The 144,179-nt window shown below is 34.0% G+C and overlaps 2 protein-coding genes and 1 long non-coding RNA gene across 13 annotated transcripts; 1 reads left to right on the forward strand and 2 right to left on the reverse strand.

Moving 5' to 3' along the window:
- Positions 1-5,580: 5,580 nt before the first annotated feature.
- LOC149182515 (uncharacterized) lies at positions 5,581-6,486 on the reverse strand. Its single transcript, XR_016257624.1, has 4 exons — positions 6,225-6,486; positions 6,081-6,125; positions 5,937-5,981; positions 5,581-5,828 (listed from the first exon to the last, which is right to left on the reverse strand). It is a non-coding gene; the product is annotated as an uncharacterized LOC149182515 (long non-coding RNA).
- Positions 6,487-21,469: 14,983 nt separating this feature from the next.
- On the forward strand, positions 21,470-118,269 carry LOC149182516 (protein VERNALIZATION 1-like). 11 transcript variants are annotated; one of them, XM_089418567.1, is made up of 8 exons: positions 21,540-21,935; positions 100,105-100,189; positions 114,711-114,758; positions 114,878-114,976; positions 115,055-115,096; positions 117,566-117,607; positions 117,706-117,759; positions 117,844-118,269. In XM_089418567.1, exons 1-8 carry the CDS (start codon positions 21,562-21,564, stop codon positions 117,850-117,852), a joined length of 753 nt encoding a protein of 250 aa, XP_089274693.1. In that variant the 5' UTR covers positions 21,540-21,561; the 3' UTR covers positions 117,853-118,269. The 11 variants fall into 11 exon arrangements, with proteins under 11 accessions (XP_089274699.1, XP_089274697.1, XP_089274700.1 ...); XM_089418568.1 differs by having other exon boundaries at positions 21,664-21,935; positions 100,108-100,189; XM_089418577.1 differs by lacking the exon at positions 21,540-21,935 and adding an exon at positions 66,188-66,460.
- LOC149182517 (glycolate oxidase 1-like) lies at positions 37,535-40,305 on the reverse strand. Its single transcript, XM_089417978.1, has 7 exons — positions 40,208-40,305; positions 39,470-39,594; positions 39,349-39,386; positions 39,119-39,196; positions 38,813-38,937; positions 37,914-37,980; positions 37,535-37,809 (listed from the first exon to the last, which is right to left on the reverse strand). Exons 1-7 carry the CDS (start codon positions 40,303-40,305, stop codon positions 37,690-37,692), a joined length of 651 nt encoding a protein of 216 aa, XP_089274104.1. The 3' UTR covers positions 37,535-37,689.
- Positions 118,270-144,179: the final 25,910 nt, after the last annotated feature.

Here is a 144,179-nt window from a genome sequence, read left to right on the forward strand (position 1 = left end):
GTCTCAAGTAAACCTGACTTCAATCAATAGGAGAAACCCCCATTACAGTTTTTGGGTTGTGGGGAGCCTCATTATTATTAAAACTACCCTCACCAAACCAAGACATAACAAATTGCTGGCATTCAAGAGGCCTCCACAGTTGGTAAGTGGTACACAACATACCAAAGTTAAATACAGCCTTGGATGATCATCAAGCTAATTACCAACACTCTATGATCGAGCTTGAAGATAAGATATATAAACATGTTGTGTCCATTTTGATAGACCCACGAGAAAGATTAAGTTATGTTTGCCCTAAGATCATTGAAAAGTGTCATTTACAAACCTATAAATTTAAGAACCCCTAGTTAGTGCAACTGGCCACCAGGGAAAACAGAAGGGTGACAACCAAAATAGATGATTGCCCTATTGAAATAGCAGATCAACAAATTAATGTAAAAATATGAATTTGTTACCTTTGGGGTGTTATGATGTTTTAATCGAAATGGATTGTTTGGAAAAACATTTGTCATTAGTGAATTGTAAGGACAAAACCGTTAGTTACCATAATAAAGAGGGTGTAAGACAGGAAATTCAAGGGGTAAAAAGACCAATAAAACTATGACCAATTACCGCCTCCTAGTTAGGTAAATACATTAGGAAGGAATGTCCAATTTATGCAGTGCAAGTGGGTTTTATTAATTCTAAAAATAAGACAACCTCTTTAGAAAGCTTACCAATCATTCCAGATTTTGCTGATATGTTTCTGGAAGAAATTCAAGGGCTACCTCCCATGGTGGCTTCACTGGGGGAGCAATACCATACCACGTGGGTTCATATTGGGGGATATATATTGAGGAAAAAATGACATAATATATTGGGGGATATATAGGGAGTAAAGGGTTTTTAAATTGCCATGTATAAAAAATGGAGCTCAAAGTTAATGAAAAAATATAAAGGGGTAAGAAAACGTTGATGAAAAAATGGATATCTACAATATCTACTGGAAGTAGGGGTTTTTCAAATTGGGAAGGTGTATTGGGTTCGCATTGGTAGGGGGTTACATAATGTGATTTTTAGGGATATTTTTCAATATGTAGTCAAATTAGTGGTAATGTTTAATATGCCACAAATGCATGTGATAGGTCAGATGTTCATTGAGTGAAGGCCTCGTGCTACCTCCTAAGCGATATATCAATTCCACCATAGAATTAATTATGGGGGATACACATGTGTCAAAAACTCCTTACTGAATGAGTATTATTGAATTAAATGAGCTTAAAATGCAATGGAAATAATTACTCGACAAGGGCTATATCCGCCCAAGTTCATCCCCATGGGGAGCATGTGTCTTGTTTGTCAGTAAAAAGGACGGTACTACTAGACTATGTATTGATTACTAACAACTTAACAAGTTGAAAATAGAGAATAAGTATCCCTTGCCTAGAATCGACGATTTATTTGATACGGTCAAAGGAGCTATGGTGTTTTCTAAGATATATTTGCAATTGGGGTACCATCAAATAAGGGTGAGGGAGGAGGACATTCCTAAAACCTCTTTTCAGATCCGTTATGGTGATTATGAATTTTTGTTTATTCCCTTTGGCCTTACCAACACTCTAGAACCATTTATGAGTTTTATGAACATTTTATTTCATCCCTATATTGATAAGTTTGTCCTAATATTTATTGATGACGTTCTCATATACTCAAAGAATTTAGAGGAACACAAAAAGCATTTGAAAATAGTTTAGCAATCATTACGGGAACATCAATTGTATGTTGAATATAGTAAGCGTCATTTCTATAAAGATTAGATTCAATATTTAGGACATATCATCTCTGCAGAAGTGATAGATGTTGATCTAGAGAAAATAAAAACTATTATGGAAAGGCTTGTTCCTGCCAATTTTGCTAACATCTGATCTTCCATGGGTTTAGTAGGATAATACTACCATTTTATTGAAGGATTATCTGGAATAGCTAACCCTATTACCTCCTTGCAAACAAAACAAAAAGATTTCAAGTGGATTGTTAATTTTCAGCATAGTTTTAAGTTACTAAAATATTTATTAACCACAACTCCAGTGTTAAAAATAATAGACCCTGATAAGGAGTTTGTTGTTTGCATTGACGCATGTCAAGAAGGAGTGGAAGGGGTACTAATGCAAGAAGTTAAAGTTATTGCATATGAATCTCAGAAAATAAAGGATCATAAGAAGAGATATTTTTCTTATGACTTAGGATTAATTGCAGTTGTACAGGCTGTAAAGGTGTGGAGACATCATCTTCTGGGAAAAATATTTGTGTTAATGACTGACCATAGCATCCTAACCAGTTTCTTTAAACAACCTAATCTTAATGCATGACAAGCCAGGTGGAACACCTTTCTGAGTTAATTTGATTTTGACATTAAGCACCTAAGAGGGAAAGAAAATTGAGTAGTATACCCATTGAGTAGGAATTTTCATCATGTATATGAAATCTCATACATTCAAGTTGAGTTTAATTTTTCGTACTTGATTAAAGAAGTTGTAGATAAAGATCCAAAGTATTTATTTTTATGGCAAAAAACCAAATAAGCAAATATTTCATGACAACAAACCAATTATGGCATAAATAAGGACAATCTATTGATTTTTAAAGCGAGAATATATGTTCCAAATCAGGTGGTTGTTAGATAATTAATAGTTGATGAATTTCATAAGAGACCCTATGCTGCCCATTGCGGATATAAAAAAATGGTTCTCTCCTCTTAAGAATTTTTTTTCTCGACTTGGAATGAGGAGAGATATCACAGAATACTTGGCCAAATGTTTGTAGTGTTAGCAAGTTAAGGTTAAAAACCAACATCCAACTAGATTTCTTCACCCACTACTCATTCCAGAATAGAAATGGGAGGTGATTACTCCAGATTTTATCATTGGTTTGCCTAAAACTAAGAGGAAGAATGATTCAATCATGGTTGTAGTAGATAAGTTGAGTAAAGTAGCCCATTTTATCCATGTTCAGTCAATGTACAAGACTATGGAAATTGCAGACATATTTATGTGGAATTTTTTTAGATTGCATAGAATGCCCAATGTTACGATTTCTGGCATAGATGTGAAATTCACATCCTCCTTTTGGAAAATGATATTTATTGGTGTGGGAACTCAAGTTCAATTGAACATTGCATATCATCCGTAGACCGACAGAAAAACAGAGAGAGTGAACCAAGTGTTGTAAGATATTTTATGAATATACGTAATGCAACAACCAAACAAATGGGAAGAGTACCTCCACTTAGTGGAATTTGCATATAATAACAGTTACCATGAATCACTGAAAATGAGCCCCTTTGAAGTTTTATACAGAAGGAGGCACAAAACACCCATTAACTAGAGTACCCCGAAGATAAACTAATGTTAGGGCCTGACATGTTGGTAGAGATGGATATCACTATAAAAAAGGTCTGAGAAAAATTGAAATCTGCTCAAGATAGATAGAAGGTATACGTGGCCAAGAAAATGACTTTTAAGGAATTTTAGATAGGGGACCATGTGTATGTTTGAGTGAGACCCAAAAAGAGCTCTTTACAGTGGAAAGGATGTGCGAAACTGGCCCCATGATACTATGAACCCTTCCAAATTTTAGCAAGGGTTGGACCTGTTGCATACCAGGTCGCATTACCTAGCCATATGTGATTCCATAACGTGTTTCACATAGCTTTATTAAAAAAATATGTATATGACTCTAGGCATATAATTAACTAGAAAGAGGTGTGCGTAAGAGTGTTGATAAATAATGTTTTATCTTTCTCTTAATAGTTGAATATGGTTATGAAATATCTGAAAATTTTAATATTTTGTGATACTGGAATAGGTAGAACCAGATGAAGGATTCTTGGTAGAGTCTCTACTCATTCTCGGTTCGAGAGAAACAACACTATGGAAGCGAGCTATCACCAAGGTTAAAGTGCAGTGGAGGCACTTTAGCCCAAAAGAGACCACATGGGAGTATGAAATCCTAATGCGGGAATCATATCCTCATCTGTTCCAAGGGCATGAATAAACACTGGGGATGGTGTTTCACTCAAGGTGGGGGAGATGTAACACCCCCAGTCCTTTAAATAATTGTATTTTACATTTATTTTGTTACTATGTAAAACTTGGTAATTCGGTCTAGTGAAGGTGATGAAAGAATTTAAAGATTAAATATGTAGTATTTATTAATTACTTTAAAAGGTTAGATTGGTCAAAGAAAAGACGGGAAAAGAATTCCAAAAAAACAAGAACTTGATTTTCGAGACACTTAGACAATTATTTCCTTCCTAGGGAGATTAAAAGGAAAAATATCATATGAGAAAGACCACGAGTGGCTAAGATACAAAGTAAGAAGAAAAGAAAGAGAAATTGACTTGATGCTATCAAGAAGTAGTTATACTGCACTAAGGTATTCTTCAGCTGGTGGTAACCAGTGGACACCCTTGTAAAGGAAGAAATTCTGGACTAAACTGATGGTCTTGAGGTCCTGAAATAATTGATGTCTAATGATTCTCTGGAAAGAAAGAGGTTCACAGGTTCACAGGGAGGCTTGGACGCTTTTTCCAGTCTCACAGTTTGGGTGGATAAAAGAATTCTCTTCTGGTCTTATCTTCTAACAGAGCTAACTAGACAAATAAGTATAGTGTTAATAGAACTACACTTAATTTGATTTACTAGATGTTTACTTAGAAAGAATTTGGGACTCTAAATAAATCATAGAAGTTTCTTCTTGATTTTCTTATCCAGAATGGAAATTTTATTATTGTGGACAATCACATGAACTGAGGATTAACAAAGTAAATAGAGATTATGGAAATAAAATATTTGAAAGATCTCTCCTTATATTTTATATAAATTCTTACCATTGTTATGCATGACATAAATCTCTTTAAGTAGTGGTCTATCAGATTAATATTTTTTGTGTAGACTATCTGAACAAGATGTGTAGGCAAAAGAAAAATAGCAGTTGACCCTAACCGGGTACTAACACGAGATTGTGACATCCTCTACTAGTAAGTAAAAGCAATTTCCATAGATAGTTTGTGTGTGAGCACTTGGGGTCAAATGTGTTATTATCTAGTAAGCAAATTAAAGGATGTACTAGGTAAATTTAAATAGTGTGAACATATAAAAAGGTGCGTGAATAGGTTAGTTATCCCTCTGAGCTCAAGGACCTCTAGGGAAAACAATCCTTCTTCTTAGGTATGAAATAAGTAGCACCCCTGTTGATGCTGGGGTAAACCATTAACAACAAATTCCACTTACCAACGTCAACTACGTTCAAATGTTGTAGCATAAACCTACAACAAACAAATTCATAGAGCCGAATAATAATGACATTCATGGTAAGCAATGGATGCTAAAGGAGGCTTATTTTAGCTCAAACAATGATAGCAAGATGACCTATAAATTAAGTTGAATTTTAATATACAAAATAGCCACGACACACGATTAAAATTTAATGTAATAACCTTGTCTAAGGAGTAAAAAAACAAACTATACACAACCATTATTGATAACTGTTAGGCTTTTAAATAATAATATTACCAGAGAAATAAGTTACAAATAAAAGTTAAGCCAAGTGGAAGAAGGCTTGTATTAATTTAAATGATCAAAAGATGTTTACAAAAGAGAACCTAGTCTGTATGTAGAACTGTTTGCCAGAGGTTGTCCAAAAGAACTCTTAAAAGTTGCTGAAACTCAGGAATTCAATACAAAATTATAGAGACAACTTCAACCCTATGTTCAAGACAAAACGAGATTAGCAAGACAACCCTAGCTCGTGACTTCAGATAACTGGAGTTGTCGAGAATCAATAAAAACCTGATACAATAGCAACCATTTTAAAAGAAGCCCCAAAACCCCTGAAGATTGAGTCTAAAAGCCACGAGGATAAACTCAAAGAATAATAAAAAACCCCAATTCTTGTACCTCTAAGAAAACAAAGGAATCTTGAGATATATAGGCAAGATAAACCTGCACAAGTCAGCCATGTGAAACATGTGAAGATCCCTGACAGTCTCTCGCGAAAGCAAGGACTTGACTTGAACTATAGCATTTTGAAGACACCATTACCTTGATTAATTGCAGAAAGACCGGTGGCAAATGACAACCCTGGCACTGTAGTAAAGAGTAAATTTATTAGAACCTCGGGTGAGAGGGTTTTCGAAAAACCTCGCCAGGAAATTGGATAACAACAATTTAGAGTAATTCCCTTACCTGGAAATGTGAGGATGGTCCCGTGCTCTCGAACCAAATATTCCTGAGCCAAATTGCAACCCTCCATGGCACTTGGGTGTGTCGGTAGAAAGAATAGGGTTGTAACAGAGGATCTAACAATGAAAATAGCACCACGAAGACTCTGGGTAATTGAAACTGTGAATCTTAACTAACCTCAACGACAGTGACCACAGCTAAAGCCGAGAACACTGTGGCATAGTAGTTGCAGAGGAAAAACGTCAAGAGGCCGAATGGCGGTGCCGGTGAGGTGTCGGGGAAAGAGGCAGTTACCATTAACTGCCCCTCTAAAACCTAATCCGTTCGATAAAAACACTAACACGCGATTGGTGTACAATAACACACATCTAAAGGTCAAATCGCCTCGTTTTCGACGAAAGACTATTTCTAGAGAGGCCCTACTTTATTTCGTGGGTCGAGTTAATGCTCTCTCCCTTGGGCTCGACCAAAGCCCCGTAAAACTCTTTCAAGGTGAACTATTAACCCGAGATAAGAAACTTGGGGTACCATCTCATAGGTTATACCACGTAGGGTTATATTTAATCATAGTACAAACCATAATATAGGCACATGTATTAAGAGTGGGACCATATAAATAATCAACGTATCAATCAATGTGAATTGCACGATTGTATAACTCCATTTGATATCCATTATGAATCATTGACTCCCGTGTATAAGTAAACAATTTTTATTCTTTCCATGATATGGTTAAATTATATATTTTTGTTATGAGGACTGTTACATTGTCAAATAAAAAAATGCCAATCTTATATATCAACCAAGTAATACATTAGAAAAAATAAAAAAAATAATCAATTAACACAAATTATCTAAACAAAAGTTCTCAAATAACAAAATGAGGCCAATCAACGTGTATATCGACGACATTTGCCAATGTCGCTGTGTGATTATTTTCATTATTTCGATCATCATTGATTATTAAAGTTAACAAGATATTTGATTAAAGAATCTTAAATTTAATAAAAAGTGTAATTTAATTATTACGCATTTTTTAATGGGTATATTTTTGGGTAAACTTTGTTAAAAATTTCGCAAAATTTATAAAGGTTCAGTTGTGTAATTTCGAAATTCGAAACGTAATTCAAATCAATAAAATAAAAACAATTAATAATTAAATAACGTCAAAAAATATATATAAAAAAAATAACATCCATATATATATATATATATATATATATATATATATATATTTTAATTTATATTAAATATGTATAAAGATATTTTGAAAATTGTATTAAAAAAAAAAACAATAAATTTATTTATACATATTCTATCAATTTTTATTATTTTAAAAAACAATAAATTTATTTATACATAGTTTACCAACTTTTATTATATTTTAGCTGGCTTTATTTTTTAGTAGTTGAGTAAAATGGTGGTGACAAATACAATGACATTTAGATTTAACAAATACTGTGAAATTTAGATTTAATAGTGTTTTTCCTCTTCAAACTTCTTAGTGACACAATTTCACTATGGAGCTAGTTTTCTTGAGTTAAAATGTCAAGAAGATGATAGCATTAAAAATATTGTGAAATTTAGATTTAAGAATGTTTTACATCTTCAACCCTCTTTGTTTAAAATTTCATTGTCGCACTCATCCAAATTAGTGCTTCTTTTAATAATCTTTATATGTTTCTTAACCCCATTAAAGATAAAACGATACTTATGATTTTTGAAATAGAGATTAGTTATTTTTGTTTGACGCTTAATCTACTAATAATTTTGAGTGTGAAATATGAAGAGTCATTGGACTACAAAAAAACAACCTACTCTATAAAACCAAAATTCATAATATATTGTATAATAAACACACGTATATTTCATATCGTGTCTATCATTTTATATGGTTTAACATGGTATCACAGCTAGCGAACTGACCAATTAATTTTGTGGCCTTTTATGAATGTGAGTTCTGCCTTGTTGGCTCTATCGTACTCGCCAGAACTTAAGGTTTCTCATTGTGCACTTGTCCATAGGGATTCTAATGCTCCATTAAATTCGATGTCTGTCAAAACCCGATGTCTTCAATGTGTGACTAGCTAATTTGGCATCTGACATAAATCTGTTTTCTCATTTCTGTGTGCTTTCTACATCTGTCGGACCTTGGCGGGCTGGAAAATCATAAGAAATAGGTTCTTGAATTGATCATTGCTCATGGGCTCATTATTTGAACTGATTACGTGGTGAAACACTTATATGGTTTTGGAGTTGCCCTTTTCTCCTAAAAAATTGTTGGATATATATATATATACTATATATATATATATATATAACCAGTCCACAACACATACTTATATTTCATATTTTGTCTATTATTTTATATTGTTTAACATTGTATCACAGCTAGCAAACTACTACCCTAGTCAAGTGTGAGAAACTACTTTTGTGGCCTTTTAAGAATCTGAGTTCTGTCTTATTGGCTCTATCGTACTCACCAGAACTTGAGGTTTCTCATTGTGCACTTGTCCATAGGGATTCTAATGCTCCATTAAATTCGATGTTTGTCAAAACCTAATGTCTTCAATGTGTGCCTAACTAATTTGGCCTCTGACATAAATCTGTTTTCTCATTTCTAGGCCCTCTCTGCATCTGTGAGACCTTCGTGCACTGGCAAATCATAAGAAATAGGTTCTTGAATTGATCATTGCTCATGGGCTCATTATTTGAACAAATTACGTGGTGAAACACATATATGGTTTTGGAGTTGCCCTTTTCTCGTACAAAATTGTTGGAAAATACTTATATATATATATATATATATATAGAGAGAGAGAGAGAGAGAGAGAGAGAGAGAGTCTAGTCTTTACATTGGAGCCACACTAGAGAGTGGAATTTGTTTACATATGACCGGTGTAGCATGTCTAACATTTGTGACTCTTTTCAACGTAAGGCTAAAATTGCATACGACTTAAGTCGTTTGCGGTGCTCTATCTGAAATAGTAGCACCTATGTGAGGTGAACCTATTCGTCGGCATCTTCTGGAGTAGAAGATTTGTATCCCTCTGTTTGCAAGCCATCAATTTCATCAATTCTGAGAGTCACTAGGGCACCAAGGTGGAATTGCATCAGAGAATGTTTAATTTCTATGCTCTCTGCATTGAAACAACGTGAGTTTTGTGCATTGAAGGTTGGTCATTATGTTGAATATGCACGGATTTCGTCCCTCTATCCAGAACAATTTGACTGTATCACCATTAAACCCTCATTAAACCATTGTTCGATGTTTTTGAAGGTCGTGCATGTTGAACACCAGTTCATTTCCTCCTTTTTGTATTGTATGCATGAACTATATGATCCATGGGATGGCTTATCCCTTGGTTGAATTCAGTTTGTGTTGAACATTCTCCTGTGTATGCCTTGATTGGTTCATTCTTTATGTAATGCTTTGAAAGGATCATTTTATTTAAATGTTGCTTGCGATTGGAATGGTTGTGGTAGGTGCTGGTGTATTCATTTATGTGATGTATTGAACATTCTTTGAAATGATTAAAAAAATTCTCACCTAAACAATGGTCATTGGTCCATTGGCATATGTGAGAACACAGGCCCTGAACTACTATTCGTTGTTAGATAAAACATGTTGATTTATGATATGTTAAACACGTACCTCCTATCATATTCGCTAGTATTGTATTGTTATATTTGTTTGTTAAACACACATGGGCAGCAACATAATATGAAAGATAAAACATGAGAATACATTTTTATTAACAAGAGATATACATTTATAGTACATGGTTTGACCGTTGGGTTCCACATCCCAAGGTCTCTTGGACTTTCTTTTGTCTATTCCGCTTCCACACTAACGCATTGAGGATTGGGTGTCCAGCATTCCCCCCCTTAATCCGAAGGGTTATGTATGAGTCCAAGAAGAGAGCTGTAATAGAAAATGTGCAAAAATGCATGGAAGCACTAGGCTGAATGTGCTCTCTGAAATGTTGGTATAAAGGGCGGTGGTTTAAGGATGACCACCAACACCCGAAAGCTTAGTGCATGAAAGGGAGGTCTCACCCCACATAAAAGGGATAACTTCAACTTGAAAAGGGAAGTCTCAACCTGTGATGGTCTAAGGATGACCAACAACTCTGGAATGCTTAATGCAATTCCTGGAACTCTTCCAAAATTGGCAAGAAAATGAAGTCTTCTACTAGAGGAAGTGTCCCCAATTTTGTTCTTGGAATTCTTCTGAAGCTAGCAAGAAGCTGAAGTCTTCTGCTAGAGGAAGTGTCTCAGATTACCAACTGAAGGCATGCTTAGGGGCATCTTTGTCTCTGGCTACAACTCTGAATCTGGTGTGACAGGTTGTGGTTCAGGCTCACTTGTTGTGGCTTGGAAGCTTGTAGATTACCATCATTTCCCCCCCATCAGGTACAAGGTGAGATGATGGAGAAAACTCAACTGCAAGACTGTTCAATACTCTCGAACAAGTTCTAACATGTGACTGAAATATCTTCATGGTTGTTGATGCCCATTGCCAGGAAGCGGTTCATCCTAGATGAATCTTTGTTCTCGCAGGAGACTTGTTTCTGAAGCATCTGTTTGAAGAATTACTGGTTTTATGACAATGCTTACATGGATGAAGACCAAAACAATAATCTTTCAGATTTTCAACTCGGTCACAGTGTTGGAATTTCACAATCAGTTATTGTTGCTGTGGAAGAGGAGCAGAATCTGGAACAGCTAGATGTGAATTGTCATGAAGGAATCAAGCACTCTGAAACTGAATGGGCTTTGAGTAGTATGGATTATGAAAGGACAAGTCCTTGTCATATCCCAGACCAGTTTTGTATTTGTTGTGGACAATTTGTTCCCAAGGTCTGATGATGGGCTTGGGAAGTGCAGACTGAGTTTCTGCATCTGCATGTACAACTGTTGCTTTAATGGGTACGAAATCTGAACCAACTGTAACATTATTGACTTGCTTTTGATGGGTTGTTGTCTCAATGCTCTCAACAGAAACATGTTCAAAATGACTCCTCTATTTCAATTCTTCTTGCTATAGCTGAGATTCGAGCTGCAAAACATCAATTTTCTCTTGTCCATTTTGTAGACAGACCTGAATGTTTGTGAGAGAAACTTTGCTGACTTTTAATGTATCATGAGTAGTAAACAATATCAATGTTTTGAGGAACTCTAATACTTCATTTATTTTGGCCATTTTTTTCTTCAAAGTCATAACTACACCTTGGAAACTGATCACAACTACTAGTCAATGCAGAAAAGTAATACCCACTCATAGTACACATCAATATCCTTTATAAATGTGTAGCAAATGATCACTGTGCAACTAGCAAGCACCAATTCCAATCCATATAAAAATAATAGTTTACTCATGACCAACACTATGTTCTGACAATACAACTGACTAAACTTTTCTCCACAAAAGATTATTTTTATATGTCAAAACAATTGTTGCCTTTATACAGCCCACCAAACTGTTATGCAACAGTTGAATCAAGGAATCAATGCATATATATGTAGAAAAAAACTATAATGAGTTTTAAATACAATGCCACAATGGGGCAGCAGCAACTGTAAACTTGCTTGGATACTTCAAATACTCCTTCACTTTCAAAGCATAAATGATGGCTATCAAAACTTCAACAACTATAGCATCATGTCATGGAAAAGACTTGAATGCTCATATATAAATACCTTGACTAGGGTACGAATCAATATTCTCTGATCTTGCCACTTTCTTCAAAGAAAAAAATAGTCCACTATAAGAAACCCAACTGGAATAACTAAGAGAAAACCACAAAGAGTCCTGAGTTTGTATGGTTTGGTCCACTGTAGTATTTTAACAAACAGTCTGTGTATCAAATGCTGCAGGTGCATTCCTTGTTGTTGGCTTGTGTAAATACATAATATGCTGGGACAAATACTTGTGGAAGCATTAATTTAATATCAACTTTAGACCCAACAAGCATAAATAATACTAATAACAAGTGTAGCAACCATAAACTTCTTCACTCTTCACTGAAATACATGTTCAGAATTTACATAATGATGTTGTAGATGCTAGCAGCCATTTAACTATTTTAATAGATAAAGGGGAGAGCTAGTACAGAAACAAAATCTGATATATATATGCACTGTCTATGATGGCATTAACTCAGAGTCCACTTCAACATTTGAGATACCCAATTTGAGTAAGTTACTAGCATATTTTTGGCTACCTCTTCAACATATATCCACACATCAGTATAACTAACACATCATCTTCTGAAATAGTGACCGTGTTCAGAAAATCCATGCACTATTGTTGAAGTTCATTCATCGGTGACTTCATCATTCACTCATGCCCAAAACTCATATCATCATTGAATATGAAATGGTCTTCTACCAAACACAAATCATACACCTTCCAGTACCACAATCCAACGGAAATTGTTTATATGCATTCGATGGTAGCCAACACTGTATTTTTTTTCAAAACATTTGATTTTCATAATATATTGACCTGCAACGTATATTATTTTCTGTGCAGAGGCATACAAAACTCAACTTTAACATACCATACAGGCATATTCATAGTCCAATGCATAATTCAAACTTTTCAATGCTTCAAATGATCTGTATATAATGCAATTTTTTTTTTCACAGCTTCAATAGATTTTTCATATATCGGCCTTTTAGGAATATGTTTTCATGACAGCACACCCAATTTTCACACACAATTTCCAACGTACATCAGTCAACATATAATGATATTCCTAAATGAGTTTCCAGCATACCATTATTCAATGAAGAGATACCATAACCTCGCTCTTAAATCCGCATATCAACTCTGAATGTTCCATCATGTAGGAAATGGCTTTGCAATTCCAGGGGCAATACTTCTAGTTCACATATTGTTAGTCATCTGGTTGGAGCAAAACATAAAGAAGTCTGTCTACATAAAGAGAGTCCTTTGGGGAGACTACTCTCAAGTGTTACAACTGTGGATGTAGAAATGTGTTTTTATTAGGATTCATTTATGCCAAAATGAAAGCGTTGTTGTTCTTTTATGTAGAGAATCTTGCTTGAGTTTCAACGCGTTGAAAGATATGAACTGGGATCTAAGCCAATGGTGCTCGCTAATCGATGATAGATGCTTTTTGCAGTGGCTCGTCAAGATACCTTTAGAGTAGAAGTAATTGAGGGCACGCCATATCAGTGCTCAACAAATCAACAAACTAAAAGAACTTTGGAAAACAAGCCCTGATGCAACCCTTGAAGATCTCGAGAAGCTCGGTGTAGATGATGAGTTGCAACTTGTTGCTTCAAAATATGAAGATGCATATCAGCATCAAATTGTTTCTGCACCGTTGGTGAAATTGGAGGCGGATTATGACAAGATGATGAAATATTCGCAGAGCAAAGAAACATTACTGTCCGTTGGGATATTGGTCTCAATAAGAAGCACATAGCATACTTTCTCTTCCCAAAGGAGGATAATGAATTGCGTTTGGTACCTGGTGATGAGCTACGGTTGCGTTACTCTGGGGATGCATCGCAGTTAGAGAAGAATATGAACAACCCTTACAACATAATCAAATACATGACAGGCGTTTCCGAAGCAGAGAGGAGTAACTTACGATGAAGGGAATGTTGATGTGTTATGCATACAATGTTCTGTTCTGACAAATGCTTTGAAACCAGTATAAAACGTATTAAACATGGTCATATGGCAGAGGTGAGCAACACAGAGGACAATACATGAATAGTAATGAACAGTGGATTATATGAAATAGTGTCAGGGCAGTGCAGCGTTACATGCAAGTGATTATAAAAAACTGGTCAGAGAAGAGCAGATACCGACAGTGTTATGGGCAGCATACCAGTAGGGTATTATATGTCAGAGCAGAGTAGAGGAGCAGTGATTTTATATGCAGGTGAATAAAAATGGCGTTGCAGAAATAATAGGTTAGAGCTAAAATTTAGCTGAGGAAATATTCATGAGAAAATATTCATGAAATGCAAAATTCATGGCATAAATGATCTGCACATAAAGGCCATAAAACAAATGGCTCAAAGTAATTGTGCAGGGCAGGAATACGTCTGCTCTGATACCATGTTAAACAGACATGTGCAACAACATAATATGAATGATAAAACATGAGAACACATTTTTATTAACAAGAGATATACATTTATAGTACATGGTTTGACCATTGGGTTCCACATCCCAAGGTCTCTTGGACTTCCTTTTGTCTATTCCACTTCGACACTAATGCATTGAGGATTAGGTGTCCAACAGTGTTGGAAGTGCATTGCTATATCTGTTTGTTTTCATATGGTTGAATTTTGAACTGTCGTTGATGTTGAGTCTCTAAAGTTCTTGTTATGTGATTTAGTTGATTTCTCTCTATATGTTGAGGCGTGACATATTTATGTGAAGGGTCTATACTATATTATTTTTGTGTTTATTCATTTATGTGTCGCATTGGAGTTGTATTGTTGTTCAATTTGTTTACAACAGTTGGACACAAAAAATGTGTTGAAGTATGTGCACTTATTATATTCAGTGCGATTTTTTATCCCTAATTCAGTCAACTAATACAAGCGCATCCTAATTATAGTATGCTCCAATGCTTTGAGGTTATATTGATATATTATTATATTGGAGTATCGTACATGTTATTGTACAGATGGAGCATCGAATCCCTTCAAATTCGAACTTTTCCCTCTATTAAGAATCGACTAAAGTGGTGACTGCATTGTCTTTCCATCTTTAATTGACTGCAAATATTGATATTTTAATATTTGGTTGTACTGGAAGATTTCAAGTTGTTTAATGACTAATCTTCATTCTAGTTGTGTGAGATTGCATTATACGATAATTTTCTAGATAACTAATATTTTTTCTATTTGGAATCTTCAATAAGTTGAAATTAGTTTTATTATAATTTTTATTAGATTTTTGAGTTTTTATATTTTCTAAAAAAAATTGCCAAAGTTGATGATGTATTAGAACTCTTGAATACTCATACATTTCAATGTTGATGATATAGTAAAAATCAGTAATAATACTACTTTTGATATTAGAATTTATCTGCAAAATGCACATGACAAGATTGATTTTTTGCAACTAAAATCGCAGTTCCAACGAGATTAATTATAGCATAAGAGTTGTCATTTTGAATTGGTTTTTGTTCAAAACAAACTTTTATTTGAATTTGAAATAGACTCCCATCAACAGTTAGAAAGTAATCACATAAATAAGATTGAGGTTGATTCAGATTAAGTTCCCAATGCAAGAGAACATTCACATGCAGAAGTTGAAGTATCAGACCTTGGGAAGCGCCTCTCAACAACAAGCACAAAACCAATACTGGATATGATAAGGATGTGTCCCTTCATATTATATACTATTCCAAGCCAATCCAATTTTAGAGTACATGATTTCCTCACTACAACTCATCTTCTCATGTTCTCATGTTCCTACTCCTCCACAACCACAGATTGTAAAATGCCAACATTTTGATCGAGTTGGCCATGTGAAAAATTAATGTTTTGATCTTCACTTGTCTGAGCATTGGCATAAAAATACTCATCATTTAAATAGATTCTTCATAAACAAGCATCCTATGAGAACGAGAATTCACCTTGGATGAATCGCTTCTTGGTATAACCAAGAAGATATTTTGGTCATACGACAAAATTTGTTCATAGCTATTGAAAAGTCTTGCAACTGAGTTTTATTCATCTTTTGTCCTTGTACCTAAGCCTAGAGCTAGAGTTAGCCATACCAAGATTCAAAGTTACATCCATAGAAGGTCATGACATTAACTTTGGTTGGTGACCTTCCTTAAACCACCATAGTTTAAGACCTCAATGATCTCGCCTTTTCGAGAATTAGGGAGCACTTCCTCTAGTAATAGAATTCAACTTCTAGCCAAATTTAGAATTGTTTCACAAATTACAACAAGTGTTCCAAGTTGGGACATCAATGGTCTCAATTTTCACAACAATATGGAGAACTTCCTCCAATAGAAGACTTCAACTTCTCACGATAATTGGAACTGTTCTAGGAACTACAATAAACATTGTTGTGTTGGTGATCATCCTTAAACCACCACTGATTGAGGCCTCAAGTTCTCCCAGCTATAACGTCATTTCAGAGAGAACAATCAATGATTTATTGCCATACATTTTTTGCATATTTATATTAGAGCTCTCTTCTTGGACTCATATATATCCCTTCAAATTAAGGTGGGAAATGATGGACATCTAATTCACTAAGTGTTTTGGGTGTGGAACTTGAAGAGTTGTTGGAGTCCAAGAGACCACTTGGTATGTGAAAACCAAAGTTCATAATATGTTTTATGAATGTATATCATTAGGAATGAATGAAACACATGCTTATCTTTCATATCTTGTCTATTATTTTGTGTTGTTTATCAACCTCTTTGTAACATCTTAATTTATTTTTTCCTTCTAACTCCTTATCGCACCAAAATTTCTCCTTAAACTTAGAGGTAATAATATTTTAATATTATTAATATTCTACGAAAATGATCTCTTTCTTTATGCACAAATGGTTTGGTGAAGATCAAGCATCCTCATGCCATCCTCACTTAAGTTAGAAGGTGGTTTTAGCTATAATGTGAAGGAATTTAGGAATCCTATTGTCTTACATGTTGTATAATCTCTTTTTATATGTTAGATATTCAATCATACCAATGGTCGCATTGGGGGAAAGTTTTGATGATGAAGATGATATGATAGGATGTATTTCCTTTCATTTTGAGATTATAGATTATAATTTGATTTTGGATCATCTCTATTCTTATACAAGACTCCAGATGTAATGCATCACAAAACCTCACATCTACATAAAAATGGGAGTAATAAGAGTCCGAAAGAGGAGTTTTTTTCTTAATCCCATATCCAAAGCTTTGTCAATCATAATTATTTTCAACTCCACCATAAGCTTTCCATACTTCATCAATCATTCTCCCAATGCTATAATTGTTATTCATCTTGTGAATGATGTCTATTGTGATATATTTGTAGGAAGGAAATCTCGCCAAGTTCTTGTTGCAATATACAAAAGTATCATATGTGATCTTTCTAGATCTAATTATAGTGATGTTAATTTTATAAACATGAATAGCTATACCCATTTTGGAATGAAAATATTGGAGGATTCTTAGTTAGTTGCTAGTATTGTAAGGAATCCCTCCCAAAGGAACAATATCATTATGATAGGAAAAGAGAGTGATGAGTATAATAATGCGAGCTAGGCCGACACAATTTAATTCCTCTAAATACTCTTCTAACTTATCAATGTATATATACTAAAAAACAAGGGAAAAGAGGCTACCCTTACTTGATTCAAATATTGCAGTCAATCTCTTATGACAAACATTTAGCGGCCCTAAACTTGGAAACAATATTCTCATACAACCCCATTGCAATATCTTGTAACTAGAAGGAACCTCTATCTCATCTAACCTCTTCCGAAGTTTGTCGTGGAAATGATATCAATTTTTTTTCTAAATTCAACAAAACGACGAGGGAGAGAAATATTATTATTTTTGTAGTTTAAAACAATAAGTCTAAGCATAACACCGTTGTCAACAGTTGAATGATATCTCTTAAACCCGACTTATCCTCATGGCTTTCAATCCATAGCCTAATCTTCTTTCCAAAAATAATTCTATACATATTGCCTAAAGTGGGATTAATCATAATTATCGTATAAATTGAAAGTGTTTTGATCCCCTCTTTAAAAATACATACAATGATACTTTGCATCCACAATTTCAAGAAACCTTCTTTCACATCCAAAATGAAAAAGTTTTGTATATGAGATATTTGATTTTAAACTTTTGAACTTGGTAGCTTTGAATGACTTTAGATTTTCCAGTTATAAGCTACTTAACACCAAACTTTACGTCTTTTAAAGAAATGATGTCACATTGAATGAGAATGTTTAAAATGGTGTCCATGGCATCAAGGGGTTTGTAAATAGTTTTATTACAACAATTCTAGCCCTTTAAGGGTCTCATTTATGGGGCTAATCATAATCGTCTTATAATTAGAGAATCAACTTATCCCCTCTTTAAAAATAGGTCAAATGACACTTTCCATCAAAAGCTTCAGGAAGCCTAGGAATCCTTCTTTCACATCCAAAATGAAGAAGTTGTCTATACAAGAGATTTTACTTTAAAATTTACAACTTCGTAGACTTTAATGAATTTACCTCTCCTATTTGTAATCTACATAACACCAAACTTTATGTCTTCCAAAGAAAATATCTCACACTCTATAAGAATGTTGAAAGTGGCGTCCATGGCATTAGGTGATTCATAAAGAAGTTTATGGCAGTTCTTTAAGGGAATCATATTATTTGTCTTACATTTATGAATGAATTTTCCTTTAATAATTTTTAAGAGCCAACTTAGAAACGTGTAATATTTGTCCTTTCTTCTTTTTATATTATACATTTTATTCTATTTAATAAGGACTTTGTATGCATTTATAGATCCAGGATTTAAATATTTATGAGAAGATATAAAAAGTAGATGTAAGCAGAGTGAAGTAACAAATTTCTATATAAATATTATTAGCATTGATCTATGATATGTATACCCAAATGTAATGATTAAAAGGTTCTATCTCATGAAGTGGAAAGTGAGGAGAAACATTATATTGTGTATCATAACTATCCCTTGAATCCCAATGCGACAAGATCTTTTTGTTCCATGGTAATCTCAAAATAAATCCCTTCTCTTTACTCATCATGCTCCTAGATTTCTAATAAAAAATAATATCAATTTCACTCATAGTCAAAATTCGCATTAGACTTATACAATTTGGGAATCCATGGGAGTTCCAAAAAAAATCATGAAGTGTCTAAAATAATTCATATATATATAATCAACCCTTTATTTAAAGATAACAATAAATGGAGGTGACAATTAAATATTAAAAAAATAATAACTCGAAACCAATTGTGTCTAATCACAAACTCAAAATGATCGATAAAATAGTATTAAAATTCTCTAGTACCAATTAAAAATATAATTTTTCATTATAATTTTTTTTTGTAAGTTAGACAATGTTGAGCCTACATTATGTTCATACCTAAGAATAACAACCTAATAGAAGTGTCTTAAGACCGTTCTCAATCTAGTGTCAATTAAAAAAATAATTGTTCGTCATAATTTTTTTGGTAAGTTAGGCAATGTTGAGGCTACATCATGGTCATGACATAGGAGTGCCTTAAGAGCCCACTCGATGACTCTGTATCCATGGCCCCATGGACAAATTTTCATTATAATCATTTAAATGTAATATCAAAATTTTAACGTGAAATAATGATTAATAAATTTTAAATGTGTTATTAAATGTTAAATTGAACATCTAAATGGAACATTATATAATTTTTAAATTTTAGCATGATTCAAGTGATGTCTTTTATAATTTATGTCATTATCTATTAATAGACTAGCCTAAGAAATTTTATAGAAAAACAAAATTTAAAATTATGAAAAATAAAATTAGAAATTAGAAATTAAATATTTTAATTAAAAAATGTTTAGCTATATCATGTTTTTTTAATCATTTTAAATTAGTGCAGTTATATAAATTAAATGATTGGTAAATATTTAAAAACATTAATGAATAATAAACATTAGAAGGCAAATTTTATGAGACAATGTTAAAATTAAGTAAATCATAAAATTTAATTAAATTATAACTTTATTTTTAATTATTATTATTATTAATTATAAAAAGAATTAACATATAAGATAAAGATATATGAATTTAAAAAAAACACATACCACAACTCTTATTAATACTATGAAAATTCTTAATTTATAAATAAACTTTGTTATGATACTATGAATTATTAATAAAAAATATACATTATAATATCATAAATTATTAATAAAACATACCCAAAAAAATAACTCTTTAATAGTGATGTGATAATTGTTTATAATTAATTAAATATTCCGAAAACACTATTTCGGAATAACTAACCTATCAAAAAATATATGTAAACTTTATATACATATCTCAACAACCACCTTTTTGAAAAAATATTAACAGGGAAAAAATTTATATGCCATTAACCTTTTACTATATACCTATATTACAAAATTATATAAATTTTTATATACATAACCTAATTGCCTCTTTTTTGAAAATAGAAGAATGACATTTACATCGCAATCAAATATCTTCCATTAAAGCTTCTCGATCATTAACTTATAACTTATAATTCTTTATTATTAATCTCGAATTAAGATGAGTTTCTATCGGTAAACTATATGTTGAATATATATATAATTTTGCTTAAAAGGTGTTATTTTTAAATTATATATAATGAAAATAATTAAATATTTTAGAAACGTGGATTTTTTTTTTTAATTTGCTCTTATATTTTGGAAAAATTTAATCTTTTTACGACATTATATTTTTTTAATCTTGAAATTGTATTTTTGAATTTACAAATCTTTGTATATATATTGAAATATAATTTTAAAATTCTTTAATAATTTGAGAATTATAATAAATATATCTCGGAATATGAGAAAATTCTAAAACCGAGGAAAACGTCATCAAAGATGAATCCATCTTTAAGAAGAGTCCAGATTGTAGGTTCGAGACAGCGAGTGAAGTCGTCGTCAACGTAAAGTAGGATGCCAGAAATGTTCCATTCAACCCAATTAAAGATAATCCTCCAGTACCACGCACTTTTCGAGAAAATAGGTGAAATATATATTTATATTTTATAAAATGAGTAGTTTAATTGGCAGATAAATTTGGTTATTTTTAATGAAAATTTGATAAAGATTTTTAAAACTTTACATTTAAATTGTTTAATAAATATAATTTAGATATTCCAACCATTTTCAAAATACTAAATCTATTTATATTCAAAAATTATATTACCCTATTTCCTCTATAAAACTAATCCTATTAAAACTGGGCACCTATAAATAACTAAATCCAATTAAAAATGGGCACCTATAAATAACTAATAGCGTTCAGAGTTCTCTCCTTTCGAAAGGTCGCTGTGGGCGATGAAGGACATCTGTCATCGATCCGAAAAAACAGTGCACCTTTAGGTTCTCACATGAGCCTCTGACATGAAAGGAACTGACCTGAAAGGAACCGAGCAACTGAAGCATTTAGATTAGCAGTTGTCTATAACGCGACTTTTTGAAAGTCTTTTCGGCGGGTTTTTCCGGTCGAAATCCGGCCGGAATTTATTGGAATCGCAAGTTTGATAGCTAGTTTCTGCACAATGAAAGCATCGCAGGGGTTTTCGAGGGTGCTGAATCCAAATATGCAGTTAAAAAACCATTTTAACTGCAACAAATCAAGATTTAACCTCAATTTCTTCCGCCGGATTCCGTCACCAGAATCTCCAAAAAATCGCATTATAGACAACTCCTTTAGATTAAATTATAAATGCCATGACAAATACTCAAACTCGACAGAGCTTCCTCTGATATGGTGTGCAAAGTACCAAAAAATGGGAAAGAAGAAGCTGGAGATGAAGCGCATTCTAAACCCTACGAGTCGGCACTCATCATTCTACAAACGCAAGGGCGGTTTGCTTAAAAAAGCATTTGAACTTTCTGTTCTCTGTGATGCTGAAGTTGCTCTTATAATCGTCTCTGAAACGGGCAGGATTTATGAGTTTGCAAGCCACGACGAGTAAGTTGCATTCTTGGGTCTATTTCAATAGCATACTTTCTTCAATGGATTTACTTATCGGTAAACTGATGTTTCAAATTTATCATTACAATTCCACGGTCAAGAAGCTTATTAAAATGGGTATGTCAGGAAGTATGCCTTTCATCAAATTTCAGAACTACCACCAGGTCTAGAACTACCACCAGGGTAGGTAGTTTTGGGTTTTCTCAAGTTTAGTCTGGGGTGTTTTCAAATATATGATGGAGAAGAAAACTGTATTCAAATTTCTGGAAACTTCACTCATAAGCAGATAAGTAGGAAAATATCAAAAATATGAAAGTAAATCACAGAAGTGTTTGGAATTAATTTACAAGTAATCTCACCCATATTAAAGATGCTCGAAAAAACTGTTTATCCTCCTTTTATACGCATCCTTCCCCTGATGCGAGTCACTAGTTCGGAAACCAGATTCGCTGCTTCAGGTTTGTCTCCAGAGGTCATATATATCCCTCATTTTTATGGTGATACAGGGATCGATCTCTTTTTCATCTCAAGGCTATTCCCTTATAAATGAAAATGTTTGTTTAAGATTATTACACGAAGATAGTATTGCATACTGCCAATAATTATTGGTAGTGCATATTGCCAATCCCCAGTTTCTCGTCTCTGAAATTGCTGTACTTGGAGGTTGCAGCTGGCGATTTCAAAATTAGTATTTGTGGCGTAAGAAAGTAAGTAATGGCGTTGTCTAGCGGGCAGTTCGCTCTATGAAGTCGAATGTGTTCCACTTGTTTTGTTTGGTTCATGATGCCGAAATTATTCGTCAACAGTTTTTTCGTGCAAATGGATCAGGGAAGGCAGTGCAGCGAACACAGGGTTATGGTATATCTCTCCATTGAATAGACTGAAGGCGATGAGTTGCTCAAGATTTTTGCCGTGAAGTTTTTGAAGAACTAAATATCTGTTTATTTCTGTCAGGTTAAGGTCCTGGTAGGCCGAAATACTATGATAAATCCTTGTAAGAATTGTCGAAGGATATCCGTATGACTAAGATTCATTTTTTATCCTCAAATAAGGCCTGCCCTTTAACAACTCTTCTTCAGTGATCAGGGTAAGTGTAGGAAGTTGGTTGGTTTCTGTGAGGTTCATTCTGCTTGACGTTTTATGTTCAAATCTACACATAAAATTTTGTGTAAGGGTTTATGATGGAATTAATATTTAAGATTACACTGGTTCAAATAATGTTTAAATTATACAAAACTTCCAACAATCTTATGAGTATATAAAAAAATACGTCAAAAGGAAAAATAAATAAAAATTATCATACGACTATAAAAACAATATTATATTATAATAATATAAACGAAATATCATACTATCAAATAAATCATTTTCTATCCTATATTCGTCTGGACCTAATCATACAATAATGGAAAAAATAAAAACAAACATAGTCCTACCACAATGAAAAGAATAGAAACAGACATCGTAATACCATAATAAAAAAAACAATCATCATAGATTATAGTTTTATAAATATAACACAATGTTACAGTTTATGAGGATACCCACATAGGCTGAAGTAATTTTTACCAGGATATAACGCTCTAAAGTTAAGTTTGAAGAAACGAGTATGTATATATATATATATATATTAAATTGGTATTTTATTTTGGATTGTTCTGGAATAGAAGATTATATTTTATTGCATGAGGTATGATTGTAGCATGGAAGGCCGTAGACGATGCAGAATTTCAGTCTCTTCGAAGTAGCAATAGAAAAAAAGAAAAGGAAAATCACACCTAATTTTGAAACTCAAAAAAAGCTAAAAACAAGGGGTACAATTACATAAAAGTAAAATTAAGAAAAGTAAAACTAAGAAAATTGAAAAATAATTAGGGAGAGTTATTTGAATAGGCTGCTTTGGTTTGGATGGGCTCTATGTTGATATATTTTATTTGAATAAGTTGTTTTTTTTAAATGAGCTTCATGTTGCTACTTTTAAAGCAACTTGATATTGAGTTTGGTTGCTATTATCATTTCTGGTGCCAGGGTGGCAGGTACCAATAACAAGATTGAAATCATTGTTTTATGGGGTGTACTCTTCAATACAAAATGGGTTCAAAATCAATGATTTATAATATTAGGAGATTCTAAAGGCTCTATAGACTCGATCAAGGGGCTCTCTGGTTTCCATCCTCTTGTGTTGTCATATTGGATGAAGGGCATCGGTATTTTGGAACAATCTTTTCAACACATTTAGAGGGAACAGAACATCATTGCGTGATATGATTTCGAAAAGATAAGTTTTATCAGCACTTTTGGTCATTCATTATGCTATTTACAAACATGACTACAAGATTCTTTATGACAGTGTTTTTACTTCTTAGTTTCTGCAATTTACTTGTTATTTTGCATTGTATTGTTTTTGGTATTTTGGTCCTTCTTTCCTTATACTTTCTCTATCTATGGACCACTCATACTGTTGGAATATTTAATTCCTACTTGTCTCAGTTGTGTCTTTCTAACTAGAGGAGTATGTTCTTAACTATCTTCCTAGTTTGGTGTGTGGTCAAAATATTCTCTCAACCAACATATTGTATGTCCAAGATAGTTTTCCTATCTTGAGACAATACTCATGTATATATGTAATATAATATTTCATTAATATATTTGAAGATATTTTACACTATCGGTGTTTATCATGGTATCAGAGCCTTGTGGGCCTAGCCCCTCGTGGGCTTGGCCCATCCTGGGCTAAGAGAAATGTGCCGAGGAAAATGAGAGTGAGATTATATCTCTGTTATTTTTTTTCCATTAACACAAACTTGTGGAGCTGTGGCCATCGGCAGGAAATTGACTGTTTTGTGGAAGTCCACAAACTATAGATCTAGTGCAGAGAAGTAATCGTGGATAAGCCCATAGCGTGGATGAGGCCGAATCAACAAGGATCTGACATTTGAAGCATGGATGCTCTGTTTTGGTGCGAGGATGCCTGTGGTTGGTGTTGAGGAAGAGTGACGGTTGTGGCCGATGCGTGGTCTACAAGAGGGATTACATCAGGAGCGTGGTCTGTAAGTCAACTGCTTGTTCCAACGTGAGGAGTTCCTGGTGTCGATTTTGATGTCAATAAAATGTTATTTAAGTCCATTTTGATGTCAATCAATAAGAAGATGAAGACAGAGTAGAAAAAGACGACGACGACGACGAAGAAGGAGAAGATGAAGGTCGCAAAGTTTGGTCTGAGCGAACTAGCAGAAGCTAGCCGAGAGTTGTTCTCAAGGGACTGGTTTCATGTTTGGATTCTGATAGTGTTTTGTCTCCCACCAAAAATTCATTCTTGGAGAAGGAGAAATCAATTGTAATATCTCCCTAGCACTGTGGGGAAGGAACTGGTGAAAAGGGATTCCGATGGATGAGTTTTCGACAGAAGTGGAAGCATAGATCTATACGCTGATTGTCCACATTTCCTCCTACAATTCCTTCTGAGCTTTCTAGGAGCAATAAATATAGTGCTGGGAATTCCACTTATTCAAGAGCAGATGTCTTTAATTGAAGTAAAGGCAATTCATCTATCTACAGCCAAATTTGGAACTTGGAGGAACATGTCATAGACACGGCCTCAATGCTCTCTTGGAAATGCTTCACATTGAAGGAAATTGAATCATCTACCCTCAATTTTAGCGCAGATAACCTTATAGGAGCGTGGATCTACTGGCTCGGTATGGTGAAACCCATAGGCTCTTTCCGTAGGTTGGAATATTGGATGCTCGGTGTCTCCATGCACTGACTACAACATGACTAGGAATCTAGTTAAGAAGAGACTCCTCTAGTTAGAAAGACACAACTGAGACAAGTAGGAATTAAATATTCCAACACACCTCCTTAATGAGTACTTATCTCAATATCAATATGCAAAGTCTACATCTGGTCCAGTCTCGTAATTACACCTTCTACCTTGTTCATGCAATTGTTGATGTCCATATAAAGGAACAACCATCTACTGGAATGCATTGGTTCCCAACCGCTGCAACTGCCAGTCTACTAGGAAGTCCTTCACATAAATGGTTCATGATGAACACCCCCTACCTATAAAATTGCACCTCATGGAGTCTAAAACCAATATGGCCCACCCAAGTGTATCCATCCATTATGACAGACTCTTCCAGGGTGTTAAAACTCCCTTACAGAGGGAACACATAACAAAGGGTATGCATGCCTCTTTGGGTCCTACAGTAGGTACATAAAACATTTCAAGACCACAACTAACCATTACAAAAGATTATATGCCATGTAGATTTGTTCTAATTACAATATGTGACTCACACTAGACCATGAGTCTGTTCCACAAACTCACACCAATTCACACAAACTCTATTGTCCATCATTCTCCAATCTTTTATGCCACCATTTTTAGTATCATTGTCTTCATCATATCTGGTAATCAATGATTCCTACAAATTTGTGTATTGTTGGAATGGCCAGTTAACACACTCAAAATTGTGACAATAGTTGGTCAGACCAATGTCACTACAATGACAACCAAAAGTATCATGACACAATATACTAACGCACAAAAAATGCACCACAAACTACCTTAGAAGCTGGGGCAACTTGCAAAACAAATGACTACAAAACCAAAGAATTAAATTGATTGGGAAACTAGCAGAAGTTTCTACTGTCAAGTGATGACACAACTCAACGAAGCCTTGATTGCTTTTTAATAACTAAGAGAATGGACGTGTTCATATCAATATTCAGAACAAGCAGCAATGAAAGTATGCAAATAATAGTGGTTCACGCCTGGCCACATGCACAACAATGCCTTCTTGTCAGACCTAGGCACAAGCTTCAAATCGTTTTTTGTGCCTTCTCGTTAGACCTAGGCACAAGCTTCAAATCATAGCAAACAATGCCCAAAATTAAATCTTCTTCACTCTCTAGAAGTATGTTTTCACCAGTTCAAAAAATCTCAAACAATCCGTTCTCCGAGCCCTTGATAGGGTCTACGCCCACAATGACTGTAGCTGCCCCATCGAGAAAGAGGGCCCGGGGGATGAGGCTATCCAAGTGAATTTCATTCGGCCCTCTGAACATCACAACTCTTATTTTGCTGCAGACAAAGAACATTTGAGATCCTCTATTGTTCTCTGCAAGATCCTTCGCTATTCTCATCACTGTACAACCTGCAAAATAGATCCACTGATACAGCATCACTCTTTTTACAGTCTACCCAAGGCCTATAGCATCCACGCCTCCTGAACCTTACCGGATGCACCACGGACTCGCGAAGGTCTTCACGATTGTACACTTGATATCTGCGACGGTTCACAAAATAAAAACACACAGATGTGTTAGAGCAGGCTCAACGTGATTAGCCCTCCAATCCACGCAATGATTTTGGCTCAGCCACGCCTTTCAAATTCTCCACTCAGCGTACAGGTTCCTCAGCCCTGATGCTCTGATACCATATTAAAAATGCAATGTTTTGTATTAAATAAAATGAAACTCACTAGTTAGTTTACGAAAGAGAGTCTGAACCAGGAGAGTCTAGCTCCGCAAAATGCTTTACATTGTCCATGTACATCACACATTATATAGTAATCATTGATTTAGGGAAGTTAGAACCATAACCTATGAAATAGAAACTAATTCCTATCCTAAGGACTCGTGAACCAGCTCACTATTCTAAGATATTTTCCATTATCTCTAACACTCCTCCTTAATGGAGAAGGGGTTCACAAATATGCCTAACATCTCCCTAAACATTTCAAACTTGATTTTTCCAAGAGGATTAGTGAAAATGTCTGCAACATTATCACATGTATTACAATATACCAAATGGATTTCTTTTGATTGCACTTTCTCCCTCACAAAGTGGAATTGTGCATCAATGTGTTTAGTGTTTTGTGAAACACTGGATTATTAGCAAGTTTGATTGAACTCTAGTTGTCACATCTAATTGTTGTTGCATCTTTCTGTTCTGCGCCAACATCTTGGAGAAGTCTCCTCAACCAAACTGCCTCACACGTTGCTACACACATAACTTGATACTCTGCTTCCGCTAAAGACAAGGAAACTATGTTCTATTTCTTGCTGCTCCATGTAATCACCCTAGATCCAATGGTGAATGCATACCTTTTATGGATCTGTGATCGTCTACGTTTCCAGCCCAGTCTGAATTTGTAAATTCTGTCAAGCTAATATCAGAGGAATCAGTATAAATAATACCATAATCTACATGACCTTGTAGATACCTCAAAACACATTTTGTTGCATTCCAATGACTTTCAAGTGGCTTGGACATGTATTGACTTAACACACTAACTGCATAAGCCAAATTTGGTCTAGTAGCGGTCAGGTAGATTAGGCTCCCAACCAGTTGTCTGTAAAGTGTCGCATCTGCCTCTTTAGAGCCATCCTAACTTTGCAGTTTGATGTTCTGCTGTAATGGTACTGTTGCAGCCTTACACTGATCCATCCTAAACCTTTCTAATAGACCTTTGACATATTTTCCCTGGGACAAAAATGTTTGTCCTGAATCTCTCCAGATCTCAAGACCCAAACAGTATCTTAATTCACCAAGCTGTTTCATTTCGAACACTTGTGACATCTGTTGCTTGATTTCTTTGATTAGATAAGGAGAATCACCTGTAATAATCAAATCATCTACATACAAAGAAATCAACACTATGCACCCTTGTTCATCCTGCATGGTATATAGATTAGGGTCGTTTTTACTTTTGTTGTAGCCAAATTGCAGAAAAAATGAATCAATCTTTTTATACCAAGACCTGGGTGCTTGCTTTAGCCCATAAAGAGCTTTCTTTAATCTACAGACCAAATGTTCTTTCCCTTTCTGAACAAACCCTTCAGGTTGCTCTAAATAAACCTCCTCTTTCAAACTCCTCTAATTAGAAAGACACAACATGACTACAAGATTGTTTATGATGGTATTTTTACTTCCTAATTTCTGCAATTTACTTGTTATTTTGCATTGTATCGTTTTTGGTATTTTGGTCCTTTTTTCCTTGTACATTCTATATCCATGGACCACTCATACAATGAAGGATGAGTGAATGAGAGGATTAACAGTTACAATTTCAAGACTTATAATTGTAGAACTCTGGTTTTGAATCATATGGTTTTGTAAGAAACCAACGTTGTTTTCTTCTAAAAAGACCTGTTGCTACGCCGAGAGCAACTTGGTTCAGGAAAGATGCTATGTGTTTCCATTTTCCATTGCATGAGATCAAAACTCAAAAAAGTATCCAATGCTGTCACTCTATTAGCACTCTCCCTAAAAGAAAATTAACATACCAATAGATATACATACTGTACATGTATTCATTATATCTCATGCGAGTATGACCTTCTAACAACCTCTGGCAGCACGTCATCGGCTATAAGAGTATGACATGCCTCCGACACTTCAATAAAGAAAATTAAGATACCAATAGATAGACATGCCTCCGACACTTCATTAAAGAAAATTAAGATACCAATAGATATACATACTGTACATGTATTCATTATATCTCAGGCGAGTATGACCTTCTAACAACCTCTGGCAGCACGTCATCGGCTATAAGAGTATGACATGCCTCCGACACTTCATTTTATGCTTTTACGCCAATTCTCTTTCACGGTTAGATTACTCCTTTTGCACCAATTGCCTTTAAGCCTTAGATAACTCCTCTTGCACTTGCTGTGGAGTGAATTATCTGAACCGAGTTGCTGAACTTTCAACCCTTAGTTGAGCCCGAGTACTCCCACGTTCTTGAATCCATGCAGCTCCATGACGTACAAGAGCATGCTAACACGACATGATGCCCTGCTTTGGAGTCACTTGGGGCTCAAATTTGATTGAATATCTTGCAGGCTGAGTAGAAATTCACGAAGGAATTAGGTCTGTGATGAGAGTAGCGCTGAGAACTGATTGTTCCTTGTAGGGACGTCTGAGCAGCTTACACGGGCAGGAATGCCAATGACTTCTGAAGAGTCGGAAAGCCCTCTCCAAGAAGTGAGACATACATTAGGAAATAATGTTAGCACTTGAGAAAATGAGTATTTTATTTGGAAAATATAACGAAATAGTAATGGTGGTAAGGTGGTTATGTATTAGTATTTTAAATTATTTTTTTTATTACTTATTGATATTTTAATAACATATTATTTATTTATTAATTTTTTTAAAATTAAAATTTTATCTAAAGAATGAATAAAAAAATTATTAAAAAAATTAATTTAATTTCATAGAAATGGTTTTAATATTTATTTTATTTTAATGATTATAATATTCATGTAATGTAAACATTTTAAGTAGTAAAAAAAAAAAAAAAACCTCCATTAAAAAAGAAATTTATATTTAAAAAAATTGATATGTGGTATTGATCCATGGTATTTATGTGGAATATATTCTATTTAATGGGGGAAATTAAATCAAACTAGATTTATTTCAATTCCAAATCTACACAAGCTCAGAGAGATCAAATCTCTTGATATACAAGCTTCTTTTAGAGTGAACATCTCTTGAGATGCAAACCTTTTTTTATAATGAAAAGAGATATGATCCTTCTTTGGACTTGGATAAATTTGAAGATAGAACTAGAGTAGTATATTTTTAATTCTCCATTAATTTTACAATAAATATAATAGTATATATTATCTTTATCACGATTTTCAATTTATTTTAGTTATCATGGAACAATATTTTATTTAATTTGTCTATAAATTTATCTAAAACTATCTAATAATTCATGTTTATTTGAGTTTATATTTTTGATATATTTATATATTTTTTTATGAAAAATATAAAATGAAAATATAAAAAATAAAAATAAATTATATTTAAGATTTTTTATAATGTTTAATTGCCAAGAATATGTGTGTGTGTGTTTTTTTTTTTAAATTACAACTTATATGATTAAATGAAATAGCTTAGACCAAGTAATGCAATTGGTTTGGTTGAGAAAGGGTTTTGACAGCAAGGCAACATATGTTCGAAGCTCATAAGGCTACTAAGGGCGCGCTTTGGAATAGACATACAACTTACAAAGAAAAATGAAATAAGGCATAACTAGCATTTGCACCTAGTGTTGCAAAGGAAACGCCGTAAGGCATAGTGTGTGGAAGAATATTGAAATGTGAATGAGCTTTTTTGAAAGCAAGGGTCGATGATAATGAATTTGAATTGAGGAAGCCATGCCGAAAACCCTATTCGGGGGTTAAAGTGGCTATGAAATGGAATAAAAGTAGTCATAAATATCCATTGAACTTGTTTAGATACCCTAAAGATTTCCTAGTTGAAGGTGAAGTTAAACAAATGAATTCACGCAAACAACAATTGGGTATCCATATCAATATACAAAATTTTAAGGAGAGGTATGTTAATCTTTTCAAACAACATTCTAATGTATTTTCCTAGAAATATGAAGACCTTAAACCATATCACATTGTGATGAACTGAATCCCTCCCAGGATATATTCCTTATGATGCTACAGGTGGTTGATAAGGAGGTGAAAACAAATGCTTGGGCTCATGCAAGAGCTCTGTATTGTCCTCCAGCCCACACTGTTCCTATACCTATTATATTCCATGGCAACATCGTACACAGAGACATCTCTTGTTCATTACTCCTAGTATGGTAATATTGACTAACTCTGCCCGTGTCACAAATCATATAAAAATGGATTTCAGTTAGCTCAGTGGTCCTTGGAGAATAATAATATATCTAAATTACTCTACCTACTCATATATGACTTGGACTTTCCATCTACCTTCTCATACATACATGACCTATCATCACACTCTAGATTCCTAGATATAAACTCATAACACTCTCTATCTACTTTCCTACATTTTGAAAATTTATGTCAAAATAAAAATATAATTTACGACAACATAATAGTCTTCTTCACAAAGTACTCTATCACTTTTCCATCTACCTTACCTTCTCATGCATGGGCCTTTGTGTAATAACACTCTCCATTTCTAGATATAAAAACACATAACACTCTCCTTAGTTGCATAGTTACTTTCCAACATCTAGGCTTTTTCATTTCATAAGAAAAAAAAGTTTTTTAAACTTCTTTTAATACTAGTTTCAGTTTTAAATAGTAATCAAATTCTGAGATATTATTTCAAAATATAATTGTAAGTAAATCATTGTTATGCCTTGCATTTCTTTGTGTATTTAGTTTCATTTTTAAATTATAAAACAATTGTTGAAATATTGTGTATTTAGTTTCATTTTTAAATTATAAAACAATTGTTGAGATATTGTTTCAAAATCTAATTGCAATTAAATTATTGTTATGTCTTGTGTGTATTTATTATTAAAAACAAAAAACAAAAAAAGGTAAATCATTGTTATGCCTTGCATTTCTTTGTGTATTTAGTTTCATTTTTAAATTATAAAACAATTGTTTGAGATATTCTTGCAAAATCCAATTGTAAGTAAATCATTGTTATGTCTTGTGTGTATTTCTTATCAAAAACAAAAAACAAAAAAAAAGTAAATTATTGTTATATTATTCTTATAATTGAATTATTGCAGGACTCTTGTACCAAAGAATTTCAATAGTTTCAATGATGCTAATTTTCAGTGGGTGTGTGTTGATCACAAAGATTCTCTTGCTTGTGTTCCCCATTGAAAATAAACATCTATCGACAATTAACCATAATATTGCTAGTTACCCATTAAAAATTACCAATAACAATTAACCATACCGTATAGCCTTGGGCTTAGTGGGCTTAAATTCTGCAAGGGAAATAAAAAGTAGTGGTGGAGATTGCCCAGGTTTATCTATGAGGCAAGCCAAATAAAAAGTACTAGTGGAGATTGCCCAATACAGGACAAGTTTATCTATGCTGCAAGTGAAATAAAATGTATGTATTGGTAATAGAGGACAAGTTTATCTCTTCCCATAATCTAAACTCTGCAAGGGAAATAAAAAGTAGTGGTGGAGATTGCCCAGGTTTATCTATCAGGCAAGCCAAATAAAAAGTACTGGTGGACAGTGCTCAATAGAGGACAAGTTTATCTATGGTACAAGTGAAATAAAATGTATTGCCCAATAGAGGACAAGTTTATCCATGGTACAAGTGAAATAAAATGTATGTAATGGTAATAGAGGACAGGTTTATCTCTTCCCATAGTCTAAACTTGAGAAGTAAAAGTAAGTTAGAAGTGGTTTAGGGCTATGAAACAAGGTTGACAATGCTTCACCTTTTGTTCTCCCTTATGAGCATAATGTAAACCTAGGTCCGCACATAAGTTCAATTGAGCGAAATGACATTCTAGTATTCGCAAAAGGGTAACTAGAGGCAAACAGAGTAAAGCTATGGCTCTGGATGGTGGAATGATAAAGTTTGTAGATTTCGAAGGGCTAAGGAGGCGTGTCAAACCTCAATGACTTTCAAACCTCAATGAATTTCTTGTGCTTTAAGGAGCATATCAGACGTGCATTTGGCATAGGCACTCAGAGCATGGTTTATAGATATGTTGCATGGATTCAGAGGAATAGATAAAAGAACCCTTGCAGATGCAGTCGTTTCACTCCTTGACATTGAAGGATGTAAACATTCTATAATTTAACTCTTAGAAAATATAGATTCAACCATTCAATTCCAAAGAAAATAGAGTTGCAGAGATCGATTTACAAATATTTGATTAAACATGGAGAGACCTTTCCGGATATTAGGAAGAATGAGGATGGGCAGCTAGAAGGTGCCCGCACCCAATCATCAAGCTGGAGAACAGAAGTGCCATCAAAATCAACAATACCAATTTTAGTTGAATGAATCAATTCCTATTCATAAAGAATCAAAACACAAGAACTGTGAAAGGCAAATCATTCATATTGATCAATATTCAAGAAGACATCACTTTGTAGGGTGTGTTATTTGTATTTACACAGTTGATTTTTTTATTCAATCAACTATGCTATTCTCTGTGCTTTTGTTGGGTTCCTTCATTACCACCATCATTGGGAAATTCATTTCCCTCTTGAAGTATGAAACGAGTAGAAATTCCCAATTGATCTCACACTACCACCCCAAAGAAGCTAGCAATCCTGATATACAAATCAAACCAGCCATCATATCAAGCAATCCATGTAGTTCTCAATCTATAGCTTTGATAACCCAAAACTCAAATATTTTATATCTAATATGCACAGAAATTTTCACATTAATATGTCTGGATATCATTCTAAGATCTTTACAGATCTGATACAGAGGTAAACCAGATTTTTCATACTATGACAAGCAATATTAGCAAGTCTTGGAGTCTCTCTTATGTAATGTCTCCTCCTTATTTGATAGAGTTGAAGCTGTATGAGCATTGACTGCACTGAAGGGATCATCCAATAGATAAATGTCAGCATCGTTATATACTGCTCTAGCCAACTGAATCCTCTATTTTTGTCCTCCACTCATATTCAAACCTCTCTCCCCAATCTCCATCATATCTCCATGAGAAAAACTCTCTATATCCTTGTCTAATGCACAAGCTTTTATTGCCTTCTTGTATTGACTTTTGTCCATTGGTTTCCCATAGAGTATGTTATCTCTGACAGTACCACTCTGATCCAAGTTATTTGTGCTACGTAGGCAACATTGCCATATACTTCAACCTACACGTAGTCCAATCAAAAAGTTTATTGAAGAATTTATGTATATAGAAAGCAAAAAAGCTGCATCTACAATCTTGTTGAGCCATGAAATGGTTACTTTTGCTCGAGAAGAGTAGTTAATGTTCAACTTACATCTCCTGAATTTTTTGGGATTTCTCCAAGAATTGTATATAGCAGAGCAGATTTCCCTGATCCCACTGAGCCACAAATTGCTACCTTTTCTCCAGTTTTAATTTGCAGATTTATTCCCTTCAATATTGGCTTTGTCAATGAAGATTCTGGAAATAAAAAGTAGTGGTGGAGATTGCCTAGGTTTATCTATCAGGCAAGCCAAATAAAAGGTACTGATGGACATTGCTCAATAGAGGACAAGTTTATCTATGGTACAAGTGAAATAAAATGTATTGCCCAATAGAGGAGAAGTTTATCCATGGTACAAGTGAAATAAAATGTATGTACTGGTAATAGAGGACCAGATGCAGTCGTTTCACTCCTTGACATTGAAGGATGTAAACATTCTATAGTTTAAGTCTTAGAAAATATAGATTCAATCATTCAATTCCAAAGAAAATAGAGTTGCAGAGATTGATTTACAAATATTTGATTAAACATGGAGAGACCTTTCCCGATATTAGGAAGCATGAGGATGGGCAGCTTTTGCGCAAGGATATGGAAAAGGCCAAGAAGGTGAGGATGCTTCTCACTGCACCTGATATAGATGTGGGGAGAGCCTTAAAAGTGAAAAGCATAGTCTATGCTATAAAAGGCCTTTCTATACAGACGCTATGCATCTTTTGGGGAGATATCTATATGTTAGAATCTACAAGGAAAACCAACTAAATTCTACCCCATTGAATAAGATGTACAGTCATATGGCAGAATTCCAAAACTTACTGCTCTAGCCAACTGAATCCTCTGTTTTTGTCCTCCACTCATATTCAATCCTCTCTCCCCAATCTCCGTCATATCTCCATGAGCAAAACTCTCTATATCCTTGTCTAATGCACAAGCTTTTATTGTCTTCTTGTATTGAATTTTGTCCATTGGTTTCCCATAGAGTATATTATCTTTGACAGTACCACTCTGAATCCAAGTTGTTTGTGCCACGTAGGCAGCATTGCCATATACTTCAACCTACACGTAGTCCAATCAAAAAGTTCATGGAAGAATTTATGTATATAGAAAGCAAAAAAGCTACGTCTACAATCTTGTTGAGCTATGAAATGGTTACTTTTGCTCAAAAAGAGTAGTTAATGTTCAACTTACATCTCCTGAAATTTTTGGGATTTTTCCAAGAATTGTATATAGCAGAGCAGATTTCCCTGATCCCACTGAGTCACAAACTGCTACCTTTTCTCCAGTTTTAATGTGTAGATTTATTCCCTTCAATATTGGCTTTGTCAATGAAGATTCTAGAAATAAAAAGTAGTGGTGGAGATTGCCCAGGTTTATCTATCAGGCAAGCCAAATAAAAAGTATTGGTGGACATTGCTCAATAGAGGACAAGTTTATCTATGGTACAAGTGAAATAAAATGTATTGCCCAATAGAGGACAAGTTTATCCATGGTACAAGTGAAATAAAATGTATGTACTGGTAATAGAGGACCAGATGCAGTCGTTTCACTCCTTGACATTGAAGGATGTAAACATTCTATAGTTTAACTCTTAGAAAATATAGATTCAATCATTCAATTCCAAAGAAAATAGAGTTGCGGAGATTGATTTACAAATATTTCATTAAACATGGAGAGACCTTTCCCGATATTAGGAAGCATGAGGATGGGTAGCTAGAAGGTGCCCGCCTTTATTTACATAGATAATGTTTTGGGCCAGCGTGAGCTTGGGCAGCTTTTGCGCAAGGATATGGAAAAGGCCAAGAAGGTGAGGATGCTTCTCACTGCACCTGATATAGATGTGGGGAGAGCCTTAAAAGTGAAAAGCATAGTCTATGCTATAAAAGGCCTTTCTATACAGACGCTATGCATCTTTTGGGGAGATATCTATATGCTGGATTCCACAAGGAAAACCAACTAAATTCTACCCAATTGAATAAGATGTACAGTCATATGGCAGAATTCCAAAACTTACTGCTCTAGCCAACTGAATCCTCTGTCAAGAAAACTAAGATGGCCAATGTTGCCATGGTCACACTTAAGCTTTACAAACTAATAATAGAACCAGTTTCATTGTACATGGTTATTTCTATCTTGACATGAACACCTGTGTTGTTAATGCAAGTAGGGTCATACCACATGATATCTTGAACAAAACTAGTCAATTGCAATCCACCAGCCTATCAAACAATCCCATTATTTAATGAGCTTCTGAACTACTGATTTTCTTACCTCATGGGATAAAGAATAGTTGATCAGATGGCATGTCTCCACATTCACAGCTAATAATCGGCATAAATCAAGAATACGGTGTGTGGAAATTCCATGTTTCCATAAAACAAACATATATTAAAATCTACTGTCAAACCAAACATAACTATCCATAGGTCTGGATGCTGCAAGATTGGATTATATTCATCATAATTCTTAAAGCTGGATCGAACATCTATGACAAGACTTATGTTACCACCTACCATCATAAGCACTGGATAATATTTTTTATGAGATAGCGTACCTTTAAAATAACTTGAGAATCATCTGGAGTGTTTACTGTGACGTCTAGCACAATAGGAAGGACTGCAAGCAACAAACGATACCATATAGTCATTGGTTGCCACCATAACAATTTCTTATTTTTAAAAGCAAACGGAGACCTCATATTTGTATTGATATAAAAGTACTAAGATCAGATGAACTTGTGAATAGCCAAGAAGCTGCCCACAGCTAGTCTTTGCCTTTTCAACCAATTAATCACATCGAGATCAAAGAGAACAACCACTGAAACGCAATGACAGGGCATCGGAGAGTAACCACAACATGGCCCATGGGATGCCACAGCCAAAATAATTGGAAAAAGGATACAGAGTATTTCTTGAAAAAGGATACGAAGTATTTCTTGAAGATGTAAATCATAATATGACTCATCACAAATAATTTTTCTGAGATTCAGAAGGTTACAACCAAAGGCAGGAACTCAACCCCAAGATTTCTCCAGGTGCTTCTCTATCCATTTTCATTCTATTCAAACACAATACTGAAGAATTATTTGAAATATCCCTCTACCAGGACTATTACAAACCTTCCAACTCAATGATCTGTCAATTTGACCTGCAACATATGATGCCAGTCTAGAATCCGCTGTCTGCAAGAAAAAACCAACTTAAGGAAGAAGTCTGGACCTTGAATATAGGAAGAACTAAAAACAACATCCTTCTATTTAAAGAACTCATAAAATGGAACACATACCTTCTCCATTTTCCCAAGATCCAAACCTTCGAAATTCTTTAAGGTAAGATATGGAGGCAATGTGAATCTACATTTTTGACAAAGGAAAATCAATAGAAGTCAAAAACAATTATGGATCCAGAATTGAATCTCAACACAGAGGTGTGCCTTACTATCTAGCATGTATGAGTGGATATCACAATGAGACTTTTCAGAACATTAGATACCTCAGTGTCAGAGAAGGGATGAACAAAGAGGAATCCTAGATAAAATGGAGACTTCTGACTTATTTTAAGTTTGATACATTATAGGTGCTAAATGCTTTTTCTAACCCTAGCGTCGCTTCTGATCGTAAAAGAATTCCACAATGTTCCAATTTTTATTGAGAGCTAGATTGTTATCAACTAACCTTGGTGGCATTTCATATTATAGTGAATTTTCATTTGCTATTATTCCAAATAGTCTGCAGGCTTATTCAGAAGTATCCCACTGGCTTGGTAATTGCTCAAGTCCCTGAAATTGAAACCATCACCAGTGACGCTGATTTCTCCATGCCTTTTAGAATGACCGTGTATGAAACTGTAGACCTTGAAAGTCTTTTCTATATTTTCTGAAGGATACAAACACCAGGAATAAGAAAATGAAGGAAAGTGAAAGTTGCAGGTTTTTTTTGGCAGAAGCATCATAGATGTGAATGAAGGTTGTTACATCAAAGAACTAAAGAGCAATTATACAAGATCCCCATCTCTACATAAGCAAGGAGAGCTAGAATATAGAGTTTGGTTCCAACTTCAAGAAACATAACTTTGAAAGTGAAAACGAGAAGTTTAGGAATAGGAATCAACTTTCTGTGAGGTGTCAAATTATTTGGGATTCTTTGAGTTTGTCAGCAAATCTAAAATAGAATTAATTTTCACTACCTATTTCTAATGTCAGACTCCCTCTGCCCAAGTCGAGGTGTGTCCACAGTCAGTGCAATTGCCTTAAAACCAGCCCTCTCCGCTCTTCTAACAAGTTGTGAAACAACATTCCTATTCTTGTAAACCTGCCAGCAATGACATCTAAATTTTAACACCACTCATACATCCACATTTAGTAAACCCAACACAATATAACTGATCTTACCATTGCTTTAGGAGCCTATAATACAATTGGATGGCTATGAACTCAATTAGATCTCAGAAAACATGGGAAGACAATAATATGGGCAGAAATGATAAACTTACATAAAGTTGAAAAAAGTGAATGCTTGGTCCAGTTGAAGCAACCTCTTCAACACTTGATGTAGCCCATGAAGAAAGCGTCTACAACAAATATGTCCAAGCCTCAATTTTTATCAACACAACAAACTATTTAAAAATCCAAAATCATTAAAATTTCTTAAATCCTTAATAGCTAGAGGGAAATTAAAACATTCAGAAGATCGATCCCACAAAGAGAAGATCGATGCCCAAACCATTATAGTTCCAGCATCTCTTGCAGTAGCATACTCTCCTGTAAAAGATGATGGATTCACTTTCAGAAAATATATGCATCAAAATAGGATGTTAACTATAATACAATAATCTAATGTATACCTTCGGGATGAGCCATCTTTTGCATGGCAGTTGGAGCAATCATAATAGGCATTGATATCTTGAATCCCAACACAGTGGTACTCAGATCCACCTTTGTTACATCAACCAATATACGGGGATGGAACCTGATACATACAACATCAACCAAATCTTTGTAATAATGTCAATTCCCCTGATGCTCGTAATGAAAGAGGTACCATAATGTTCAAAAGTTTGGCCCAAGACAGGGTGACTAAAATTGAAAATTAGAGTTACTCAATGTTTATCTAATCTGATTGCAGCCATAAAGATGGTGAAAAAATAGATACGGGCGCTGAAGGTACAATAACTAAAATAGATACGAGAGCTGAAGGTACATCTTTTTCAAATGACTATGTATTAGCTGAAGGTACAGTAGCTAAATAGGGGAGATTGTGGAATCCATAAGAAACTCATAATATGCAAGCGATTGAAGGGCTATCTTTGTAAAAAAAACAAAAAACAACCATGTAGAAACGAATTGAATGAGATTTCCTGTAGATATACATGAAATGGAAAAAAGAGAACAAGGGAACCCACCATAATAGGCATTTGCCAAGCTTCCATGTGGAATGTAGTCATAAACCAGCAATTTTTCCTCTATACCCCAATAGAAAGATCAGAGGCGAACAATGTTGGGATGTTTAACCATACCGATTGCTTTAGCTTCTGCTTCAAAATCCTTGATACTCTGAAACAAACTAAAATGGAAATACATACCCTGATGTCGAGCAACCATTCTGTAACAGATCACAATTCCTGTAGCCATCCCGCGACAAATCGAAGTCCAGAAGTGGGCTTGTGACAGTCCAAGGCATCTAGTGGTGATAATCCAAGCCCTTTTAAGGCTGAGCGAGACCTCCTGGAATCATCTCATGTGTCCTGTAGCAGACTGGGTATGTTTTGAGGGTCAAAATATAATTTGCTACCTTATGATTGATATGAAGGGTTTCCTGAAGTCGATTTCCACAGATCCAGGGTCTTGGAATCTAGTATTGGCGAGCGAGGGCAAGTGCAAGGTCTCCACACGGAGAAGCACCTGGAAGTAGCGTAGCATCGAGCGAGGGAAAGCGTCGATCTGCTGGGTCGCATCATATACCGATCTAATCAATTGGATGGGTAAGATTATTGTCATCGTCTAACACTTAAATCAAAGGCTCATAAATGTACACGTAACCCAAGAGGAAATTTGATTTCAAAGGGAAACGCCTTACGGCGTAATTATAAAAAAAATCAGTCTTTTTTTTTTGGTTTTTTAAGTCACTCAGTGACTGCCATATTTATGGGAAATAATCTAGACAGATCCATTCAAAGGAATCTACTAGCAGGATTATCTGGTTAGGCTTAACACCAAGGGGGTCGAGGAGATTTGATCTGTAACCTCTCAAATGGCAAGGTATTTAGTAACACGAACTCAGCAGGCTTATCTAGTCAGATACCATAAAGAGGTCCAGAAGATTTGACCTATAACCTCCAAATAACAAGATACTTAACAAGAAGTACTTGACCAATTGAACTATGCTTATGCTTTCAGGCTTAAATTCCACAATATAATAATTTTAATAATACAATTTTTTATTATTTAAATTATTTTTAAATATATAAATAATTTTTAAATTTTTCTAAATATTTAAATAAAAATTTCTCAACACTTCAATAATTTTATAAACTATATAATTTAAATTTATAAACTATATAATTTAAATTTATAACTGTAGAAAAAAATTAAATAATTTTATAAATTACATAATTCAAATTTATAATAAATAAAAAAACTCTGACCAATTTTGAGAAAAACTAAACTGGAAAATGCCATCTGCAAAATCTTCGGGAGAACTCCACACAGGGAATGATAAATTTAAATTCATTTCAAAATTTAAAACCTTGCATACTCTGAAATTTTGTGCGATACTACACAGTTTATTAACACATTATTGAAACTTTACAGATACAAGAATAACAGTAAGCTTCTTCTTATCTTCATAATGGGAAGCCTAGTTCTCAATATATGATTTGCATTTAAGTCGTACTTTGCTATGACCACAAGCTGAATATACTACATACCAGAACAATGGCAGAGAAGATTTGGATTTTCATTACTCTCTTCTATCATCCATGAAAAGAATTGTTCAAAGGTGATGCGACAGGAGACATGTGTAGTGGGCACTGGGAGCTCACCGATAACACAAAAACCAAAATAGTCCAGCAAACTGTCATGGGTTCGAATCTCGAGCTCTGGAAGAACATGGAAGAAGAGGATCTCCGTAGAGTCCATTGTTATCGGTGTAGGAGGATATTGGAAACTTTTGAAGCAGGATCCCATGCGGAATTCTTCCCGACAGGAAATTATGAGACAAGTTCAGTTGCAACAGAGACGTGAGATTCAGAAACTCATTGGGGATTTCTCCACTCAAGCGATTCTCTTTCAGCTTTACAGTCTTTAACTGTGCCAAACTCCCCAACGTACTGGGTATGGGACCGTACAGTGTATTGCAGCCGAGATCCAGGGCCTTCAATTGTTTCATCATGCCAGTTGAAGAGGGGATTTGTTTGCTGAGAGAATTGTGCGACAGAAAAAGCTGTTCCATGCTGTTCTGATCGCCTGCATTAGGAGGTATTGAACCAGTGAGTCTGTTGCGGGACAAGTCCAAGGTTCTTAAATTTCCGTCAGGAAAGGGGCTGCTGATGGCAAAAAGGGATGCTATAGGCCCGGTGAGGTAGTTTGAATGGAGGTCCAGAGTGGTGAGGTCTTGCAGGTTGCGAATTTCCTCTAGAATGGTGGATGTCAATGCGTTTCTTGACAAGTTGAGAGTATCTAATTGCGTCATGTTGCCCAGCCATGGTGGTATGGTGCTGCTGAGGCTATTGCTGGAAAGGTCAAGCAGAGAAAGAGGCCCCAACATTTTGGACAATGACTCAAGAATTCTTCCCTCTATGCCACACCGAGCAAGGGAGAGTTGATACAATCCAGGGAGCTCAAATAGTACTCTGGGAATATTCACAAACTTGAAATTATTGAATGAAATATCCAAGACTTGCAGATCAGAAATCTCTGATAATTCCCACGGAAGGCTCCCAAAAAGATTGTTATGAGAGAGATATAGAAACATAAGATTAGAAATTTTTCTTATAGAGTTGGGAATCGAACCTGATAATCTATTATTATTGAGGTAGAGATCCTTTAGGTTCGATAGCTTACCCCACGAAGCAGGAATGGGGCTGCCTATCATATTATTGGCCACTGAAAGTCTTTGCGAATTGACCAAACCTAGAAAGAAGCTGGAAGAATCCCGCTCAATTTATTTTCCTGAAGATAAAGAAATCCTAGAGTCGTGACCTTTCCTATGGAATGGGGGGTGTTGCCGCTGAGATTGTTGTTATTGAGATGCAGGATTGACAGATTCGATAACATACCTATACAATACGGTATGGTTCCTGTAAGCCGATTATTAGACATATCCAATGACTACAGAGAACGCAATTCTCCCACTGACCGAGGAATGGGGCCTCTGAGAAGGTTGCCATGGAGATCAAGAATGGTGAGCTTGGAAAGACGGTCCATTGATTCAAGATTAGGGCCGGCGAACCTATTGGTATACAGATTCAAAATGCGCAGATTCCTTAGGCCTCCGAAACTCACCGGTAAAGTTCCTCTCAGACCATTCTCAGACAGATCCAATTCTTGAAGATTGTGAAGGTATGCCAAAAATCGAGGGACCGAACCGCCGAGCTTATTGGCGTTGAGGCGCAGCTTCTTTAGCCTCCTGAGCCTCCCAAATGACAAGGCAATAGGGCCAGTAATTTGTTTCAATGGCCCCATTTCCAAAATTTCAAGAAACTGGAGATCTCCCAAGGACTCCGACAGCGTGCCCTTCATCTAGGTATCCAATATGAAGTCGCTCCCGGACAGCAGCCCCGGCAGCAGAGGCTCCATTACACACCCTGTTTGTCTATTGCAGGATACCCCCTGCCACTGGCAGCAGTTGGAGTCGTTCCATGACCTCAGGCGATCTGAAGTGTCATCGACAATCCCTGCCTGCCTTGAAGTGCAGCAGCGCCTGCAGGAAGTAGCGTAGCATCGAGCGAGGGCAAGCGTCGATCTACTGGGCTGCATCGTATACCGGTCTAATCAATTGGATGGGTAGGATTATTTTCATCGTCTAACACTTAAATCAAAGGCTCAGAAATGTACACGTAACCCAAGAGGAAAGTTGATTTCAAAGGGAAACGCCTTACGGCGTAAATATTGAAATCAAAGTATGAGGTGGTTTATATCCCATAACGAAGAGATATTTGTAATACCTTAACTAAGAGTTAATAACTTCACACATATTTTTATTAGGTTACTTGAAAAAACAAAATCAATTAATTAACATTCATTTGATTTTTTTTTTGTGTGCATCCTAAATAATACATTAATGTTATTCTTAAAGTGGTTTACTCTCTTACCTATTCATCCATGTTTAATATTATTTTAAGAATCATAAGAAATCACTAAATTTCACAAGTACACTTCATGCAAGGATGTATCTATAATGTTTTCTTCTCGTTTGTATTTTCTATAAAAAACAAGTCTTAATTTTCAATTATGGCTTCTCTATGACTGATTCGAAGCCAATAATGAATTTTTATTACACATTAATTCCATTGCAAATAGGGGAAAGCACTTCAATGACTTTATGATTCAAGGGGATTTTTAATCTTTTTTTTTTTACAGAGAATTCAAAATATTTTTCTAAGAAGAGTTGGTTCCTCAAAGAGTGGATTGTTAGGCCAGAATTTGTTTTTAATTTGCCATGTAACTCTCTAAATTGAACAAATTGTTGTAGTAGTTGTAGTTTAGGTGAATTCCCCCAAATTGGTCTGTTGATCCTATTTTAGAGGAGAGGAGCCACATTAGTGTAATATTAATATATTTTGGTTAATGAAAAAATGGATAGTGTGTGGTGTACATTGAAGCAATCTTTTCCTTACGAGAGCTTTGTCTACACCTTTTTGCAATTCTCCTATTTCTTTTCCTTGGAATATTAAGAACATGTGTTTCTGTTCAATTTGTTCAACTCAAGACCTCCAGTCACTAAGGTCACGTTAGAGTGTTGCAAAAGGTGGAGAAAGGAGAGGAGATACGTAAAGAAGTTCCTTAGAGGCATCGCAGAGATGAGATGGAAAGCCCAAGGGCTACAAGAAACCAAAGGGATGAACCACCAAATCAATGACTAAGTCCAATGGACCAACAATTAGTCAATGTAGCTTTCTTTTGTAAAGTTTGTCAGCTATTTTGTTATGGACACTTAATCCAGGAGATAATACCACAAAAAATGGTTTGAACCCCAAATCTAAGCAACCAAGAAGAGGACTTTTGGGCAGACTAAGCGTAGAGTGGATGTGGCTAATGGGAGCCACCAGAAGTCATACACTGGCAGGACAGATTGACAAATAGACCAGGACATGTCATCCTGTCGATAAGAACCAAAGGAAGAGTGCCACAGGTCTTCGCATCATAGTCAAGCATTTACTGAGAGGTTGATTTAGCAAAGAGGATCTAATATGTTGCACCAAAGGTTATCATTGGGATGGAAAGGAGTCGGTGGAGCCTACTCAACTGATCCCTAATTGACAGTATTAGTGAGAGAACCCAAGCCTACGCGTCAGGATCTAACGACTGTGGTAGGTTAGCAATTGATTTTAAAAGGTTTTTCACTATTTTTTGTTGGGATTTTACTCCTAAGTCATACATTCATAGTGTATGAGATCTAGGTGTTACTGCTTCGCTCCAAGGGCTATGTTGTGAAGATTTTTTTACTCTAGAGACTATAGAAGATAGCATGTACTAGGTGGTTTCAAGTTAGGCACCTATTGTTTAAGAAAGCGAATTCATAAGGGGCCGAATTTAGCAAATCTAAGTGCACATTTGCATTAGGTGGTATCAGAGCACACCCTATCTTTGTTCAAGAGAAAAGAAGCAATCATGTCACCTAGAGTTGACAAAGGTGTTGATGGAGGTGCTAAAAGAGGTGTAAGTGGAGAAAAAGGGTAAAGACTTGTTTCCAACATAGAAGTGTTGAGAGTGATGCGACAGTTGGAATCAATAATGGCAGAAATGGAGACTGGTCAACACAGAAATATTGATGCTAGAGATGAGAGTGTTCAGGAGAAGAAGAAACCATAGAAGAAGAAGTAGAAGAAATAGTAGAGGCCAAGGGTTTGAAGGCAGTTTTGGGTTCTTTCATGAAACCAAAACCATATTTATTCTCCTACATAGGAAGTATGCATCCGTAGGAATTGATCGATTGGATCATAGAGATGGACAAATTCTTTAATTATGAGGAAATGGATGAAGAAAAGAAGGTTAAGTTTGCAGTGAGCCAATTGAAGGGACATGCAACTATTTGGTGGGATGGTGTACAAATAGAGAGTAGAATAAAGAACAAACAAAAGATTAAAAGCTGGGACAAGATGGTAGAAAAACTCAGAGGGTAGTTTTTTCCAAAAGATTACCAGCTGACCTTGTTTAGAAGTAAGAAGAACCTCAGACAAAAACTGTTGATATTCATAGAATACACAAAGGAGTTCTACAAAGTAAACATTAGGGTTGGATATGTGGAAGAATCTACATAGAAGAATGAAAGGTATATCAATGGGCTCAGATTAGATATTCAAGATGAAATAAGTGTACTATATCAAAGGATAATAGAAGAGGCTTACCAGATGGCACTGAAATCAGAGGAGAACCTTGCAAGAAAACAAGATGGCACGGGGAAAAGTGTTGCTAGAGATATAGGAGAACAACAGAATAAATGGAGAGCCATTGCATGATTGGTGATTAGTATTTCCAGCCCACAGTGAAATAAAGAAGGTGATTCTAGAGGCCGAATATCCTTTTCGAGAGGACGAGGAAGAGGTGGGAGAGAGGTTTGATGCTACAGGTGTGGAAAAATTTGGCATATGGCATATGAATGTCCATAGAATAGAGAACTTGGCCAAAGTAGTGATGTTGTAGCTCCAATAGAAGAAGTAGGGTAGAGTTTCTTGAAACAGAAAAAGTGCCAGAGACAGGAGGGGCTCTAATGATGAAGAAGGTGTTGATCAAACAAGAGAAGGAAGCTATGGGGCCAGCAAAAAGGAAATCTTTGCTCAAGACTATTTTCAAAATCCAATGTAAGTGCTGCAAGGTTGTGTTTGATAGTGGGAACAAATTAATATAGTGTCTGCAGAAGTTGTAGAGAAGTTGAAATTGAGGGAGCAGAAGCACCAAACACCCTACAAGGTGTCTTGGGAACATAAAGGACATCAAAATTTAGTTAATGAACAGTGTCAGGATGAACTGCATATTGAAATGTATAGAGACATGATCGTATGTGATGTGATTCCCATGGATGTGTGTCACCTTTTCCTTGGAAGACCATGGCAATTTGAAAGGAGTGTAGTGCATGATGGCAAGAAGATTACATATAAATTCTAGAAGGATGGCATCAATCATAGCTTGTTACGATTGCAGGAGGAAAGAACTTCTGGGAGCAATGATTCAACGACATTGTTGATGAGTGGCAAGGAATTTCTAGAGTAGATGGAAAGAGAAGAGGTAAACTTTGCTACTATTTGTAAGCCTAGAGTAATTCCTTTCTTCTAGTACTATTTCTTATTTTCCTGTAGAGATTCAATAAATGTTGGAAGAATATCATGATGTTATATTAAATGATCTACAAAATGAATTGCCACTAGTTAGAAGTATCAGTCACCACAATGACATGATACCAAGAGATAGTTTTCCTAATAACGTTGCTTACTGCATGACACACAAAGAAAATGAGGATATCAAAAAGTAGTTGTAAGAGTTATTAGATAAATAACTGATCATGGAGAGTATTAGTGCATGCACAATACCTACAATGTTGATCTCTAAAAAGGATGGTGGATGACATATGTGTAGAGGTTAGAGAGTCTTGAACAAGATTACTATCAGGTATCATTTTTCCCTGCCATGTATTGATGATTTATTGGACTCCTTGAGTGTTGCATGGTGGTTTTCAAAATTTATCTAAAGAGAGGATACCATGAGATAAGAATTCAAGAGGGATATGAGTGGAAGACTGCATTAAATGTCTTTGAAGGTTTGTATGAGTGGATGGTCATGCCATTTTGTCTATCCAATACACTGAATACATTCATGAGGTTGATGAATGAAGTACTTAAAGAGTTCATAGGAAAATTTGTAATTATATACCTAGATGATATTGTAATTTATAGTAATTCTAAGTGTTGGCATTATGATACAGATGTTGTCCTTGATGGAAACTCACACAGATGGCAGTGCACAGTGCAACAGGTTCACAATAAAGGATTACAGATCAGACTCCAGAGATTGAAGAAAGAGAGGTATACGCTGGGTCACTTTGTCAAAGTAGCATATACACGCGGGAAGACAGAAAAAAAGAGCGTATACGTATACACGCACTTTGACAGAAAGAAAAGTGTGTATGGGATGGAAAATCAAGGTTTTGGTCCAAGGTATTTGGTCCATGGTATTGACCCTAGGTATTTGGTCCAAGGTATTGGTCCTAAGTGTTTTTGATCCAAGGTATTGACAAAGGGCCTAAAGCTATATAAGGAGGAGAAGATCATAAGGCAAAGGGAGAAAGCAATAAGATTGTAAAGGAATAATTCTATCTGAAGTATATTTTATGTTGTAGGGTTAGGTTTGGGACTAGATCTGAAATATTTATGTGCACCTTGAGTTCAATATTGGATCAGGATCATGAGACCTGAAATGACTTATTCTTGAAAGATCTGATATTGGTTGAGACTAAATCTGATGTTTTGTGTTATTTTATTCGTTATCTATCATGATCTAGGTTTGCCTAAAGTTTGGAATTGCAGCAAAGTTCTGACTCAATATTTGCAGATCTGTACGCAGGCTTGTCTCATCCAAAGAGCATATACATGCATTTTTTTTTATTTCAAGTAGCGTATACAAAAGAAAAGCTTTGTTTTTAGATCTAACTGATCTATCTGATCAAATTCTGTTGTTATACTACTGTCTATCAATGAAGTCTTCTTAGATCTGAATGTAAAACTGAATGCATAAGGGGGCTGGCATTTGATTGATTGATTGTATAAGTGAGAAGAAGTGATCTCTGTCCCTACCTATGTAAAGCTCTATAAGTTGACAGTAAATATTCTGTATATTGCTGGTTGGTACAGACTTGATTCAAAAGTTTATGTTTGCAGTAGTTTTGAAGGTATACGCATGTTTGATTAACGGAAGTGGAGTATACATGCAGTTTGGGTTTATCCAAGTAGCATATACACTCTAATGCATGATTTTTTAGGTTACAACTGGTTCCGAATGATGATGTAGGGTTCTGGGTTCAACATAGTGTTTTGGTGTCAATGATCTGGTTGTTCAGATTAATTAAATGTTGGTTGAAGCAGTTTAAGTTTAAAAAGTTTTTTGATGGGTCTAGTATGAAAATTGGATGAAACATGGCCTTCAGATTGTGGTGTTGTGATCCAGGAGTATCTAGTCTGAAAATTCATGAAACGTGGTCCCCGGTGGAAGAGTGGATTTTTCTATAGGTTGGCACCTACGTACTAGTAAACATATTGGCTAGTACAAGAGCTAGGGGGTTGTAGCTCCCTTCCAATAGAAGTTTGAGAATGAGAGAAGGTTGTAACCTTCTGCAGGTAGAAGCCTGCATACTGGTGTGAGTCTACACCAGTACAATATCGTAAACATATTTTTCTTATTATTAAAAGAAGACAGAGACGACAACAACAGGTGGTTTTCATCCATATTGGGTTTCCACATTAAATCTTGGTGTTCATGTGTGTTTCTTATGTGTGATGCTTTATTCTATTTTTACTGCATTGTCTAATAAGTTTCTGATGTACTGGTTTAATATCAACACATGATAAATTGTCTAAATCACAAGTTCTCTGTATATACATTGGTTTCCTTAATCATAGTTGCATGTACATGATAGTTCACTTCACTGAAGTAGTGTATATAAATTTGTTTGGAAAATAAAAGTATTGATCTGATAATACTGATTCACCCCCCTCTTAGTGTTATTTCCAACAATTGGTATCAGAGCAGGTCCCTCAGAAGAAGCTTGATCACTTGAAGGGAGATCCATCAAAATGAATAATCACGAAAGCATGGGATCCATCAGACCGCCAATCCTCAATGGCAGCAACTTTGTTTATTGAAAAATAAGAACCATGGCATATCTACACTCTCTTGGAACAAATGTGTGGGAAATTGTGGAAGGAGGATATACATTTCCAACAATGATTCCTACAGATGTGACAGGTAAAAAGCAATATGAAAATAATGCAAAAGCTTTCAATACTTTATTGGGAGGTTTGTCACAATCAGAGTTTGTCAAAGTCATGTAGCACAATTCAGCTAAAGACATATGGGACAAAATCATTCAGATTTAGCAAGGAGACTCTTAGGTAAAACGTGTTAAACTTCAAACTTTCAGAATTCAGTATGAAGCTATTAAGATGCATAGTGATGAGAGTACATAGCTAGTTACTTCTTACATATATATGAGGTTGTTAATTGTTTGAAGAATCTGGGTGAAGAAATAAAGGAAGTTACCTTAGTTGGGAAATTTTTTAGATCATTGTCTGCTAAATTTGAATCAAAAGTGTCTACCATAGAAGAAAAACAGGATCTGCAGAATATCACTATGACACAGTTTCATGGAATCCTAATTTCTTTTGAGATGAGAAAAGGAGGTCCATCAGATATGAGATAAACCGCATTTAAAGCTTCAGCAAAAGGAAAAGAAAAGGAATAACTCAATGAATCAGGACACATTTTAGAAGAAGAAGATGAGGTAAATTTTGTCAAGAAGCTTCAATGGGGTTCTGGAGGGTTTAGAGGTAAGCTACCTTTCAAATGCTTTGCTTGTGGAAGAGTCAGTCATTATGCTACCAGATGTCCTCATAAAGATAAATATGAGAACGGAAAGGAATATGCAAAAGGGAATAGGAGACAAGTTGTGAATAAAAGGAGTTACTATACTCAGGAAGATAGCGATCGTTTATCTAATAGTGATGAAGATGAAACTGGACAACATTACAGACTTCTCATGGCTTATGATAGCAATGACTTTTGGGATAGTTTAGAAGAGGATAGTGATGGTTTATCTAATAGTGATGGTTATAGACTTCTTATGGCTTATGACGATGATAATTTTTGGGATGCTTTAGAAGAGGAAAACTTTCATGAATAAATCACTAAACTCAAAATCTGTTTAGAAGAAAAGAATAGGATCATAGATACCTTGACATACCAACTTGCTGAAAAAGAAAAACACAATGAAAAACTAGAATGTGAAATTGTGGGTCTAAGAAAAGATCTTGACAAAACAAAATCTCTCAATCTTAGATTTGCTAAAGGATCAGAAAATTTAAATGAAATTATCAAAGTCTAGTGTTCTCCTCTGATAAAGACAGGTCTTCAATATACTGAAGAAGCATCTCAATCACAGAAGTCGTCAACCTCCACCAAAATTTATCTTGATGCAGCAAAGACCAGTGAACAGTATGACAATCGTCAGCAAAGGCATAAAGCTGATCACTAGGTAAATGATACTCAATTTACTCCAAGGATGAATATCAATAGAAGCCACAACCAACCCCAAGGAGATCATACTCAATTTACTCCAAAGATGAATATCAATAGAAACTACAATCAACATGTAAATAGATTTGATAGTCACAAAACTTCTTTAATGGGTAATGTTTTTCATGTCATAATTTTCGGCACAAAGCTTCTCAATGCGTTGCTTACAAAACCATCATGACTAGAGAAGCACGAAATCAAAGGAATGTAACAGTGATCAAGAGAAGTTCCTATAATAACTTTTCTCCTCTCGAAAATGAAATAGAATGCTCAATCTGTAACAACTTTGGTCATCAATAATCTGAATGCAGGAGCAAATTTCGGCAAACACCTCAAAAGGAGCAAACGCCATTAAATCCCAATATATAGTTAAGGATATAATCTCAAACGGAGAGATGTGGTATAGCCTTGTATGCAAAAAGACAAGAAAATCAGTGGTACATTGACCGTGGATGCTCCAAACACATGACAGGTGACAAAGAGAAAATTCACTCATATAAAGCCTTAGAAAAGGAAAAGAATGTATCATTTGGAAATGACACTCCAACTTTCATAAAAGGTAAAGGTTATGTTTTCTTGAAAGAAAAGGTTAAATCTGAAAATGTTATGAATGTAGATGGTCTAAAGCATAACCTGTTGAGTGTCAGTCAAATGTGCGATCAAGGAAATGAAGTGGTGTTTCGATCAAATGGATGTGTTGTTCGTGAGCATGATATAGGAGGGACCATGATCAAAGGTACAAGAACTCCAAAATACTTATACATACTCAAAGGAGGACAACAACAGTACTGTCTAAGAAAAAATGATGAAAATTGGCTGTGGCATAGAAGATTGGGACATCTAATCTTTTCTCAAATAAGAAAAGCATGCAGACTCAAGGCTGTTCATGATCTTCCAGATATCAACATCCCAAAAAATACAATATGCAAGCCATGTCAAATCAGTAAGCAAACTAGAGTTCACTTCATGGAAAAAGAAGGGTCAGCTAGTAAGCCTCTTGAACTTGTCCATACTGATTTATGTGGACCAACAAGGAAAAATTCACCTCATGGAGAAGATTACTTTATCTTGCTCATTGATGATTCTTCCAGAATGTGTTGGATAGGTCTTCTAAAGCATAAAGATGAAGCATTTGAAAATTTCCAAGCCATTAAAGCTTTGGTTGAAAATGAATTAGATCAAAAAATCAAATGCCTTAAATGTGATCGAGGAGGGGAATTTATATCGGAAGAATTTTTTGACTTTTGTGAACAACATGGAATAAAAAGGCAATTCTCCACCACAAGAACTACTCAGCAAATGGTGTGGTAGAAATAATGAAAAAAACAATTCAACAAATGGCTTGAGCTATACTAGATGAATCTGGAACTCCTGCAACCTTCTGGGGTGAAGCTGCATTTTCTGCCATGACTATTCTCAACAAATCAAATGTTCGGCTAAATAGCACTCAAACTCCACATGAACTTTGGTATCGTAAGACTCCTACTATAAAATACTTTAAAATTTTTGGAAGCAAATGTTTTATCAAAAGGAATGATGAAAAACTTGGTAAGTTTGAACCCACAGTAGATGAAGGCATTCTTCTTGGTTATTCTTCTAGAAGTAAAGGATATAGATGTTATAATAAAAGAATTGGGAAAATTGTTGAAAGCATTGATGTTGTAGTTAATGAAGCATGCAAAAATCCAAAATAGATAAAATCAACAGAAGATTATGACAATGAGGAAGATGGGGATTACTTTCCCACATCAAATCAAAATTATATTGAAGAAGAAACCAATGAAGCACCAGAAGAAGATATAATGGTAGAAGAATAGACTCTATCTAGGTATGTTTAGAAAAATCATCCAGAAACTCAAATTTTACAGGAAAATGAGGTATGTGTACAAAGAAGAAGAAGTATTACAGGGACCTCAAGCTATCTAGCATTACTATCCTCCACTATACCTAAAAATGCAAATGAAGCATGTAAATATGAATGTTGGGTCAAGGCCATGGATGAAGAACTTGAGAAAATTGAAAAGAATGATACTTGGGAATTAGTTCCTAAACCTCATGATAAAAATATTATAGGAACTAAATGTATATTCAGGAACAAGCTAAATGAAAATGGAGAAGTCATTAGAAACAAGGCTAGACTTATTTATAAAGGGAATGCTCAACAAGAAGGTATAGATTTTGAAGAAACTTTTGCACCTGTTGCCAAACTTGAAGCCATAAGGATGTTTCTTGCTCTTTCCAGCTTTTAGAAATTCAAAGTATACCAAATCGATGTAAAACCAGCCTTCTTTAATGGAGATTTAGAAGAAGAAGTTTATATTGAACAACCAGAAGGATTCATTCCTAGAAATGATGCAAAACTTGTATGCAGACTCAAAAAGGCTCTCTATGGTCTGAAACAGGCTCCAAGGTGAAGTATGTGCCTGGACTGAAGAAGAATTTGTTATCGATCATGATGTTGGAGAACAAATGCTACGATGTTGTCTTCGGTAAGGGAAAGGTTTCCCTTAGACACATCACCATGGGATAGGTGAAACAGATCGGTTCATGAGGTAAGAACCTGTATTCTCTTGAGGTTCAAGATGCATGAAAAGCCTTGAGGAGCAAGGAAAATGTTAGAGATTTGGTGGTTGAGAGGGAGAGTAAATTACCTCTCAACATACAACCCTAGAAGAAGTATCAGACAATTGTGGAGCCACAATTGGAGATGTTGAGAGGAGACCAAGTCGAGGCATCCACTCATGCAGAGACCTCTAGTAGGGGGGAATTTCGAGCCAAGTCAGCAGAGGGATCACATGCAACCATACCTTCGAGTGTGAGGTGGGGCGATGTGAAGTGATAGTCTCAAGAAATCTAAAATTGGGCAAGGTCTGTTGATAGGTTTTATCTCATGGATCCTTGCTACGACAGCCCAAAGTACATAGTAGCAGGAGGAATTAGTGGGATTGATGCAGTCAGAGATCAAAGTGGAAAAGGCTAGAGTAGTCAGATACTGAAGAGCACAGAGAAGGATTAACAACAGTGCAGAAAGTCAGAATCAACAGAAGCGCAGAGTTTTCAGTCGACAGAGGCAATAGCAGTCAGAGACTTTGATGACAGAGGCATCATTCTGATTCAGGTTGGATGTTTTTTTGTTTCTGGAGATTGCTCGAGCAACAACACTAGAAAGAAGTGTTGCATGTAGAACATTCCAAAGGTTCAGGATTGGGATCGAGTTGAATTCCTTTCTTGTTGAGAGGGAGTGTTAAAAATAGCAACAAGAAATGATAAAAATAGAATCCAGTATATTCCAATTTTAATTTGTCCTTGAATTGAAATTGAGAATTAAAATTCGAATTTAGTCTCACTAGCTGCTTGAAAAATAATCAATTAATTCATCTTGAGTTAATTAGTTGGAGAAATTCAAGCTAGAAGTCTTTGTGAAGTCATGCAATAGTTATCCCTTAAATTAAGAAGATTATCCCTTAATTAAGGAGATAAGACTGAGTTGTATTTCAGTTGTAATTAGTTAGCTCCTTTTACTGAGTTAAGTCCAGTTAAATTAGTTCCAAACTGTTTGAGGAACTAATTGTGAGTTCAGTCAGTTAATCCATGCATGCATCCAACTAGTGTACTCCAGATAACTGAAGATTCTCTCATCAGTAACTCATGCATGTCTATTCAGAGAAATACCCAGTTGAGCTAAATGTCAAAGACAGGTTACTGTCAGTTGCGTGAGTTTTCCTGTAAAGGAAACTCATCCATGTAGAAGGAACAAGGTTCCTTAAGGATTGCGCAGTTTTATAGGTTGTGAGATTAGTGTGAGTGATTAGTGTTACACTTGGTAATAGTAGGATCACCTAGGAGAAACAACGCAAGGAAATAGGAGGCTTGGAGGGCTGAGGAGAAGGTTTCTGAGAAGCCTTATTTTCCTATGAGCATCCAGGAGGATTGTACTAAGAGCTGGCTAGTTGTGAGAGCTAAGGCTTTGTGTAATCTTGATGTATTTCCACCTTGTACGATAATAGAGATAGCAGGGTTTTTGGCTGAGGCTTTGCCCAGAGTATTCTTCTGTGTTTCATGTGCATTGATTCTTCTTTTGGTTATATGTGTTCCGCTTGATCTTGCTCAAATCTATTAAGCTTCCGCAATTTTGATAGTATAAGTAGATTAAAGTATTTTGCTTTAGTTATATTGAATTATCAGGTTAATCTACAGATATAATTTCTACACTCCTTTTTGTACCTATAAATCATATACATTGTTAAAGTCCATATAAAAGAGTATACATTCACTCGAGTACATCACTAACCAACTACTATATTTATTGATTCTCTAGGAACCTCCTTCTCATGCATGGTTAATGAACCATTCATCCATGGAAACTTTATATACATGTACCCATTACTCCACTTGCATCATCTCCATCAGGTCATCATCTTAATTCTCTCCTATTTTCAACTTACCCATAAAACGATTCTACTACATCACTAAACTAGATACCAACTTCGTGTATGCCAAAAGTGTGTATTAAGTTGATTAGTAGAAAACACTACACAAATTTTTTTGTTAATATTTCAATATATATATGATGGTCCAACAATGTTTTTGGCAGGCTTTATCATTTTTATGTGCCTTCCTAGCATAAATAATTGATGGAGAATTTTATAAATAAATGACCTTGAAGTTTATTCTTCAGCTCGGTATGAGAAAGATGTGTAATTCATTTAATTCTTAATATTAATAGTTAAAAAATTCAATATATGTGATAAATTAAATATCTCACAATGAAACACTAACTGATATTGACATGTATTTGAAAATATATTAATATTATAAAAGCATTTTAATATGGACAATATTCATGAATAAAATATTCCAATGCCTATATTAAGTAAAATCTTTTAATTTTAAACTATGCATATATGTATGTATTATATAAAGTAACTGAAAATAAATAAATAAATAAATAAATAAAATAAAAAATAAAAAATAAAATAAAATGAAATAAAAAATAAAATAAAATAAAAATAATAAAAAATAAAATAAAATAAAATTAAAAATAACAAAAAAATAACAAAAAACAAAAAAACAAAAATAAAAAATTGAAAATAAAAAAATTAAAATTAAAAAAATTAAAAAAATTAAAAATAAATTAAAAATAAATAAATAAATAAATAAAAACAAAAATTAATAAAAAATATAAATAAATAAAAAATAAAAAATATAAATAAATAAAAATAAATAAATAAATAAAATAAAAATTGGTGGTTAAATCATTTAAAAACATTTCAAGTACTCTTATTATTTTATAGTTTGCCCATTTTCCATCTATCCTTTTCTATCAATTTTGTTTAAAACCTAGCAAAGATTTGTTGGAATTACAAGTTTAACTTTTGCACTCTCGCATGTAAAGGTGACTTTCAAAGTAATATTTCCATTTACCTATTCAAAAGTAAAATTTAAATAATGAAACAATACACATGGTATATATATTAACAATATAAATCCATTTTAATCATTGATTTATTAAGTGCAAAGAGATTAAAATTGTTGAGGTGCAAACCTATTTCAAGTTTTGCACTCTAACATAGGATTGGACCTCAAGAGATTTGATCACTCTTAACCCTTTATAGATTAATATGTTTTTGTACAGATGTCATATTTAGAGATTCATTATTGATTATTACTTGTCGTAATCAGAATGGCTTTATACATTGTAATATAAATGAGATCTATATTTTTTTTTATGTACTAAATATAACATTCATAGTTAACATTGGAAAAATCATTAAAAAAAACATTTCAATATTAGGATAGTTCAATTGGAATGGCTGAGAGTACTTTAGTTTTAAAAGAATATATTGATTATAAATAATATAATTGAATTTTCATTTTGAAAAATTATTTTTATATCAATCTTATTAGAGTATCATTGGGAAATCCTTCACACATCCTTTTCAAAAAAGATATTTTCTAAATTACGAAAATAGTGTGGATAAAAGTATTATAACCTAGTATAAAGGAGATGTGGTAAAATTATTTTTCTCTCCCTCACTACCATAAACAAAATATTTCAATGTACATGCTAAGTGAATTAAATTTATATCAAGTTTAGAGAAAGGTTAAGTAATTAGAGTAATAAGATAAAAAGTTTATATTTTCACTTTTTGTTGTGAGGAAGTTGTTAACTGGTTTATTTCAATATCAAACTTAAATATATGTTGATATAGAAATGGTTTATCATATATATATATATATTAAAAAAGATTGCGGAAAACACCCAAGGGAATTAGATGATCAATCTGATCATAAGTTGTTGATATATCAAAACTGCTACTAACTACCCTACCGAAAATACATCACAGATCATGTCTACCAGGAGTACCCTTATTAACCTAGTAGTATATATCCGACAAAATTGGAACAAAATCCAAATACAATTAAATCCGTCCATATCCAAACTACTTAGAAGGGTCTATAGGTCGATAGAGCTTGAAGTCCCACACTGGCTCCATCGTTGGACGGTATGTGTTTGCTACCTAGAGCCTTAGATTTTCCATTATGTTGTATAGGGCATCCACCTCATCTTCTAAACAAGAAACTCTTTGCTGATGAGATTCAATGAGGTCCAGAGCAACACTCTTAGAAGCACGTTATTGATATACCATGACATGCAAGCGATAAATTTCTTTCTTAACCCTGTATGTTCCTTCCTGCATCAAGTACATATTGATGAGGCATAGGCGTCACAATTGGAGTAACTTGGCTCCATTTGAGGGACACTTAGAATTCAACAACAAGAATAATATAGAGGGTCAATTGAAAGATTTGATTTGAGTGGGAATTTTCCAAACTACAGAGGGTGGTTTCCAGAGACCCTAAACCCCCATATAGAAACTTTTAACCTTGTTAAGACAATCGGGTCCCAAACACACTATCCACTGGCCTTTTTTTTGCGAACCCCTATCATTTCCACTATAGAGAAATACACTTACAATTTGAATTGAACTGAGGAAAACACCCGAATTGAGAAAACTTGAAACATTTACCTTCGCACCAAAAAGAGAAAGGCACCAAGATATCCAACTGCATTGATGTTTTAGCCATGGACTCAACTCTGCACTAGAAGGGAAGCAGACTGCATGAAGCTCATCACTGAGCATCCAATAGTTTCTTCTACTCAACGCCACTCTATTAACCGAAAAAATCATCCAATAGTTCCTTGGCGAGATATTGAACCCAAGTTCTAGATGAACACAACCTGTGAAGGCTTGAGTGAGTTCAACACTCAATTTAACTACATAGACGACCAAATACCACACAAGGGCCTTTAATTTTCCATGATTTATTTTGGCATCCTACGATGCCATCATCATCACTACAATAACTAAACTGACTCCTACCGCATCATACATCATCTCAATATCGCTCTACAATTGAATTCAAGTGATGGAAAAATTCCACACAAGGTCCATGAGATGTTTTTGCAATATTTCACAATGTCAAGATACCATCATCATCACTGAGCCATCTGAATGGGCGTTTGTCACATATTTCATTTTCTCAAACTCGCATGCAGGTATGATCCCTACATGTGCCATTAATGGAAGCACGCTAGAAGAGAGAGGTTTGGGGCTTGAAATGTGAAATTGCATATGGGGAAGGATAACAAAATCAGAAGAATGCATGGGCGGGACAACTACATGTAGACTGAGCTAATATGCTACCATGATGGGATGGCAAGTGAATTTCCATGATGTCATTGACTTGAGAGAAGGGAGGTGGTGTGACATCATGGCGCATGAAAAAGCGAAGGGGAAATTGAAAAGGGGCGGATAAGGGAGTGAACAGAAGAAATAGGGAAGGGGAGGGATAGGAGTAGGACCATATAGATCATTAGGCACAAAAATATTAGGGGGCAAGGGAGGGCCAATATAGGGTTGCAAGAAAACCATGAACGTCCTAAGGAACATATGCAAAAAAACCAATGATATCTATTTTAGTTTTTCCTTCAGCCAATAGAAAAGCCTTATTGGCAAGGAGATCCTCTTCCGAGTTTAGAGATCGAAGAATGTGGAAGGGAAAGAAGGATGAGAAGGTCTGAAGAATGCTTTTTATTCTACAAAACAATCATTTTTGCACATTGTCTTTAAGAGGAGAGCACATTTTCAAACACCAGATAATGAGGAGGGAGTCTCCTATCTTTGACTCCTCTTGAGAGAGCTATTATCAAACCCATGAGAAACTCATACATTTAAACCTAGTTATTGGATTTGCCACCTAAAACCCACGAGAATTTATCCATAATTATTCGTTTGGGATTTCTAATGCATAATTTTTCCTTCAGGATTTATAAGAATCCCTCCCTCTCATGCCATCCCTAAAATAATATATAATTTAATGTTACTAATAATAAAACATTTTAATACCCAAAGGGAAGAAGTAATTGTAAGTAAAATAATTCAATTAACATGCAACAATAATAATATAATGCATTCAATTATTAATATAAAACTAATCTGGCATTTAAAAATATTAATAAAAATCAATTTGAATTGTAAGTAACATATTTTAATATGGAAAATTAAGTAATATTAAGGTGTTCTTTAAAATATATTAATAAAAAAACATTAACATGACCCAAGTTTATAAATAAATTATTTCAATGCCCATATGTTTGTGTCCATCTTAACCATGAATTTATCAAAGATCAAATCTCTTGAAGTACAAATGTATCTTTTGTAATGCAATGTTTTTTTTAATTTTCACACTTAAAAGAGGTTTACTCATTAAGAAATTTTATCCCTCTTTGTATTCTTCAAAATGGATAAAAAAATTTAATACTCTAAATACAAAAAAATATTGATTACTAGTGGATGGCATATTTATTTTTCTAATAGGGCTTCAAAAAATTTGATTTCAATTATCAATAATTATTAAGTGGATGATATGGATTTAACTTCCATGGAATATTGTAGAATATTATACACAAATGAAAGGTTGAGATTTATCTCCAAAGTAGTGAGGCTATTTTTTCTCTTTTAATTAAATTGATTAATTAAAAAAAATTGTCCTATGAGCAAGTATTATATGAAATACATTATTGTTTTTTTGGGTGTTATTGATAACCATGGTATTGTCCCATATTACTATAACAAAGTATATTTACACATTAAGACTCTTCATGGTAAAGGGGTAAATGTCCATGGATAAGAATCATATTCAATATTATGTTTAACTTATATATTAGTTGTTTTTATAGTTATTAATAAGAATAATTATAATGATAATTTTCTTAGTTCTAAGATGTTTTCAATATTAATAACGTGAGATTTATTATGAATTAAATGTTTTGATCTTTATAAAAGAAAAGTAAAGTAATCGAGCCCTTTGCAAAAAGCACTCAAACAAGTCTCCTCCACAAGCACGTGGCAACGAGAAGTCCAAAGGAAAAGTCATTGATGATTCTACCTTATATATTCCCACATCCACACCTCTCACCTGGTCATCTGATCTTTATGTGAAAGAATTGTTAAATGCAAAAAAAAGGTTGGAGGTTTTAGAAGCTAAAGGGCAGGAAAGAGATCATAAAATTCATATAATAATGGTTGAGAACAAGGCGTTATCAGAAAGAAATAAAGTTTTAAAAGAACAAGTGGCATTGCTACAGGAAGCTCTCCTAATAGGGAAGATAGAATGGCAATACATGAAGGCAGATGTGAAAAACATAAAGAAATCCGTAGTGGAAAGTAGAGAGGTGGTGAATGTGAAATCATCTTAGGATAAAGGGAAAATGATTGCCCAAATAAACAACCATGAAGAGAGCACAAGAGAAGTAACGAAAGGAGATTCCACCAAAGTTTCCAAAACTTGGGCTCAAGTTATTAGTAATTCTACTGATAAGGAGAAACAAATATTCAGGTTGACAACATGCATGATAGTGAAGGCAAGGAAAGACAAAATAGGGCAACAAACATAATTATTAAAGGGGTGAAAGACTATGGGAAAAATGAATGTACTCTTGACCTTGCAAGAGAATTCTTGAAAGACAAGTTGCTATGGCAAGGACAAATATGTCAAGCATGGAGGGTGGATAAGTTTAACGGGGGGAGAGCTAGGCCCATAAAAGTCATTATGCCTAGCAAGAAACATCTCTTTAGGGGTTCTCGTTTTTTCCTAGAAGAAGATTTAACTGCAAAACAACAAGAAGAAAGAAGGTAGGAAATCCTAAAGGTTAGGGCAGCAAGAGATGAAGGAAAGAGAGCATGGATTTGTAAAGGCAAAGTTGTGATAGCGCAATTTGGACCCCCTTCCAGAACAGAGCAGCAAGATGGTAATAAAGAAGAGGCAACAAAGTCTTCAACAAGAAATCGGAAAGCAAGGTCGGTATGGAAAAACGCGGACAAAGACTCAAACGTGAGTCTTGCATGTCAAAATAAATAACAATAGATTCATACCCAAGTTTCCTTAAGATTATTTTGTTGGAACTGCAGAGGTTACCCATGGAGATGAGGACCTGGGTTAGGGCCTATTGCGGAAAATAGAGACATAATTTGCCTCATAGAAACACATTAGCATGAAGGGTGCAAGACACCTTTGTTTGAAGGATACTAGAAGATGGCAGTGTGGAACAAGGTAGCAGGGAATGGTAAAGGGCACGGGGGTATCATGGTTTTAGTAAGGGAGAAATAAGGTTGTCTTATTTAGTTAGAAAAAGAAGACTCAAATAAGCAATTCATTTTGTTTAAAATATCAGAAAATGGAAACCACATCAGAATTGCAGCATGCTATTTTGCGCCACAAGTTTTAAAAATCTACAAAGGTAGAGGGCTTGGCAACAAAGATCTATTTGCACCTTTAAGAGCGGATATTGCAACATATTAACAGCTAGGTGAAGTCCTTATAGTGGGTGATTTCAATGCTAGGACTACAAGTGAGCAAGCTAGCATTCTTTGTTGTCAACATGATTGTGACCCTATTTGGCTTACAGAAGAAAGTAATCATCAGTGGGAAAGAATTTCAAAAGAAAAGGGTTGCAATCTCTTTGGTGAATAATTGTTTACTCTATGTGCAGCCTTTGATTTAGTCATTTGTAATGGCTTGACTAGATGGGCAAAGTCTAGTAATTTCACTTGCAATACTTACAATGGAGCAAGTGTGGTAGATTATGTAATTTGATTGCATCGTTTGTGTCAGAAAATGGAAGAATTTTTGGTTGGAGATCAGATGTGGGATTTGAAATCAGATCACAAGCCCATTTATTTATGTTTCTCTTGGATTGGAAAAAAAAAATTAGAGTCAAAAATTCAGTATGTCCAACAAAATCTCCCACAGGGCAGAATTCTTTCGACGTCAAAAAATTGTAATACCTTCAAAATGATGCTAGAGAGGCTCTTTGAGAAGTAGAAAATTACAATTCACAGCCTTTATAGTCATGAATTAACACATCTAATTCATGCGCACTTGCAAAGTGCAAAAGAACAAAAGTTAAGAAGTCTGAAAGAAATTTATTTCCAGTTAATGCTTTGTTTGATGAGGAATGCAAAAAGGCAAGGAGAATGTGGAAACAGTGAAACAAGGATAACATAAAGCTCAAATCATACAAGGAGTTATTAAGCAAGAAAAAGGATGATTTCATGGTTTCAAGGAGGGAAGAACTAATGTTCCTTGGGAAAAATAATCCCAAATTATTTTGGAAGGAGCTCCAACCGAAAAAGATACAAATTGGAAATAATATTACAACTCCTAAATGGTTTGACCATGCAAGACAACTCTATGAGTAGGTTCCCATGGTTGACCCTCCCCCTTGGTCAACATTGATACTGAACTCTTCACGGTACAAGAGGTAGAGATGGGTATCAAGAAGTTGGATGTTCGAAAAGCAAAAGACTGAGTTGAACTCCAAGAAGAATATCTAAAGTGGGGCTCAAACATTCTTGCACCTCACATTACAAAAATCTTCAACAACATCATACAACAAGAGCTCCCCACAGATTGGTCAACTAGTCTGGCAATACCTCTTTTCAAGAGCGGTGACATCAATAATCCCTCCAATTATGGGACCATCATGATAAACCCTTTGTTTGCAAAGCTATTTGGAAGCATGCTAGAAAACAAAATTAGCAAGTGGGCAGAAGAAAGTCATAAAAATTCCACAGTTGATCGTTGCATAACTTTAAGGCACATCATTGAAAAAGTTTGGGAGAAAAAGAAAGAAGTCTTTTGTTGCTTTGTTGATTTCAGAAAAGCGTTTGACTTGGTTCCTAGGGATAAAATTTTCCAGAGAATGGAGGAACTTGGGGTTCCTAAACATTTGAGAGCAGTTGTGCATGGGCTGTATGAAGATGTGAAAGTCAAAATTAGAACTTTAGCAGGCATTTTTGAAAGTTTTAGAAGCGATATTGGGGTCAAGCAAGGTTGCCCACTATCTCCTACCCTTCTTGTTTTATATATCGACAAGCTTGAGGAGTGGTTAAATTCGCAAGGCGGTGATGGTATCTATTTGTGCAAGTTTGTTATAAGGATTCTTTTGTATGCAGATGACCTTATTCTGATTACTAAATCGGCTCTTGGTTTGCAAGAGCACTTACTATCCCTTGAGCATTTTTGTAGAAGTGTGGGGATGCAAGTCAATATCAACAAAATGAAAGTAGTTGTCTTCTCTAAGAAAAGAAAACATAACCAACATAAGTTCTACTTTGAAGGCAACATTCTGGAAGAAATTGCGGATTACAAATACCTCGCGATTGACTTCAGCAAAAATCTAAGCTGGAATGGTTGTAGAAAGAAAAGAACTTTGGGAAGTTGGAAACCATTTTATGCTTTTCAAAATAGGTGTAGAGAGGTAGAGTTATGGGACTAGAAGACCACTCAAACTCTTTTTGGGCTTCTAGTGATTTCGATGATTCTCTATGGCTGTGAACTCTGGGCTAGCAGTACCTCCGACATGTAGCGGAGACAAATTGAGAAAATTCAGAAGCGTTTGATTACAAACAAATTTAAGATTAAAAGTGCAATTCCCTATGATATCTTGTTAAGTGAAACAGGGACTGCTCCTATTGAAGCAATTGCCATTGTGCGAATCATAAGGTATTTAAAAAAGATTGAGCAAATGGAAGAGGGTAGATGGCCCAAGGTTGTCTTTAATGATAGATTGTGCAAGAGCAAAAAAACGTGGATGCAACAAAATAACAAATGGTTTAGTAAATGGGGTATTTACTTGAATGCGTGTCCCATAAACAACAAAGAGATAAAAGCTTTTGTTATGGAAAAGTTCCACCAACGTACTTGGGATAAGGAGCTAGGAAGAAAGAAAAATTACTATATTTAAGTGTTTAATCCCACTCATAATCATCAACCAAAAGCATACATAGAGGCCAATATCTCTTGAAGAGCCAAAATTCTTATTGCTCATTTAAGGACTAATTCTCATCAACTCCATTGTGAAACAGGGCGCTGGAAAAGGCCAAAGGAAGTGTGGGAGGAAAGGGTATGCATTTTTGGTTCTTCCGGAAAAGTGGAAACAGAGAAACATTTCATTCTAGAATGTGAGGTCTTAAGGACTAATTCTCATCAACTTCGTTGTGAAACGGGGCACTGGAAAAGGCCAAAGGAAGTGTGGGAGGAAAGGATATGCATTTTTTGTTCTTTCGGAAAAGTGGAAACAGAGAAACATTTCATTTTAGAATGTGAGGCCTTCAAAGACAACACAGAAAGTTATGCAAAATATGCTGCCAGCTAGCTCTTGGGATAATCTATTTAGCGAGGGGTTTGTCGAGAAGTTGGGAGCATTTATTCTGAAGCTTCACAGGAAAAGGGCCGAATACATCAAGAAGATGAAGAAGCAATCTGTCCCATAGGCTACCTTTAGCCTCGTGGACATTAAAATAATTTCTTTCTTCTTTCTTTCTTTCTTTCTATAGAAATTGATACTTATGAGTGTTTACCAATCATTTAGTTTATATGACTACCCTAATAAATAACATATTTAATTTTTTTTTTTAATTTTTTTTTTTTTTATATTAACTTTATTTATATTAAAATAATGAGAAAAAAACAAAAAGAAAAAATACTCTTTATATATATTTTATTCTGATGAAAATGTTTTAATATTTACTATAAATAAAATATTTAAATCCATAATATTAAAATATAATTTAGTATATAAAATAATAAGGAAAAACAAAACATATAAAATATTTTAATAGTGCATGATTTTTATAATGTAATGTAGATGTGTACATGTTTTACTAATCAACATAAAATTACGGTAGGCTTTTATGTTATAATATATAAAATGACAAAACCCTATGCAGGATTTTAATTTAAAACATGAGAATAAAGGTAAATAAAAGATAAAATTAAATAAATTTATTAATATTGGATTCCAGAAATCTTTAAGAATAAATTTACACCACCATAAATCCGTTAACTGCCTCGATAGCTGCTAGAACTTACCTTCACACCAAGGGCATCATATTGAAGTCCACCATAAATGATAGCATTGAAGTCTACCATAAAAGATAGCTCCATCCATCATTGTAATCGTAAAGGAAACTTTCGTGACATGGGAAAGTACTCGAAAAACTAAAAATGAGCGTGGTTTGAGGTTCATCCTTTCCAGCCACTTAACGTTGCTATTAAACGTCTTGATACCATGAACGCGTGGTTTGAGGTTCATCCTTTCCAGCCGCTTAACGTTGCCATTAAACGTCTTCATACCATGAACGCGTGGTTTGAGGTTCATCCTTTCCAGCCGCTTAACGTTGCTATTAAACGTCTTCATACCATGAACGCGTGGTTTGAGGTTGATCATTTCCAGCCGCTTAACATTACTATTAAACGTCTTGATACCATGAACGCGTGGTTTGAGGTTAAGCTTTTCCAGCCGCTTAACATTACTATGGAACGTCTTGATACCATGAACGCTTAGGTTCACTTTTTCCACATAGAAAAGCGGACATACCTCAAGGGTCCTTAGATTCTCTCCGACCGAAAAATATTTGATACTTAGCTTTTCCAGGCAACGTCGCTTTCGGCGATGAAGGACAGCGATTAGATTTTGATTCTTCGTACGGACGGCCAGGTTCTAACTCGAGATTTGAACGGAGCGGGTTACTTGCAATGAACAAATCCACCGTGGAGTTACAATAAAAAGATTCAAACTGAGAAAGAAAGGAGTGGAAATGAGAAAGAAGGTTTTTGATGAAACGCATTCAAAACCCTAGAAGCCGCAAACGCAAGAACCAATCGCTGAGGAATGCATTTGAGCTTTTTGTTCTCTGTGATGCTGAAGTCGCGGTTATCGTCTTTTCTGAAACCGGCGCGTTTCACGAATTTGCAAGCCACAACGAGTAAGTCGTTCACCCCTTGCGATCACTTTCACTCATCGAGTAAGTCAGTATTTATCAGACAATTCCACCCCGCAAAGCATATTAAAATGGTTAGGTCTATAGATCCGTTTTATCACCACAGTTGAGCATATCGGGCCATGTCACAAAAGGTATCAGAAATGGGTAAATTCGTTACGGTTTGCTGATAAAGTTAAGGGTAGCTAGAGTTCAGATACTTCTAGCAATTTTTGTAAAAGAGTGACTTGTGATTTGTGTGACTTGTAAATTGAAGCGTCTGAAGTTGAAAATAAATAAATTGGGTGATTTGTGTGCTGTTCCTCTTCAGCGTTTTAGATAGAATGAGTTGTGAATAACAAAATGGGATTCACAAATAAAATGGGAATATCTGCGAATTGACTTCCATAGGACACTACTCGTTCTATGTATTTAGCCTCTGTGATAGAAACAGTTACAAATAGCAAAACATCGTGAAGAAATGATTATTATCTCCATTTTATCTTCCATTTCATTTGACATCATCGAATAGCTAATTAAACGTTAAGCGATCACATTGGAAAGCAAGGGCAATAAAATTTCTTCCTTTGAATGTTGGAAAACACCAGATATTGAATTATTACCAGAAATTCAGAGAAACCATCCATTAGGGCGCCATAGGTTGTGTGGAATGACAAAATTAGGTATTTCAACCCTTCCTCTCTAGGTTTTTTAACATTTGTTTAGAAAAGTTCACCTGTGCATTCCGCACAAAAGTTGTAATCTTATTATTAGAAGTTCTTGGCATTACTTTATAATATTTTTATCTGCCCTTCCTTTAAAATAGTTGTCATATGAATTGCATCATTCTTATTATAGATTCCTTTAATATAATTGTCATAAGAATGGTAGCATTGTTAATATATTTTGTTCACGGTAACTGAGAATATTTGTATCTTCCATTCCCTTAACATGGTCGTCATTTTTTCTTCTGCTATCTTTAGTTAGTTATTTTTCCTCTAAAAATTTGTGAGACTTAACTTCTTATTCCTCTGCATACTTGTTATTATGCTTTAGAAACTTCTTATTATCCCTTACAAAATATCAACAAATTTCTTTCAAAACAAATTGACAATCTCATCCTTCTATCATTGATATTGTAATGATATTATTTTATTTTAGATAAATCTTTTTTGAAATTAGTATACTAATTTTAATATATTTATATTTTAATTTATCAATTTAAATTAACTATTATTATTTTTTAAATAAGACCTTGTTTTTTATGAAAGGCAGGGACAAAAAGTGTAAATAATAATATTAGAGAAGAATGTAGAGGTTGGATTTGTTACTATGTTTTGGAAGCTTTTTATTGTCCCTCAAAATATCACCAAATTTCTTTTCAAGCAAATTGACAATTTCATCCTTTTATCATTGATATTATACTGATATTATTTTACTTTCGATAAATCTTTTTGAAATTCATATATTTATTCTAATATATTTATATTTTAATTTATAAATTTAAATGAATTATTAATATTTTTTAAATAAGAGCTGATCGAAATCTTTTTGAAATTCATACATTTATTTTAATATATTTATATTTTAATTTATAAATTTAAATTAATTATTAATATTTTTTAAATAAGACCGGATCGAGCTTTTTGAAATTCATATATTTATTTTAATATATTTATATTTTAATTTATAAATCTAAATTAAATATTAATATTTTTTAAATAAGACCTGATTGTCCTTGAAGAACAAGGACAAAAAGTGTAAATAATAATATTGGAGAAGAATGTAGGCGTTGGATTTGAATGTAAACTTAAAGTACTAATGGATTTTACGTTATAATAATAAGAAATATGTTATGAATAATCATATATATATAATATTACTAGATTAATTTATATAAGTTAATTATTTTATATCGATATTAGAATGAAAATAATGATAATAGTTATTTTAATTTCTCAATTATATAATGGTATTAATTTTGTTAACTATCTACCACATTTAATTATAATTAAAAAATATTATTATAATTTATAATGAATAAAAAAAATATTAAACTTTAAATGAATAAATATTTATAGGTTAATAAGTTGTTATATATGAAAATAAAATGTAAATAAAATTAATTTTAAAAAGAAAAATTCGTTTAGTTCCCCTAAAAAATAGGAACTTTAACGTGATCGAGAATCTCTTCATCGGAGCCGAATGTTCTCCTGAAGAGATTCAAAGTTACACCAACCTTTTTAAGGAATTTCGAGATGTATTCGCTTGGTCTTATGAAGAAATTCCTGGAATTGATCCATCCATAGTTCAACATGAGATTAAGACATATGAAAACGCTAAGCCAATTCGTCAGAAGCTTCGGCCGGTTAATCCTAGGAAAGCAGTAGCTATTAAAGCTGAAGTAGAGAAGCTGCTCGAAGTGGGTTTTATATACCCTGTTCCTCTTACAGATTGGGTTTCTAATCCAGTCCCTATAGATAAAAAGCAAAGAAAAATCCGAGTATGCATTGACTTTAGAGACCTAAACAAAGCAAAGCTTGTCCCAAAGCAAAGCTTGAACTTTAATTGTAACATTTTTCTTTAACCATACTCAATTATAAATTAAATTTATAGGTTATATTTTTAAAAATTTTGGGATTTTTGCGTGAGAATTAATCTTGTAAAATTAATTATAATAATTCAGTTGTTTGATAATTTAGTATAATTTATTTATGATAATTAAAATTGATAATCCAAATAGAAAACATCATTTTGAAAATTTGAACAACGTTTATTAAATAAATGTTTTTAATAAACGTTTGATTTTTTGTTGAATTTCTTTGATCAAAGTCACTAACAAAAAAATAATTTATAATAACTCATTGTAGTACCTTAATAAGTAAACAAACAAACAATGAATCATTGTAGTTCTATAATAAGCAGAGAAACACCTACTTACAATCAAACTTACCATTAGAAAATTCAAAAAATGAACCATGTCTATATTGCCTATTAGGAATTGTGAACTAAAATCCACGTGGGAAAGGAACAAATATATAAATGTTTGATTTAACCTAAAATTGAAAAATATAATTTTATATTGCTTTATGAATTAAAAAATTATGAGTTTATTTCATATTATTATATAAATCCTTTCTATTTATAAAAAAAAAAATTATATAATTTTTGGAGAGGATTTTTTTGGTTAATAGTCGATAGTTTAATATAATTTATTGATGATACATATTATAGATAATTTAAATGAAAAACATAATTTTTGTTTTTATATTTTTCAAATACTTTAGTGGAGAGGAGCTTCCATTTCAATATGGGATAGATGTTGCCATGTGAAGTTATATTAAAAGAAATAAAATAATAGTTACTTAAAAAAATAAAAAAATTGTGAACAACAGGAAATAAAATACATCAACATTCATTAAATAACATAATTTTATATAGAAAGATATAAACTAATTAATAACATAGGAGAGATTTGTAATTTCTTCACTACTCAACATGGAGTGTATATAGACATCCAAAATAATACTACAACCTAGTATGAACCAGATTTAAAAATCATTCCATGCACATTTGGTATTTAGAAAATAAATATTAATAAGAAAAAATTCATTGAAACCCATCAACAAAATATCTCTCGATGCTCACCTTATTAGTATTTGGAGAGCTTTCATCACTCATAACACTTCTATTTTCTTAGGATATTTGTTTTCTTCAATGTCCATCAACACTTTCAGATGCAATTTTATTTACTTTAATGAAATTATTATTTTTAGCCTTAAAATATTTAAAGAGATATTCTTTGTACTTCCCAATATAATTGATACATGTATTTAAATATATATTAATAACTAGAGAAAAATAATATAAAAATTTAATAACAAAACAATATAAATCAAGGAACCTCAAAATTATTGATTTTGGTCCTTAAAATATGTAGAGATCATTTCTAATAATATTATATTTAAATATATATTAATAAAAAAAATTAACAATAAAACAATATGCAGTGAGATATTTTTAAATAAGTGAATTGTTATTGAAGGGGTCAAAAGCACATTGTTGAAAAACAACGTATGCCAAAACAACAAATGGATTAAGCCTTGTATTATCTAAAAACAACATGCATTAAGGCCTCAAGGGATACACTCTGAACCCCTTAAGGTTCCCTTTATTTTTGGCCTATGTCATCAATTTGCTAATCTCTTCCCCCAACAAAAGAAACATGAATGGGGAGATTGGTTAGCCTAGTGTGAGTCCTTAAAAGGATTAGAAAAATGCATATGGGGATCCATTGATCAATATAGAAAGAAATGTATTTCAAATACAATCTATGATACAATTGACTATTGGGATTCATATACCCATTTATGTTAAAACCAAACAAAGGAAGGCCCACATAACCTTCTGAATTGCCTTCAAGAGGTCTAATTTTAATATAATGGAGGGTGACTTTTGAAGCGTTATTTTATGCATGGCTTCATTAGCCATAGAGATAACATCATTGATTTTTCTCTTTAAAAGAAAATCATTTTTATCCTCAAATATGAAATCATTGAACATTGGCTTGAGTCTGTTGGCAATGATATTGCAAATTATCTTGTAGATAATATTACAATAGGAGAAACAAAAAAATATTCAAAGGAAGAAGTATCTAGCTTCTCAGCAGTGAGAGCCAAATGTGTCTTGTTGAATTCTCTAAGGATCGTGTTGAATTTTTTGGATTTAATAGGTACTCTAAAATGATCATCCCTAATGAGTTCATAAAATCCTTAATAGAATTCCATTGTAATGCCATCTTCCCTAGAAATTTATCTTCCTACATCAAAAAGATAGTAGAGTGAATCTCTTCTTTTGAGACATCTTTTGATAGTTCCTCATTCATTTCTTTACAAAAAATCTGGAAAAGATATTTAGAACTCAAAATATTTCCTAGATAGGATACCTAGGAGGCTTTGAAGATAATTCACCGAAATAATCCTTACTAACCTCTACTTTATCAACAAAAAATGAAACCTAAGATCCCTCCCAAATCTTATCTACCAAATAATATTAAGCTTTTGTACCTCCCATGTAGTTTTGGAAAAGAATTTGTTGTTGTTATCTCCTTTTTTTATCCAAATGAACTTAGTTTATAAATTCCACGAACTTTTATTTTTCTAGGAGACCCATTCTTTAATCCAAAAGGGAATTTTGTGAAACCTCATAAACATTCAATGGGGTAACTAAACAATTTCCCACAAGGGTATTCATTAGCTTTTGCTTCATTTCTAGCAAGAGCATATATGACTTGATTTTAAATTAATGAGCACATAGAGAAGAGATTGCTTTCATCCACTTTAAATTTCCTGCAAATTTTTTTATTTTGAAAACATTAGAAGAATGATTAAAGGTGACATATTTTGAAGAAACAAAATTATGATAGACCTCCTCCATGTTCTATGTTTGAGAAAATTTTAAAAGTGACAAATGTCAAATTTCTAGAGAAACCAATTTCAAAATAATTACAAGATGACCTAAAATATCAGCTACTTCTACCCAAGATTTGGAAATTCAAAGCCTGTGAGAAATTCCTTTTGAGATAAGGAATCAATCTAATCATTTTCCACACATGCTTCACCGTTGCAACCATTCATTTAGGTGTGGTGGAAATTTCATGGGGAAATTTCCACAAGATGAAGCAATATGAACAAGTATTAAAAAAAGACATCAAGACAATATTTATTGGGATGAGATCCCAACATAAATTTAAGATAAAGTGTAACATTGAGATCTCTCCCAAACACCACATTTGTAGCTAAGAGGACATCAAAATGAAGAAAAGTCTCCCAAAAATGTCTTCACTCTTGATTCAAACAATAAATTTTAATAAAATGAATAGTTTTTCCCAATTCTTGACCTACCCAAGCCACCAAGATCTTGTGTAGGTGAAGAGAGACAAAAGTGTTTGTAAGAGGGAGATTCCAAGAAATCACCAATTCTTGTAACATGCCTTCTGAATCTAAAGCCACAAAGTGTTGATCTTTGAGTAAAAGCAAGATATTTTCCTTGAATTTTCTACTACGACACATAGTCTTTAAAGTAAAATTACATCAAACGAAATTGAATAGACCAATCCTTTAGATATGGGAGCTTTATCAAGCTCCCCAACCTTTTGAAATTTAGTGAAATAAAAATCATTTAGGAACTTATGAACATGTGCATTGCCTACTCTAACTTCCCAAGTTATTGTTAGTTGCTTACACTATGAATCTCATGCTCCACCTTCAAAGTTTCCAACGATAGGCGGTACTTACTACCCACTTGGGAACAATGGATATTGTCTAGTTCGAGACCCTGCTCTAAGGCACAACCATATAAACCATCTTTTCTTGAACATAACATGAATTTAGAAATCATTCTTCCTTATTTAATTAAGAATGTGAGGACACATTTTGAGAGAAACAAACCAAAACCTTAGGGAAAGAGACATTAAAAGAAAAGGATTAATGGTGACTATTAGGATCAATAACTTTTAAGTGATTCAAGATGTTTAGAGAAAAGGTTGATGAGAAGGGGGAGATAAATTTGACCCTGGGACCTAGGGGATATCACATGGAATAAACAATAATGGAGCCATAATATTGCAGTACACCTAAGGGGGATATTATGGGGTACAGAGGGAAGTACCCAAGGGAATAATGTAATAATGTGATGGGCATAGTTAATAAATGAAGTGGTTAACCCACATCATGTAAGGGGCCACGAGTAGTTACGAATAATGTTATAACCTGTTGTATCAGATATATGGTATTGAGACACCCATGGTATTGTATGTATGAAGCCTATATAGAGGCTAGAGACTTCGCATTGAGAGATGTCAAGTATTGGTTTTGTATTGGCAAGCGATGGCTTGTGGAGTGATCTCCTTCCTTAAGGAGTAATTATATGGTGTTATCCCACCTCAAGGGTTTTATCAATTAAAAAACATTTTCATTTCATATTATTGGATCAATATTGTTATTTCTGGGTATATTTTCTAGTTTAATATATTTTAAGGTCAGATCTACTACAAGTGGTATCAAAGCATTTTCTTGGGCAAAGGGGGGATATTTTTATTTTTATTTTGCAGGATTTATTTGGGGCAACACATTTGCAGATCAGATATGAAAATTTTGGTGCTAAATTTGCAACAAAAAAAAGCTAGTAGATCTGGATTCTTTGCATAAAATAACCCAAATTCAAAAAACAAAATCGGTTGAATCAGAGTCTGGATGAGGGAGATATCACTGATTTAAAATCAATTGTGTTGCAGAAAATTTTCTGAGGGAAATTCGTTGATGGTGGATCTCTAGTAAATTTTTACAGTTTTGTGGGGAATTTTTGGAAAATAATTGCAGATTTGAGATCCTCAAGAAAAATCACCCAATTTCAAAAAATAAATCAGTCGAATCAGAGAACGAATGAGGGAGATATCCTTGATTTAAAATCAACTATTTTTTCAGAAATTTTTGTGATGGAGAAACAATTGCAGTGCGAATCTTAAAGTATAGAGTGTCCAGATCGGGATTTTTATCACAAAAAAAGATGTAAAACGGTCGTTCCATTTTCAAAAACAGGATATAATAAGGATTACAAGCCATATTCACCGAGTTGTGGCCATTCTACTTCATGGCTTCTATTGATATGATTTTTACAAGACGTGAAAATGGTCCTACTATTGAAGAATTTCTAAAAAATCTTATGTCAACATGGCTAACACTTTGGAAAGATATAGCACAACCTTATCTTAAAGATATAGCACAACTTTATTTTAGGAGAAGATCATTATGTCTATAAATCCTAGTTGCAAGCATAATTTTATCAATTTTAATTTGACAAAAATTCCAAGTTCTGACAAAATGCATTGAAAACACATAGGTTGATAATGAAGATATTCCAGTTTATAAAGATTTGAAGATTTCTATGGACAAATATGTATTGCACTTTGATTTTTATGCTTCAGATATGGGTAATGTGGTGTTGTTTTGAGATACCTTTGGATGGAATTTATTGGTGCTATTAATATTAATATGTAGAGGAAATTCATTAATCTCCGGTATAAAAAGAAGAAAATTACATTACAAGATATTTCCATCAATAAACAGGTAGAGTCCAAGGAGGCTGAAGCAGAAAATGTTACAGGTACTTACACATCAGATGAGGAGTTTGTGGTTGAAGTAATACAGGAAGATAAGCAACAACCCCAGGAGCCACAACATGTACTAGATACTAATCAAGCTCCATTAGGTGCTGAATTAAAGAAAGATACACCATTCGTTAAACATCAGCATATCACCACCCACATCACCGAGCAAAAAAGTAACCAACAAGATGGCAACGAATTAGCATCAAGGACAACACCCCTACACAACAGAGAGAGAGGTGCAACGATCCACCCATACCACATCAACACAGAGGAAGCACTAGGATCAACTCCCATCTCAAGCGAGTGAGGAACCAACTAGATCGAGTAATCACCTATCTTTGGGATGGCTAGATGCACGTGCATGGTACCAGTGGACTACTCTTTTGAGTAGATCTTATTATTTGTGTTTTTCTTATGTTTCGGGGATGAATTATGTTTAAGGGGTGTGGATGTAGCATACCCAGGGGGATATTATGGGGTACAGAGGGAAGTACCCAAGGGTATAATGTAATAATGTGGGCCATAGTTAATAAATAAAGTGGTTAACCATCATGTAAGGGACTAGAAGTACTCCAGAATAATGTTATAAGGCCATTGCATTAGATATATGGTATTGATAGACCCATGGTAATGACCCATGGTATTATATGTATGAAGCCTATATAGAGGCTAGAGACTCCCCATTGAGAGATGTCAAGTATTGGTTTTCTATTGGCAAGCGATGGGTTCTGGAGTGATCTCCATCCTTAAGGAGTAATTGTATAATGTTACCCTACCTCAGGGGTTTTATCAATAAAGAAGCATTTTCATTTCATATTATTGGATAGATATTGTTATTTCTGGGTATATTTTCTATATTTTTTAGGTTAAATCTACTACAAACATCCTCCACATCACCAATTGATAACATAATTAGAGAGGATGCCATAGTAATCAAAATATATGAGTCTAAAGATGCATGCTTAAGCTAAGTTCTTCTACTTTTTGTGCATTGTGGACCACTCATAGGAGGTCGACCTATAATTTGACTTGGAATTAACATCTCCTAAGAATACCAGCCCCTTACTCTATCCATATTTAGCTTTAAATGGCAAGACTTATGACTAGTGAGGATGTTTTGAAATTTTTGAAATGGCCTGGGTGTGCCTTAGTATGTGACAAACAAATCACTTGAAAAGAAACCTTTAATAATTTACCCTTTGTACCTAAGAGGATTTTGCATAGGAAATTTTGGTCTAGTTGATGAGCCCCATAGATGTATCCAACTAAACCACTATCCACAACCACCTCTAGTCAAATTTGGCATTCCAAAACTTTTCTACATGAATGAATTTCTTAAAATTATTTCCAATTCCTTCCGTAAACCACTAGATATTGAACTAAAAGGGGAGGAATAGGAGAATAAACCAAACTTGTGAGATGTTAAGGGGTTATCTACATGAATCACAAGTAAACTCCCAATTATTAAGGAGGAAGGCTGAGGGGTCCTAAGACCAATTTTAAATAAGAATTCAAAATTTCTCCTCCTATCAAACAAACTAACATAACATCCATCCATCAGATAAAAAAAATAAATTGACCTATATCCCATGATTGTTATCCAATTCTTCTCAATCTAAGAATGAGTCAATGGTACTACTATGGATTTTCCACAAAACATTCCCACTACTAGTTTTTTTTAATACCTCTAGGATATTTACTATATGAATATCCTCACCTACCACCATTTTTTCTTGCTTGCCTTGCCTCCTAATGCGACTAGGATTATAAGAAGGTGACAAGAAAAGCTTAACTAGATGGGCTTTTATTGAATCATTAACCACCTTCTCGTATAAACCATCTATAGGAGCATTGGAACAACAAAAATAAGCATAATGAGAGGATTTATGATCCTCCTTATTGCCATCTACTAAATAGGAGAAAATCACATGAGTTTGAGCCTAGCATCATGAGGTATATTTCCCTTACTTTAACTAAGGAGGGACATCTAGTAACTTGGATGGGTACAAATCCCATTAGTATATGAATGGTGAGACTAACTATATAAATTCCTCATCCATTTAGAATATCACACTCAAGGGGAGATGATACTCTCCAATATCCAACATATTATGAATCATGTTTGCAACAACTAATAAAGTCCATTACCGCAAATAAATGGAGAAGACAACTAACAGATGTGGATGTTGATTAATCCATACATTGGTGCTCACATAGCATGAAGTACAATTGTAGAAACCCTATGCAAACCAAAACCCCTATAGAAACTCCTATGGAAACCCATCATGTTATATCCTTGTCTTTTCCTAAATGATTAATTCATTTACTATATATATATATATATATATATATATATATATATATATATATATATATATATATATATATATATATATATATATATATATATATATAGATATATCTTTTTAATACAATAAATATTTACTTTAAACACATATTAAGTTATGTTCGTTATATATAATTCTATAAATATTGATTATATACAAACAAGTCTATGATAGATAGTTTCCTTATTGATGTGAGTCATAAATAAAAATTCGAAGAGATATGAATCATAAATAAATATTATATTGTTATATTAATTAAACGAAGATATTCTAAGAATTGAATTTATAGTGCTAAGAAAAAATAGATATTTCAATAGGCAATTATGTGAGCTTATGGTAAATAATGGTTCGGCTAGAAAATATCAATATTAATACTCCTTTTAGACAAAATATAGGGAGTATACATGGTAAATTTGGCTCTAGGTAATCAAATTTTAATAAGTAGAGAAAAAGAGAAAAACTTATAAGGAAATACTTTTATTTTAAAGAGAGAAATATGTTAATTTCAAAAAACCAATCAAGTTCAAATTATAGATTTTAGAATGATCCACTAACTTGCAAGAACAATAGCCTTATGGGTGCTAAAATATCCAATCAAGAAAATGACCAAAATTTTGAAGTGGAGAACCAAGTAACCCCAATGAGATCACATGAATTATAAACTAAAATAGGTTTTGTTGTGAGGAATGAGAAAAGATTGGTAACCACAACGTTAATGCTTTAGAAAAATATATGTTGTTAACGAACAAAAACCAAGCCTTCAAATAGAAGAAACTACCATCAACCATCAAACAAAGATTGAGATCTACAGAAATTGAAAGATTCAACTAGGAAGTATGGAAAAGTTTACAAGGACAAATAGGTATCTTTGAATTTCCAATGCTATCAAAGATTGATATAACTTATCTGAGAGGATGAAGGATGGTAAAAAAACACTCTTGAAGAAGTATGACACTATCAACACCAATGTTAATAAAACACAAGTAATGAAATACTATCAAAGCAATCATCCAATTCGTCAAAAAATTTATAAAACCACTATTGAAAACACAATGGCAGTTATCTAATAGGTTAGGAAACAAGGTGATATGATCCATTTAGTTATTCAACTACATAGAGAAATAGAAATGCTAGGCATTCTCTATCAATAAGGAAAATCTCTATCATCATTAAACATCTCCCCCCTATTAAACAAAACTAAAGTAGTAGTAAGGAAACACTAGTAAAAGCCCACATGATAAAACAACCTAGTCAAAAACTCCAATTGATGAATTCTTATTGACCATTTGTTGACCACTTCTAAGAAAATAAAAAACAAATAAGAGGAATATCGTATGATTGTACACACAATGGTTCATACTGAAATGAATTCAATAAGCATCGATTAAGATTATTCAATGATCATTCACCAAGGAAAGCATAATCAATTTGATATTCAAGACTAATCCATGCTTATGCCTTTCAAATTGTTCATGTAACAAGTTGAATGCATAGCTACAAATATTCCAAGAATTCTGATTTATACGTAAATTTCTCCAATGCTTTTGAGCGTGATGACATGGTATAGTTTTATAGTTGACATGCTTAAATCTTATGCATAGACATGCTTAAATCTTGTGGAACAATAGGATCACAACCCTATACTTCAACAACAATTTCATTTACAATGACATTATAAACCATCTCATTAATCTAGAAACATAGTCGCTTAGGGGCTTCCCTTCAAGCAACTAAGTCTAGACTCCACCTAAAACAAAAAATCCCTTCTATAGTCAACAAGATTGGAAATAGGTAGTGAGGAAATGGTGGAAACATCATATCTAATACCTAGCCTATATGTATATACCATTAGTCTAATAGTAATAAGGAACCCCTATCCACTCATTTCTCCTCTAATATATCCCCATTTTGTTTAGAAGTCGAGGCCGAATAACAATAGTGTATTTTTCAAAGCTAGGAGAAATAATATCATTAGTTGCCACTAAAGAATGTGATGAACCACAGACATCAACATCAACCTCCTAAAAAACAATGAGGTAACAATCAAGATCCTCAAAGGTGGAAGAAGTAATAGGTGAGCTCAGTAACACACCAACAATAGTCTTCTTCCCAACATTTTGCAATTAACTGAATCTAGCTCAAGGCTCAGTTTGCAGTCTTAGAAGCGCTTAATCATGTCATTCTCCTTAGTCAACAATAAAAGCAAAGAAATAAAAATATTTTTCACGACATGATATCTATCAAATAATCTATTATTATCTTCTTGAAGAGAGGCAGTGTCATCGCAAAACTCATCAACATAGGCTTATAAGTGGAAAACCTCATTAGTCAGATGGGCATTGCTCTACTCCAACCTATGAATTTCCTCCTTCAAGGAATTTTTTTTTGAATAGAGAGATCCTTAACTTCATCTTTCAAATCATCAACAAGGTTGTCCTTATTCTCAAATACATCTATAAGGTTATGGAATAATGTTTTCATGGTTTTCCCAAGGACATCAACCTTCCTAGTTTTCTTTGTCATAATAGTCATAAATAAAACAGCCTTTGCCTTCAACTAATTATTCAGCTCTTCATTCTATCTACAACAAAGAAACAAAATATTGAAAGGTAACAACCTCATTATAAATTCGATCAACTACCTTTCTTTCATGAAACTTTTGCAATCTTTTACCTACTTAATAAATTGTTCATAGCACCAATTTCAATGTGCTAGTGAAAGCAAGAAGGAAAACGAAATGACCCTCCTATCATCAAGAATAGATGCGACTTTGCCATTACATCTATCACTATATTTGTGTCTATTAATCTTGCAATGATATATAGCCACAATGACCACCACTATCAATGTATAACAAAGAGGATGTATAACAAAGAGGAGACATATGTGTCTACAAATAAATCCTTAAGAGGATGGATTGCATTGATAATCGGTCAAAGTAATCATTATTTGTTATTTGTTGCTTCTATCAAAAAAAAGATATTAAAAAATATCATTGATTAGGCTCCCATACAATTAAATAGGAGAGAAACTTTCCATTCATACGCTATTAACTCTCAAACTTAATTAGAACTACGATAAATCTAATATTATTGTATTGAATACATATATAATATGTTCTTTGTTTATTAACAATGGAATAAATCAAATCTTAATAAACGATGTTTATATAAAGAAATAAGGGGCTTAGTTAGATTTTAGATAAATCTTATATTATTGTATTCAATATACAAAAATATCTTTCATATATAACAATAAATTAAACTAAATATTAACTTAATATAAGTATAATCACACAAATTACATACCTTACATTTGATAACAATAATGTGTCAAAAATACCAACTCTAATGTATTAATATGATTTATCGAATAATATCATATAATACTAAAAAATATTTATGTGATAATTACTTATTAATTAATAATAAATCATATAATTTTATATATATATATATATATATTCCATTGGAAAACATATAAATTAACTAGTTAGGGAAGTTAAGCATTAAAAGGGAATCTTAAGTTGAATTTTACATGGATTTAAATTAATTTTTTTTTTATAATTAAATAGTAAAAATAATGTTTTCATTTAATTTTTTAATAATTAAAATTAAAATAATATTTTTATTATTATTTTTCTAATTTTAAAGAAATCTACATTATCTAAAATTTAATTTAAAATATAGATTTGTTATTAGTAAAATAAAAATTTAACTCATATTATTAAATTTTCATAATAATGATAAAGAATATTTATTATAAAAAAGTTAGATCAATAATGGCTTCACATTTTGCAGAAGAAGCACTCATTGGAAGTTTTTAGGATATTAGTGTAATATGGAATGAAGGGAATAACCAAACTAAAATGTTCCATAAATATTACACGATTAATAGAACCAAATATCTAGAACATCTTGCACTACTCATCTGGCCTCAGAAAGATCCTAGTTTGGTTTTTCCATATACAATTTATGATTTCAATAGCTATAAAAATCTTTGGTGTGATCTTTTATACATAGACCAATGATCATAAATTCATTATACTTTATTAAAGTTTGGTCGAGTTTTTATTACTCAGATCTTGATGAAACCAAATTGGCTAAGAGTTTGGCAGAGTTGGTTTAAAGTTAACAAAACTGCTATGGATCCTAAGTATTTTGAAAGAGACTTCCGGTGAAATTCTCAAGAGTGTGCAGACTATTTTCATCAACCATGCAAAACCATAGCAAATATGAAAAACTTTTCTGATGACTGTATACTTGATTTCTTCATCAGAGGACATCGTTAATGGCTTGTTATCACAAAGATAAAACACCAAATCATTCTTGGTAAACCAATGATTGTGAGAAGAATATATACTAAATCTTGGGATACCAGTGGCATCTATCATCATGCAAATGACAGATTTCCTAGTACAAATCCATTAGGAACATAATAAATGGTTTCTTTGGGCTCCCAAACAAAAGCTTCCACAATGTATAAATGTTGTCTTGTCACTTACTTTGATAGTGACAATTTTCCATGGGATTCTCTATAAAATATCCACTGTGTAAAAGCTTTTCCTTTTACTATACACCACTTTCCAAGACTCTAAGCACTTCTCCGACTTCTAGTGTGATTTGATCCATATCTCAAAATCTTTGTACAAAAAAGTATGCATGTTCGATTGTCCAATGTTTGTCCCCTTCTCTTTCTATATAAAGAGAGAAGTAAAACTCATTTGGGCATTTAGAGTGGAGAGTCTGAGCGTCAGAGTCTTCTATTTTTTAGCCGGAGATAGTCTTGATGCTCTAAATCTGCAAACATCAGTGTTCGATTTGCTTGCATCATGAAGAAAGTCTCTTTTAGAGTCGAGTTTGAAAAGTCTGCGTATCAGTGCCTAACAACCCTGGTAAGAACCTAAAGCGGCTAAACTCATTAGGTTTGAATCTATATTGTTTCAAAGAATTCAAAAGCAGAGTCTACAGAGGGCCAGATAGCCTCTGGATTGCATCTTATTTTAAGGTGTAGCATCTGCTAAATGCCCAAGCAGTCTATCTCTGATTAAAGTTTCTCAAAGTCTTCCAGTGTTGTAATCCATCATTCGAAATCAATAAAAGAGAGAAGTTTTTCAAATTGTTCTATATGAGTTTGTTCTATTATGTTATTCTAAATATTAGAAGAAAGTTTCATTTGAGGTTCATTGGAGGTTCATCGAGGATCGAGAGATATTTTTCTCGTGTTGGAAAGAGGTCATTGTTGCATGAAGATCCAAAGATTCGTATAAAAGTTCATGTATTCATCATAGAAAATTTAGAATTTACACAACAAACTTCATTTTCTCCTTCAGAAAAAGTACATATCTATATTGCAAAAAATTATATAATTTCTCACCATCATTCATTCTACATAGAGGCATCCCAATAACAACTCTTTTGAAGGGCAACGGATTAACATTCATTCGTATTTGTATATTTATATTATTCCACTATTTTAGAATTAAGGTCCACCCATTTCTTCGTATTTGTATATTTACGTTATTGACGAGAGATGTTTTACAATCCCGATAATATATAGAACACGTAATTAAAGTAAATTTAAGACACACTAATTAATTGTTTTATGCTGATATAAATTTACCAAATATCAGGAAATATTATATTATTAAAATTATGTTTTTTTTTTTTTCCAAATTTATATATATAGATAATTTTATAAATATATAATAAATTAAAATTAAAATAAATATAAATTATTATATACATGAAATAAATTATAAAAATTACACCATATTACCAAGAGAGTAAAATCAATCATTATGAATTGACACCATGATAATTTCGAAACGGGAAGGGGTGTCGCCGTGGATGTGGAAGGCAAGATGTCATAAAATGTTTCATTCGAACTGGTCCATCATACACTTTCAGTAAAAGAGGGCGCACATAAATCGAAGGCAAGATGTCATAAATGTTCCTTTCCAACCGGTCAATCATACACCTTTAGAAAAAAGGGTCGCTGAAAATAAGTAATTTGCTAATGTGTATTAAATGACGAGGGATGTCGTATATATTTATTATTGGATTTTGTTAGGTTAGTTATTTAACGTATGTTTATTATTATATTTTAGTAGTTAGTTATTCAACGATGATGATATACAGTTTTTTAACCAAATAATTTTTCAATAAATAAATAATTTGTCAATAAACATTAATTGAGCCAGAACTCTATATTGAGCAAGAACTCTATATATACTTGCTGTTAAATTTTAGTAAATCATAATCTAATGTAAACATATACAACCTCAGTCATTTAAAACACATGTTTGTTGAGCAAATGAATATGTAATAGTGTTAGTTTTTAGGATTATCTGCTTCACTGTTTGTAAGGAAAATGTGTACTTCGGCGAGTTGGCTTTACACGGTGGGAGATGAACGACACCAATCCGGACAAAGAGTGTGTAGTGGAAGATCCGATGAACGAAGCATCCAGAGCTTTAAGACTAGGACTAGAATATAAATGTAGCCCTGGGGCTCTGACGAATGCTGAAATTGGAAGGCACCCAAAATGGGAAAGAAGAAGGTGGAGGTGAAGCTCATTCAAAACCCTACCAGTCGCCACGCAAGTTTCTACAAACGCAAGGGCAGTTTGCTTAAAAAAGCGTTTGAGCTTTCTGTTCTCTGTGATGCTGAAGTTGCCCTTATAATCTTCTCCGAAACCGGCAAGATTTACGAGTTTGCAAGCCATGACGAGTAAGTTGCTTTCTTCGCTTCATTTCGACTGCATTCTTTCTTCAATGCATTTGCTGATCGGTTGAAATTAATGTTCCCAATTTATCAATAGAATTCCTTGGTCAATAAGCTTATTAAAAATGGCATCTACAGAGGTCTGCGTATCAAATTTCATGATGGAATACGTATTGCCAGCTGGGTCCAAATGGAGCAAAAATGTTTAAAAATTATGTGTAATTTTTGAGCCCTTTAGCATCCGTAAAGGGCCTAAATTCAATGTGATGTACTGACAGAATTAGGGGCCTTTTCAGCTGTATGATAAAGGAAAAAATCGAATTTTTAGAATAAACAGATAAATAAATCTATCATAAAAGTTAAGTTAATATATGCCGGAAAAATAGTCCAGTGTATGACGGGTAGTTGAGAGGGTTTGAGAATAACCTCGCCAGTCAGATTCTGGCATCTCTGTTGCTGATGCTTGAAAGTTCGCTGATTATTCGATTTTTTGGTACAAATTGTTGGGCTCTTGTGAGTCTCCGGTTTTGGAAACGCCAAATGTTTGCTTGTCTGTCTTATTATTCTCCCCAAAGGCTATGCATCTTGCTCTGCTTTACCGTGATACAGGGATAACCGTCGTTTTCTTCTCAGGTAGGCTCTTTGACAGACGAAAATCCTATTTGAGAATGTTACAATAGAGCAGTTACTGCCTATTGCCACCAATGACTATTGGTATTACGTATTGGAAATGTTCAGTTTCAGGTCTCTCAAATTGCTATATCTGGAGGTTGCAGTTGATAATTGTTGGAAATAATACTGAGAGGGGTTGAATCAGTATTATCAAGTCAATAAAACTTTTTCATTTCCATACTCTGATTCATATATGCTGCTTACCCACGTATATTCAGTGAACTTATGATTTAGTTAATTGATCTTCAATGAGTGCATTAGAACATTATCAACCATATTAACAAGAAACAAGTGCAGTAAAATAAAACATATCATTACACATAATCCACACACATGAACACCATCATATAAGGTGGAAACCCAATGTGGAAGAAAACCACTTGCTATAAGTCATCTCAATCTTCTTCTTAATAAGAAAATCCTTTTACAATATTTCTGTACTGGTGCAGTCTTATACCAGTACGCAGGCTTCTACCTGTAGAGAGCTACAACCCTCTCTCATTCTCCAGTCTCTCTTGGAAGGTAGCTACAACCCCCATTGTTCTTGTACTAAACGATCCATTTACTAGTATGTAGGCTGCTACCTACTACAATGCTCCAAAGTTTTCAACTGCTACTGAAAGGGAGCTACTACCCCCTTTGCTCTTGTACTAGCTAAGATACTATTACGTAGGCACCGGCCTACAATATTCTCTCTTCCGGGTACCACGTTTCATACATTTTTAGACTGGATACTCCTGAAGAACAACACATAATCTGAAAGGCCACGTTTCATCAAAATATCATTGAAGCACATAATCAATCAATCTTCTGAATCACCCAATCATCAGATCAAGAATAATATGTGTGTTAGCAACTCGATCTAGTCCATTAGATCACATAAATATGAGTCATTATGATCCTGATCCATTATTAGATCTCATCCATCAACACAATCAATCAAACTGAATATGTAGAATACTGACACCATTAAACAGTCATCAGAACACATCAACAACCTGAACCACCTGTAACTTTAAACATTATAGCTCAAATGGTATACGCTACTACAATGAACCAAACCTGCGTACATACGCGCTTTAATCAAAGCCAACCCATGTACAGATCTATAAATATTCAATCATGACTTGCAGCGATTTCAAACTTAAGTTATACCCAGTTAAGATCATTACAAGCGTCAGTATACAGATCTAGAATAAGCATAATCAACTATATAGAGATAGTTCATTTCAAACCATTTGATCCTGATCTATCCTTAGATCTTGTTCTCCATCAGCTGGTGAGATCCCTCTTTAGCTCAGATCCAGTTCTGCACCATAACCCAATCACAGAATTCCAGATCTAGCACTTTATCAGATATTCAATAATTCAGATGATGCTTTGCCAAATGTTCTCCTTTCTCTTTTATAGTCTTAGGCCTTTCACAATACCACAGTCCAAAACCATAATAATACAATACCACAGACCCAATACTTGGGATCAACACTTTTGGATGCAATACCATGGACCAAAACCATATGATCAAAAACTGTTGGACTAATACCATGAACCAATCATGAAAGTGCGTGAACTTTTCTCTTGCATGAAGGGAACTTTTCTGTGAACTTTTCTCTACATGAAAGAAACTTTTCTTTGCATGAAAGTGCGTGAAATTTTCTCTACATGAAAAAAACTTTTCTCTGCATGAAAGTGTGTGAACTTTTCTCTACATGAAAGAAACTTTTATCTTCATGAAAGTGCGTGAAATTTTCTCTACATGAAAGAAAATTTTATCTTCATGAAAGTGCGTGAACTTTTCTCTACATGAAAGAAACTTTTATCTTCATGAAAGTCCGTGAACTTGAAAATAACTTTGCTGCACTATAATTTATCATCTGTGTGATTTGCCATCAAGGACAACACTTGTCTCATAATTCCAACAATCTCCCCATTTGGACTTGATGGCAAAGCTAACCTGAGAACTGTCATCTGATTCCTTTGAGTTGTCCGACATCCCATGCATTCTGTCACATCTGATATCTCTTCCGTAGATTCATCTAGATATATATAAGTGAGTTGATCTTCTACGAGTTGGTTGGCATCAAGTATAACACATGCATCATAATGCCAACAATCTCCCCCTTTGGACTTGATGGCAACAATACCAAATCACTCTCCCCCTTTGACATCAAGGGAAAAGGGCGGACAAGATATTCTCTTCCTTTGCTTTCCATACTCCCCCTGAGTACCTGCTGAAATCTCTGAATGAGCTCCCCCTTTGTATATGCCATGGTGCACCAATCTATCCATGCTCTTTCTGAGAATATGTTGAAATCTTTGCTCTGCTGAAATATATTGTTCATGCTCCCCCTGACTGTAAGCAAGGTCTGCAAAATGATGTTCTACAAGAAGAACATGATTCTATACATCATAAATGACCTTCCTATCACCAAACACTCATGCATACATCTATCTCCCATCACAATGCTGATATACCAAAAGTTTACATATGATAACATAAGAGAATAACATCATTCATTCCAGGCATAGTGGGGAAACCAGCATAGGCCATTACATGACCTGAAGATATCTCATAAAATGACTACAATAGTTAGAGACACACTATTACATCATGAAGAAGTACCAACTCCCATAATTGTCCTCAATTGAATTCCTCTTCTAGATGAAACTCTATTTGAAGAAGAGGGGGAATTTTCTTTCCCCTTGAATCCTTAGAAACTCCCAAGCCCCTTACTTTGTTAATTTTATAGATGAAAGGTATGAAAGAGGATGAGGTAAGGATGAATCCAATGAAAGTTGGTAGAAAAGTGAATAGGGAAATTTGTAGTACCAAGATAAAAATAGACATGGAGCTTTGAACAAAATCCACCCTGCAAATATCTTTTAAGGGTTAGCCAAGGATGATAGGACAGGGAAGTGATCCCAATCTAGTTGAAGGAGGAACCCAAAAAATTACCAATAAATTATGAAATAGTCCTTTGGAAATGGAGAGGGTTAGGGAGCATTGAAAACTTATTAGAAGTTTGAATTTTATTGATGAAAGAGAAGACCCTAATTATTCTCCTCCAAGAGAAAAGGCTGGCATAAATGAATCCCTCCAGAAGAGTAATACAATATGGAGAACAAGTCATGCTTCGATGATATGATTCTATGGGGCATTGAGAGGATTATGTGCTCTATGGTTAGGTGTAGTCTTCAAATTAATTTCATAGGAGTCGACACATATTCCCAATAATAAGTTATGTGTTATTAATATTATAAATGTTTAAGGTCCTATATCTCATAGGAAAACTCTTAATGTTGGAATTATTTAATCAATAATGAGACCTCACGGTTTAGAAGGGAATGCATTATCAATGGGGATTCCAATGTCACCATTCATCCCTAAGGGAGAAAAGTGTGGAGACTTTTTCAGGATTCCTTTATGTGAACTTTAAAGATCTTTTGACTTCTCGTGAACTAATTGATGATCATTCGAAGCATGGACAATACATCTGTAATAGTTAGAGAATTGGGCCTAGTTACATTGTTGCTAGGATAGACATATTTTTTATGACTAGAAACTACTTGAATATAGACTTTCCTTCTCTTTGGATATATTGCTATGGGAGGGTTTCAAATTATAGGGTGACCAAACTCTTTCTCAATCCTCATTAAGATTATGGTCCCTTCCCCCTGCATTTTATCCCTCAAGGGATGAGATCATAGGGAGTATGTGATGTAGTCTCCTAGGGATGGAGAATATGGGTCTTCGGATTCCTTGTCTTCATTTAAGAACAAAAGACCAAAGTTGTAAAGAACAACATTAAAGGCTTGGGTCAAGGAATATAAAAAAAATAGAATTGTGGGAGTATGTCTCGAGCAACAACATCTACAGATTCATCACAAAAGATTGGAGAATGAACATATTGTAGATGACATCTTATTAGAAGAAACTTAGGGGTTTAGCTTGCTCCAAAAGACTCTATAGGATGAAGAACTATGGTGATTAAAATTAGAGGCCTTTCACCAATTTTTATAAGAACCTTCTAATTAGATAGTAAAAAAGGGAGGATAGTTGGCTTATATCTCTACATTCCTTCAAAATAATATAATTAGTTGTTGCATTTTCCATTTATAGGGGAATATTTTTGGCAAGTAATTTTCTCAAAGGAATTGGATGAGCCCTTTACTCAAGCAATTTCTTAGCAGACTTTTATCATTTTTGTTGACATATAATAAAGTATATATTTATATATGGATTATGTTTTTATCTATCAAGAGATGTTAGGAGGATTAAGTCCTTCATTGCTCTCATTCCAAAAGAGTTCAACCCTTTCTCTTTTTCTAGATTTGTTCATCTGTAAAATAAAATTATTTCTAAAATCATTGTATGTTTCCTCAAGCCCTTTCTTTCTAATATCATCTTAGAACACCAAAATTGTAGATAATAGATAATATTAGTTTAGTTCAAGAGATCTAAACAAGGAAAGGGAATTATTATAAAGTTGTACATAGGAAATGCCTTTGATGGAGTAAACAATCAATTCCTTCTTCATGTTATCATGAGGCAGTTTGGATTTCATGATTTTTCATAAGTTGGATTGTAGCTTGCATATCACGCCCATAGATTCTTCTTCTCATTAACGAGAGGAGTAAACAATCAATTCCTTTTTCATGTTATGAGGCTGTTTGGATTTTATGATTTTTCATAAGTTGGACTGTAGCTTGCATATCACACCCATAGATTCTTCTTCTCGTTAATGGGAGGCCTGCTGGCATTTTCTAAAGAATCTTTTCCCTTATCTATTTATCTCAGTCCCGTCCTGGTTTTGGGAATAATTCTTAATTAGTTATCTAAATCGCTGACAAATTAGTCAACAAATTTTGTGTTTTGTGCAAAAATAAGGCAGCAAATTGTTAGGGTGGTCAGTGCTGGAAATTAGCTGTAGTTCCAGTAGATTTGTTTCAGAGTCGATTGATAATCATTTTAGTAATAATTTTACTATAAAAGAATGTAGTTAATGGTTCAATTAATATATGAGATTTACAGTAGTCTTTACCTCACACATTAACTGTGTTTTATTTGTTTTATATATTTATTTGTCTTCATAGTTATGTTGGCTTATCAGTTGGCATAAATAAGTCATTTCATATTCTAAAATTGGTATCAGAGCAGGTAAAATTGTTTTGGGTAAAATTATTATTGTTGGAATTTCGCCAAAGTTATTCATGCCAAATTCTAACGAGACGCTAGCTCCAGAATTTGATGGGAACGATTATGATAATTTGTGCATTAAGATGCCAACCTTTTTGATTGGAAAAGATTTGTGGGAGATTGTTGAATCAGGATATGAGGATCCAACTGATTGGAATGCCCTTATAGCCAATGAAAGAACAACAGGAAAGGAAGAAAGGAAGAAGAATGCTCAACCTTTGTTTCACATTCAGATAGCTCTTGATAAGAGCTTATTTCCAAGAATATCAGGAGCAAAAACTACAAAAGATCCCTAGGAGAGTCTACAAGAAGCTTACCAGGGTAGTGATCAAGTTAAGGTGGTCAAGCTTCAGACATTGAAGTGAGAGTTTGAGAATTTGAAGATGCAAGAAGTTGAAAGTGTGAGTGACTATTGTGTGAGAGTCAAAGATGTGGTCAATAAAATGGCTACACTTGGAGAAACTATAAGTAATGAAGTTTTAATTAAAAAAGTGTTGAGATCTTTAACACATAGATGGAATCATGTTTCCATAATCATGGAAGAAAGTAAGGATTTGAAAAAACTACAGTTTGATCAATTGGTTGGATATTTGATGTCTCATGAAGAAAGATTGAAGGAAACTTTTTAAGGTGTAGAAAAAGCTTATTCCTCTAGATTACAAATTACAAAGAATGAAGATGCAAGCAACAGCAGTGCCAAAATCAATCAAGGTCAAGGTAAATGTCAAAGCCAAAATTCTTCAAGAGGTAGAGGAAGAAGTAGTTTCAGAGGAAAAGGTAGAGGTAGATTTGATAAGAGAAATGTTCAATGTTATTATTGTAACAGGTATGGCCACTTTGAAAGAGAATGCAGATTGAAAGAAGATAAAAATGATAATTATGCTCAAGAAAGTGGTGAGTATCCTCGAGATCACTTATTTTTATCTTATGCCAAAAGTGAAAATACTAGTAAAGATGTTTGGTACCTAGACTCTGGATGCCCTAACCATATGACAGGGAATGAGAAGTTGTTTTCAGCAAAGGATGGAAGTTTCAAATCCATGATCCAGCTTGGTGATGATAAATCATTAGAGGTTGCTCCCAAAGGAGCTATGGAGATCCAAACAAAAGAAGGTATAAAGAGTATTCATGACATTTATTATACTACACAATTGAAGCATAATTTGTTGAGCATTGGGCAACTATGTGAGAAAAATTATAAAGTAGTCTTTGAAAATAAGACATATACTATCTATGATAACAATAAGGGAAATAGGGTGGTTATTGTTGTGCCTATGACAATAAATAGGATGTTTCCCTTGAGGTTTGATGAACATAACAACAATCTTGCAAATATGGCTCATGAAGATTCCAGTTGGTTATGGCATCTCAGGTATGGGCATTTAAATTTTCACGTTTGAAGTTTCTAACCTCAGATGCATTAGTTTCTGGTTTTCCCAAGGTAGAAGAGCATAAGGAGGTTTGTGAAGGATGTGCTAAAGGAAAGCATGCAAGGGAAAGGTTTCCAAAGGGAATTGCATGGAGGGCTCATCACCCACTTCAGCGTGTTCATTCAGACATATGTGGTTCTATGCAGACTAAGAGTTTGGGTAAGTCATCATATTTCATCACTTTTATTGATGATTACTCACGAAATTGTTGGGTATAATTTTTGAAGGCCAAAAGTGAAGCCCTGGATACATTCAAGAAGTTCAAAGCCCTTGTAGAAAATGACAGAAGGTGCAAGATCAAATGTTTGCAGACTGACCATGGAGGAGAATTCTTCTCAAAAGCTTTCCAGATTTATTGTGATACGAATGGCATCAGGAGGTAGCATACTACAACATACACACCCAAACAAAATGGCATAGCTGAAAGAAAAAATTGTACCATTATTGAAGTGACAAGATGCATGTTACAAACTAAGGGATTGAGCAACTCTTATTAGGGAGATGCAGTTGCTACAACAATGTACATCCCCAACCATAGCCCCACCAGTGCACTGGAAAAGATGACTCCTTATGAAGCTTGCTAAGGCCTAATGTGAATCATTTCAAAGTTTTTGGTTGTTTGGCTTATGTGCATGTACCTGATCAGAATAGAAGAAAGTTAGATGCAAAGAGTGAGTTATGTATTTTTATTGGGTATAGTGAGACAAGCAAGGCTTATAAATTGTATAATACTCTAAATAACAAGCTTATTATTTCAAGAGATGTAATTTTTGATGAAGGGGGAGTTTATGGTCATCAAAGAGGCCATGTTGAGAAGACAAAATCTGTTTTGAATGATGATATAGTTGGTGATAATGATAATGAGCAGCCAACTAATGTTTCTGTAACTAGTGGCTTAACTCCACCAGGTAACCCTTCATCAATTTCTTCAACATCAAGTTCAAGTCCAACTTCTTCTCCAAGTTCTACAAGGAAGGTGAGAATATTGAGTGATATTTATGAGAGGAGTGCAAATCAAGCATATGAAGAAAGCCCAATAGGTGAGATAGTCAATTTTGCTTTATTAGCCAAGGCTGATTTTGAACCATCATGTTTTGAAGATGCATGTACTAATAAGGTTTGGATGCAAGCCATGAAAGAAGAGATGGATTCCATTCAAGGGAATGACACTTGGAAGTTGACAAAGCTTCCACATGACAAGAAAAAGGTTGGCACCACATGGGTATATAAGACTAAATTTAACACTTTTGGGAGTGTTGAAAGACACAAAGCAAGATTAGTTGCTAAAGGATTCACACACAAGTATGGAATTGATTATGAAGAGACATTTGCACCAGTAGCAAGACAGGAGACCATTAGAATGTTGATTTCATTAGCAGCTCAGAAAAAATGGAGCATACATCATATGGACGTGAAAAGTGCCTTCTTGAATGGGTACTTAGAAGAGGAAGTATATGTGGAGTAGCCACAAGGTTTTGAAGTGCAAGGAAAAGAGAATAATGTCTACAAGTTGAAGAATGCTTTGTATGGCCTCAATAAAGTGCCAAGAGCATGGTATGCTAGGATTGATGGACACTTTCATGAAAATGGCTTCTAGAGAAGTAAGAGTGATCGTACCCTTTACTACAAACAAGAAGGTATTGATATTCTAATCATAAGTTTGTATGTTGATGATTTATTGTATATGGGTAGTAGTTCTAAAATGAATAATAAATTCAAAGTTGCTATGATGAATGAATTTGAGATGAAAGATCTAGGCATCATGAAATATTTTCTAGGAATGGAAGTTTATCAAAGTAAGGATGAGATTTTCATTTCTTAGACAAAGTATGTACACGATATGTCAAATAAATTTGATATGCTTGATTGCAATCCATCCCCTACTCCAAGTGCTCATGGAGAGGTGTTATGTAGAGATGATGGTGCTCATTTAGTTGATGATAAAACTTATAGAAGTATTGTGGGGAGATTGATATTTAGTTTCACTTGTTTCAAGGTATATGACAAATCCATCTGAAATACATATGAAGGCAGCCAAAAGGATTTTAAGGTATGTGAAAGTCATTCTAAATTGTGGTATTCATTACTACTCTTCTCAAAAGTTCAATCTTGTTGGATTTAGTGATTCAGATTGGAGATAATTTAAATATCTAGTTACGCCTATTTCTCTCAAACCCTTTCATCATTAGTGCTGGGAATCTTTTTTATTGAAGTTCCAGATGAAATATCCTCAATGTGGAGCTGCTCTCTGGCTATACCGAGTATGGAGAGTAATCATCATCAACGGCGTGCTCTCAAATTTCCCAGTTTTCAGCTTTTCTGGGACCTATAAGGCTGATATCCCAAATGGCTCAGGAGTTTCATAAATTCTTATGGCAAGGAGGGAAGTCGGGTACGAAAAAATTCCATCAAGCGAAGTTGGTAGTGGTAAAATATGTTCGACTGTTTGTAACGGAAAATGTGTACTTGGACGAGCTGGCTTTTCCATGGGAGGTCGCTTTGAGCGATTAAGGACGGCGATTTTATTTTTATTGTTGATCCGGACAAACAGTGTGTAACCCTAGGTTTTCAGTAGAGCCGCTGACATGCGATGAACGAAGCAACCGGACCGTTACGATTATAATATAAATCTAGTTCCGGGGCTACGACTAACACTGAAAATAGAGATACCTACCTCTTATCCTGTGTTGAAGGCAGCCAAAATGGGAAAGAAGATAGTGGAGCTGAAACGCGTTCAGAACCCTACCAGCCGTCATTCTACTTTCTACAAACGCAAGGGTCTAAATGTTTAAAGTTTATTTGTAATTTGTGAGCACTTTAACATCCGGAAAGGGGCTAAATTCAGTCTGATGTATTTACAGAGCTTTAGGTTTTTCTCAGCTTTGGTAGTCATAGGAAAAAAACGAATATTTAGAATCAAGAGATAAAATAAATGTATGTTAAAACTGAGAAGTATATGCTGAAAAAATAAAGTGTCGTGAAACCTTTTTGGCGACCTAAAAATTGAGGCTAACATTTATTGCTCCTCACTGAAATCAGATGCTGAAATTTCCGCCAACGGCATGCTTGAATCTCTGTGGGAGATGCTTGAAAGTTCGCTGATTATTCGTTTTTATAAGCAAATCGCTTTCCTCTTGAAAGTCATTAGTTTTGGAAACCGCCGAATGTTTGCTTCTTTGTCTTATCATTTCTTACTGCAACTTGTTACAATATAACATTTATTGCGTACTGCCAATAACTATTGGTATTACATATTGCAAACGTCCAGTTTCTCGTCTTTGATATCGCTATACCTGGAGGTTGCAGCTGATAATCTCTGGGCAATTTTAAAGTTAGAATTCGTATGCAGGAGTGGGTTAAGAGAATAAGTATTCCGTTGTATAGCTTGGATTAAGAGGCCGTTTCACTTTGTGATGTTGGTAGCGTTTTACTTCTTTTATTTCGTCCAGGATGAAGAATGTAATTCTCTAATGGAATCTGTAAAAGATGAGGTATTAGTCCACAATTCTTTTATGGCAATGGATCGGGGAAGACATCGGAGGGATGGAGATCATATACCATAATTAATCATTTCTGGCCAACCAGCACAAAGGGTGATCCTAGTTATCTGAACTGAAAAGAGTGAAGTCGATGAGTTACCCAAGATTTTTACCCTGAAATGTGTGATGAACTATGTCTTTAAATGTTTCATGATTTAGGTTATGGTTTGCAGAAATAATCTGAGAAATCGCGTTAAGCACGGTAGGAGAACATACGTATGCATACGATTTATGGTTCATGTTCGAATAGCTCTGTCGGTTTGGTAAATCTGCTGCAATAGGGTTAGATTATAATTGGTTGAATAAGAGGGTGTAAAGTTCAAGAAAATGAATATTCACTATAAGAAATTCAGCCACTGAAATGATATAAGAAAACAGAACGTAAAGTTGGTTGAGTAGTTGTTATATATTAGCATTTTAAATTAATTCTTAAGGGTTATTATTAACGCATATAATTAGCTTTAATCATCTGTACGAAAGATTATTTATTTGTCATGAACAATTCCTACTTATAAAACGAAATTTATATTTAAAATTATTATAATTAATATAAATTAATTAATTATATAATGTTTTGGTTAAAATATAATATTGATTAAATGTATTATAATCATTATATTAACTCATTATTCATTTTTCATACTGACTATCTAAAATGTTTTTTTTTTTTAAATGTGTTATCATTTTTATATGCCAGACATATGTTTCGTTTTCCATTAATTCCACATTAAGAGCAGTAGATAGAATATGCATATATATATATATATAAGTTGTTAGGTAAAAGCATGTTCAATTAATACTAGATTTTATGTGAATTTCATAAAATGTTATATATAAAAATGGAGTTCTATTTTAAATTTTAGTTTTGATGTTTTTTTCCAATGTTTACATTCAAATTTTTAATAAACAATGTATATCTAACTGTATCACCTTGTTCTTAATTTCTTATGTCCCATCTATTCATAATGATTTTTTTTCTTCCTAATTCAACTAGTAGTGCAAGCTGCTTTTGTCCTTGCTTGCACTTAATATGGTTTCCAGTGTGGGGTGGGAAATTTCTACATGGCTTCACTAGATATTTTGGCTCTTAAAGATTTATTGGTGAATAGTCATTGTTGTCCTTGGCCTTGCCCTAACAAATATGTGAAAAAAGTAAATGACGTTTTGTATTTTAATGTGAATGTCGAGCCATTGGGGAATATGGCATTGCGTTATGTGAAATTGAGTTTATTGGGTCATATTTTTATCCTTTAGCTCTCCCCTACTTCATGACTACCTAGGTTGAATATAACGAGTGAAAAGCTAAAGGGAACATTTCTCCTTCATTTTGTGGTAAGGGGTTATTTTCCTTCCTCTTTGAAGAGAAAGAAGATAGAGATCCAATTTTCGTAATGTTCCATATTTCATAGGAACTTAGGGGCTTTGTCTATATAGATGGAACCCTGATGTTTAACCCTGAGGATGACATTCCTTTTGTCCTGTCAATGTGGGTGAAGCTTCCATGTTTCCCTCTCCATCGGTAGAATGATGCAAGCTCTAGAATTATTACAAACAACTAGAAAAGTACACCGATTTGGCCAAGACACATGAGGGAATGCAAGCTTGTGCATGGATTTGTGTAGAGGTTGATTTCGAGAAAGGACTTTCAGAACTAGTGCAAATAAACCTTAACAATTGGTCCTTCTGACAAAAGTTTGATTATGATCATCTTCTATTGAAATGAAAAATGTGCCATGAATGAGGATATTTTGTAGGGTATATCCCTCATATAGATACCTAGAGAAATAAAGAATAAGAGGGAGAAAAATCATAGTAGCCAAAGAAACATAGAGGTAACTAATAAGAAAGTAGTTGGTGGAAACTAATAAGTCACAAGTTACGAAGAAGGCTCTAGTTTCACCAAAAAGCTTATCAATTAGGTTTCATTGTCAATTAGGTTTCATTACATTCGATTTGTTGTCAGTTAGGTGTCATAGACAATTCATTTTTACTTCAGTTCTACTCCATAGGTGTTGAGTTCTACTTTAGTAATTTATTATTGATGTTGACAATGTAATCTATTTAGCCATTTTGAATATTGATAAGAGCAATCTCTGGTCTATTTTTTTTTTCATTGTTTGTTAGTTTTATTCCTAAAAAGATTAAGATTTTTTTATGTCTCGTGTTTATCTTATTTATTTCCACCCAAGAATAAGACATAACAATCTGCTCTAGAGTTTTTATAGTTGTTATCATTTCTACATTCACATTTCCTGGTGGTTTACAATATAAAAATATGGTATGGAAGAGGATATTGTGTTACTGGCCTAGCCACAACTGAGTCATCAAATTTCAGTTTTGATGTCCCAAACATAACCATAGGGAGAGCATCATCGCCCTAGTTGCCGATTGATTGGACCTAGTTGTGAGATTGGATACTGTCTCAAGTGAAAAACTATCCTGGAAGTTGTACCTTCCTATACTTCTCATCCCCTTTAAAATTGGTATCTTTTTCAAAATGCCATAGCCCTGCCACAATTATCTTTTGGGGGCTGAACCATGTTTGGCCATTGGTCCTCTTCCACCATGAATCAACCCAAAAAATTGGAGACAATATTATTATCTATTATTTGGTTGTGTGCACCATTGAGATTAGCTGTCATGATTAGCCAACATCGTTATCTATTGCCATGAGACAGGAGAGTTACAAACATATCAAAGAGAAGATTGTTGAGGCATATTCTTTGCCACTCTAAATTGAGCTTGCATGTGTATCCTGTGTGAGGTTAATGTTGAAGTGCACGAGCTGTTAAACAGGAATGATTGTTGTACATTGTAAAACTTGAGGACATGTGCATTGTATAGTGAACTAGTGAACTATGTTGCATGGAGCTTGCTACATGAAGTGTGTCTAGAAGATTCAGTTTCTATCTAGTGTAATTATGGTATTGTTTTCATCAACTAGTATCGAGTATTGAAGAGTTATGAAAGAGTTGTAACTTGTTGCTTGGTAACCTTCTAAAGTATACGTGGATTAAGTAAATAGGAAAAGCCAAGAGGTTGAGAAAGTAAAAACAAAAAAAGGAGTTGTTTGAAGTCTATCTGAGAAAGTTGGAAGCCAGAAGGCAAAAGAATGTCTTAGCATTAAAATGCATAAAGGAATGTGTATATGACAATATTCTTCCTCTCATTTCAGATGCAAAGACAACAAAGGAGGCTTGGGATATCCTTGAGAGGACTTTTGGAGTAAGGGAGAGTAATCAAGTTGAGGATAGTAGTGTTGTACGAGCTACTGTAACAATGCTTGAAGATGAAAAATAAGGTGGTTCTATAGTAGCAAATTTATAGAAAGTTGAAGAGTTTGATAAATCCCACTTGAATGTGGATGACAATGATGCAGTGTTACCAAGAGGAGTTGATTTTGGCATAGATAAAGCTCCCAGTGGAGCAAGATGTTGTTTGGTGGATCCAATAATTGAAATTTCTGATGTTAACTTTGATGAAGAACAATTAACTAGTGATGAGTGGTTGCATAGATGTAACAAAAACATCTTATTGATATGTTGTTATTTGGCGAGATAAACCAACTTGTGTCTGGGAAGTAAGAGGAGAACAGCATGTTGGCAATAGTGGAGGTTAATAAAGAAGTGGAAAATAAAGATTATGATGCAACAACAGAAGCAGAGAAAGGTATGGGAGAGTCAGAGAAGAAATCGCAAGAGGACAAAACTCTCATTGTATAGTAGAATGAATAGACTCAATATGGTTATGAAGATTTTTTTCATATAAACTTAAAATTTATTTTGAGTGTGTAGAGGTTAGCAAAAACGATGAAGAAACAACAAAATTTGAAGAAGAAATAAAGTTCCTTAAAGCATTGCTTAAAACACCATGTTTTGATGAAGTCTGCATAGAAGTTGCAGCAACTAATGTTGAAGACAACATGGATGATGTAGAAAATGAAAATGTAAATTAAATTTTCATGTATTGGAGTCCTCAAAATATAAAAATTTTACTAGCGATTTATGTTGCATCAAATTGATAATCAAAATATTGAAGATAAATATCAAATTATACAAGATAACATGTGGCAACAATCCACATACAAGTAGATTTTTGAAGAAGTAGAAGACATCTATGGATAGGTTAAAAGGATTTTCTATTTTTTTGTGATAAACAGAGATTTAATGATGGAAGAGCTGTAACAACAAATGAAGAAACTCAAAATTTCAAAGAGCTGCAACAACAAATGAAGAAACTCAAAATTTGGAGGCTGCAGAAAAAAAGACAAAGATGAAGCAATTTAGAGGATACATAATTTGGAAAAAAAAGAAAAAGATCCAACATAAAAACTGAAGTGAAAAGCTGATGTGGAAGGTTTCAGTCTTTGTAAGCACTTAGACATAGGCATGTTTAAGTTATATTAATTCATGATTAAGTTGCCGGTCGTAATTAAGGGGAATGTTGGAGATGAGTGTTAGAGATAATTACACAATAATAAATCATTCACTAGCACATCATGTCACACCGCCTCAACTTGCTCAAATTCGAACGGGCAACACTGCCATAACACTTTCAACCTAAAGAAGCAATTAACCTACCGTTTTTTTGTATAAATATGGATATAGATGATCAAGGATAGAAGAGACGAACGATCAGTGTTGTAAGGCACTTGTAGCTGCATAGTGGTAACTCTCCTTGGGCTTTGGTATTTCAATCTTTTATAAAATCATGTCTGGTTTTTTGTTAGCATTGTACTTTCTTTGTCACTGTGTCACGTCTTTCAGAAATCCACAAACCAACAGAACTGTAACGAGACCAGCGGACCTTTTAAGAAACAAAAGTTTCTGATATTCACGGAATCTTCCAACAATATTGTCTTTGTTCTGTAATCCCTAAAGAGGTACTAATTTTTCCTGTCAAGTGTCAATAATAATGCCTTCTCTTACGGATGGTGTCTTCCAAAGGCATTTCCCTTTCAAGAAATAAAAGATTCTGATATTCATGGTATTTTCCAACAGTATTGTCTTTGGTATTTAATCCCTAAAGAAGTACTAATTTTTCCGGTCAAGTGTCAATAATAATGCCTTCTCTTACGGATAGTTTCTTCCAAACGCATTTCCTTTTTGTCTGTAACGTCTAAACAAGTGCTAATTCTTCTTGTGCTGTGTCCACAATAATTGGCCTTCTCCTGAAGTGTCCACGACACCTTGGACCATGTATTCGGTTTTCTTATTTTTATAACACAAAATTTATTACAGTATGAGAACGCTTCCTGTCCTTCTGGATTTTTATCATCTAGTATATCATCAAATTTGGATCTCATCAATTCTATTTTCATTATAACATTATGAGTATGTAAGTTCACTTAAAAGTCTGGCTTTGAATGGCAGTACAGTGAATATTTGTTTTTATATTAGTTCATAAAGGAGAGGCTAAGGTACCGTCCCTAATGTTTTGTTCCAAGTAAATGGATCTTCAAAGTATAAATTGGAATGTTTATTTTTTAGATATGGTTGAAGAGGAAGTTTATATTTCGATGTTTTTTCTTTTTACACTTACAAATTGCTCAAATGTAATTTGGTTTTGTGAGAAGCGTCGCCACAATTCTGGCAAAATACTCGTTACAAACGGAAACAACCACAAACGCGACGCCTTCCTCGCTTCAAAAGACCGAGGTAAGTTCTTCTGTTTACAATCATCGTAGAAAATTGAAATCTTTGTTGTGTAGTATCAAGAAAGAAGCAGTTATAAGAGTGATTACTTTTTGTAAAAAGATATTGCATTGTTAACAAATAAAGAGCGAATGGTATTGACGCTTATGCTACCCATGTGCTTCTTCATGAATTCTAATTCCAATCAGGATCTTACATATTTTACTTCGTTGCTTTTGTTGCTAAATTTATGTGTCGCTAATATGAATTAATAGATATTAAAGTTTAGGCAATAAGAAATAATGGTAAGAATTAAATCATCAACACAATAAGCACTGAGAAACAAATAAAAATAAAATAAATAATATGTTAGGAAAATATGTCGTTTTCTGTTCCGCTAAACCATCGAAGAAGCATTAGATTATATTTTTCGTTTTTCCAAATGTCTCTACCAGAAGCATAATCTTACGGCTCTCCCAATCCCAGCAATATCATGTTTATCCCTGATTTAAGTTTGCATGGAAATTAAATAAGCTAAATTATAATATATATATATATATATATATATATATATATATATATATATATAATTTAAAAAGTTTAGTAAAGGTGGGGAATTTAACCAGTAATTTAATATCTAATTACTCTTTAACAACATACCCGATGTCCAATAACAACACTTAAAAATATAAAAATATATGGAATTGAATAAAATATTATACTTCGAATTTTTATGTGATAAAATAAAACCACTACTAGTAAAAATTACTCAGTCCATATTTCAGCTTTACAAATATAAGAGCATGACAATGTCATGGATATATACATAAAAAATTCATGTATATGAAATTTCATATTTTAAAGAAAATACCACTAAAAACTCAAATTGTCACTAAGCAATGCATTTTTTTTTTCTTATAAAGTATCGAATTCTATTATGAGGATCATTTACCTAAGAAAACATCTCCAGTCCACTTCTTAGAGTTATATTAATTCGTTTTTAACCAATTTGATATATTCATCTAAAGTGGGGCCGAAGTAGGATTTTCTGCTTTGGAGATTTGAATTTGACGCAAAGAGTTCCATTATATTTAACTACTTGCACAAGCATATGTCCAAATGCACTATTTTGAAATATCTATGAGTTTGCTCAAAGTATGTCCATGTAGAAAACCAAACATACGACCAAATTTTGAATACAAGTTAGTTTAGAAAATAAATTAGCTTTTACATTGGAGTTTGCCCACTTATGAGGTAAATAAGAACCAGATATTTGCAGAAGGACGTAGACCGACTTATTAAACATTGAAGTGTGGAATGCACAACCATATTTGAAAATGATCTTTCTTTTTATACATTTATTTTTGTAATGACTGTAGTCTCATTGTTTTTTTAATGATTAATGATTATTAAACATTGAAGTATGGAATGTTATTATACAATTTCTTTTAATGACTGTACTTTCATTGTTTTTTAATAATTGTAATTTCATTGTTTGATCCAAAAAAAACTATAAGATTAAAAAAATATAATAATATTAAAAATTATTTTACAAAATTGCAAAGCTCATCTATTTAGCATAACATAAACATTAGGTTGGGAAGTTCATCTATTTTGCATGACATCACTATTATGTTATTTGAGAGTGTAAACAATGTATATAATATGATAAGTTTGTTAGAGACAGACATGGAATTTGATGATAAGAAAGATCAAGACATTAGGATTTGGAAAACATAATAAGCATAATTCTTTGATAGTGCAATCGCGAAAGTGTTGTCGGAAAAACAAGTTGTTGTTCCCTCTTGGTCATGGGATAGATCCCTCAATATCATTTTCATCCAAACTGCCTCACACAATGTTGTTGTTGTAGGGACAGATTAAGTTTTTGCTATTGACAATGACACTATTGGTTGCTTCTTGGAGGCCCATGAAATGGCTCCAGAACCCAAATGAAAAACATATCCTGATGTGCTCTTTTTATGATCGACACTTCGTGCCCAGTCACTGTCGGTGTAAACAATTAGCTTAAAATCATTTGTAGTAGTGTATAAAATACCATACTATTTTGTCCCAATGAGGTACCTTAGAATCCTTTTCGTTGCTTGCCGATGCGTCTCCTTGTGTGTCTCCATGAACCATGACACCATACTCACTGCATAGATTATGTCCAACCTATTGGTGGTCAAATACATCAAGATGCCCACCATACTTTTGTATAATATCAGATTGATATTGTTGCAACAATCTTCTTTTCTCAATTTCAACCCCATGACGGTTGGAGTTGTTGCGGGCTTGTTGTTCTACATTTTAAACCTCTCCAAAATGTCTGTCACATATTTTTCTTGGAAATAAAAATACCATTTTCCATTTGCTTCACTTCTATGCCTAAAAGATATCTTAACAACCCTAAGTCAATAATTTCAAATTCACTTTTCATGACTTCTTTGAAATCAACGATGAGGAAATCATCACTGTCTGTAAAAATTAAATCATTTACATTTAAGACAACAATAAGAAGTTTAACATCACTCTCGTTAATGATGTAGAGAGTAGACTCTCCATCACATTTTTCGAAACCATTATCCAAGAAGTAAGCATCTATCCTACTATACCATGCACACAGTGCTTGCTTTAGCCCATAAAGATATTTCATCAATATATATACCTTGTCTTCTTGGCCTTCTACCTCATAACTAGGTGGTTGCGCAATATACACTTCCTCTTTCAGCACTCCATTCAAGAATGCTGATTTTATCTCCATTTGATACAGTTTCCATCTATGTTGCACTGCAATCGACATGATTGTACACACTGTCTCCATCCTCGCGACTACCGTAAATGTCTCTGCATAATCTCTTCCATATTTCTGCTCTTATTCTTTGACAAATAGCCTCACTTTATGCCTTTCAATATTCCCCTCAATGTTGCTCTTGGTATTATAGATCCACTTCACTCCAATGAATTCTTTCTCTTCCAGAAGGTTCACTAATTCCTATGCATCATTCTTTTCTATTTCTTCTATTTCTTCTTCCATTTCTGCAACCCATTCTTCTTCTTTCACTGCATCCTCAAAATAGAGTGGGTCATCTACATGACAAAATAGTGAAAATAAGCAATTCAAACCAGCGCTACTATCAAATTTATCTTGCTAATAAATTTCATATAAGTTTCTGAATTTTGGTCTTCTTATGCTTGTGGAAGATGGGCTTCACATGTCACTTGGTGTTGCGATTTATGATGTGCTTAGAGGATCACTTGCTTGACTGCATGACGCTTTTCTATTATTTGTTGATGGTGTTACTTGTTGCCTACTTTGTTGCACTTGAATAGGAGTAGAGGGAGTCACTATTGAGGAATTGTTTGTTGTTCAAATCCTCTTTGTCCTCATGTGGTATACATGCTTTCAAATTGACTATCTTCTCTAAACTTCCATCGCATGCTTCCTCTTCTATGAATTGCACATCTTTGCTAATTATGACCTTCTTGGTTGATGGATTATAGAGCTTGTATGCCTTGGATTCATCACTATATCAAAAAAATATGCATTTCTCCCCTTTGTTGTCCAACTTCTTCCTAAAATTATCTAGGACATGTGCATACGCCCCACCTCCAAACACTCTCATGTGAGTGACACCATGGTTTCTTCCACTCCATGCCTCTTTAGGAACTACATTCCTGACACTTTTAGTTGGACACCTATTCATGATATATGTTTCACAAGCGACAAATTCAGCCCAATAATCATTTGGAAAATTTAAGTATGGGGGATTTACGCAGTGCATTATATTAGATATCATTTTTGGGATTCAACTGCGTTAAGTAAGTCATTCAAACGTATGACCATTTCCATGAGAGGTAGTCGTAACTGACTAATTTCTCATGATTTTTGAATAGTTCACTTAGCACTCATTGCATCGGGTGATGCTCACAGGGGTGAAGAAGTGGGATTGAAACTAGTGAAATGTGGAGAACGAATCACATAGCATCAATCATCACTTCCGGGGCTTGCACCCGTAACCAGGACTTCCCAGGAGGTCACCCATCCCAGAACTCCTCTGGCTCAAGCGCGCTTAACTGTGGAGTTTTTCCACAATCAAGCCCACTTAGCTTGCTACCCCATTTGCAAAACTTTAGCAAGTATTGTGCCTCATGAACCATTCAATTAGAGATCCCTTGACTCTTTTTGAATTTAAGTATGGGGGATTTACGCAGTGCATTATATTAGATATCATTTTTGGGATTCAACTGCGTTAAGTAAGTCATTCAAACGTATGACCATTTCCATGAGAGGTAGTCGTAACTGACTAATTTCTCATGATTTTTGAATAGTTCACTTAGCACTCATTGCATCGGGTGATGCTCACAGGGGTGAAGAAGTGGGATTGAAACTAGTGAAATGTGGAGAACGAATCACATAGCATCAATCATCACTTCCGGGCTTGCACCCGGTAACCAGGACTTCCCATACTCCTTGCCATTTCCATAATGGTCCCACTCTTCCTTTCTGCGAGACCATTTTGCTCAGGTGTATACCTTGTTGTAAATTTCTTGTGAATTCCATGCTCCCTGCAAAATCAAAGGAAGTCATTTGAGATGTATTCGCCACCTTTTTCAGTCCTCAAGGCTTTGATGTAGTGTCCACATTGCTTTTCAACAAGGGATTTGTATCAACGGAAGTGCTCAAACACTTCACTTTTCTGTTTTAGGAAGTAGACCCATGTTTTCCTTGTATAATCATCTATGAAAATAAAAAAATAATGGCTGCCACCAATTGATGGTATCTACATTGGTCCACATAAATTTGAATGGATAATCTCCAAAGGTGCCTTTTCCCTTATTGACTTTCCTGCTGGAAATGTCTCTCTATGTTGTTTGCCGAAGATGCATCTTTCACATAGGTTGTCTAGCTTTTCTATGAGTGGTAATCCCTTAACCATGTATTTCTCCAAAGTTGATATGAGCAAATCTCAAATTTCATAACCAATTTTCATCTTTGACTTCTCCTTGAAATTTTACTTGTGTGACAACTGCATTTTTTCTTTCATCCTCTTCTAAATTAATTGACATTTGTGCTTGTGCACCTTCTTCCTTCAAATATGATTTTATATTTAAGGAAAAAATTCTATTGTTTGTCATTTGGACTGTTGCAATCTACTCTCTACTTGGAGGCTTATCCTAAATTGTGCACTCATCATTTTTGAAAAAGACATTGTAGCCCTTTTGCACGAGTTATCCAATGCTTATGAGTTTATGCTTCAATCCAGGGATAAAGTAAACATCTAAAATGTATTTCTTCTCTCCCTTCTTTGTTAGAATATATACTCTTCCTTTTCCCATGATAGAGACTTTGCTATCAGTCCCTAATGTCACTTCAGATTTCACACTTTCATATAAATTGGAAAACATTTCTATGTTCCCTGACATGTCGTTGCTACACATTGAATCTAGAAACCATACATCAATTTGTTTTTCTTGTGATACATTACAAGCTAAAAGCGTGCTATAATGGTTCTGGTTTTCCTTCGTAAAATTTACACTTTGTTTGTTACATATGTCATATTGCTTCTTTCTTCATTCATTTGCATAATGACCATACTTCTTACAATAATGACATTGAACTCGAGTTTTATCATACCTTTGACCTTGTGCTCGATTTTGGCTTGGGCCTTGACTTAGATTATGATTGCTTCCCCTTCCGCTTGAGCTTGAAGCACCACCTCTTCCACCTCTGTGTCGTCTTCTTCCCATTCCTCTAGAATTTGATCTTCCTCTGCCTCTACCTTGACCAAATGAAACTAGTGTCTTGAAGGCACACTCCAATGAGGAACTTGTTGCTTTATTCAGTCTATGTTCATGAGAAATCAGTGATGCATGAAGCCCATCCACTAAAAACTGTGAGAGATATTTTTTCTCTTCTATGGCCACAACAATGGCATCAAGCCTTGTTGGAAGGCTTCTCAAAACTTTCTCAATTATTCTCCTTTCCTCAAGTGTCTCACCATGAGACTGGATTTGAGTAACCAACCCAATTACATGTGTAAAAAATGAGTCTACATTCTCATTCTCTTTCATACAAATTGGCTCCAAATCTCTCCTTAGAATTTGTAGTTTTGTTGTCTTCACTTTTCCCATGCCTTGGAAGGCTGTCTAGAGGGTGTCCCACACTTACTTACACTTTGTTGTTGCTGCAATCCTTGGGAAAATACATTGATGGAATTCTTGAAAGATGTAGAAGAAGGATTTTGCATTCTTCTTCCTATTATCCTTCAACAAATCCCTTTCTGGTTGTGTCAAGGCACTGTATGCTATTGCATCTGCTGGTTCTTGAAAACCATTCTCCACCAAATCTAAAATATCTTGAGAAGAAAAGACAACCTTCATTGTTGTAGCCTGATAGTCATAATTTTTTCCATTAAACTAAGGTATTGGATTATTAGTCAAGGTTGTGCTTGATGCCACCTTTTCTCGCTGTAAAAGAAAAAATTCTCACTATTTTCAAATACGCTATTTTTTTTTTTCCTTCAACACATTTTTTAACTCCCGTAAAAACACTTGTTTTTACAATAACAAAGTTTAACCTGCTCTGATACCATGTTAAAATTTTTACAGGGGTCAGAGGAGTGGAGTCTTCCACTACAAATCAGTTGTGGAGGTCAAATCTCCAGTTGTGGCAAGCAAATCGCAACTCGAAAGAGTCTTAAAAAAAACATAGAAAATTTGACTCATAGAAAACAGAGTAAAGGCTTGGAGCAACACAATAAAAACTATGGATTAAATTTCTAATGCATGAAAATACATTCATATGGGACTACGACTCATTCACCAGAAAAAGAAAAGTTTATGACGATGTAAGCTTCACCAGGGGTTGTAGACTAACACAGTGAAACCTAGTAATTGTCGTTTTCACGTGGCCACCAATATTTGCTCGACGATTTTCTCCTCTCTATTGCACACAGTTACACACTCTAATGAAACTGAAATAAATTTACACATGTATGTTCAAAATACATTTCAACACATAAATTTGTGAGAAAGTTAAAACATTAAGACACACGAGGGGTTGTAGACTAACACAGTAAAACCTAGTAACTTTCGTTTTCACGTGGCCACCAATATTTGCTCCATGATTTTCTCCTCTCTATTGTACATAGTTACACACTCTACTGAAAGACATTTACACATGTATGTTCAAAATACATTTCAACGCATAAATTCAAAACATTAAGACACATGATCGACGATTCTACAAGGTAAGTGATTTTCTGAACTTGCAGAGGTTGCAAACTCCAAGTAAGGGTTATGCAGTAAATGTTGGACGATATATATTTACCAACTCTTTATTAAATATAAATTCTTTCTTCAGTTTTTGGTGTGTGTTGTAGAATGGTCTGATGTACTTCTACTCGAAAGTTTAATCCTTCTTGCACACAAAATCTGCAAACTTCAAAAATTCATCTAACAAGTATGGCTGCTATCAATGTGTTTAACGAGGTGGTTGGGATTAATTTTCCAACATGTGAAATATTTTGAAACTGTACTTTAGAGTTACAAGGTTGTCCTTACATGTGCTAATTTAAATCAAAGGTTCTTCTGTGAACAAAAATAAACTATAGTTTCAAGTAGTACTTGTTTGATTGCGTGACATTGTCCTATTATTTGTTGATGGTGGTACTTGGCCACTACTTTTTTGAATAGGAGTAGTAGGAGTCACCATTGAGGAATTACTTGTTGCATTCAATTCCTCTTTGTCTTCCTATGGTATACATGTTTTGACATTGATTGTCTTCTCCAGACTTCCATCCTATACTTCCTCTTATATGAAATGCACATCTATGTTGATTACAGCCTTCTTGGTTAATGGATTGTAGAGATTATATTACTTGGATTCATCACTATATCTAATAAATATGCATTTCTCCCCCTTTCTATCCAACTTCTTCCTTAATTCATCTGCAACATGTACATAAGCAAAACATCTAAACACTCTCATGTGAGTGACACTATGCTTTCTTCCACTCCATGCCTCTTTAGGAACCATATTATTGACACTTTTGGTTGGACAGGTATTCATGATATGTGTTGCACAAGCGATAGCTTGAGCCTAATAATCATTTGGCAAATGCTTTACCGTCAACATACCCCTTTCCATTTCCATAATAGTCTTATTCTTCCTTTCTGCAACACCATTTTGCTGAGGTGTATACCTTGTTGTAAATTGCTTATGAATTCCATGCTCCCTACAAAAACGTAGGAAGTCATTTGAGATGTATTTACCACCTTTGTCAGTCCTAAAAAATTTGGTGTAGTGTCCACTTTGATTCTCAACAAGACCGAGGTGTATACCTTGTTGTAAATTGCTTATGAATTCCATGGTCCCTACAAAAACGTAGGAAGTCATTTGAGATGTATTTACCACCTTTGTCAATGCTAAAATATTTGATGTAGTGTCCACTTTGATTCTCAACAATAGATTTGTATTGGAGGAAACAATCAAAGACTTCACTTTTCTATTTTACGAGGTAGACCCATGTCTTCCTTGTGTAGTCATATGTGAAAATGAAAGCATAATAGCTACCCCAAGTGCACGATAGATACCCACATCATCATCTTATCAAAGCACAACATCAAGTGAAATGTCAATTCCATCTTCTATAAGCATGAGAAGACATAAATTTAGAAATTTAAGTAAAATTTATGAGCAAAATGAAGTTGACAGTAGTGCAAGTTTGAATTCTTTATTTGCATTATTTTGTCATGTAGATGACCTAATTTATTTTGAAGATGTTGTCAAATAAGAAGAATGGGTTGCATCAATGAATGAAGAAATGGAAGCAATAGAAATTAATGACACATGGGAGTTAGTGGTGCTTCCGAAAGGAAAAGAAGTCATATGTGTCAAATGGGTCTATAATACAAAAAACGTTGCTGCAAGAAAGATAAAAAGGCATAAAGCAAGGTTGGTTTTCAAAGGATACAAGTAGCAGCACAGAAGAGATTATGCAAAGACATTTGTGCTAGTCACAAGAATGGAGACAATATGCATGATATGTCAATAGCTACACAACATAGATGGAAGGTGTACCAAATGGACGCGAAGTCGACATTCTTGAATGGAGTGTTGAAAGATGAAGTAAATGTGGTTCATCCACTTCGTTATGAGGTGCAAGGCCAAAAAGACAAAGCGTCTAGGTTGAAGAAAGCTCTTTGCGGGTTGAAGCAACCACCGTGTACATGGTACAACATGGCAGATGGATACTTGTGGGACAATGGATTTGAAAAACGTAATGGTGAGCCTACTATCTACATAAAAGAGAGTGACAATAAGCTTCTTATTATATTCTTATTTGTAGATGATTTTATTTTCACTCGGAATGGAAACCTCCTCATTTTTTATTTCAAAAAATTCATGAAAAGTGAGTTTGAAATGACAGATTAGGGGTCGTTAAGGTACTTTCTGGGCATAGAAGTCAAGAAAACATAAAATGGGATCTTTATTTCTCAAGCAAAGTATGCCTTAGACGTTTCGAAGAGGTTTAATATGCAGGACAACAAGCCTATGCCAACTCCAACTATCATGGCATTGAAATTAGGAAAAGAATACTGTAACAACAATGTCAATATGAATTTATACAAAAGTATGGTTGATAGTTTGAGGTATTTAAGAACAACTAGGCCAGATATAATGTATGCAGTGAGCTTAGTATCAAGTTTCATGGAGAGAGAAAAGGAGACACATTGGCAAGCAACCAAAAGAATACTATGGTGTGTCAATAGGACAAAGGAATAAGATATTTGTAGAGCACAATAAGTGATTTCAAGTTGGTTGGCTACACTGATAGTGACTGGACAAGAAGTTTTGATTATTGAAAGAGCACATCAGCATATGTATTTGACATGCGTTCAGGAGCCATTTCACAGGCATGCGTTCAGGAGCCATTTCACGGGCTTCCAATAAGAAACTGATAGTAGACAACAAAAGTTGAATATGTTGCTACAACAACAACAAAAACATGGCAAGCAATTAGACAATAATTTACTGTGACAACAATTCAATAATTGCATTGTCCAAGATTTTTTTTTTCCACAAAAGGAGCAAACACATTGACACTAAGTATCATTTTATTAGAGAGTCAATTAACAGTGGAGAAATTTTATTGTATCACTGCTAGTCACATTAGCAGTTCACAGACATCTTCACAAAGCCATTGGTAAGAGATAATTTTGTCCATCTTAAAGATTGTTTAGGCATAGTCAATCAATGATTCTGAATAAGAGGGATTTTTGGAAAATTACTCCCAACTAGCTCATTAAAAAATTGACAAGAACCATTCTCTGAAGTACACAAACAGATCAAGCAAGCAAATTTTGTTGCAGGTTATAGATTTTATTTTGCAGGGAACAAGGACGGGTTCTCCACTCATGTGTACAAAATCCTCCAAGAACAGAGGAAAATCATGGTAGAGTTGGTAAACAAAAATTACCAAAAGCTAAGAGGATGTACTACACAACCAGAGTATTTACAAAGCAACCAAAGTATTTACAAAGCAACATATGGAAACTCAAAATAATTAAGTTCATGAACATGCCCACCCTATGTTGTTTTTCATCTCAGTGTTTTCATATTATTATTACATGAATGTATGTTTTAATATTATGAAAAATAGTTTGAAGTTTTATAGTGGTCGAAGGAGAAAATCATGGAGAAAATTGTGGTGGGCTTATGAAAATAAAAGTTTATTGGTTGTTAAATTATGTTACAACACAAAAACTAGAGAGTAGTTAACGTGTGTAAAATTTCTAATTTTCACTACAATGAATGAGCTGAAGTCTCATCTTTTAGTGTTGCCATTTCTTTTTCTTCCTATGAAATCTAAATACAAAGTATTATCTTTGCAAGCTCAATGAGAGAGACATATTAGTGAATGAGTAGAAGTCTCTGTTTTTAACTTTGTAATTGTTTTTCCTCCAATGAAATCTTAATACAAAGTATTTTGGTTGTTTTTAGTTTTGTAATAGTTTTTTACTGAAATCTCAATACAAAGTATTTTGGTTGTTTTTAGTTTTGTAATTGTTTTTTACTGAAATATTAATACAAAGTATTTTGGTTGCAGTCTCAATGGGAGACATATTTCCAATTTTATTACACATTATTATGCTTACTGTATTTTTATTCTATTATACGATAAATGTCTCAGTTTTTAGCTTTGTAATTGTTTTTTCTCTATAAAATCTTAATACAAAGTATTTTGGCTGCACGCTCAATAATGAGAGCGACATATTTCCAGTTTCACTACACATTATTATGCTTACTTTATTTTTATTCTATTATACTATGAGTTGTTACTGTGTGCTATTACTGTGCATAAATTTTTGGGTTTTACCTTCTGCCTCAAAATAAAACATAGCGCGTAGTTACTCTGCATAAATTTCTGGTTTTTACCTTCTGCCTCAAAATTAAACATAGATAAGACTCGTAAGAAAGACTGATATCATGGTTCGAAAGACACCTCCGATAGTGAAAACTAGTGAAAAAAAGATCGAACTATTGGTAACAATCTATATGCAGACTACCGGGAGAACAACTGAGGTGATTGTGAATGCTATTTCTATGTGACTAATGAAGAAGACTTACCATGTTTCTACAACATTTCAGAAGATCATAGAAGTGATGCTTGCTGCCCAAGGGTAGATATCAAGAGATTGCATTTAGCTTCATCTATTTTCGTAAAATTGTGACTACGGTAAAAGTTGTACTCTGAAGATACAGGTTTTTGTGACGTGTTAATTTAAATCAATGCGCAGTGAACAGAAATAAATTCTAGCTGTGACTGCCATAATTTTTTTAGGTCCACACAGCAGATCCCGCATCCAGATCCTTTGTTCAACAAGCTGCGCTACTGATCAAAATGAAAAAGAAGTGTGATGAATGAATTGTAAGCGCAGTTCACTATGCAAATGTTAATGAACCAGACTGCACAACGTAACTAAGAATCTTGAAACCTTGTAGATTTAACATATGACTTTTAGAATCTCATATTAATCATTACTTTGTTTTATTTCCAACGATGTAGAAATGTATCATCAAATTATTCCAATGTAGAAATGACATTCGTTTCATGCCTATAAAACATGAACATCTCCTTCTTGAACACTCGAACATCCTCTTACAAACATCATCATGCTCAACAATGAAATTACAGCTGCGATGTTCGAAGGCTGCCATTTGCTCAATGATTGTTCTTAGGCTATCACCACTAAATTTAGTTTTCCATTTATCCATCAAGAAATGGATTATTTTAGGCAAAACTAAAATGCTATTTTATTGTTATCCATGCGTTGGTTTAATTATTAGGATTTCCAACATTTCATCTTAAATGTATAATTATAATTTTTTTTACATAGTGAACTTGGGAATGAAAGAGAAAGAGGTTACTCTACATAGGATTAAAAGTCCTCAAATTTGTAGATAAAACAAAGGAATTTCTCTACATAGGATTAAAAGTCCTCAAATTGGTAGATAAAACAAACGATTTTCCAATTATGAGGGGAAGATTGTAATAATTACAAATATTGTGAAATTTCTTGTTTTTCTATATATTCTTTATTAATAATTATTTTTTTTGGTATATTTTAACAATGTTCAGCTTGTATCTAATATTTTGTCTAATTTTTTTTGTTACTTCTTTTTTAGGTCAAGAAAATCCAAATATTAATATAATTTTTAATATAATTTTGTTAACAATAATGTAATACAATTTTCATTAATGTGAACTAGTTTTTAGATACACTCTATATTCATCAATGAGTTGCTTTACAAAATGGTATTTAGTATTAATATGTTTAGTATTGCTATGATAAATTAGATTTGTAGTACGAATAGCACAGTGACTGTTACATAATATATTTATATTGTTTTGTGCTCTTCCAAGCTCACCAAGAAGACCCTTCAATCAAATTGATTTTTTTGCAAGCATGTTACACAACAAAATATTCTATGAAAGTACTGCATAGAGAAGTTGCTTCCTAAGGCTTCAACATCCAACTAATAGAACCTCTTGCAAGAGTAATGAAATATCATGAAATATAACTTCCCTTGGCCAAATCATCAAGAAATTCAAAATCAACATAGTTACATATAGAATCACTTCTACCATTAAAGGTGATGAAGTAACCACTTGTGAAACTTAGATATTGAAGTGCCCAATTCAATATATTGCAATGTTTTTTCTGCATTTTCCATATATTTGCTAAAAACATCCACTGCATGTGAAATATCTTGTTTGGTATATCATCATATACATCATAATTCCTAGTGCATTAGCATAAAATACATGAGATACATAATTTTTTTTCCTTGATACTAGGACATAAACATAAATAAAACTTTAAATGGAATGTGAAAGGAATATTTATAGGTTTCACATTAGTCATTGGGAATTTTACATATATATTCTCAAGATACTTTTGTTGTGAAAACATGAGTTTACTATTTTCTTCATGTATGTGCATTTCAATGCCCAAGATTTATTTTTATGCTCATAGATCATTCATATCAAAGGTCCTAATAATATGAGCCATCAAATTGTTTATTGTGTACATGATTTTGCTTGCAACAACCATATCGTAAACATATAATATGAATATAATGAATATATCATTCAAACGTTTGAAATAAACACAATGGTCATAGTTAATTCTCGTGTGATTATACCTCGTCATGAAAGAGTCGAACTTCATGTACCATTGCCTAGTGAAATTTTCTGGGCATACAATGACTTCTTAAACTTTAAAACTGATACTCTTTTGTAATGTTGCACAAAACCATATGGTTTTTCCATATATATATCATCATCAAAATATCGATGTGGAAATGTTTTTTTAACATATAATTTCTTTAAATTCAAATCAAGAAACTAATGCGAACAAAATACAAATAGATACCATTTTAATAACAAGAAAAATGATTTCATAGAAATATATACCTTCCATTTGGGAGTAAAAGTTTTCATGAGAATATATGTCTTCCATCTAAGAGTCACCTTTTTTCACTAGTTCTATTTTATACCTCTTAATATTATTGGAAATATCTTTTTTCAATTTTATATACCCATTTACATCAAACAACATTTATATATCTACGAAGTTCTACCAGCTCGCAAGTTTTATTTTTGCCAAAGGAATATTTTTTTCCATTCATAACCACCTTACATTTAGCATTATTAATATCATTTATTTCTTCTTAATAATAAAAAGATTCCCTATTGTGACTAATCAAAGAAGCCAATGAAGTAAAATCGATACTTTTAGGTGAATTTCTTCTTTATATACATCTTCTTAGTGTTGGTTATGTAATTTCCACATTTTTCTAAATATCATCATTTACTTTTATGTAAAATACTATTTTTTAATTAAAATATATTTTTTTATTTAATATAATATTTAAAAAAATCAATACCTTTTTTAACCTATCACTAAATAATGTTTTACCATCTATGAAAATTGTACTCACAAATATACAAAATGTGAATTTGATGTGTTACAGTTACAGAAGTTGCATGAAAAGATGAATATGTTGGAAAAAAGAAACAAGGTAAGACGATATAGAGGGTTATACTTGTTTACTGTTTCATCATTTATATGAAATGCTATACAAAATTTTTAATTTATTTTATTTTTTTTGTGTCTTCCCTTTTGATTTTTATGAGCAAGAACATGGTTGGTGAAAATTTGGAGTCATTAACGGTCAAAGAATTGCAACAACTTGAAAAGCAATTACTTAAAAGCATAAGAAGGATTTCTGATAGAAAGGTAAATAAATTTAAATGTAATTTGTATTTTTCATTAAATTATAATTGAAATTAATTTAATAATTTTTGTTTGCTGCAGATGAAAGTATTTTCCCAGAGTTCCAAATTATTACTACACAAGGTACATCCAATATTTCTTTTCTTTTTTTTATGGAGAATGATGAATTTGTGATAAAAAACATAAAAACATGGATTAAACCATCTAACATAATTCATCTAAAAATTATAGTATTTATCAACCATAGGTCTAGAAATTACAAGTTCTCATTTATATAGCATGTAAAGATGCACATAATCAAAATAACATCGAGTAGAATTCGTCTTTGACTGGAAAATACGTCAACAAATAGGCTTTGGATGACCTCTAACATCCAAAAAAATCATGCTACAACAAATACCTACATATCATCAAAATCATTGGCTATCTCAGGATCTTTTTCATGGATATCACCCTCCAAGCGTTAACATAAGATAGAAAAAACGTATAATGTGAAGTCAACATTCAATTTGAGTGACACGTAAATTTTTAGTAGGGTCATGATAAAGGTGTCTTAAAACCAATGTCACTAATACGAGTTCTATACCCTAGTACATGAAAAAATCAAATTGAAATATTGCAATCCCCAATCCTCAAATATTCCATTGGATTTTAAGTGAGAGCTAAAATTCTACATTCTCCATATGAAATGTAATAAGGCTGGAACACTTTCAAATATCATGAGTCATTTCATGGTAATGTTAAAAGTTGAAGCAAAATGATCAAAATAAAATACAAAGGAGAATGTCACTTTTAGTTAAACATAACCATGAATTGCATATCAATACTAGGGCCATAGGTTTGAATATTTAGCTATTATGGACCTAATATTACCATAGTGTTTTCTTTCTCCCTCCCACTCTCGATACTCCCACAATACTCCTAAACCTCCATTTCTCCATCCCACTTGTTTTTGTCTCCATGTGCCAATGTATTGTATAAACAATATCTTATAATACACATATTGCTATACAACATATAAAAACCCTTTAACCCCTTATTATATGCTCAATATATTATTTCATTTTTCCTCATTTTTTATCTATGAATATGAATGAACATGATATGATATTTCTTTGTGAGTGTATCTCCCATGATTAGAGTGGAAGGTCTTGAGTTTGAATCACACCTCACTAATGCTTAGGGGAGATTCTTGGACATTGGATAAACCAATGCTCGTAGTGTGTGTTGTGACATGTGGTTAACCACCTCTCATGGATTCTTCAACTGTGGCGATGCCTCCTTTACCAACACCTCCCATTTTGGTGTGAAGGCAATTATGATTCCAACATTTTATATTAACTTTATAGAAATAAAATAATTTAAAGTTAAAAAAATACTTCTATTTATATTATAGTCATTTCAATATAAAACTTGAATAAAATATTTAAATATTCATATATATAAATATATGGACACAAATATGAAGATAAATTATGTATGTGTTGGTGTATGTTAATGTTAACCCTAGGAACAAGAAATGAAAAGTAAAATAGTTTAGCTAGTTCTCATTAAGAATGAAATTTGTAAGTTATTGAATTTAAAAAAAATTCAAACAATTACACGATGAAATATAGAATATGGAAAATACTGAAAATATAATTGAAAATAAAAAAATACACGTGTGAGAGAGAGAACCACTACAGATCCATCTTAACAATAGATTAGATTTATTGAGCTTCGTAGATCCATGGTTAAGATTGGATAATTAATAAACAATTCAATGCATAACAAAATTATTAAAGAATAATTGACTTTCAACCTCTCATCATTTTAATTCTACTATTATTAGTTATAAATAATTTTAAATAATTAAAATATATTACAAAATTTTCTAATTTATTTAGTTATTTATTATATATTTAGGTTGAGTCTAAGCCATTGTCATCTTAACTAAAATTTATTTCAAATATTTTTTTATATATATGATTATTTTCAAAAGTATGGATAATTTCATTAACATGATATAAATTTATTTTGGTTATTAGTAATACAATATATATTAGGTATCATTTTCAGGATTCAACTGCATTAAGTAAGTAGTACCAGGACTTCTCGGGAGGTCACCCATCCCAGATTGGCTTTGGCTCAAGCGCCCTTAACTGTGGAGTTTTCCCCACAATCAAGCCCACTTAGCTTGATAAGTCTCATTACGACAACTAGTTTAGAATATGTCTCCTCAAGATCAAACCTCACGCGAGTGGTTGTGCCTTGTGCTAGGGGCAGAAGAGGGTTGGTGTGACCCAGGGCTTTAACAACTTAAATACCTCTCCGTGGCGGCTCCTCAAGCCACATGTCAAACATAGAAGATATAGACAACTTAACAAACAAAAGAATTAATACAATATATATTATTTATTTATTTAATAAATTATATATATAATAAATTAAATGTATGAAAGCTTTCATGGTATAGGTCTATTATTTATTTGTTTAATAAATTATATATATAAAATAAAAAATAGAAATATAAACAACATGTTATTGATGATAATAATATAATCCATCCTTATACACACTAATCATTTTTGTGGTTTGTCATTGCGGTTATAGGTACGCTGTTTGGAAAATGAGAAAACTGAACTTCTTACAAAGGTGCTCTTTTATTAAACTCGAAATTAAGTGAAGATGCATATCTTTTTTGGTTATGATCTCGATATGCTGATCTACATAACGTGATGGCTGTGTCGCAGTTGGGTACTAGAGGACATTCCTCCACTTCAGGAGCAGAGTTGTCCAGCGATGAGGTATGCTAATCACCGCCTCTCTATCTTTCCGTCTATCTTTATGCTATTTTAGTACTAATTAGGGAAAAGATTTCCTCATGATAGCTTGTTTAGCGGTCGCTGTGACGAGAGCAGAGATGGCCACTCCTCCAGCGAGTTGTCATAATCCGACAGTACTGCTATATATTAGTAGATAAATCTCTCTTTCCCGATCTATCCACTATATATCTCTGCTGCTCCAGGGATATAGCATTAAAATAAATCAATAACGAACAAAACTTGAATGCACTATGAGGATCATATATTTATTTTTACTTTTGAAACACATCATCGGCAGTTTAGCCTCTTATTGACTTATTGCTGCGATACCACTTCCAAACCTTTCGGAATGCATATTAATTTGTGAAGAAATGGCATGCCACGATTGCAACACCGAATCGCCTTTTATATGTGAATATAATTAAAAATCACATGGGATGATTGCAACAACGAGTTGCCTTTTATGGGTGAATATAATTACTTTATTTCTGATGCTCAGTTTTGTTTGTTGCCCTATTTCAAATTTATATTCCGATAGAGTTTATAAATACTTCCAAATAAATATTAAAATTTTAAAAGAAAATATTTTGGTTAGTTAAAATGTAAGTTGATTATATTTTAAAAAATCATAATTTCTAAAATATAAACCTATGTAATATTACAATTTAAATTATATAATTTAAATTTTTACTCGAATATTTAAATTTTTGATTGTAACAGATTTTTGAATAAAGTAAATATGTATGAAAAATAAAATTTAACATTATAGAATTTAAAGATATTAAATTTTAGTTATATTAATTAGTATTTTAGAATAGCGATATAGGTATAATCTTGATTTTTTTATATTTTAATATTTTTCATATAAAAAAATTATTATAAATTTTTAATTGTACCCATAAGTGTCTCTACTTTGGAACATGGTTTTTAAATTAAGATTAAAAAAATAGAATTAAAATGTAAAATTATAAAAAATATGATTAGAAACTATGATTAAAGAAGAAGATTAAAATGCAAAAGAATCATTGTTATAAAAAAATGTATTAAAATACACTTTAATGTAAGTGATGCTAAATCTATCAATGTTAATCAACTACATAACTCATATGATTGTACTAGTAAAATTATATCCAAATCAAAAATATTGGCTAGTATATAAATAATAACATCTACTACCTATGATGCTCAAGTTAAGTTTCATGTCCTTCATGATGGGTGAAATGCTTACTCCATGTGTCGAACATTTCACAAAATACACATAGGAATATTCAAAATGTATTTGTCTAATCTATATCCAAATTAAAAATACTCCTTAACCTATTAAGAATAACATCAATTAGTTAGTTAACATTGAAATGTCTTTGGAGTTTATTGTTGATGTTTTAATCACCATTTGCTAATTCATAGTTATTAAATCATTTTATATAATTTAAAAATTATTTAATAGATTTAAGATTAAAATTAAAAGTTAAAAATAAAAAAATATTTAATAAAAAATTAATTTAAAGTAAAATTTGTTGAATGTTAAATGTTATAAATTAATTTTTTTTTACGTAGATAAACATGTTTATTTATATATATTTTTAATAAAACTGAATATAGCTTGGGTAGCGTTTATAAAAAGAATATATTTCTACTCATTGTCACATATAAATGAAGCATATTAAACTATAAACCTAATACATGTACATATACATGTTTATAATCGTAAGAAAGCCTCAAATAACCTAGTAACCAACGCATTCAAAGAAAATATGACGCATCATCATATTTTAAGAAATAGGATTTCATTTTAGCTTGTAAGTGAAGAAAAAATATGTTAATGGTTTGGAAAGTCATATGTCCTATTGTATTGAGCACATATACATATTTATAATGGTAAGAAAGCCTCGAATAAGCTAGTAACCAATGCATTCATGAGAACCATGAAAAATTAGAATAATGGCTAAATAAGAGAATATGTTTTATAGGAGATTTTTGCATTTAGGAGATTCATTATTCATTGAAAGTACGTGCAAGATTAAGGTCCCAACTAAGTAACTAGAAATAATGACATTAAATAAAACGAGTTTTCCTTGACCATTATTATTAACATGATCAGCTATGCTATTAAATGAATAGACATTGATGTCCTTGGTATATTGTTTTTTCTTAGCTATAAAGTAAAATGACATATTTTTAATCTCTTAATTAATATGTATATAGAAAGATGCTTAAATAAATATTATATTATCAAAGTGTGAGAGATGTAACAAAATAGATAATCAATAGTATTTGTAAAAATTATTATAGTAATCTTTTCATGAGTGTTTTTATTACAAAGTGTGGAAGAATTTCATTAAAAATAGATGTCACTATAGTTTATGGAGATGGATTTTTGAAATGTAAATCTACCATCTTATGATATTTCCAGTTCAATTTTCATTTGAAATAAAATTTCTTTATAGAACAAAGGATCTAATGATCTACAAAGTACATAGTTGGATTTTATTACTAATTAGTAAATATTTTTCTTTCATTATAAGTTCAATGTAGATGTAATGTACCTCTATGGCCTACCTGGAAAAATATCCCCTAACCCCATAATCTTTTTGAATTTTTTTTAATATAGATAAGTTTCCATGTTTCTCTCTCTTAGACGGACTGCTACATCATATCGAAGGAGAAACCTTATACCATAGACACATTATTTCACCTTCTTTGAAGAATCCTATAAACATAACCACAACTTGGAAGGAAGGAGGAGCCATAACATGCAAGCATCAAGCCTCCTATGACATGCATGGTATTGATATCCTCAACCCTTAGATATAAAGATAGAAATTACTTCCTAACTTCTCTACCTGCCTCTATATCTCATGCCAATAACTTGCCTGAACACTAATAAATATTGATTACCATATGCATGCATAAACTTTATAAAATCCATTAACACATACAATCACATGCAACACCTTCATCACATTCAGTCTTTAATCACATTGTTCATATGTGTTTTCATCCACTTAATATGCCCTACCGCTACATAGGGATGCAATATGAACACATGCATAATAAGAACCCATCATTTTCATCATAAAGATTACTCGTAAGCAATAAACATAATGAAAATCGAATGTTATTGAGTATACAGGTAGTAGATAATTTGACCATCATAGACTATTTAGTTAAATGCATTATACCATCTGATCCACATGTAGCCACCACTAGAGAGTTTATATAGCATTAAATACATGTACGATCCTTCACTAACAAAATGATGATCACCTTTAGATTCATTGGATATTTCATTCATCCACATGCATAATAATGAGATTAATTACATGAATATAGATAGAATCATCAATAGATATCTTATGCAATACAAGTACATAAGTGGAATACGTCAATGGATGCATCTCAACTTATAGTTGTTGGGTTGTGTTATACTCCTTCCACGACTAGCCCACGTAGTTAATAGGGGGATTAGAAGGGGGGCAGAGCCCCGCCCTCTTCATTGTGCTAATTGCATAGCGGGGGGGTCACAGGGGGTTTGAGGGGTGCAGTTAAATCCACTCTATGGGGTCCGAGGTAGTGCCCTAGAAAATTTTGGTTTTGGAAGCTATATTAGGTTGGGCGGACCCACCTATGGTTTTCTGCATGATTTTCTCACATGTTTTTAGACGCGATGGTTTTCGGTCGATGTTATTAGATGCGTGGGCATGTATAAATATGTATTATAACATTGAAAGGAACATAATGAAAAATCAAGCTGGTAGTTCCAGTTTTAGGATCCACGGGAAAATATCTGTGTATATGTGTTTTATGTGTTATGCTCTCGCATTGTTTATCTTATGTGTTTTAGAATTCGTATGCATGTAATTTCTGTATGGTGTTAAAACCTAAATTTGGTATTAGAGTTGTTTTGGCTTCAAGGGGACGCCTTTGTTGTTGAGGGCTTTTGCTCAGGCCTGTGGTAGACCCTGTTCAGTGGGAGTTCTGAGAGATCGATTCTGGTGGTGAAAGAAGATGGCGAGCAGTGGAATGATAAAGATTGAGAAATTTAATGGTCAGAGTTTTCAGTTGTTGAAACTGAAGATAGAGGATCTGTTGGTGGATAAAGATCAGTGGATCGCGGTAGATCTGGGTACTAAACCAAAGGGAGTATCCGATAAAGAATGGAAGAAGTTGGATTGGAAGGCAAAGAGCACAATATGATTGTGTGTCTTAGATTTACTATTGCTGAATGTATCAGGGGAAGCTACAGCGAATGCTTTGTGGGACAAGTTAGGGACTTTATACCAATTTAAGTCTCTGGTGAATAAACTGTTCCTACAGAAAAAGCTATATAACCCGAGGATGGAAGATGGGGACTCAGTGACAGAGCATCTGAATGCATTTAATACTATGGTAAGTCAGTTAGCGTATGTTGATATTAAAATTTCAGATGAAGAAAGTGCATCAGCTTGTTGTGTTCTCTACCAGATTCGGGGGATAGTATGGTTATTGCAATAGATAGGAATGTAACTGCCTTGCAGTTTGATGAAATAGTCTCATCCTTGCTGACGGAGGAGATGAGACAGAAAAATATGGGGAGCCAGAATGGTGATGCCTTGTCTATACGAGGAAGGTCCCAGAACAGAAACAAAAACAAGTCATTGAGTGGGAGATCTAAATCTAGAGGGAGATCTAAATCTCCAGGGAAACCTGTAAAGGTGATGTGCTGGAAATGCAGAAAGGAAGGGCACTACAAAAGGGACTGTAAATCTAAAGCTTCTTGATAAAGGAAAGAGATTTGATGATGCTCCTTCTACATAGGTGAAAACCACCTCAGATGAAGGTGGGGATGTGTACTTTTCTTCTTCAAGTACATGTGTAGATCATGAGGCATGGTTGATTGACTCATGTGCATCCTTTCACTTCACTCCCCATAGAGAGTGGTTCTGCGAGTATGAGAAATACGATGGTGCTCACGTCTTCTTAGGGGATGATAGGAAGGCTAGAATCATTGGTCGTGGAAAAGTAAAGTTGAAGTTGCAAGGTGGAAGGGTTAGAACAATTCCAGGTGTTCTACATATTCCTGCATTGGCCAGAAATCTGATTTCTATCAGCAAGTTGGATGATGCAGGTGTAAAAATAGTGTTCAAGAAGGATACCTGCAAGATGGTTCGGGGAACATTGGTATTGTTGCAGGGAGTTCATATTGGAACTCTGTATAAGATGCAAGGTAGCATGATTGTTGATGGATGCAATAGCTCTGTCGTTCCCAAAAGTGGAGCAGAAAATCTAGTGGTCTCTGGAGAGAAGACCATGCTGTGGCATCAAAGGCTTCGACATATTGGAGAGAAGGGCATTCGAATACTTCATGGTAAAAGGTATGGTAGAAGGTATGAGTAATAGCTCTCTTGATTTTTATTTTTGTGAAAATTGTGTATAAGGGAAGCAGAATCAGGTGAGTTTCCCCTCTGGTGGTAAGAGGGAGAAACATATATTAGAGCTTGTGCATAGTGATGCGTTTGGACCTGTGAAGGTTCCATTAGTGGGTAAGTTTGTGTACTATGTATCATTTATAGATGACTTCTCAAGGAATACATGGACATATTTCCTTAAGAAGAAATCTGAAGTCTTTGACAGGTTTAAAGAATTCAAGGCTCTGGTGGAAAAACAGATAGAGAATAAGATAAAGGTGCTCAGGACAGATAACAATGGAGAGTTTTGCAGTAAGGAATTTTAAGAATTCTGTAAAATGTGTGGTATAGCACGACAAAAGACTACTCCATATACACCTCAAAAAAATGGAGTTGCAGAAAGAATGAACATGATGTTGATGGAAAGGGCAAGAAGCATGCTTAGTGGTGTCAAGTTAGGATAGGAAGTCTAGGCAGAGGTAGTGGAGACAGCATGTTACCTGGTCCATGGATCACCTTCATCAGCGTTGGAGGATAAAACTCCACAAGAGGTATGGATTGGTAAGAAACCCTCTCTTTCACATATGAGGGTATTTGGATGTGATGCATATGTACATGTTCCAAAGGAGAAATGAACCAAGTTGGATAGTAAATATGAAAAGTGCATCTTTATTGGGTATAAGGACAACGTAAAGGGTTATAAGCTTTGGAACCCAGTAACAAGGAAGGTTATGTATAGCCGATATGTGGTGTTCAGAGAGGTGAAATATGTTATTAAACATGAAGTCCAACCAAAGGAACTTTAGAAGATAGAGCCTGAGCTAAAGGAGGAAGAATCAGACTCTACAACAGAGGAGGAATCATAAGATGAAGAGCCACAAACTCCGGGTCTGAGAAGATCAGTTCGAGAAATAAGGCAGCCAGAAAGGTATAGTCCATCTACTTTTTGTTCAAATTTTTCTTTATCTATTACTAATGATGATCCCAGAACTGTGAAGGAAGCAGTTGATTCAGAGGATGGAAAAATCTGGAAGGAGGCCATGGTTGATGAAATGGCATCTTTGCACAAAGACAAGGCTTGGGATCTAGTGGAGTTTCTGGCTGGAAGGAAACCCATTGCCAGCAAATGGGTATTCAAGAAGAAGACAAATGCATAAGGAATGGTGGAGAAATACAAAGCTCGGTTGGTAGCAAAAGGTTATTCCCAGGTGTTAGGAATTGATTTTGGAGATTTTTTTTCTTGTTACCAAGCTAACTTCTATTAGATTACTTTTATTTGTTTTTGTTGCTTTTTATTTTGAGGTAGAACAGATGGATGTCAAGACAACATTTCTTCACGGGGATCTGGAAGAGGAAATATACATGAAGCAACCTAAAGGCTTTGGGGTGAAGGGTAAGAAAGAACTAGTATGCAAGTTAAAGAAGTCTATGTATGGGTTAAAACAATCACCAAGGATGTGGTATCAGAAATTTGATACATTTATACGGGGACTTGGCTTCACCAGAAGCAAAGTATGTCACTGTGTGTATTTTAAATTAATTGTTGACTGTGTTATTTATTTGTTATTGTATGTGGATGATATGTTGCTGGTTGGAAATGACAAAGAAATTATCCAGGATTTCAAGACCCAATTGTCCTCCAAATTCGACATGAAAGATTTTGGTGTTGCAAACTATATTTTCGGCATGGAAATTAAAAGAGATTGGGCAAAGAGGAAGCTCTGGTTAAACATGAGGAAGTATGTCGAGATAATATTGTAGACAGTTAATATGCAATATAGTAAACCGGTGAAGGTTCCTATTCCTGTAGGTGTAAATTTATCTGCTGAAGAGTGTCCCAAGACACAAGAAGAGGAAGATGACATGTCCTGTGTTCCATATGCAAGTGCAATCAGTAGCTTGATGTATGTAATGGCATGTACTAGACCAGACATTACACATGCAGTGGAAGTATTGAGCACGTTTATGTCAAAACCAGGAAAGGAGCATTGGATAATAGTGAAGTAGGTTTTCAGGTATTTGTGTGGCACTAGTGATTATGGTTTGTGCTACCAGGGAAGACTAGGATTGGACAGAGTGTTGGATATTCATGGCTCTGTTGATGCAGACTGGGCTGGAGATTTGGATCGGAGAATATATACAAGTGGGTATGTGTTTAACCTATTTCGAGGTATAGTTAGTTGAATGAGTAAGAAACAATCTGTAGTGGCACTATCAACTACAAAGGCAGAATACATGGTAGCCAGTCATGCAAGCAAGGAAGTAGTTTTGTTGCAGAAATTGTGTTCAAGTATGGGGTTAGTATAGGGAGCTATAAAGATATACTGTGACAGCCAAAGTGCAACTTTCTTGGCAAAGAACCCTGCATATCATTCAAAGACAAAGAACATTGATGTTTGCTACCACTTTTTGAGGGATATGATAGAAGACAAAAAGTTGTTGCTGGTAAAGGTGGAAACTTTAATGAATACTACAGATGCATTGACAAAATTTGTGAGCTCTGAGAAGTTCTCTTGGTGTAGAGAAACAATGGGCATTGTAGGGTTGGATAAATGACTAAGCTCTCTTGTGGCCCTCTGTGGAAAGAAAACAACAAGTGGGAGAATGTTTGGTTGTCTTATATTCTTTCCACGACTAGCTCACGTAGTTAACCGGGGGGTTAGAGGAGGGGCCGAGAACCCGCTCCCCCCCGCCTTGTTCCGTCGATTGCATAATGGGGTGGTCACAGGGGGTTTGAGGGGTGCAGTTAACCCCACTCTATGCTAGGTTGGGCGGACCCACCTATGGTTTTGTGAATGATTTCCGCACATGTTTTTGGACGTGATGGTTTTTGGTCCATGGTATTGGATGTTTCAACATGTATAAATATGTATTATAATATTTAAAGGAACATAATGAAAAATCAAGTTGGTAGTCCCGGTTTTGGGATCCAGGGAAAAATCTCTGTGTATATGTGTTTTATGTGTCATGCTCTTGCATTGTTTATTTTATGTGTTTTAGAATGTGTATGCATGTAATTTCTGTATGGGGTTAAAACCTACAATAGTACCTTAATTCATGCATTAAATAAGATGAAGCTCTGGCTTCATGATTTCAGACTTAGAACCAAAATCATTTATCAGGTATAGTTATCATTCTCCTATATAATGATCACATAAGTTAAAGGCATGCTATTTTCCTTCATTAAATTAAGGAAGCTAACTACCTACTATAATATTGAATTGAATGATCTAACCATTTCAATAGTAGGAAAATAAATATAGAGTTAAGAACCAACATACAGTAAAATCCACACATATGCAACCAACTAAAACCTCACTTGGAGAGCAGAGCACCACCACGCAACCATGAATCACCTTTGATTCCCCCTAAGCTGAGGTTCTTGCCAAGGATCAATTGATAGTTTAACCCACAAAGGAGGGTATCTCACCTAGCTTTCCTCAGCTTAGGTTTACAATGATTTAGCACACAAGGGAGGATATCACACCTAGCTTTAACTCATCTTAGGTTTAAATTAATTTAGCACACAAGGGAGGATATCACACCTAGCTCTAACTCATCTTAGGCTTACAATAATTTAGCACACAAGGGAGGGGTGTTACATACTCCCCCCATTAAATTTTACACTGTCCTCAGTGCATCACTACATCATGTCCTCGTTCATAGGTAGCTAGTTTTTAAATCAACAACTCTCATGGCTCTGTCATCTGATGAAATTTTTTTCCAATGTACATCGGTCACAAGAAGTGCTCCTCTTCCATAGCTACATTGGTCTTAAGGATTGTTCTCCTTTCATAGCTACCTATAACATTGTTTTCAAGCCATTTGTGAGAATTTATACATACAAAATTTTAACTATGATACATATCATAATATGTTACTTAATATTGTTAAAGAAAATATTATTCATTTTTCATTTTAGCTGAAGAATTCATGCTCACTTTTGGCATTATTCCAAGCCTTTGTATGCTCTGTTGAACACCTGCTTCTTACAGTTTTTCTGCATACAACACATTTGTTAGCATATTTTCCACATCAATATGTGTGCAAGGTCATAATAGATTAGTTCACATAACAATATATATTCATCATATATAATTATCATAATTGTATGTATGCCAACTGCAAGTTACCATGGTTACTTATGCTGGAACCACTTCTTACTTTCCTCTTCGGTGCAACCTCCAGGTCGGTTTCCCTGCCAGACATTTTTCCACTGTCTTCATGCATACATGCACACAAGGTATATTATACATATCGATATACATATCATATTTCGACCCTGTAGCATATGTAGTCCTACGGGTCCCATATGTATTACTGTACATAATCCATCTGTGGTACAACCCATCATACCATCCTCATGGTATCACCTCCATGACATAAAATTTATCCACATATTTTTCGACCATGTTAGTATCATACTAAATATACCTTTATCTTTAACTGTGCTCAGTTTACAAGGAATTTTTATGATCATGGTTCATCTCTCTAATCAAAGGAAGTTTTATGTCAAGTGTAAACCATTTCCAGATTTCATGTGGTTGTATCACAATATCAATGGTATAGTATTGTATTCATGCATACTTTCATCTCAATCATACCTTCTCCTTCATGTTCTAAAGAATTCTATTAACTCGTAGGTTTTTAAGGTTAATAATTATCAGATCATACTTCATTCTTAATAATTTATCTTGTATGATTTATTATTGCCCTGTTTATCCTTTAGCAACTTGTTGATCATGCATAACATCTCATTTCCCCTTCATCAGTTTATACAAGAAATTTTTATTACTTTCAATCCTACATATTTTTAGTTGTAGATACTTATGACCTCATGGTATTTACATGTTAGCTCCCCCTCTTCAACATTAAATCGTCCTTAAGTAAAAGATCAGTTATCCATTTTATGAATTCCTAATTGGATTATTCCACATTTATTTTGTTATTCAAAAATATTATTAATGCAATCCAACAAAGGAACCTCCCAATATTGCTTGGTACTAAATATGTATTTCCCTTGGTATCACATTAGTCTATTTAAATAAATTGTTGGATACCATTTAATTGACCCAGTGATCCATAACATAGAATTTGTACAGGTTATACAATCTTGTACTATAACATGTTCTCATCTTCATAACATTATTTGCTACAAACCTTTACCTTGGTATAATAATTTCATAGAAACTTTACAAGTTGTTTTTATAACATGATGACCATAGTTTAATCTCTAACCAGAATCATTGTCTAGTTTTATGAGAATTGTGATTCTTGCATTCATGAAGGCAACATATGTAAGTGTGCCACTCAATTAATGATATCTTCCTCCCATATGCATTACTTGTTATTAATCTTAAACAAAATCGAACAACATTACTTTTAAGGCATTTGCTCCCTATTGCATGTTCTAACAAATTTAGTTATAATATTTTACCTGACCGTAAGACTAATAACCTTCAATTTCCTTGTCCAGCCTAACTCTTAATCATAGTCATGCATACTTTTCCTATTTATTATTGGCACATAACAACCCATGCATGTATAGCTTGATTTAGACTCAATATTCTTTCTTATATGGATGCATGACATCAAGACCCTTTTATCATATTCTTACAAGTCTACAATACTGCAGAGACAAGTGCTTACACGGAAGATTCATATAACTCATTAATATGCATGGATATTAAGCATGATCCTCTTCAAAAATGTTTATCTTAACGATTACTGAACCATTCATGACAATGCATAGGTATATGTATCAGAACAATTAAGCCAGGATATGACCATGGCCTCCCTCCATTATGTAATCTTGCTTTCAAGTATTAGGTGAGATTTTCTTTTATTTACCAATCCCTAAAAAAAATTGTAGTCAACAATGCTAGTACCATACTGTTTAATTGATCCTAACTTGTTGGTAAATACACCTAGTGTCTCTATTTCAAAAAGAAATGCAATATCCCGAATTTGATGGATAATTCCCAAACAAAAACCACCACATGCCATTTCTTTTTGCCTAGCAAGGACCAAGTTGTTTATCATAAACATGCCATTTATGTTATTAGATATAGAATTTAAAAGATTCTATGATTGATGAATAAATTTATCTAACATGTGAAGAGGACTAGGACATGAGTTCCTATACATATGTTCCACAAAATTCCATAGAAAATGGGCCAATAACCTTCACAATCATAATTACTTAGACCATCATGAGCAACTTGCCGAGTTCAAGAACTTATAACCAAGTGTCATCTCTTGTAAGAAGTATGCAACACCTTTCCTTTTCCTCATACGTGGCTCTTCTTTTTAGTTTAAGGATATTAACCTTATTAGTGTTGTCACAAAAGAATATTCATGTACATTAAGTAGAACACCATTGCTATTGCCACACTAAAGTCAGGTGTACAATTCTCCTTTAACTAGGAGACAACTATAAGTTGGAAAAACTGTTACTTGAACGAGTGTCAATGCCTACATGCTCTCGAAGAACCAAATAGAAGACTTCTTAGGATGGCACTAGAATCCAATTAGGCCACAAGTGACACACTCAAGTTGCTCATCATGGTTGTACATATTCTTACATGCGTTTGCATATTATGGTGGAATTTAATTGTATATCGTGTGCTTTGTGGATTGGACTCGTGCACTATATGCTTAGTTTAATTACATGGTATGCCGAATGGTGAAATGTTTAATATAAACAAAAATATGGCACAAGTAACAAATTCACAATCTTCACCATAACTTTTGACATAATTAGCACGATAATGCACGTAATAATTAGAAGTAGTGCTGTAGACAGTGGTATTCTATCCATTCAAAATGCGCATATTTCTCTGTTCGGTTACCTTTTCTTTCTTTTTCAGGAACCTACAAGTTCATATTGAAGAGGTGCATCCCTCTAGAGCAGAATATTTGTGAATGTTTTGCCAGGGGAAACTGCTGGAACAACACCCCATAATGACACCTACCTTAGCACATAGAGTCAGAGGTCTACGTTCTCTAACCAACAAATGGTTGTGTTAATTTCCATGCAGGCAGTGATTTGGTGCAAGAAGAGAATGTGTTTAGTGGACATGTTCGCAACCTCAAGGATAGTGGTTGGCATAATGGATCATTGTCCACGATTCATAGGAAGATGGCTTCTCTCCATGAAACCTGTAAATTCCAAAAACTTAATCATGGAAAAAAAATATTAACATGATTTTCTAGAAACAACGAACCAGTATTTAGTAGATACCTGCAAGCATCCCAACAAAATAAACTGCTTCCATTTTAATCCAACAAACATTATCTGCTCCCTCTAAAATCTATGGGTTCATTCAAACCCGCTAAGAGAGGAGACACAACAGAATGAAGAATTCTTGGAGAATATAATATCTGATGTCCACCAGAACACTATATGAATATGCCTGCCAAATGAGTTCTAGTTGATTTGAAAGTAGTTTCCCCAATCCTCGACATAATCTTCACATGCATTCCTTTAATTCCACAAAAACAAAGATTGTTTTGACTAGTAGAATTGAAGACCTCTTTCCACTCCCCGATTTTCCTTATGAGCTCAATAAATAACACAATGGATAGGATTGTCCAGAGGAGTTGGGGAGGATGCCAATATCTCTAATTGAATGACTCTCCAGTCTTTGCAAGGGGTGAGTATATGAGTGACGAGAAGGTCCAAGAGGAGTGGAGCTTGGACCGAGAGTAATTCAATGATCTCCATCCGCCCCATTGGTAATGTTGGCAATAATCATCTGCTATGAGAGAGAAATATTATGGCTATTCTTTTAGATTCTGCGTTTAATGCCAAATTTATGGTTGTGCATAATCTCGGTTACTATGGTGATTTGAATTATACACATGTATTTAAAGCACCACCGCAAACAGAACGTGAAATCAAATACTCTTTTAGTCATTCGACCATTCTGTTTGCCATCTTCGGAAGAGAAGTTTGCATTACCATATTGGGGAGAAACAAGGATGTGATACTGTGTCTATTTGAGAAATTTGGAATAAAACTTGGGCTGCATGTTATTACAATTTCTCTCTACACTAGAATTTTATCTATGTAATACTCAACTGCCAATCAACTGATATTCCTACGCACGTGAAAACCATCTAAACATCTGTTGGTCATGGTTTTCTACTAGCATGCACCTTCCATTTATTCCTCCCATGACTAGCGCAATGTATCAGGTTCTAGTTTGGCTTATTCAATGCCTATATTTCGATGCGTTGTTATTTTACTATTGTTCCAAGTGAAATATTACTTGGATGATTGTTGTATGGATGGTTATGTCCATTTAATTAGTTTAGTAATCTGAATGGGTCCATCTACGATTTATACAATCATGTATACATTCAATAGCACATCCATATATGGAAGGTTTATTATTTTTTTTCAATTTATATATTTGATTCTATCTTAACAACAATATCTCCATGTTCTACGTTTCGTAATCTACCTTTCCCTTATAGGGTATGGTTATTCTCAATTGGGGTTTGGAAATAATGGGTTTGGGTTCTCATTATGTTCATAATAAATAAGTCCCCTACAATGCAATAAAATGTTTTTGTTTGTATCAGATGTTGTGTGGAAGTCACAACAGGATACAGATGATGGTATGAAGAAAGCGCAACTGGTTACAACACTGCAAGATAGAGCACTAAGTTGGTACGTTAAGTATTGTTCGGTGCATCCAAATGTAACACTGGACGAGACAAAGACGATGCTTAATAATGAATTCAAAAATCCCGAGTTGTGAGCCCAGTCAGTGACAAAGGTCAAAGAGATCTAGCAAAAGGTGAATGAGTCCATGTGGGACTTTGATCAGAGGTTGAAATGTTTGTTGCAACATGCTAATATGCAGATCACGGAGGCCCTATCCCCCTGAAGCCAGAAAATACTACTGGGCCGAGCATGGGAGTGGCACAATAGTGTGCTATTTGTAAGGTTACAGGACAACATGCGACATATAATTGTCATCTACTAAAAAAGTTTGTACAGACCCCCGAGTAGTTATTTTGCAATTTCTACAAATCTGTGGGTCATGATGAGTGCCATTGTCAAAGTTACGAGTTGGTGATGGATAAATCCCTAAGTATAGAATGCAGGAAAATAGTCATCCTCAACAATATCAGATTGCACTTGTGGTGTGCGGAGGATTCCAACGTCGAGGAAGAAGGTAGCTCAATGTACGATTTAGCTGCAAATTAATTCCCATGGTTTTGCATCTAGATTAAATTCATTAAAAGTATGGTTTTTTAGATAATGGTTAAGGTATCACATATTTAAATACTTATGGTTAAGTACTTGATGGTGCATGTAAAGGTAAAATATTGTTTATGAATATGACTTTTATTTGTTGAAGCAGGTTTTATGACCTTAGTAAACAAAGGGGATGCGACCTAGATCAAGGTTCTTTAAACATGCCATTTTGTTTGGGATGGTCACTCTTAATCGGTTTTAAGCCTCTATTGGCCTAAATTCAGTTGCCTCTTTTGAAATAAAAGAAAAGGGGTTTCTCCTATCACTATCCTTTAGTTAATCTAAAACTATTGTTTATGTTAATTTACCTATTCTATAAGTTAAATGATCAATAAAAAATGTTACAAAGAAGAGAAGCCATAAACTAAAGTGACTAGAGATAATAATGAATGGGGATTTTCTCTTCATGCAAATGATGAATATTTAAAATGTGAACTAAATTCAAAATGTAAAGTAACAATGTGATTGTAAATCTAGGATGTTTATACTTCTTGATTATATATATTAAAATACGAAAATTAAAACAATGTAATCCTTCAACATTTTAAGCCATGAAATATCAAACTTGACTTGTTTAAATGTTTCAATGTCAAGAATTACCAACAAATGAAAACTATTTCTATCTAAATTGTCTATCAAGGTAAACTAGAAAGATATCGGTAACGATTTGTGGTGATTAAATGATATTTTAATTACCCATTTATGAAACAATGAAATAAGTAAATAATAAAATTTAATAATAAATTAGAAATTGCTATAGCACAAATGTAAATGAAACTTATATAAAATGACATCCTTTAGAACTTGAATTCCTGGACACAATTCATAGGAACTTGGATTGAAGTAATGTCTAGACCAATGTCACCCCTAAGACAAAAGTTACCAAAGAATGATATGATCGAATATAAATAATTAAATTGAACTAACATAGATGAAAAGAAATGCAAATATATTCATATTTTTTCGTGGATTCAAGTAACTGAACGATAATTATCATATGTTTTAAACTTTTAGAAATCAAATTACAGAATGTTTAAAGGCACATAATAAAAAAACTATGGAAAAGAGAAAATATACAAGTATGTATTGACTGAATCAAACTAGATCAACAAAACATACACAAAAAATAATTCAAATGAAAAGTTTCGCTGTCATCGTAAGATTAACCAGCATTTATTTTTAGTATTTTCATCCCTACAGCCTATGGGCTTTCACAAACATTTCTTTTTAGAATTTTCTCTCCTACAGCCTATGGCCTTTTAGACTGCACACCCGTATTCTTACATATATCGATATCCTTACCTTATACAAGCTACATGACCTCTTTTTCTAATAATACATATGTAAGCATGCTAAAATTATATTTTACAATTTACATTCAAAGGGAAAGCTCGAATACTTCATCAAAATAAATTTGCAGATAGGATCTACTAAAGATCTCGATTGTTAGATTAAAACTATCCTTCAACAAATAGAGATTATTTTTAAAGGGAGTAAAACCAATTCCAGTTTTTGTGAGAGGCTATTCTCCAAAGATGAAACTAAATTGATTCCTCATTTGATTATGATCTTTCTTTTTTCAAGAACATAAAAACAATTTCATATTAATAAGCAATAAGAAGTTACAATTAAAACAGGGGATTAGGATCCCATTGATTCATCTTTTGTGTTGAAACAAAGAACCTTCCTACATTGTTCTAAAAATCTTTGAACCTATTCTTGATTTACATTGGTCTAATTTTCTAAAATGGATAATTCCTATTACATCTTCCAATAGCAATTTTTGAGTTCATTAGCAGGTGCATACAATTAATCTAGAATGTGTGTCAATCCTTGGAGATAAAGAGGAAAAGTGTTTATAGAATATCATGCCAAAATATGAGTTGAAACCTTCTTTTGATAGTCAATTTTATAGACCATTTTGTCTATGATAGATGTGGGTAGTGGTGACAGAGTTGAAAGTCTTGAGTAGAACTTTGATCAAGATTTCCATCTATCTAGGTTTGGAGAGTCCAAGGAGACTCTATTGTTTTTATAATCTATGATGGATTTGTAGTACCTAAAGATAGTAAGAGATGGGATTTGAAGCCAAGATGCACAAAATATGACCCCATGGAGATCAAGGAGTTCTGCTCGTGAATTACTTCTAGAACCATAGTGCCAGTGGAACCTGTAGTGTCTCTCAGAACTTAGGTAGGTAACCATTCCACATCCATAGGAGTCAAATAAAGAGGCCCCATCAAAAAACCTATTGGGAAGTAAGAGAAGGTGTTCTTAGGAGGAAAAGGGTTTTTGGGAATCGACTGTTTGTGAGAAGAGAATTCTAGATAGAAAGTGGAAATGTTGCAACTAGTTTGCTAGATGTTGGGAGGGATATTCTGAAAATTTTAAGGGCATTCCTGGTTATCAAAATTCCCCCTATGATGAAAAAGACCAGAGTTCGGTGTTGCAGGTGGTCCTTAGGCCAACAAACAAGGAAAGAAAGGATGTCACAATGGTCCCAGGATGTAGAGGGATTGGTCATTCGGATCACATTTTTCTAGACAAAGGAGGCATAACGACATAGAATGAGGAGATTGTTGATGTCCTCTCCTGTAGATTTATTCTAAATGAAACTATAGGGGAGTTGTTGGTGAGACAACATATTGCTCTAATTTATGCATGTGCAAGAAATTTTTTCTAGGCTAATGCATGGAAGATTATTAGCGATTCTAACATGATAACTGATAGAGATTGAATATTTTAGATTTCGATTGTCTCACTTTATTTATTTGATGAAAAATTCATAACCTTTTGGGTTTTGATAAATTGATATTTCAGATAATTATTAGAATTTTTGATGATAGCGTTTGTAGGAAAGAACCATGAATTTCACAAAAAATGGAGTGGTAGTTCTCAACTAATCCCTTTTGGAACAATCGTAGGATGGATTATAACTAATAATATTGTAGGTGATGAGGTCATTATGTATCACTCTTGTTACATGCAGAGCGGAAGATCGTCAGCCTTAGTTTACAAAAAGTAACTTACTACAGTAAACAACCATGACACTAAGACATTTCACTTGAATAATAGTGGGGTAAAGTGTTCGAAAAACATGAAATAATTTTAAATGTAATATCCCCTAGTTAGTTATGCTTAGAATTAAAGACTATGTTTCATTTTGTAAAATTTCAATAATGGACAAGGGATTGAATCCCTTTCTATCATTGAGTGAGGGGTGAACTCCCTCATGAAACATTTAATAAAATAAATTTTTGTTGTTTTTTCCCTTGAGGGTTTCCATAGTAGTATCAATGTCCATTTATGTTCTATTTGGTTATCTTGATGATATTATTACGTTGCATTTTGGTAATAGGTTTCACTATAATTCCACCGTTACATAAATAACTTTTCTATTTCTATTATTACTTGACATTATGATGATTAGTTAAGTGTGTGATAAGACATTAATGGGATGTTCCATATTGGTAAAGTTGATTAAAAAAATAACCCTATATATTTTGTATCTGGTCTACTAAGGGATGTGCAAGTACTATCAGACCAAAATTTGCAGCACTAGCACCCTTTAGGTTTAGTAAGAATGAGGAGTAGAGGAATGAAGTTATTTGGTTAAATCTCATGTATTATACTAATGAAATTATAGTGAAATGTATGAATTAGACTACATTTAATATGAAATGCATAATAATGTTAATTGTTGCTTTGAAGAAAAACAATGTTCATTAATGCTTCGAATAATAATGGTGTTGATGGAATTTGGGTCTTGATAATTGATAAAAGTTAGCTACAAAATATGTTGCATTGATTATAACTAAATTATGGAAAATTTAGAACATTCACATAGTGAATAGTGATTTTGAGGATTAACTACTAGTTTTTGTATCCATACTCTTATGATAATGTTAATGATACATTAAAAGAGAATGTTTGGTATTGCAATGCATTGCTTATGATTTTGAGAAAAGAATGAATGTATACATTTATTTATCAATAATGAAAATAGTATGATAGTGGAATGAATGTAGAAAGGAAGGGGTTGTCCTTGATGTTGATGGGAGGATGCTAGAATGTTTAAGAAAAAATATGAAAGAACCCCCCTGACTATCAATTGAGTTTATACTGTTTTGGTGGCATGCTCTATTTAATGTATTGTAATAAGTTATTGGAATATGAATGAGTTGATTTTTTATTAATAATATTATTAAAAGTTATAAACAATTTTATACTAGTAGTTCATACTCATATTATTGGCTTAATGGTGGTAATATGTTAATCAAATATGGTTATGTTCCTAGCTTCCAAATTGTTACTAGTATATATTATTGATAATCAATTACTAATGGTAAATTAGTATTATTGTATCATTAAATATTTGTATAGCATTTTATGCATATTAATATAGTATGCAAGAATATATAATGTCTATAGAAGTAGATATTTATTTAACCATACACAAGCAAGATTGTAAGTTTTGGAATCTTATCGAGAACTTTGATCATGATAAAAATAGTATCTTCTAAAAATGATTGACAAATAAAATGCATTTTTATAATAAAAACAAAAGGGAAAATGGTTTTGGCCTTTCGTATGAACATCCATAAATGGTAAATGGTGCGATAAGTGTAGGAAAGAATATTTAACAACTTAATAGTGTATTAACCAACAATGGGAACATGTGTGATGGTATACATTATGTATGTTCTACAACTTAATAATAAAACTAGTATTATCCAAGTGTTTCTGATTACATTGATTGTTCCCAACTTTAGGCATGACAATGTAATTCTATAGGTTGATGTTTCAATGATGGTATTAGCATGAATGAGCTTGTGTACAACATGCATCTAACAAAATGTTTGTATTTTCATCGTTTGGAAATTCATCCATTATATACTAACTAAACCTAACCAATTAGGTCGATTATGTTATATGTTGGTTTGTGTTATATTCTTTGGACCTTATATTAGGTGGGTGGACCTACCTATGGTTTTGTGCATGGATTTCGCACATGGATTTTGATGCGCTAGTTTTCATTCCATGGTATTTTGTAGGTTCGGTCAAGGGAACTACAGTTATGTTCTAATCCAAGGTTAATGGATTGGGGTTTATGGATGATTCGGCATGCATATATATGTATTGTGACATTGAAAGGAATATAATGAAAAATCAATCTCGTAGTCTCGATTTTGTGATCCAGGGGAAAATCTCTGCGTATATTTGTTTTATGTGTTATTCTCTTTCCATTGTTTATTTTCTGTTTTTTTAGAATTTGTATGTAGGTAATTTTTATACGGGGTTAAAAGATACATTTGGTATCAGAGTTGTTTTGGCTTCAAGGCGATGCCTTTGCAACTGAGGGGTTTTGCTCAGGCCTATGGTAGACCCTGTTCAGTGGGAGATCTGTGCGATCGATTCTTGTGGTGAAAGAAGATGGTGAGCAATGGAAGGATAGAGATCAAGAAATTTAATGGTCAGAGTTTTTCGTAGTGGAAACACAAGATGGAGGACCTACTGATGGATAAAGATCAGTGGATCATGGTAAATCCAGCTACTAAACCAATGGTAGTATCTGATGAAGAATTGAAGAAGCTGAATTGGAAGGCAAAGATCACAATATGATTGTGTGTCTCAGATTCAATATTGTTGAATGTATCATGGGAAGCTACAGTGAAGGCTTTGTGGGACAAGTTAGGGACTTTTTACCAATCTAAGTCAATGTTAAAGAAACTGTTCCTATAGAAAAAGTTTTATAACCTGAGGATGAAAGATGGAGACTCAGTGATAGAGCATATGAACACATTTAATACTGTAGAAATCCAATTATTATCTGTTGATATTAAAATTTCAAATGAACATAAGTGCATCAGTTTGTTGTGTTCTCTACCATATTCGTGGGATAGTCTTGTTGTTGCAATAGGTAGGAATGCAACTGCCTTGTAGTTTGATGAAACAGTCTCATCCTTGCTAACGGAGGAGATGAGATAGAAAAATATGGAGAGCCAGAATGGTGATGCTTTGTCTGTACGAGGATGTTCCAAAAACATAAAAAAAATTAATTCCTCGAGTGGGAGATCTAAATCTAGAGGGAGATCTAAATCTCCAAGAAAACCTGTAAAGGTGTGCTAGAAATTTAGAAAGGAAGGGCACTACAAAAGGGACTGTAAATCTAAGGCTCCCGAGAAAGGAAAGGGATTTGATGATACTCCTTTTGTAGAGGCAAAAACCACCTCAGATGAAGGTGGGGATTTGTACTTGGCTTCTTCTTCAAGTACACATGTAGATCATGATGCATGGTTGATTGACTCAGGTGCATCATTTCAATTCACTCCCCAAAGAGAGTGGTTCTGTGAGTATGAGAAATATGATGGTGGTGATGTACTCTTAGTGGATGATAGGAAGGCTGGAATCATCGATCATGGAAAATCTAAGTTGAATTTGCAAGGTGGAAGGATTAGAACAATTCTAGGTGTTCTGCATATTCCTAGATTAGCCAGAAATCTGATTTATGTAAGCAAGTTGGATGATGCAGTGTAAAAGTAGTGTTCAAGAAATATAGTTGCAAGATGGTTCGGGGAGCACTGGTATTGATGTGGAGAGTTTAGATTGGAACTCTGTACAAGCTGCAAGGTAGCACTGTTATTGATGGGTGCAATAGTTTTGTGGTTCCTAAAAGTGGAGCAAAAAATCTAGTGGTCTCTAAAGAAAAGACCATGCTATGGCATCAAATGCTTGGACATATTGGAGTGAAGGGCCTTCAAATACTTCAAGGTAAAGATATGGCAGAAGTTATGTCTAATACCTCTCTGGATTTTTATTTCTATGAAAATTGTGTATATGGGAAGCAGAATTGGGTGAGTTTCCCCTTTGCTGGTAAGGGGGCAAAACATATATTAGAGCTTGTGTCTAGTGATGTGTTTGTACTTATGTTGGTTCCATCATTGGGTAAGTATGTGTACTATGTATCATTTATATATGACTTCTTAAGGAATACATGGATATATTTCCTCAAGAATAAATTTGAAGTCTTTGAAAGGTTTAAATAATTTAAGGCTCTAGTGGAAAACCAGACAGAGAACAGGATAAAGGTGCTGAGGACAGATAATGGTGGAGAGTTTTGCGGGAAGGAATTTGAAGAGTTCTGTAAAAAGTGCGGTATATCATAGGAGAAGACTACTCCATACACACCTAAGCAAAATGTAGTTGTAGAAAGAATGAAAAAGAAGTTGATGGAAAGGGAAAGAAGCATGCTCAGTATTGTCGGGTTAGGACATGAATTCTGGGTAGAGGCGGTGGAGACTACATGTTACCTGGTCAACACATCACCGTCATCAGCGTTGGAGGATAAGACTCCACAAGAGGTATGGAATGGTAAGAAACCTTCTCTTTCACATCTATGGGTATTTGGATGTGATGCATATGTACATGTTCTAAAGGAGAAAATAACAAAGTTCGATAGTAAATCTGAAAAGTGCATCTTCATTGGGTATAAGGATGGTTTAAAAGGTTATAATATTTGGAACCCAGTAATAGGGAAGGTTGTGTACAACCGATATGTGACATTTAGAGAAGTGAAAGATGTTATTAAACATGAAGTACTACCAAAGGAACCTGAGAAGATAGAGTTTGATCTAAAGGAGGAATAATCAGAATCTACAATAGAAGAGGAATCAGAAGATGAAGGGCCACAAACTCCAGTTGTGAGAAGATCAGTTCAAGAAAGAAGGCACCTAGAAAGGTATAGTCCATATAATTTATGTTCAAATTTCACTTTATCTATTACTGATGATGATCCCAGAACTGTGAAGGAAGCAATAGATTCAGAGGATGGAAAACTCTAGAAAAGGCCATGGTTGATGAAATGACATCTTTGCACAAAAACGAAGCTTGGGATCTAGTGGAGTTACTGGCTGGAAGGAAACCCATTGGAAGCAAATGGGTGTTCAAGAAGAAGATGAATGCAGAAGGAAAGGTGGAGAAATACAAATCTTGGGTGAATCTTGATTGGTAGCAAAAGGTTATTCCCAGGTGTTGGGAATTGATTTTGGTGATATTGTTTCTCCTGTTACCAACGTAGCTTCTATTAGACTACTTTTATCTATTGCTTCTGCTTTTGATTTTGAGGTAGAATAGATGGATGTGAAGACAACATTTCTTCACGGGGATCTGGAAGAAGAGATCTACATGAGGTAACCTGAAAGCTCTATGGTGAAGGGTAAGAAAGAATTGGTATGCATGTAAAAAATTCTTTGTATGGGTTAAAAAACTGACCAAGGATGTGGTATCAGAAATTTGAGACATTTATACCGGGACTTGGCTTCACCAGAAGTAGAGAAGACCACTCTGCATATTTTAAATTAGTTGGCAACCGTGTTATTTATCTGGTCTTGTATGTCGATGACATGTTGTTGGTTGGAAATGACAAAGAAATTATCCAGGATTTGAAGACCAAATTGTCCTCCAAATTCCACATGAAATATCTTGGTGCTGCAAACTATATTTTGGGCATGGAAATTAAACGAGATCGGGTAAAGAGTAAGCTATGGTTTAACCAGAGGAAGTGTGTTGAGATAATACTGCAGAGATTTAATATGAAGGATAGTAAATCGATGAAGGATCCTATTCCTGTAGGTGTAAAGTTATCTCTTGAACAATGTCCCAAGAAGCAGGAAGAGGAAGAGGACATGTCACGTGTTCCATATCCAAGTGCAGTCGGTAGCCTAATGTATTCGAGGGTATGTACTAGACCATACATTGAACATGCAGTAGGAGTATTGAGTAGGTTTATATCAAAACCCGGGAAGTAGCATTGGACAACAGTGAAGCGAGTTTTAAGGTATTTGTGTGGCATCAGTGATTATGGATTGTGCTACCAAGGAAGACTAGGATTCGATAGAGTTTTGGACATCTGTGGCTTTTTTTATGTAGATTGGGTTGGATATTTGGATTAGAGAAGATCTACAAGTGGATATGTGTTTAGACTATTTGGAGGTGCAGTCATTTGGATGAGTAAAAGACAATATGTAGTGGCACTGTCAACTATAGAGGTAGAATACATGGCAGCCACTCATGGAAGAAAGGAAGCAGTTTGGTTGTGGAGATTGTGTTCAAGTATGGGTTGGTACAACGAGCTACAAGGATAGACTGTGACAGCCAAAGTGCAATTTTCTTGGCAAAGAACCCTGCTTATCATTCAAAGACAAAGCACATTGATGTTCAGTATCACTTTGTGAGGGATATGGTAGAAGACAAAAAGGAGTTGCTGGTAAAGGTGGAAACTTTGAAAAATACTGCATTCAAACATTGTGTGAGCACTAAGAAGTTCTCTTTTTGCAGAGAAACAATGGGCGTTACAGGGCTAGATCAATAACTAAGCTCTCATGTGGTCCACTGTGGGAAGAAAACAACAAGTGGGAGAATGTTGGGATGTGTTATATTGTTTGCACTAGTATAGCCCCCTTTGTTGCACCGGGTGCAACAGGGATTTGAGGGGGGAAGCAGCACCCCTCTACGAGGTCAGGGGCAATGCCCCAAGAAATCTTTTTTTGGGCCCCATATTAGGTGGGCGGGCCTACCTATGGTTTTGTGCGTGGATTTTGCACATGGTTTTGGGCACGATGGTTTTCGGTCCATGGTATTTTGTAGATCTAGTCAAGGGAACTACGGTTATGTTCTAACCAGGGTTAATGTATTGGGATTTATGGATGCTTCGAAATGTATATATGCTATGTTATATAGTTCTCGATGCTTCTGTATAAAATTTTCATCCTCCCATGTGGAATCTTCAAGGGTAAGTTCTTCCACTTGATGGGATCCTCTGAAATTAATCGATTTTGTAGTTGTCGAGTTCTTGTTTCTTTGACTGCTTCAGGTTCCAATATGATTTTTCCTTCCTTATCAAGTTCTGGCAATATTGCCTAAACTGGAAGCTTGTCACTTATAACCTTCTTTAAGCATGAAACATGGAAAACTGAGTGCACATGAGAAGCTGTAGGAAGATCCAAGTCGTATGCCATAGTACTTATCTTTTGCAACACCTTGTACGGACCATAATACTTTAGTGATAATTTTTTATCCTTATTAGTTTGCTTGAGGGACTTTTTGTTTATATGGCTGTAGCCATAGGAATACCCAATCGCCTAACTCAAAACTTCTTTCGCTGCGATGTTGATGTGCCTGTTGTTTCATTCTATTCTATGCCAAGGTGAGCTTATCCTTTAAGAGTTAGAGAACTTCTTGCTGATGCTCGATGTGATCTTCCACTGCTTGGACCTTAGAATTTTCTCTTAAATATGATGTGTTGGATGGTGGATGATATCCATAAAGTGCCATAAATGGGGTCATTTTTGTTGCAGTATGGAAGGAAGTGTTATACCACCATTCAGCCAGAGGCAACCATTTGACCAATTGTGTCTGTTTATCAGATACAAAGCAATGAAGATATCCTTCCAAACATCTGTTTACTATCTCAGTTTCCCCATCAGATTGAGGATGATAAGATGAGATATTAGCTAACTGAGTACCGAGACAAGAAAATAATTCTGTCCAAAATTTTCCAGTGAAAATGGGATCTCTGTCATTTACAATAAGCTTTGGATTTCCATGTATCTTTTGAATTGTTTCCATAAATGGAGTAGAAACTGTACTCGGTTTAAATGGATGAGATAATGCACAAAAGTGTACATACTTGGTAAGTTTGTCCACTACCACCATGATAACAATATTTCCTTCGGACTTCGGTAAACCTGTGATAAAATCCATTGAAACCTCCTCCCAACATTGGCTTGGAATGGATAAAGGTTTTAATAGTCGTGGAGTCTTAATTGTTTCAACTTTATTTTGTTGGCAAACCAAACATTTCACCACAAACTTTTGAATATCTGATTTAAGGCCATCCCAAAAAAAATCCTTCTTAACCCTGTGGTAGGTTCTTAGAAATACTGAGTGCCCTCCTAAGGAAGAGGTGTGCAATTCCCTAAGAATCTTTTGTTTGAGTTGGAATTCTTACAAAGGTATAACCGATCCTTGTACCATAATGAATCATTTTTCCAGATAAATGTATCAGATGTACTAGGATCTTGTTATATCTTTTGAATGAGTGCCCACACTTCCTCATCATTTTTCCATTCATACCTTACCTCCTTTATCCAATCTAGTTGGATAATAGAAATGGCGCAAAGAAATGCTTCCACATCCTCATCCTTTCTTGAGAGTGCATCTGCCACAACATTTTTCTTCCCTTTTTTGTAGATGATTTCAAATTCATAACCCATCATCTTTGTGACCTATTTTTGCTGCTCTTCTCAAGGTAATCTTTGTTCTAAATAGTATTTAAGACTATCATGATCTATTTTTACCTCGAAGCTTCCCACTAGGTAGGGTCACCATTTCTTAAGTGCATGTAGTATTGCGAACATTTCCCTCTCATAAATAGCTTTGTGTAAATACTTTCCTATGATTGGACAGCTTTCGAAAGCAATGGGTCTTTCTTCTTGCATTAAAACAACACCAAATCCATTTCCTGAGGCATCACATTCCACGATAAATGCTTTTGTGAATTCCGTTGTAGCTAAGGCTGGTGCTTGGCACATTGCCTCTTTAATAGGGAAAATTTTAAGAACCCCCCTAAATTTACATGTATAATAAATGGGTGAATCTCCATGGTATATAGGAAAAATGGAAGGCAATTTTATCAATAATATGATATGTATATATAATTTTTTGGCGAATCTCTCACCAGGCAT

Source organism: Pinus tabuliformis, chromosome 3_2, assembly GCF_031772625.1.
Source record: "Pinus tabuliformis cultivar Carrire ecotype Pingquan chromosome 3_2, CPIR1, whole genome shotgun sequence".
Taxonomy (NCBI): domain Eukaryota; kingdom Viridiplantae; phylum Streptophyta; class Pinopsida; order Pinales; family Pinaceae; genus Pinus; species Pinus tabuliformis.

Coding starts and splice junctions, on each gene's coding strand:
- LOC149182517 (XM_089417978.1), bottom strand. CDS start 40,305: ATGCCTTGGACTGTCACAAGCCCACTTCTGGACTTCGATTTGTCGCGG. Junction 39,595..40,207: donor AATGGTTGCTCGACATCAGG/GTATGTATTTCC, acceptor TGTATGTATCAG/GTTCCATCCCCGTATATTGG. Junction 38,938..39,118: donor TTCACTTTTTTCAACTTTAT/GTAAGTTTATCA, acceptor CATTGCTGGCAG/GTTTACAAGAATAGGAATGT.
- LOC149182516 (XM_089418567.1), top strand. CDS start 21,562: ATGCAGTTAAAAAACCATTTTAACTGCAACAAATCAAGATTTAACCTC. Junction 100,190..114,710: donor CCTCGCTTCAAAAGACCGAG/GTAAGTTCTTCT, acceptor GATGTGTTACAG/TTACAGAAGTTGCATGAAAA. Junction 117,608..117,705: donor AAACTGAACTTCTTACAAAG/GTGCTCTTTTAT, acceptor GCTGTGTCGCAG/TTGGGTACTAGAGGACATTC.